General features: G+C 42.2%; 5 protein-coding genes across 7 annotated transcripts; 1 reads left to right on the top strand and 4 right to left on the bottom strand.

Annotated features, from left to right (window-relative positions):
* Nucleotides 1-34,920: 34,920 nt before the first annotated feature.
* LOC138605949 (E3 ubiquitin-protein ligase TRIM39-like) lies at nt 34,921-36,759 on the bottom strand. The gene has a single exon (XM_069678409.1). The coding sequence runs from the start codon at nt 36,757-36,759 to the stop codon at nt 34,921-34,923; it is 1,839 nt and encodes a 612-aa protein (XP_069534510.1).
* Nucleotides 36,760-43,962: 7,203 nt separating this feature from the next.
* mtss1 (MTSS I-BAR domain containing 1) lies at nt 43,963-114,015 on the bottom strand. 3 transcript variants are annotated; one of them, XM_069677995.1, is made up of 15 exons: nt 113,954-114,015; nt 112,741-112,867; nt 90,451-90,512; nt 85,385-85,458; nt 68,543-68,627; nt 66,747-66,838; nt 66,580-66,654; nt 56,756-56,913; nt 56,546-56,653; nt 56,260-56,357; nt 55,202-55,280; nt 51,196-51,327; nt 50,195-50,345; nt 49,018-49,044; nt 43,963-48,513 (listed from the first exon to the last, which is right to left on the bottom strand). In XM_069677995.1, the coding sequence occupies exons 2-15, from the start codon at nt 112,810-112,812 to the stop codon at nt 47,444-47,446; spliced, it is 2,283 nt and encodes a 760-aa protein (XP_069534096.1). In that variant the 5' UTR covers nt 112,813-112,867; nt 113,954-114,015; the 3' UTR covers nt 43,963-47,443. The 3 variants fall into 3 exon arrangements, with proteins under 3 accessions (XP_069534096.1, XP_069534095.1, XP_069534097.1); XM_069677994.1 differs by lacking the exon at nt 113,954-114,015 and having other exon boundaries at nt 112,741-113,508; XM_069677996.1 differs by lacking the exons at nt 49,018-49,044; nt 113,954-114,015 and having other exon boundaries at nt 112,741-113,508.
* Nucleotides 114,016-117,393: 3,378 nt separating this feature from the next.
* On the bottom strand, nt 117,394-119,724 carry LOC138606211 (E3 ubiquitin-protein ligase TRIM39-like). The gene has a single exon (XM_069678675.1). The coding sequence runs from the start codon at nt 119,509-119,511 to the stop codon at nt 117,943-117,945; it is 1,569 nt and encodes a 522-aa protein (XP_069534776.1). The 5' UTR covers nt 119,512-119,724; the 3' UTR covers nt 117,394-117,942.
* Nucleotides 119,725-122,771: 3,047 nt separating this feature from the next.
* Nucleotides 122,772-124,674, top strand: LOC138606510 (nuclear factor 7, ovary-like). The gene is made up of 2 exons (XM_069678976.1): nt 122,772-122,866; nt 122,977-124,674. The coding sequence occupies exon 2, from the start codon at nt 122,994-122,996 to the stop codon at nt 124,440-124,442; it is 1,449 nt and encodes a 482-aa protein (XP_069535077.1). The 5' UTR covers nt 122,772-122,866; nt 122,977-122,993; the 3' UTR covers nt 124,443-124,674.
* A 1,112-nt stretch (nt 124,675-125,786) lies between these two features.
* On the bottom strand, nt 125,787-140,904 carry osgn1 (oxidative stress induced growth inhibitor 1). The gene is made up of 8 exons (XM_069678102.1): nt 140,755-140,904; nt 134,056-134,118; nt 132,423-132,559; nt 132,120-132,311; nt 131,402-131,493; nt 130,834-131,033; nt 129,842-130,185; nt 125,787-129,565 (listed from the first exon to the last, which is right to left on the bottom strand). The coding sequence occupies exons 2-8, from the start codon at nt 134,111-134,113 to the stop codon at nt 128,963-128,965; spliced, it is 1,626 nt and encodes a 541-aa protein (XP_069534203.1). The 5' UTR covers nt 134,114-134,118; nt 140,755-140,904; the 3' UTR covers nt 125,787-128,962.
* Nucleotides 140,905-144,179: the final 3,275 nt, after the last annotated feature.

The raw sequence follows: 144,179 nt of genomic DNA, 5'->3' as shown, positions 1-144,179 counted from the left end.
AGCTTGCAGGGGGTCTGAGGGTCCTGCCTCAAGAAATGCAAAGTATTCAAAACCTCAACTGAACTGGTCTGGATTGGTGAGATTGTACATTTACCCTTAACTACGGCCTGAATAATAAAATCAACAGGCCTAATGTAAAATGTTAAAAGCTATAAGCTCTTATAGTGTCCGATGAGCAAGCTCACTTTAGGAGGGCGGGACAGCAAAGTAAGCCAACGTTGAAATGCTAATTGGTTGGGTACGTTGTCGCAGTAAAGCTAAGTGACGTGTTTCTCACCTTTGTTTACAGTCAGACTCCTGTGTTGACTTCTTTACAACCTGTTTATGTGGGAATGCTGCACTTTTTATCCTGCTGCAGCATTCTTTCAAAAAGGTAGGAAAGCAGAATAGGGGAAGCGATGTAGGGACGCCTTTAAGCCAGCAGGTGAGCTAGTAACAGAGCCAGGTCGACATTTGTTTCACTGAGGGAGGTTTAAGGACCCAGCAGCTCATAGCTTACAAAAAAGAGTAGCTAACTTAGGCAACCAAAAGTGTGGTTGTCAATTTGGAAGACAGCGAGTTTCGGATGTTTTTTCCCCTCAGCGCAGAGGACCAGATCAACAGCAGAAGTTATTAATTACCCGGGTCTACTGCAGAGTCATTTGACCCGGGTCTGGATGCCGATTGTAACCTTTCCCTTTAAGCAAAAAAGCCAGGTGTTAGCGGGTGTTAGCAGGTTTTTTAACCAGTGGCAAAGCAGCTTAAGACTGTTAGCATTCTAAGACGCAGCGGTACAGCGGGGCCGTTGAAGGCAGCCAGCGTTTTTCCAGGCCAGGGAGGCCAGGCACGGTCCTGGGGGACTGGGGGAGCTCCACGTCTAGACCCCGAATATAAGATAATCCCATCTTATATGATGAAGAGCTGGAAAGAAGGATGAAAGAAAGATGTTAAGAAAAGGACATAAAGGAGGAAAGCAGAATAATGATTACAGTATCTGGACCGAAGGTGTAACAGAGTTAAGGAGGGAGGGGTGAGGAGGATGAAGGAGACATGCAGACAGTATGAAACGGAGCATCTGGAGGTCAGCAGGTTAAAAGCTTTACACAGCAGGAAGAACACACAGCAGCAGGAAGTCATCAACACTTTGTCACAGACTCCCCAGAGACATCTTTTTTATTCTGAACAGACAGCAGAGAGAGAGGAAGAAGCACAGAGCGGAGAGGTGAAAACATCATCAGTTATAATACAGACGTTCAGCCTGACAGTCAGAGTGTGAGGGGAAAGCTGCTTTTGGTTAACACTATGAGAAACGAGCAACTTGTCATCGGCTGCAGGAGGACGTTTTCTAAAAATACTAAGTGCATTTATTGTTTGCAGTGGAAAGCTAAGGCCTTTGTAGTTTGTGTCATCACGTTGTTCATTTGCTGCATTATGTGCGGTGTAAAAAGGGGGGGTGGGTGGGGGGTGGAGCATGCATTTCGTAAATAAGCTGCAGGAGAATTTTGTTTTTCTGTTAAAAATTATAAACCATAACTTACTGTATATAACCTACATAAGCTTTAGGCTGCACACATTCTGAAGATACTCCAAGAAGTTACAAGTAGTTCTGAAATGGACCAGTACTGAGGCTATTTCACTTAAAGTAACAATCATGAACTTTTTCATTTAAATAAATGTCTGTTAAGTCACTGTCTATCACCGAATGAGGTAACACAATGGGGATTGAGCCTATGGCCCACTGATGAAAGCCTTTGCATTTGCAGTATTACAGACTGGGTGTCTGTGGCGACAGTCGCAGAAAATAATCACAAGCGGCGCCCAGTTAGTGACGCGTTTTCATCAGCCAGCAGTGGTTGGTCTGCCAGAGAGGGTAGGCGGAGCTAAGCGGATGCTTTTCCGGTCTCTGCAAGTGTTGCGAGTAAACAGTAATCTACTATGGCTGAACAAACAAAGAAAAGATGGATGACTACAGATACAACTTCAAACATAAGTGAAAATACAAAGAAAAAGAAACAAATTGGACGCTCAGATGAAGACAAACAGTCTAAAAAGGAAAGCAAGGAAGATTAAGAGTTAGACCCATGACAAAGGGAGCCAGTTATAGACGTCTGGTTAAATTCAGAAGAGGGTTTCCTGATAATTGATTATTGCCAGTGGGAGGCGCTCAAGAGCACAAATTCAAAATTTTCAAGATTGCATCTTTAAGTAACGTATGCCGGTGTTTGCCGGTGTTTGTCGATTTTCCTGCAAATCGGTTTCTTTCCCAGTGATGAAATCATGTTTACTCTCATACAGTGCCCTCAAATAAAGAAAGTCTTGGAGTTGCGTTTTAGACCATTTTTAGACTTCAGGTCAGTTGATTGTAAAGGTACAAACTTTGTATAATAATTACTACAGCGTCATTTCAGAGTTTGTGGCTCTGCGTTCGCCCCTTTGGCTAATATCTAAACATTTGTGCTCACTGATTCATAAAGGCTACATGACCGAGAAATTAGCAGAGAATTTAGGGCGGACATGGATTTTCTAGTAGATTTGTTGACACACAGTCGAACTGCTCTTCTTTCCTGTAAACCCCTCAAAGAATGTGTGAGACAAGTTGAAACACATTCAGCCTGACTCAGGGGTCTTTTATTTGGGAGGAGGTGGACGTATGGGGGTGTTACAAGTACCAGGATGTAGCATCCATTACGGTTACTGAATAATGTCTTGAAAAAACAGAGTGTGTGTGTGCATTAGACCTCATCTCAGCATGAATTCTTACTATCCATCTCATGCATTTACTCTGGTTAATGTCCGACAAAGTTCAGGGTTGCATTGCACTCCATCCGTCCATCCATCTGTCCATCAATCCTACCTGTTTTAGCATCAATTTGAGCCCTTTTCACTCATGCACTCCTGACAATTTCAAGACAGTCTGCCCCTGACATTTTCCAGAGTATCCCTTTGTCCCTCACTGCAGGAGACATGGGGGTCTCATGGGGCAGGACATGACATAAGAAGTACGCTGCGTTCCCCACAACTGGCGAAAAATGTCAGCGTCGGCTGCTCCTGAATCTCTCCAGTCTGCAGATATCTTTGCTGTCGTCTTGTAAACGATCCTTCTTCGTCAACCACGGATGTTTTTAATCGGTTAGTCATATGAGGCTCTTCTGGTTTCACACTGGTCGCATGATACAAACGTCATCGCCCCTCCCACTCGCTTGCGGTGAATGTTCCTGACTGTTAGGCTACGAGGCTGCAGGAAAAAGTCTGCAAAAAGTCAGGGCGCAAAAGTCTGCCGTTTGCTGTTTACTTTGTTGGTTTTTTAGGGGTAACTTATCTTTAATAAACTTGACAAAGGTCACAAATTATTGCTTAAGTCCTGTGGGCACATCCTGGTTAAAAGATTGGAAAGGGTTTGTTATTCCATGATGTTCCAGGAATTGAATGACCAGGAAGTCCATGCAGAGCAGATGAGAGAGAGAGGAGTCGGGAGTGTAAGGACAGAGAGAAATGGGACGATGGATGTTGCAGAGAGTACACAGCTCTCTCTGCAACATCAATCATTGTATAAATGTCAAAAACAGCTACGCTTGCAACACTCAGACACACACACGTACACACAATGACTGCAGTAAATACACACACATTCAGATACATGAAGAGAGAAACAAGCAGCAACACACAGCGTCTAACTGTTCCACATACACTGATTTATTCACACACACACACACACACACACACACACACACAGACTCCCGACCGGCCTGCACATGTGACGTCTCAGCTGCTTTCTGCTCCTCTGTGGCAGCTCAAGGAATGCCAGAGTCAGCAGCTCCGGAGCAGCAGCTCGCTCAGGCCCGGGGAGGAGGGTTGTAAATTACACCGTATTGAGAAAGACATCATCACAGTCACATTAAGATAAAAACTCACAGTAATCACATTTTATTAACAACTGAAACATATTTATATCACTTGTTCTTCGTGTCTGTGTGGAGATGCTGTGTTCAAGTGTGTATGACTGTATGTGTGGAGGAACAATGATTGCTAACAACGCTGCTAATGAAGCTCCTAAAAGGGAAAGAAAAGGAAATAAAGAGAGGAATCATGCGTATCAAACGTCCTCTGTTTTCTCGCAGCAGGGCGCGGGAGCTGGAGTACATCATCCAGAGGACATGCCCGAAGAGAGAGAGAGAGAGAGATGCTGATGCTAATTACGCTGAACAGCGAATCGAACCGAGGCGGATGAGAGGAACAGGAGGAGAGCAGACAGTGGAGTCTGACACCGGCTGCAGCTGCTTTTAAGATATCGGATCGAACTTTGTGCAACATTTTACCTTAATTGCGTCAGACTTCCCAATGTGGATTTTACATTCGGAAAAGTCTGGAAACAAAGAACGCAGGCACGACGTATCTGCACTTGCAATTATGTTAAATTTATCAACAAGTTTTTCCTTCACAGACCTTCATCTTCAGAAATTTCTCGTAATTGCAAGTGCAGAAGAAAGTGCGCAGGAGTTCTTACCTTCCAGATTCGTCGTCTTCTCCCGTGCACCTGTCTGCTTACAGGTGTGCAAAGGTTTAGCTCTAAAAACCTGTGTTCGTATCGTATTCAGGCCGGCTGTGGCTCAGTGGTAGAGTCGGTCGTCTCTCAGTCGGAGGGTTGGTGGTTCAGTCTGACTGCTGCAGGGGCGCAGGTTTGGCTCGGTTGGTAGAGCAGGCGCCACATGTACAGAGGCTATTGTCCTCGTCGCACTGATCGCAGGTTCGACTCCCGGTCTGCATTTTGGTGCATGTCACCCCCCCCCCACTCTCTACTCCTTACATTTCCTATCTTCAGCTGTCCTGTCAAATAAAGGCAAGAAAAAAATCACATGTCGAGGGATCCTTGAATTGCTCCTGGAGATACAGCCATCAGTCTGTGAATGGGCATAGATACTGATTGCAGATTGGCGCTCAGGCCTCTGCCATCAGTGTGTGAATGGGTGAATGTGACATGTAGTGTAAAAGCGCTTTGATTGGTCGGAAGACTAGAAAAGCGCTCCATAAGTACAGTCCATTTACCATTCAATCTGTTCAAAGCATTGCATTCGAATCAGTAGCCCCTTTCACACTGCCAGTTCAAGGTGAGATTATTACGCCTCTGTTCCTCCTTGTCCTTTTATGTTCGGAGGCTGAACGGTGGGCCTAAGTTGTTCTGCTTCCGAGCCGGCAGGAAGTAACAGAGGTGAAACGGCGTCAGTGTAAACGACAAAGCTGGCAGGACAGGACAGTGCCCTGTGTTTATGCGTAACGCTTTTTGTTTACATGACAAACACCTTTCGCAGCGCTGCTCGCTTGGTTCAATGTAAAATGGGAAAGGCGCCGTAACGGCAGCTGTGGCATCATAATGTAAAAAGGGCTTTAGATTGCCTTTCAGATGTAAAGAAACTTTCAACCAATTAACTTTTATTAATAAATAAAACAATTGTTAATTGCAGCACTGATTTACAGTCACTGTGTCCTGAAAAATGAGAGATGTGTGACAATTATCCTCACAAAGAAAGCAGGGAGGAAACATACGAGTCTGTGCCGGGCAGAGAGAGAGACAGGAAAACTGCAGATGAACTCTCCATTGTTTCGGGCTGACATTTGTGTGTGTGTGTGTGTGTGTGTGTGTGTGTGTGTGTGTGTGTGTGTGTGTTCTTGTATTCCTGTTCTCCCATACCAACACACACACAAAGAAATAGAGACACAGTCGTGTGTCAGGCTGAACGATCTGGAACAAAAGAAGTCAGCAGTTCTGTTTCACTGACCTGCCGTGACTCTGAACTGACCCTGCTCTGTGCGTCTGTGTGTGTGTGTGTGTGTGTGTGTGTGTGTGTGTGTGTGTGTGTGTGTGTGTAAGACATAGACAGAGGCCACACACACACACAGGAAAAAGGAAATTTCTCTACTTAATTGAACAATATGTTGCTCAGATGAGAGGAAGAACTGATTTTGCCGTCGGGGTCAAAGGTCACGAGCCGGATCTATCTTTAGACAAGGCTGCAAATCTGTGTCATCATGTTATCCTCATGCTTCACCGTGTTGCCTGTGTTTCTGACTCACCCGAGAGGAGGAGGAGAGAAGGAGTCACCTGTCAGGAATGACGAGAGGCCTGGATCAGAGTGTTTACACGACACAGTGACCCAGTTTAACTTTAAACATGATGCTCTTAAAATCAGATTCAAACTGCTTCCTTGTACTCTGTTTTCTTCATGTGATTGAGCCCACAACGACAAATACTGACAGATTGAACAGTTTTGTTCCTGTAGTGTGTGGAGAGCAACGATATGACCCAAACAGCAGAGTCCGACTCTCACAGCTGGAACTCTCACTAAATCTCTCACGGTCAAACGAGACTTCAGAGTAAACAAACATGGCGGACGACGGGCAGGAAGAATTGATAGTTTTTTACTGAACATTCAGGAGGAAAAAAGAACAAACTATGGATGAAGTGGTGGAGACGGCGTGAACACGGGCTGGACATGTTACTCTATGCTGCACGTTTGCTTTTGTCGCCATGGCTGCGGTTGTTGCACGACGTTCTTCCGAGCAGATCGGGGGAAGTAAAATCACCCAAAATCAGCTTGATTATCTTGTAGTGTGTACGCCACATGAGGAATCAGCCCAAACATTATATATCTTCTGTATATTAGATATTCTAATCATATAATTAAATGAAAATGATCCTTACTGTGACGGGCCTCCCATTAGTTAGAGCCTGCTGGTTGTTTCCTTTTCCTGGTTTTGGTTTTTGTTGCAGGTTACTGGTGGGCGGGGTTTCGTCGCACCTGGGAGAGCCTGCCCAGTCTCCCAGGAGCATTTAAGAGCTGCCCCGCTGACCTGCACATTCTCTCTTCTCGCTGCTCTCTTACACACCTCATGCTCTTTGTACCTTTAATTTTACATACTTTGTAATAAACCTTTATTTTTGAACTGTTGTCATGTCTTGTGAGCCGTGTCATGACATTACAAAGACAGACATAAATACTGAATACAGTAAAAGTCATGCCTCGGGATTATTCAACTTATTTATAGTTAATTCAACTAAGAAAGTTTCTGCACATTTTACAAGTTCAAATGTAAAGATGAGGCTTAAAGATTGTGATCTGAATGTCGATGTTATGCTGCTCATGATTAACCTGACCTCCTCCTGCTGTCCTACCCTCATCATCTCCTCAGTATATCGTCCTTCTTTGTCTTTATATGACTATAAAACACGCCTTTGACTTCACACCTGCAAACAGGAAAGAAACCCCTTCATGAAAATATGATAAAAAGCCTTCAAATATATAATTAGAAATAAATAAACCCCCTTAGGTGTTATACTTTCTAATCCCAACTAGTTAAGTCCACATCTTTGTACCTTTCAATGTCCATATTCAATGACTCAGAATTATATAGACTTGCAGTTTTGTGTCGATTAAGCTGCCGAGAAAGTTCCTCCTGAAAGTCACTTTAGGTTAAATAACTAAGGCGGTGACATCTGAGTGTTTATAATATAATATAAAGCTTATCGTCCCTTTGTTAAAACCATAAACTTCTTCACACCTGTCGGCGTCGGAGCTTTAATCTGCAGCCAAAGAAAGACGATAAAAACCGGTTATTGTTGATATTTGACAGACAGCCTGGCAGTGAGAGTCACACGTTAGCTTCCTGCTGTGGGTGTTGCTCAATCATAGATAGCAGTCATACTGAAACCAGCTCACACACAAACACATATATATGGTAAGAGTCATTGTGAAAGTAATCTCTCGGTGCTGATAATCCCAGAAACCACAGACGACTGCTGACACATGAAGGGCAGCTTCAAAATGTTGGATGTGCGAAGGTCAACCACAAGGAGAGAGTGAGGCGGTTTGAGATGAAAGCCGCAGGTGATTCATCCTAACTGACCTTTTAGTCAGAGGAGGTTGTGTCATCGTGTTCTCTCATAAAAGAACAAATAAATAACAAATCAAGAATTGTGAAATCTGCGTTTTATGTGTCTGGATCAGAGTGAGCTGCAAGGCTGAAACGATGTGAAGGAGTTCATTCACACAAAACATTTTACAATAAATAATTATTAAGGCCTTTGTATCCAGAGTGTGTGCAGTAGAGATCGGCTGGTGGAACCCCTTCCTCTACCTGAAACACACATGTACCTCGTGGCCTTGACGTGTTGGAGCCCTCAGGTGGGCTCAGTCTGCAGCAGAACAGCTTCTCGTGTTGGTCTGAAGCAGATATTCACGCTTATGGAAAGTTCAATGACTGTACTGTTAGTGTTAGTCACGTCTCCTCTCGCCGTTCCTCCTCTACTCTGCTGCTCGGGAACAGAACGCTGCAGGAGCCCGATTTGTCAACAGAGCTGTCAATCATGAGGCCACACCCCCTTTTTATAGCATCAAATAACACTTAGACATAAATCAGCATGATAGGAACTAACTATAATGACAGAAACAATGTTTGAGAAAAATGTATTTTGATTTCATAGTTTGACTCATGTCCCATCTGTTAACATGGAGGAGGCGGGCTTTATGAGCTATACAGCAGCCAGTCAGCAGGGGGCGCTAGAGAGGGTTTGGCTTCACTTTTAGGGAGCTGTCATGTCAGCCATCTTTTTCTACAGGCTTTGGTGTTCCTGTCTTTTTCTGAGTCATTCGTGGTGCAGAGTCGGTTGTTGCATTTATCAAAGTATTCCTGAAGTTCTTCCAGATCAGGTGGTTGTGTAAGTCTGTTTTATAGGGCACAGAATAGGGTAATATTTCTAGAAAATAAGTATAAGTTGTGATTGCAATGTAGCAGTATGGGGCTGCCATCTTAAACTATGTTTTCAGTTGTTTTAAAAAAGCATCACAGCTCTTTTGTCTTTCACCTTTTTTATTCAAGCTGCTTCAAAGGTTGTTCCTCTGTCGCTCCGACTGTTGATCAAATCAAAAGCTGTCGTTTGGACTTTTCGTGCGTCAAAGTTGCAAGCTACTGAACAGCTCAATAAGTTCTCATCAACAGGAGGAAATAAGTTACATTTATCAAGGGTGTTTTGTTATGTCAGCAATGTATGCATGAAGAGCAAACAAAGAAAAGCGAAGCGTCATGGGAAACAGAGTTTGCAGAAGTCACCAGAACAGAAGTTGCTGAACTCGTCACGTCGAGCTGAATCTGATGTACAGTCAGATACCTCTGCCTTTTACCCCCGAGCAAGGTGTTTTACATCACGGCTCCTGCACCGGAGTCTGAATGAATGGAGGGCGTGTCTGAGAAACGGCTCCTCGTTCAGTCAGCTTTGCTTGGATAAATAAAGATTAGTCACCAGACCAAGAAAAGCCTCAGAGAACCACCACCGTAACCCCCCAACCACCTCTGCCTGACAATAGCACGACTGTTAATGTTTTACACGGTTACGTAATGAAACTTACGGGGGCACAATGCAATGTATGTGTGCCTATGTGTGTGTGTGTGTGTGTGCGTGTGTGTCTGTGTGATCATTTCCCAGAAAAGGAAACTGATTTCAAAACCCTTTCAGGATTCTGCAGGCGATTACAGGAATGACCCAAAATATAAAAGGACATTAGAAATAGTTCTTTGATACATGATGCAAAAACACACTTCGTCAGTGATGATAGTAATAATAAATATGTGATGGAGTTATATTCATTTAGAAGTCCAAACAGGACAAAACATAAGCATGAACAACCCTGTGCAAATCATTGAAAGATTTAACTCTTGAAATTAACTCGAGCTAAAAGAAACCCGTTTGAAGAACATTGTTTACCTGTATATCAAAGCGTCAAACACAACACCTACGGTTCTCGCAGTTGGTTTAATATTTGTGACCAAGATTACAGATTATGTCACTTAAAGAACTAGTTTGGCAGCAAGATAATTCCTGTTTTGTCATCGTTTAGTTGTAGAAAGTCGAGTAAGTGATATGGAAAAGGCAGGTGGTTAGTTGAGTTCAACTGTTACGGCTGGTGAAATGAAAAGGGACATATAGCTCTCATCAGCAACAGTGGTACATTATGTTTACTGATGATTCAATCGGCTATCATCTGACGATGATATAGCCTCTGGAAAAGACAGCGAACCGACAGCAGGCCAACGGTTAGCAATAAACGACGTCCAGCCAAGACCTTCTTTCTCGTGCGTTGCTTTGTTTACAATCAAGTTAGCAACTTGTGAAGCTGCCGTGTGTTCAGATCAAAGCGAAGTGAAATTCTCCCCTCCAGATATGTGTGCTAAATAAACGCTGTCATCTGTCGGTTCATTACGTCCCCCGGAGGAGCGCCCGTTCATCTGTTTGTGCTGAGTCTCAGTTTCACTGTAAATAGTAAGTTACACAGAGGCTGCACTCTGGTTTACTTCAGCGGTATGAACCCAAAAAACAAACAGATTTTCTTTTGATTAATTAACGGCTCTTAAGTTTGCTGAAATAACAACATCATGATGCAGATTAGTAACAAAAGTCAAAATGAAGCTTTGTCAGGTCTGTCCTCAAGAGGAGAAGAAAACTTCTTTAACATGAGAAGTTTGTTGAACGGAGGTCGGATCCATCGTTTGATGCATTCGAGGAAGTCATCAACACAGCTGTCACAGCATCAAGGGAATTTGTTGCTCAAGCTGAAATTTTTGATCAAGAACAGATTGTTAGCTAAACCTGCTGCAGATGTTTGTTGAGATAAATAAAAAGCTCAATTGTCGTCAGATGATTGGCGAGTCAGGATGGCATTGTGGCCACAAAGCCTGCTGACACGTGATTGGTCGAACATACTACAAATGGAAACCAGAACACTTCCTGTACTATAATCTGGTACTGGGTCAAGATTAATGACTTGACCCAGGCAAAGCATATTAATGGAAAACAGTAGAGGACCTAAAATTGACCCTTGAGGAACGCCATAGGCCCCGACTTGTGTCCTGGTAGACAACAGAGCAGCTTTTTAAGTGACTTCCAAGAAACACATTTGAAGTTTCAGTTGTGCTTGTTCACCATGCAGTCACCTTATTCAAGACCTAACGTCAGCTGACCATCAATCATCAAACATTTTTGCATCCATCCTGCACATGTTGTACTCTCACATGTGAAATTAAGTTTGAAAGCAAATAGATAAAGTTCAAACCAGTTGACCTTAAACATTGTTATTTTGCTCTGCGTAATTGAGCATGTCTCATTACTGAATAGATGATATATGCCTGATCCGCTGACAGCCTTAATAATGTACTGTTGAAAAACGCCTATTTAAAAACATACAGTTCATAAGTAAGTAATTGAGCTGTGGTAACAGGAGTCATGTGTTTTGGGAGTCTACTATGCAAATGACCAGGATTTCCGGTTCCTGTAAATGAAACGTTTTGTCATTTAAATGTGGAGAGACATTAAACACCACAAGGAACAGTCAGTTAAGGCCAGCACAGTTTATTTAATAATTCACAATTGATCCACCCCCGCCTTAACAAATATGGAAATCCACATTCAATCATCCGTAACACAGTGAGTGCTGGTAGAAGTCAATCATTAAACAGCTGTTTAACTGTCGATTTACCACCAGACGAAGAGGAGGAGGAACAGGAAGTAATTATTTGGTGAATATACAACACTGACTGAATGAAGACCATAACTTTGAAGTTGAAGTTTACCACCACTGTGCGATTTCTGAATGGTTTAATCGTGTACGCATCACGTTCATACACTAATGTTAGCATGTTAACAAAACAATAACAAAGCTATACAGTTAGCATTTAAAACATTTTACGGAAATGTCTAAAGGTTATATGAAAAAAGGGCCGCTGTGCTCAAAGCATGCTTACAGTTGAAAACATTCAACAGTTGGATTTCAGCCACCGTATGTTATTGTGTTAGCATGCCTGTTAGCAAAGTGAGCATTTAGCCTGTGAATCTTCTGATGCATCTGCACACATCTTCAGTGATGTACCTGGAATCATCTGGTGTTTTTTGGGTCTTTCAACATCACAAACCCTCCTCCAGGTGACTCAGCTGAGGCTTATCGGACCCCAGCTTGTGTCCAGGGTGGCTAGCTACCTCTGACTCCATGGTTCTCCTCTTTTTAACCATAGCTATCTTGAGGCTCTTTCTGTCGCATCTTTGGTGCTGCGGATGGCTTTCCCCACCCCCTCGCTCCCTCAATGCCCAAGTTTCCGAAGGCTCTGACCAAAGAGCTGGCTGCAACTGGGTGATACTTTTCTCTCCATCCCACCGGCTCGCAGTCACTGATCAGTCCTGCACACTTAGAGAGCTTCCTTTCAAAGGCCTCTTCCAAACGACTGGATAACAATCTCAGGTCACAGGTGGTGGCCACAATGTGGTTGGGGAACTTCAGCTGTCTCTCGAGGTCCACCAACAGCTGCCAGTCCCCTTGCAGAGGTCAGGAGGAAGATGTTCTCTTGGTGGGATTTGGTTTCTTCCCAGCTCTGACTCAGGCGATGGTCTGCTCGGGGGGTCGGAAACCACCTTGCCCGCTCAACTTCTTGGCTGGTGGCTTCAGCGATGGGCTTCAGGACCTGATTGTGCCTTCATCGGTACCGTCCCTCTCCAAGTGCCTTTGAGCAGCAGCTGAGGATGTGCTCCAGGGTACCTCGTTTGCACAGAGAGCACCCTGGCGATTCTACCTTGCCCCAAGTGTGGAGGTTTGATGGGCTTGGGAGCTCGTCGAACACGGCCTGGACATGGAATTGGATGCGGCATGGCTAAACCCAACCACAGCTGAGGCTCACAAAAGTATGTTTCGAAGACAGTTGGGACAATTTTCTACCTATTCATTTCAAACTCAAAGAAATTATTAGCCAGGTTCTGGACCCCTGAACAGCTGCCTTTAATGTAAACATTTTCGGCAGGACAATGACGATGTTCTCGTAGGATTTGGGGATCATCTGTTGCTGAATTTCACTTGTTACTAACTAATCTTTCAGTGTGTTGATTCGTCGAAAGGTTGATTTTTCTTCCTTACATGACATGTGCAAATTCATGGAAACATGAACGTTTCCTCTACTCTTTATGTTTTTCTTTTCTGTCTAAATCAGAATGCAAAAAAAATCTCTCGGTCCGTCTTTACCCCTCTTACATGGATTTTTTATGCATCAGTTGAACAAAGCCACTTATCATTGGCAGAATTAACATACAGGGAAAATTCCAATGAACTGTAGACAGGAAACAAACCTTTTATTTGAGCTCCCCTCTAACCGTCACACTGCCTGACAGGTGTGGAAAAATTCACCTGTAAATGTTTTACTGTCTTATATAAGAGGCCTATCTACATCTCAGTGTAAACTAGCTGGAAGTTTGCCCGCCAACTGACAAGCATGCAGATTTATACACCCACACACACATACGCATATAGGTAGTCTACTATAGATAGAGAGATAGCTTTGATATGTGAGAGCGCGGAGTGAAGAGCTCTGACATGAACTCAGTGAACCAGAAATCTGAACCGTGTTCCAAATGAACAATTACTTGTGACTACATGTAGTCTCCTCACAGATCTCAGGATGAAGACAAAATTGATTCTCGACTGAGCTCTTATGGACAATATTATCCATAAAATGAAAATGCATAGCGAAAATAGACAACCTAAAAAACCATGACGGAAATTACCGTGTGCAAAAAAGGTGCAACATGGTGCATATAACTGCATTCTGTCTAGCTGTTGGAAGAAGGAGGGTCAAAAGAGTCATGCATCTCACCCCTGCGCTGGAGGTACTATGGTGGCACAGAGGAGAACTGGGTTTGAGTGCTGGGACTGGTTTCTGTGTTGCAGAACCTGCCGCTGTTTATCTCCAAACTGAAAAAGGATCGTTTGCTGTGCCCGCTCTCATCTATTGGTCAATGGCGATTTTAGGGGGCCGCGGCCACCCCATGCCACCCCCTAAAATCTCATTGGCCACCCCTGTGGCCACCCCAGATCTGATCGGAAGTTGGTCGTTATAAGTTAATTAATTAAAAAGCATTTGTCTAGAAATTATTTTGTACCAAACCTAACAGCTGTTTACAGACTGGGTGGGCACAGAGTGCTAAAACACACAAGAGGCCTAATTCTCCCTCACTGTTTAGAAATGGGTTAGCAAAATCACAAAAATATGTAATAATAAATATCAGTGTATATGATAGAAGAGTGCCATTAAAATGAGCCAGAAGCCAACAAATTTGGGCTTTTATGGCCAAATCTTTTCTCTGCCCCCGGGCCACCCGAGCGGTCTACTTTCCCCCACTGGCTGAATACTCCACGATTGTGTCAGAACAATACTGTGCAAATATTATGTACTATTCATTTAAATCATAACTTTTCTTACGCTCTTCATTATAGTTTGTGTGAAAGAAAATAAAAAAAATGCATAGCTAGCTGCGGCGAGACGGTACTTTTTTCAACATGTGTATGTAACTTTGGTTTTGGTGTGCTATTGTGGCCATTTCCGCCCAACCCTATGAAACAATCCTGGGGTCGCCACTGCTATTGGCCTCCAGGGCTTCTCTCTCCTCAGCAGCTCCTTGTGGGTCCTTTGTGTCTCCATACGAAGGCGATGTCTCTTTCGTCTTCACGGCCCATTGCCAGCACCAAGTCCTTTACCGACTCTGTTACCACCTGGGCTTCCGTTAACTTTTGCCTTTTCTGGAGGGCACACTCAAGAGCAGAACACAAGCAGCGTTTAATTGAAATGCTTTTTATGGGAATGCACACGTGTAATTTACTTCATTCAAAAACATTTATCACATATAAAGAAATGTTTCTACCTGATTCAACGGGAAGTGCGTACTCGCTACTTATGTCCAAACCACTGCAATCTCCGCCCTCGGTGCAGCTGCTGCTTAAAGGAGACGCAACTGTTTACTCAGTGGAAGGGTTTGTGGAGTGGCTGGATTGGCAGATGGTTGCTGTAGCAGACATCTACCGCTCCATACTGTGGTCATTGATCTGGAGGTACTTTTTCCGCAGGTTCTTTAACTTGCTAGTGACCTGCTCCTTGTCCCAAGCAAACCTGGTCTCTTGCTGTTTTCTTGCAAGACTTTCTAAATTCGTGCCATGCCTAATTGTTCCTGTGATGTGCCGATTGTGTCACGGTTGGTGGAGGACCCAGGTGCAGACTAAAATAATTTATTAAATAAAACAAAAGGCAAAATCCAAAAAGCAGAGCAAATGAAAGTACAAACAAAAAGACAAACTCCAATAACACTTAGGGGAAGCACGAAGATAATCCAAATGTAGACACGCGAGGAACAAATTCACAGCAGGAAGGTCACGGACAAAGACTGAAATGAACTGGCACAGAAGGGTAGGAACACAGAGACTAAATACACACAGGGTAATTGAGGACAGGGGAGACTAAGTAACACAGGTGAACACAATCTAAAAGGCGGGAAACAGAACAAAGGAGGGAAGTAAAACAGACATGACATACAAGGGGCAAGAACTACAGAATAAAACAGGAACCAAACTCAGGACTGACAGGACTACAAAGTAAAACAGGAAGTCTCTAAATGAAATGCACAACTAAACCAAGACAGGAACACAATATACAAACTAAACAATAAGAACTCAGGACAAGAGATAAAGTGACCAAGGAAAACCGGAAATAATATCAAAACACCAAAATACAAAACAACATAACTAAACTAGAAATGACTCATGACAGATTGATGTCGTCCTTTGCTCGGCACACAAGGACCTCCTGGACCTCCTGGACCTTGTTATCTCCCAATTATGCCTACATTTCTGCAGCTCTTGTGTTCTTCTCAGTTCTTCTCACACTGCGGTAAACTTCGTCCCTTCTTCGTCGATTCTTTGCCAAACAATTAATACATCATTCAACGTCACACATCTGTTTGAAGCGGAACAACGCCCGACCGTACAGCCTCTGTGACTTTCACACAGATGGCTCGCTGTAACGGAGGCGTAACAGTCCCGTCTTGAACAGGATGTGTAAAAGGTGCTTTGGAGACGGGGGACTAAGAAATCCAATATGCTTTTTAACTATTTCACTTCTTTATTTTCACTATATTTATCTGACACAGTAAACCTTCCAGATATCAACTTTTCACTCCGTCAGACAGTTTGATCATACCATACCTGTTTGATCTGTAACACCAGAGAAAACAGTCTGAACTTTAGCCGACATGAGCTCAATGAACCTGAAACTCTTACTAACCGCAGTGTCTCTCTCTAACATGTTTAAACACATATGAAGCTGGGCGGACTCTCTCATCTTCAGGTATTAAAACCCTAAGAGTACAACACTAAGAGACGTTTTGGCACCCTGTTCACTGTCCCAAACCTGTTTCCTGGAGATTACATCTATTAGGAAATCATAAGAACAAGGACACGCTGTGCCACCTGGCTTACATTTTCTGATGATATAATCAAGGTATGTTGTTAGTTAACATATCTGATAAGCTGCTGAGACGTTAACACCGGATATATCCGTAAAATGTTACAAAACAATATTTCCTTGTATGTCTGCAGCACTTTTTATTGGTTTGGCGCGAATAGCAACAGACCTTTTGATACAGTTCTTTTAATAACACCTTTAATAACGGCACCAGCATATTGTTACCCCAGTGTGTTGACCAGAAATATCCACTTCTTATATGCAGATTAACAACTAGACTGGAGATTAAAAGTCAACATTGCAAATTAAGACAGATTATATTGGATTAATGGTCCTACTTCTCTCAGGATTTTTTACCTCAGTAAACATTTTCAGAATGAGTTCATCAATCGGTTTGTCGGTCTCAATCGATAGTTTAAACTTCTTGAATACAGCATACAATGGTCCCATCCACCCATCCGTTTTCTTCCATTAATCCAGGTCTGGGTTGATCTTCTTTCCAACCCTCACCTTTGGTCGTGAGCTCCGGGTGTCACAGTTTGTTGTTCCCAAAAAGGTGAGGACCCAGATGCAGACTTATATGATTTAATTAAACAAAAATCCAACTGAAGATCCAACAAAAACACAATGCGCCGGGCAATCCAAAATCCAAAACGATACATCGGCAAACACAGGAAGACATGCGTAAGGTTTTCACTGACAAAGACAATGAACCAGCCACGAGACAGGGGAGCACAAAGACCAAATAAACTTAGGAGGTGAGGCTAATCAGACACAGGTGAGACAATCAAGGGGCAGGTGAAAACAATCAGGGCAAGGCACACAATCAAACAAGCAGGAAACACAAAGGCAGGAAGTGGACCAACATGAGAGACAAGGTGACAAAGTGAAATTCTTAACTAAACAAGACTAAATACTGAGCACACTGAGAACACAGAATAAACTAAATACAAAACTAAACGATGAAAACTCGTGACAAGGTAAAAGATATAATAACTGAACACCAAAATACAAGACAAAACCAGAACTAAACTAGAAACTCATGACACCAGGTAGTGATCGAAAGGGGTGCTGTCACCTGACAGCTTTGTTCTGGACTTTTGGACTTTACTCTGAAAGTCTGGTTCGTTTGTGAGAACATGCATTCGAACTGTGGTGTGGACCAAACCACCCTATCACGATCCGCCAGAGAAGACGAGACTCGGCCCATTTCCAAATGAACCACGGTGCGGCTCGATTCATGTGAGAACATAATCAGACTTAAAGTAGGTCGTTAACGGATGTCGACACTTGTAGAGACAGGCACGCAGCCAGGCAGCAAGATGAGTAGAGGACAATGAGTATGTCTCACCTGCTCTTGGAAACGCCTCGGGATCCCCCGGCTGGAAAATGCTGCTGAGGAGAGAGAAGTCTGGGCTATCCGATTGGTGGTCCCATTAAGAGTAAAAGAGATGATAAAGCAGGGTATGCTTTAGGACCTTGCTACCTGTGATTGACGAGTTGCTACCAAGCCAATCTCAGCAATTTGTATCCAACCTGTCGTCAAAATATGGTCCCTTCTGGCTCCAAAAACCAAGATGGCGATGGTTAAAGGTCTGCTTCTAATGTGGAAGCTATGGATGTTTTTTGGACTTTGGACACACATTATTAAACCCCACTGGCCGGATTATTGTGTGAAGTCTTTGTAGATGTTCTTGATCCCCTGAGAAGGAACCTCGATGATTTAATGACACTCAGACACCAACATGTGGCTGAAAAGACATGTAACCTTGTCTTCAGTTTGCCATGATATTTGTGATTTTAATGTCTTTGTGTCTCTGTTACTCTAGTACCACCTTCAGGTCAGACGTCCTGGGCTTCAGTGTTTCAGTCAGTGTGTCATCTGGTGTGTTTCAGATCCACGTCAGCACTCTGAGCCGCTCTGAGAGTTAATGTGTAACTGCTGTGTGTGTGCAGTGTGCGTGATGTACCTCACCAAGGTCGAGCTGACCAGCGTGAGTGTGTTTGAACGCTATCATGCTCTAACGGCGTGTACTTTTAGGGAAGCTGGTGTTTTGAGTGAGTGTGTGAAATTAAGGTAAAATAAGGGTTTACAGTTGGAATATATCACCTTGACACTGATCTGCTATCTGTGTCAGATCAGGACACAGGGTCAAGTCGACTTTATGGAAAATACTTCCTCTGGAGACACGACATAGACGCAGATCTTTGAAACAGGCTTTTCTGCTGGGAAAATCGTGTTTCTCTGATGCATGATAGGAAAAATATATCCCACAACATCTATCTATATATTTTGTATAAGTGTATTCCTTGGCTGCAATGAAGCTTGGGATACGTTGGGCCGCGAAGGATGCACCCGATGTATCCTTTAGGACCCATTTGTCTGCTGCATCCGAAGGAGCCTTCGAAACTGCGACGCATCGGCCTTCAAACACATCCTTCAAAGGTTGCAGCCCCTGAATTGGGACACAGCTTATGTCAGGCCTCATGTTAGTGCAAACCATAGACTGTATAAAAAGATGGACGACGTGACAACTCCCCCTGCTGACTGTCATAAAGCCCGCCTCCTCCATGTTACCAGATGGGACATGAGTCAAACTATAAAATCAAAATACACGTCAAACATGGTTTCTGTCATTATAGTTAGTTCATTTTTCTGACGAGTTTATTTTTAATGAGTTATTTGATGCTGTCAAAATGATGATTGACAGCTCTGTTGACCGATCTGTTCTGGATTAGCAGAGCGGAGGAGGAACGGCGAGAGGAAGTCATTGAAGTTTCCGTATCTGTGAACGTTAACCTCGGACCAACACAAAGAAGCTGTTCTGCTGGTAAACATGCCGGCGTGTGTGATCTTTGCTGTTTTAGTTAAGTGTGTGTTTGGGTTAGCGGAAGTGGCTACAGCCGCTCCACCCGCCGATCTCTACTGCGCAGACTCTGGCTCCAAATGAAGTCACTATCGCAAGATGGCTATTTTGGCTTCAATTCTGTACAATGACAGCAGATGGAGACCCGTCGTCCATCTATATATACAGTCACTGGTGCAAACTATCTCCTGTCGAACAACAAGTTCTAACTCAAATCTACCAATCATTAGCACCCCCAAAACAAGAGAGTGAACCTCATTTATAAAGATTACTTTGTTGGAGGAAAAGTATCAGTTTATTTTCTGCAGTTATCCAAATATCCTTTTGTTGAGAAACGGGGAACCAGGTCGCACTCCTTATGAGAGCCAAGTATTTTATTCAATAACCCCCCAAAAAAACAAAAAGACCCATTTCAGATCCTGTAACTCGGTAATGTTGTCATTTTTCATACTGTTCTCATTATTCATACATCACTTCCAGTCATAACGTTCCTGAATTATGGTAACAGAAGAATTTATAGAGCTTGGAAAGGAGTTACTGTTAAAACGTTATTGTGATGCAATAACGTGAAATACGTTGAACACTCTCCAAACCTCGAGCTGTTACCCAACGTGAGCACATCCAGTGTTTTCCAAACCACAACCTGAAAATGAGTTTAAACGTCTAAAACCAGATGCAGAGCTGGCAGCAGAGAGCCCAACTGCTGTTCGTGCTGTATTAACTCCTCTCCGACATTTGGCTGCGGATGCAGACTGGAAACTCTGTGTGCTGGAGAGGGTTGGTTGTAGCTGAGGGAGGAGAGTCCAAATCATCTGGACTGATCTGTTATATGACCCGCAGCTCGTCTGCTGGAGACATGGCTCATCGTCTGGCCATGAGAGCTGTCCAAACCACGGGCAGTTTTCCTCTGCAGTCAAATTCCTGGGAACAGTTTACTACTGAAGTTTAGACATGATGATTATGATGATATAACTCTTTTAAGAGCTATATAATCCGGCCTCGAACTACAGTGTCTTTATGGAGACTCTTTATAATGAATCCATAATAATAAATCCAACACTCGATGTCTTCTTGTGATTATTTATCCCTGTTTCTGTGCTAAAAACTGTTAGCGTCCACTTAGCCACCTCCTGATGCCATGTGTTGAGTCAATTGACCAATCAGAGGCTGTGTTCTTAACTTTCCACCAACCAGAGGCTCTGTTACACATGGGAGTCAGTGCTGATCTTACAGACTGTGCGTACAGTGATCTAGTAATCCTCCTGAATCTTATCAATGGTTTTATACCGGTGCAGCAGTCGATATAAAGGGTAAAACAGCGTAAATGTTATATATATCAAATGTGCATATCATCAGCATTTGTATGCGTACACACAGTGAGAAATGAGCATTTTATCCCATTTACATTACTTAGCCATTCAGTATGTACACATTTTATTTGGCGCCTTGTCACAGAAATCAACAGACAGGAAGTGACGTCAGAAGTCAAACAGCTCGCAGCGGTTGTCCCAGTCGCTCTCAGTGGATGTGTAATGTGTTACAGGGGAAAGAAGCCTCAAAACATCACAACATGCACCGCGACTTTTTAAGCTTCAAGCTGTGAAATCCTGGAGGGGTTGATCAGTAAGGGTTTTATATTTAATTCTTGATGATTATTATTTTTATTGAATATTATTATTGATTATTATTCGTAATGTTTACAAAGTAAATAAAACTAGAAGAAGATATTTGAAGTTTTGTGGAAGCTGGTGTGTGAGTGTGTGTGTGTCTGTGAGAGAGAGAGAGAGAGAGCATGTGTGTGTTTAACGTGCAAATATTTGCTGTTGTTACTCGTGTTGTGAAATTTTCCATGTGTTGGAGTTGCAAGTAAGTGTGTGTTCGCGTGCATGTTTGAATGTGTGTCTACATGTCTGCAATGTTCTGTCCTGTTGAGAAATCCTGCTAGGTGTGTGTGTGTGTGTGTGTGTGTGTGTGTGTGTGTGTGTGTGTGTTTACGACTCCTCTGACATTCCTCTGTGTCACTGCTGAGTTATGCTTATCATTGCTGCCCTAACCACACCTCTGACCTCTGACCTCACAGACAGGTTTTTTTCTGCTGCTCCGATGTCAAATCTACAAACAAGCAGCAAAACTACCTACAGAGGTGTTTTTCTGAAAGCACGATCAGAGTGAACTCTGAGTGGAGTGAACTCTGAGTGGAGGGACACTCTCAGTTGTAAGCGCCAGAAACAGACCAAAAAGATCCCTCCAACGCTAAACAGGAAGTCGTGAACTGGATAGATACGAAAGAATTCACAGCAGCCTGCTAGCTTGTAATGCTAATCCAGCTAAAGCTTGTACCTCAAGCACCGCAGATTAAACAACCCACAAAAGGCTGCCTCTGTTTTCCTTGTAAATTTCCACCAAAAGCATGATGGGAAATAATCTGAACGAGACTAAAGTTTGAGTCTTATAAATAGCAATCTCTGAACCTATCAGCTATCATCTGATGATGATTTAACTTCAGGGAGCAACGGCAGACTCGTCAGGCATTCCGGTGTAGCCAGCGTTTAGCGGTAAACGACTTCCAGCCAAGACTTCCTTCTCCATGCGCTGCATTGTTTACAGTCCAGTTAGCAGCTTAACAAGTGACCGCGTGTTTAGATCAAAGTGAAGTGAAATTCTCCCCTCCAGGTATGTCTGCAACATAAACACTGTGATCTCTTGGTTCATTCCATCCCCCGGAGGAGCGCCCGTTCATCTGTCTGTGCTGAGTCTCAGTTTCACTGTAAATAGTGAGCTCCACAGAGGCTGCACTCTGGCTTACTTCAGCGGTATGAACCTGAAAACAAACAGATTTTCTTGTGATTGACTTTAATTAACGGCTCTTAAGTTTGCTGAAACTACTTTAAAATGAGAAGTTTGTTGAACGGAGGTCGGAGCCGTCGTTTCGGATGCATTCAAGGAAGTCGGGAAATCTAAATGCTATTCAAGAGCCAGGATGTCATCACAGCAACTTCTGCCTGCTTTTCCTCTCCACACAGACTGTTTTTCCTGCATGCAACCAAAGCTGATATAGCACTGGTAGATACTACTCGGACTATAAATGGAGAACACGTCCGATACAAAAATGTGCTCCTAGATTCTGCAGTCAATTTAGAGTCACCAATGAACCTAACGAGCATGTCTCTGGTCTGTGGGAGGAAGCCCACAAGCCCCAAGTTCTACCCGTGCATTCACATGCACGGGGAGAACATGCAAACTCCACACAGAAAGGCCCACTACATCGAGACAGGGAGTGGAGCTGGGAACCTTGTCTTGTCTTTGGACTGTGGGAGGAAACACGAGGAGAACATGCTAACTGAGCCATCAACATGCGTTACAATTTGTTTGGGTTGATAAAAAAATATTCAGTAAAACGCAACAGACTTTCTTTTCTCTGGCACTTCTATAAGTTGTGCAGAGTTTGAGCTCTCCTCTCTCTCTCTCCCTCTCTCTCTCTCTCTCTCTCTCTCTCTCTCTCTCTCTCTCTCTCTCTCGTCAACATGAAGCCTTCTAAACTTGAACTTGACCTTCTCCCTCGTGCACCGCTCATCCTCTTACATGTCAACAGTTCTTGTAACTCAAGTGCTTAAACTGGTCTGTAACTGAAGTTGACCTTTGACCCCGTTTTACGACCTTTAAACAGGATCTGAAGCTTCCTCTCTCTGTGTTTTCTGCAGAAACATGAACCTGTTTTGCATCAATTTCAACTTCACTTCCCTCTTTGGTCTTTTTAAGACACTTCCTGAAAAACAGAAGTCACTTTTCACCTTTCAGCTTTCTATGTTCAGAGCACATGTACAGTAATCCAAAATAAATACGACTTTTTTAGTTTCCTGTGAAATAAAGAAACTAGAAACTAAAGAAATGTAAGACTGGAATTCTAAAAGTGTAAAAAAAAGAATTGCTCCGTCGGTAACTTCTGCGACTCCTTGTCATTTCAGCGACAAATTCCGCCCGTCTCTGTCCGAGCAGCGCTCCAACATCGTTCTAAATTTGTCTGCGCCGACTTTGATACACAGACTGAACGAGTGATAGATACAATAAAGTTCTAACCACCGTAACATCTTCACTGTTTACTAACCGTGTTTCGGGCACATTTGTTACAACAAGAGTACACTTCACTTGCAATGGGAAAAGAGACAATTGGCGTTTATAAGTGGGTCTTCCCGGGTCTGAAAAATCTGCGTCAACTTGCTATATTTAGGTTGGCGAAGGGGTATGAGTAGGTCACCTTGGAGTGTGTGTGACAGGTACACGTCACATACAAACAAACACACACACACAAACAAACACACAAAGTCATTCAGGTTTATGTAAAACAGCTCAGCAGAGAGAGTGACACCACGGCATCAGTAAAACCTTTAAGGGCTGCCCCGGGGACATGCATGTATGTGTGTGTGTGTGTGTGTGTGTGTGTGTGTGTGTGTTTCAGGTTCCAGCCTACTTACAGCAGGGGTGTGACTTAGACTTCACATGTCGGAGAGGGTTTTCCAAGAATTGCTGCCGGTCAAATTTAACCCTCTCCTGTCACGACTAGGGTTACACAAAACAGAGCATGAATGATGACGACAAAACGATACCGCAACACACAAACACAACAACATGCAACTTCAGGGTGGAAAATAGAGTTAGAATAATAAGAGGCAAAAGTTAGGGCGACGACAAGTACACTACTTTCCACATCTGTCAACAGTCAAGGTGTGTGTGTGTGTGTGTGTGTGTGTGTGTGTGTGTGTGTGTGTGTCAGTCAGTAAAGGTGAAAGTGACAGTGTGTGAACACGAACATGTGAGCTGAACAACATGTGTCCGTGTGCTGCTCAAAGCATGTTAGAGGGGGTGTAACTTTACTAGGTCACACGCATGCACGCACGCACACACACACACTATGCTGCTTTCATGTCAGGGTGATTCCATAGTGGTGACAGAGAGACGGACAGACAGGGAGACAGAGGGACAGGGAGGCCTGGAGAGAGACAGAAAGACAGACACACAGGGAAACAGACAGACTGGGGGACTGAACAGACCGATGGGGAGACATACAGAGAGACAGACTGGAAGACTTGAAGAGAGACAGAATGACAGACAAGGACACAAACAGATAGGGAGACACAGAGACAGACAGACAGACAGGGAGAGAGACATGGCGACAGACCAACAGATAGGGACAGAGCATAGACTGTATAAAAAGATGGACGACATGACAGCTCCCTAAAAGTGAAGCCAAACCCTCTCTGTCGCCCCCTGCTGACTGGCTGCAGTATAGCTCATAAAGCCCGCCTCCTCCATGTTAACAGATGGGACATGAGTCAAACTATAAAATCAAAATACACGCCAGATACATTTTTCTGAAACGTGGTTTCTGTCATTATAGCTAGTTATTATCATGCTGATTTACGTCCCAGTGTTCATTTTTCTGACAAGTTTATTTTTAATTAGTTATTTGATGCTGTAAAAATGATGATTGACAGCTCTGTTGACAAATTAGGCTCCTTCAGCCAATTAGTTCCGGGTGAGCAGAACGGGGGACGATCCGCGAGTGGAAACGTAACTAAAACAATCACTACAGTCATTGAAGTTTCCACACCTGTGAACGTTAACCTCAGACCAACACAGAGAAGCTGTTCTGCTGTTAAACACGCCGGCGTGCGGGATCCTTGCTGTTTTTTCGGTAAGTTAAGTGTGTGTTTGGGTTAGCGGAAGTGGCTACCACCGCTTCACTCGCCGATCTCTACTGCGCAGACTCTGGCTCCGTATGATGTCACCATCGCAAGATGGCAGCACCTATCACAGGGGCTATTTTGGCATCAATTACGTACAATGGGAGCAGATGGAGACGCGTTGTCCATCTATATATACAGTCATTGGGACAGAGACAGACAGAAAAAAGACGAGAAGACGGACAAACACACAGGGCAGGGAGACAGACAGGGACACCGATACCGGTATACAGACGTACGTACACAGCAACAAAACAGCAAGAGCCAATGTCTCATGTCTGAGGGTGCAGTCTCAGGCTGTAGGGAGTCTCTGCGCTGACAGGCTTTCACAGTGCAGCATTTTGCAAACGTATTACTTGACTAAAAACTTGATTTCAGCCTCAAAAAAGCTGCGATGTCTCAACTTTCTAAAACAGTTGTCTGCCTATTAACTATTAAATATCAACCAAGCACAGACGAGGTGACGTTCATGTTTGTTTATGTCTGATGCAGAGAACTAAACACTTTCCTTCCTGCGTTTTTGTTGTCATTGTTTAGTCAGTTATGTCTGTCCCAAGTGTGTCCGCTGAGGGGCCCTTCAAACATTATCCTGACATGAACCGACTTTGTGCATGTGCGTCAGTGTGTGTAAGAGTGTGTAAGTGTGTACATGTGTTAGCTGTAGAATTTGTGATAAAACTTCTGTTAACGTGTTTCTGCAATCCTGCCTTCACTCTCTTCTTTCGTCATCTTCACACACACACACAAACTCTCGCACAAGAATGTCTTCCTCTCACGTTTTCACTTGTGGATGAAACTCAATAAGCATTTCTTCTACACGCGCACGCACGCACGCACACACACACTCGGGGGCAGTTCCAGTGAATACCAGCAGCATGTTCACATTTGTGAATGAAAGGCTTTCTGTCTCCTTCCTCCTCTTTTTTCTGCCTCTCGCTCTCTCTGTGGAATTTTTTTCTTGGCAGGAATCCAGAAACTTTTCAGTGGCGGGAAAACGCACACAATCACACACAGCACACTATAAAAAGTGAAGAGAGAGGACTGTCAAGTTTTTCCCTGTGAACAGTGTTTGTTCATTTTATCAGCAGGTGGATCCAAAGTAAGCTTAACAAAGTGCCTTTTGGAGTTAAACTTACAGCCCTTATTTAAGCTTAAAGCTCCTGTGAGGAGTTTTTTGGTGGTTATGGAACAGACTGAAATTAATTCTGATCATTATAAGCTACAAAAGCAAACTAGAACATCAGCGACAAACTAATTATTTCTATATAGTTATTTTTAATGCCTGAAACTGCTGATGGAGGGGTAGGTGTCAGAGGAAGCGATTAACGGCACGCTGCCTTTGTTTACATTTTCCAGGGCAAACATTTAAATATTCCTGTTTTTTTTTTGTATATTTTCCAAAAAGTTTTTTGCTCTGTCAAAAAACTTTCATGCCAATAAAGTTGTTGAATTGAACTTGGTTGAATAAGTGTGTTCAAATGAAAACAAAGTGAAAAATGCACCCTCTCACAGAAATATATTTTTTACAGTGTGTGACCACCCACACACACACTCTCTCTCTCTCCCAGCTGCTGTGTTTCGCTGCTGGTCGCTCGGCCCCTCCCTCCTCGGCTCCTGATTGGCTGCTGAAGTTTGGCGGGCTTTGCTTCCCCTCGTGACTACTACTGCGGTCATCGAGGCGACACGCGGGAACAAAAGTTCAGCAGGGTGGTTGCCACGCGACGCACCCCGAACACAACCTTTTCTGTAAACAGGCCGGCGGCTCGAGGCCGGGAGCAGCACACGCACACATTCACAGACGAACGGTTCTGAGTGAGACCACAGAACAACCAGCACCTGAGGAGAAGATGTTGTTTCTATAAAAGTACTTTTTCTTACTCAAATAGGTGTGTCACTTCACACCGCACCCTTATGTGCTCACTCTCTATGGTCAAAATGTCCAATTTAACACAAATGCAGCATCTTCTGAGGGACAAACATGTGTGCCTACTGTCCTTTCTATGAAACAACAACATAACAAGAATACAAATAAATAAAGGAAATTAAATAGATGTCTGTGTAGTTGGAATATCTTATTGCAACACACACAAAGTACATCTCACATTATTCTCCTAACATATAAAAAGTTGAATTTTTAAGTAATAAAAGGCACAATTTAATCCAATACACTGAGGTAAGTTACAGCCTGCACAGAAGCTAATGGTGGCTAATGTTAGCAAATGCAGTATAAAGCGTATAACTAGCACATTACATTACTAACATTCCTGAGTCAGATGACTGTCTTTATGTCTCTTGTGTACTTGTGCTGCCGTGTAACTGTCAGTCTCTGATCCCTCTGATCATGAGATATGTGGGTGCTAATTAGCATTAGCATTACACACGAAGTGAAACTTACAAAACATCTGCAAATATCAATTTAGTCAGCGCACCTTTAAGTGTTTGGCATCTTCTTAATCTCCATTTTCAATCCAGCTTTTTTTATGATCAGAACTCAGTTTTCAATATTTAAAAAGATCAGTCTGTGAAATATGACGGACTGCCTGTCAGGCTGTTGTGTCATGATTCTGGCAGTTTATTTCAGAAGTAGGTCAGGTGAGATGTCTTCTGCCTTACCATTACTCGGTAACAGGGAGCACATGTATAAATATCTTGACCTCTTAAAAGCAGATATCGCATGAAGCCGTTCATCTTGAATGTCATGCGCCTCATAAGTCTGTAAGTGCTCTGAGGGGGAGTGGTTAACTCATTCATTCAGAGAAATTATTATACGCCTATTTAACCTCCTGAGACCCTGCGTCCTCATACGGAGACATTACATTTTGGCTTCACAGCACCATAATATTTAATTCTGCAAAACTTAGACCCGTTGGTCTCATTCATGGACACTTTGTCCACAACCCTGCGGTCACAAAAGCAAATTACACTGATCAGTGTACATTCAAGATGGCCGTGATCCCGACCAAAATGTGTTACTGTCGGTCTCTACAGAAAACTCACTTCAGATTTTATGATTTAAACTTGTTTATTAAATGCATACTAACAGTTGTAGCTTGATATGGCTGACAAATGTGACTAATTTTATCAATAGCAACAAGCTACAACACCGTTTCGACAAGGTGCTCACATGAGGACATTGGGACTTTTTCAATGTAACACAAAGACAGTTCTTAGGTTTCATACTCATTATGTCCTATTGATCCCCAAAAGGTAGGAGAAATTAAAAATGCATACCAAACAAAAGCTCGAGTCTTAGGAAGTTAAAGGACACATTTGCTGGAGTAATAAAGATGTAGCTGTCAATCACATTTTTAACATTTTTCTTAATGGAAATAATCAACTCTTCTATACTGTATGGAAAAACCTGCGTCTCGTACAGGTAGTGAGGATCCTACCCTACAAGTCAGTGTGCATGTTGCAAGGTGGGGAGAAGTTGGCCATAACCATAGGCTGTGTTCAAAATCGGATACTACATACTGCATACTGTGTTCGGCTGTAGTATGTTGTTCAAATGTATTTTGCAGTATGCTATGCTAGGTACCAGCTTACCAGTTTTGGAAAGCAGAAGTAAGCAATAGCCTGCTAACAGCAAAAAGCTGCTTCTTTAGTTATAGCGCCTCCTTCTGCTGGAATGCTGCTGCCGCCAGCCATTTCAACTGCCATTGTGACGTTCCAGCGCTTTGCATTGTGGGATACAGTAGGCGAGGTTGACAGGTCCGATGCATTCTGGAGATTTTTTTCCAAATCAGTATGTCATCCTGGTATTTTTGGCATACGGTACATTTTGCTTTTGTTTGCATACTGCATACTACATTTTGGCCAAATCAGTACGTACTGCTAGTATAGTATGACATTTCGAACACAGCAATAGTCTGTATAAAAAGATGGCCGACATGACAGCTCCGTAAAAGTGAAGCCAAACCCTCTCTTTCGCCCCCTGCTGACTGGCTGCAGTATAGGTCATAAAGCCTGCCTCCTCCATGTTAACAGATGGGACATGAGTCAAACTATAAAATCAAAATACACGTCAAACACATTTTTCTCAAACATGGTTTCTTTCATTAAAGTTAGTTCTTATCATGCTGATTTACAACCAAGTGTTCATTTTCACATCATCACAAGTTTACTTTTAATAAGTTATTTGATGGGATAAAAAGGGGGTGTGACCTCATGATTGACAGCTCTGTTGACAAATCGGGCTCCTGCAGCGTTCTGTTCCCGAGCAGCAGAGTAGAAGAGGAACGACGAGAGGAGACGTAACTAACACTAACACTACAGTCAGTGAACTTTCCATAAGCGTGAATATCTGCTTCAGACCAACACAAGAAGCTGCTCTGCTGCAGACTGAGCCCACCTGAGGGCTCCAACACGTCAAGGCCACAAGGTCAATGTGTGTTTCAGGTAGAGGAAGGGGCGGGACGTCAATATTGCGGCCCTGAAGAAGCTAATAATCAGTAGCTCTTAATCCTGATTTCTTCAGTTGATGATGTTGGACATGTTTCCTTTGTTCTGTGGCAGTAACAGAGTTCGGTATTCAAGAGAAGGAGCTTTCAGTCTTATCTGATTTGTTGATTAAACATGGTGATTTTCAGTTGGGATTCTGGACATGCTGCTGCCGAGGCATTGAGTTCTCCTTGTCCGTTGGTTTTATGTATTTAACCAAATCAAATATCAAAGAGGCAACTGGCTTGTTCTGGTTTGTAATCAAATCAGCAGCTGGACAGGATGAGCAGACATTTATTCACCCTGGAGTCATGAAAGGAAAAAAGAAGAAAAGGAAATATCATTGAGAGCAAACAGAGTGAGGTGAAACTTGGCAGAAAGTTTGGAACAGAATGACGTCTGTTTGCCAGACGGATCAGAGGTTTTGTTTTCGGTCAACGGATCAGAGTGGACTCAATGGAGAGAGAGAGAGAGAGAGAGAGAGAGAGGAAGAGGAGACAGTTTGATGTGAGTTCTTCCCCAAACTGACCCACTTAGGACCTCTAGTGGTGAGAAGAGAATCAACACTAATCTAACACACAGTATAAACATATCCTGCAGCCATTATAACTGTAATTATTATGATCTTCCTCTGTTTCCATCATCTGCTTATCTACGTTCATCATTCACTCATATCTGTGTGCATGTTTACAGTTGTCAAGAAACAGAAACATAACAGCTTCTAAGCTAAATAAAATGCATTGAGACATAAAAACATGTGTGTGTGTGTGTGTGTGTGTGTGTGTGTCTATATCAGGCTCAGTATCAGCAGTGTGTGTCAGAGTGTGTTTTGTGTTTGCAGAGTGTCGTCTGCCACGTGGCGTCACGGCAACATGAGACAGTTCGTTTCCATGACGAAGGCCAACTGAAAGGGTCGGTACACTCTCTGAGCCCGGGCACAGCCAACCCCAGGAGGACAGGTTTGGCGGGAAGTGTGTGTGCGTGTGTGTGTTTGTGTGTGTGTGTGTGTGTGTGTGTGTAAGAAAGGACAAAATAGAGGCTGCCTGTTTGTTTGGATGATGAATTAAAGGATCTGTTCTCGTGTGTGTGTATATGTAATATACTTAGGGAATGATCTCGTTAAAAAAGGAAATCACCGGGACTGTTTCTCCTGTGTAATATGATACAAACATTTAAAGGTCAAAGGTCATGTATAAGACAAACACTGATTTCTTCTATTTATAAGCTGTGTCCCAACTCGCAGGACATGTTTGAAGGCTGATTGAGACACAGCGACGCGTCAAACGTTGTCCCAATTCAAAGGCTCCTTCAGATGCGGCCGACAAATGCCTCCTCCGTTTCCCGAGCCACGAAGGATCCATCGGGTGAATCCTTTGCGAGCCAACATATCCCAAGATTCATTGGCCGCCAATTCAAAACAAGATGGCGGACTTTCAAGCGGCTGAGGAATACACTTTAAATGTAAACGTTTTTGGTTTCAACTCAATCGAATAGCTAGAGATACAAATGCTCAAAAAAATAATCGTTAAAATAATAGGCTGACTGAGGTCCTGATCAGACAGAATATAAAACTATAAAACTACTGTTAAGAGCCGGTGATCACTGTCTCACTCACATTTGTAACAGAGCCTCTGATTGGTGGAAGGTCAAAGGCACCAGGACGTGGCTAAATGAATGGCTAACAGTCTTCTTGTGAACATAATCACAAGAGGACACTGTGTGTTGAATGTGTCATCATGGCTTCACTGTTTAGCGTCTCATTAAAGACTCTGTAGTTTGAGGATCAGGAAGGTCATGAAAGAGTGACGATCACACCGCAGCCTCGTTAGAACAGATCTGCTGTCTGTCTCTAGCATGCAGCGTTCTGCAGATATTAAAGGCACAGTAAACAATGCTCTACGATGTTTATACAACATTGCAGACCTATGAAGGTCAATATTTGGGGGCGTACACATCAACGCCCGTGGGGGAAAGAGGTTGATTGGTCAATTTTGCGGATAAGTTGTGGGAATAGCTGAATTTATGTAAATTTGCTGAATCCCAATTTCCTGGAGGGACTGAATATACCTTCAATAAAACAAATAAATGTTAAATAAATAAATAATAAACATGGAGAAACAGAAGGCTCACCAGACATAGACGGATTACCGCATGGGCAAAGTGTGCACATGCCCAGTGCCCTGAGCCAATGGGGGGCCCTTGGCCTTAAGAATAAATATCCTTTTTTTTAAAGTATTTTTGATTTAAAAATAGATTATATTTTAAATAAAATTGTTTAAATGCTAGATTTGGACATTTTTCGACAAAAAACAAGTGGATGGTGATTGTGATACTTTCAGCAGGGGAGCCGATGCTACAGCGCTGCCTCCCGGGGACCTGGATGCTGAAGCCTCCTCTGCTAGCCTAAGGTCACAGGAAGACTGCAGACGCAGTGCGCGTGTGTGCCCGGGACCCATCCATGTTGCCAGAGGAGCGATGATGCACAGATGTATTAATTGCAAAGTATTTTCTGCCTCTGTCTCATTTCGGTAAATCATTGTTGCCTTGACTCGAGGTAGGAGGGGCTAAGATGCGAGGAGAGGAGGCAAGAAAAGGAGCCGAGGATGTACAAACTGAGATGTTTCACCAGGAAGGAAGGACAAGAAAACATTTAATCTGAAAAATCTCTCTAGAGCTGTCGGACAAATGCAGTAAAGTTTTTGCAGAGTGAAAGGATTACGTTGGATTAATTGAAAATACTTTTAAAAAATGTACAACTTCCTCACTAGAAGTACTTCAGTAACTTTGTTTTCCAGGTTCTTTTATTTCTGTTTTCATGCCATGATAGTTTTCCTCTTTATTTTTTACAACGTGCTGTTAGTATGAGAGGGTAATCTGAAAATAAAAGTCCTGTGTGTGGTTGGTGAGATAAAATACTGAAGGAAATAAGTGTAAATCGAGTGTGAAGTGAGTCACCTGATAACATCTGCTCAGCTTCCCACCTGTAATCTGCACCTGTCGCCACCACCGTTTGAACCACTAAATTGTCACTGTACCTTTAAGAAAACTTTTAGGACTGTGGCTGAAAATAGTTGCACTTTTTAAAATTCGGAATTGATTTGAATACTGAGGTTATATATCTAAATTTGCTTCTGACAATATGTAAATGATTTAAAACGACTTTTCTCCTCCGTCATCCCTCTGCGTTATCCGTGGGAGTGCTGGAAGCTGTGGCCTTCTGCCTCCTTTATCCAGCCGCTGTTTGGTTTGAGATAACAGGCGGGTCGAGCACACACTGTTTGATCTTCCCATAATCAGTCAACCTTTAATGTGACTCACCTGCACTGAGTTTGTTCCTGCGGCTCTGTGATCAGGAGTCAAGAGGGCTCTCAGGCTCCAAGTTTGTGTTTTATGGAGGAACTGCTGCACTGTGTGTGTCAGACAATGTATAAAGGAAATGTCATAAAAAAATCTACATACTGTTGTTTATAATGGATTACACATTAACATTACACTATGGAGGCCTTTTTGTTGCACACACACCATGCAGCCATGCATAAGTATGATAAGTATCATTGACAAACCCACCAGCTTCTGATTCCAACAGGTCAGTGGATTTGAAGCTGTCCAGTCTCACGGCTGTTGGCAGATCTCCACTCTGAATGAAGTCAGCGCTGAATCATCACAAAGTGCTGCTAATGTCCCGTGTACCATCTGTGAGTAAGATGTCACATACACACACACACACACACACACACACACACACACATCTTCTTTGTACCTGTAAGTGAATTATCATTCTGACGTAAGCATCTAGAAAAAGCTCAATGACAAATCTGTGTGTGTGTGTGTGCATGTGTGTGTATGTGTGTGTGTCCTTAGCTGGAAAATATGGACGCATTTCCTTCTTCACTTAATTCTTTATTGGTTTACAGATAAAGTCATTCCATACAAGTTGAATATTGTCCCACAAGTTAAAGATTAAAATGCCATATTTAAGCCACATTTGAAATAAATCGCAGGAACATGAATATGACTCCATTAGGGTCCGATCAGACAGGACGCGTTTCAGCAGCTGGGGGCGGCTTTTTTGTCATTGTTTTCAATGAGAGGCTTTTTGCGCGCTGCTTTTGCTTTGCGGAGCGCCTCGCTTTTTTCCGCTCTGTGCGCCTTGCGTTGAAAAAACTTCAACTCAAAGCAGAAAAGCGCCCGACGTCATGGGCGTTTTTTCTCATTATCCAATCAGATGAAAGGAGAGGCGGGCCTTCTGTCAGTTTACAATGTAACGGTTAGGTTAATGACAGCTAATGATTCGGTGGTTGCCTTAACAACAGTTGGGAAAAAAGCCGCCCCCAGCTGCTGAAACGCGCTCTGTCTGATCGGGTGTTTACTTCCACAAAAAAGGCAGTGCAGTGCGCCTCGCGTTTTACAGCCTGCAAAACGCGTCCTGTCTGATCGGGCCCTTAATCAGTCTTTATGTCTGGGCACATTCATTTACTCTGTGTACATTTGATTTAAAAAAGATAACAAAACAGGATAAAAACAAAATCACTCACGATATTCAAGAACATTTTAAACTAGAAAGACAAGCAACTTAAAAATTACCTTTTGATCTTAAACTGCTAAAGAGCATTTCACTTCTGATTTCTAATAAGCACTCAGACTAAAAGTTGAACTTTCATGATTAAATAAACTTGCAAATACTCCACATTAGGTCAGCAATCTGCAGATCTTTAAATATCTTCTACTCGGTGTATGTGACACAGTAGAAAAGCTAACAATATCCAAATGTTAAAATAAACAGCACAGTTTAAATAAAAAGCGACAACCTTACAATAGTTTGATGACTGATCTTGAACTCGGGCGTGGTTACAAAGCTTTGAGTCCAATGTGCACTAGCTGGTTCATAGCTGGCAGAGCAAACTATTAGTAGGAGGTTTCAGGTGGAAAAAAGTTTGTTTACATTTTCAAATCCAAACAAATTCCATATAACACAGTAATATGTCACATCAGTGTATGTAAAGAAGAACACTTCTGTTTATATTCTGAACATTACTAATAGCTGAGGTTTTAACTTCTAGGGCTTGTTTAGTTTAAATTTTGCTCGACTTGAGTTGATCATGATTTTCTCATGAACACCTGGGCATTAAGGACACTGCTCTTGCCTGGTTTGCTCCTACCTCTCTTACAGAAGTTGGTGTTCCACACGGCTCAATCCTCGGTCCTTTGCTTTTTACCATTTATATGCCTCCCCCTGGGGGTCAGATGATGTCCAGATATAATGTTAATGTCCACTGTTACGCAGACGACACCCAACTTTATGTTGTGCTGACTGACATCCTGCTGATGCTGGATGTTACCAAACTTCCTTTGGCTGAATGATTCTAAATTTGAGGTCCTTTTATTTGGCCCACAAAACCTGACCGGTGACTTGAAAAAGAATCTTGGGAAACTGTCCTCCAACTGTAGTTTGTCCTGTTACTTGTACAAAACTTGAAAAGTGATGTGCAAATGTTTATCATTATTGACATGCTGTATGTGTACACTACCTAATCGTCAATGCCCAGTGCCTTGTAACAACCTACTGTAATCATTTTCGTCTAAAGCGTCTTTATGTCCTTATCGTCATCATCATCGTCATCGCCCCTGTCAACATCTTTATCCTCATCATCTTCATCTTCATCATTATTGTCATCATGGCTGTCATCCTCATCCAAATAACAAACTTCCTCGACATCAGAATCTTCATCATCCTCATCATCATTGTCATCCTCATCCTCTTCATCATCCTCATTTTCATCATTATTGTCTACATGGCTTTCATCCTCATCCAAATAACAAACTTCCTCGACATCAGAAACTTCATCATCCTCATCATCATTGTCATCTTCATCACCCTCATCACCGCTGTCATCCTCATCCTCTTCATCATCCTCATTTTCATCATTATTGTCTACATGGCTTTCATCCTTATCCAAATAACAAACTTCCTTGACATCAGAAACTTCATCATCCTCATCATCATTGTCATCCTCAGCACCCTCATCACCGCTGTCATCCTCATCCTCTTCATCATCCTCTTGCACCTTTGGTAAAACGTTAACTGGGACTTGATCTCCGTTGCATATGTACGGAAACAGCTTCTCAGTGAAAGTATGCCTGAAGGTGTGTACGAGCGTTTTAGTGTTAGGATCAGTAAAAGACAGTTTTCCTCTTCTCCAGTTCAGATGAACTTTGATCTGTTGAAGCTTCTTCTTCAGTGAGAGGACAACTGGTTGGGCTGATGGGGAGATGGCTTTATATATACCCCTACGGTATTCTATTCTCCATAGTTTAGACTTAGTTTTCCTTTTCCTCTGGACAGACCCTGCTGCTACGCCCAGAGACCAGTCTGCACTGTCTCCAACTTCAACATCCCAGCTGTGTGTCCCTGATTCAAAGCCTTCAGAGCCCAGGACAGAATTGGTTGTTTCAAACCTCTCTGGGTTTTTAGGAAGTTTCTGTTTATCTCCAAGTCTCACGCTGGTCAGATCTTCAGACAGGAGAAGTTCTGGATGAGCAGTGTTTGGATCCAGAATCACTGGATATGTTTCCAATTCCATCATGTTGTACCAGATGTCGTAGCTCAGGTTGCCCAGGTGTTTGGCCTCGTCTATCAGAGCTCCTGAGACCAGCTCTGGATCCTCCAGCAGGGGGCGCTGCTGGACTCTTTTCACTGCAGCCTTGTAGTTCTGCAGGAATGAGACATCTTCAGCTCTCAGCTCCTCCTCTGTGGCTCTGACTGTATCTGAAAGAGCTGCTCTCTCTCTGTTCAGAGCCTCAATCTTCTTCCTCATCAGCTGACTCTTCTGATCAATTTCTTCACTCAGACTACTGATACTGTATTCCTCTTCCTCCTCCAGAAAACGGTGTAGCTTCTTAAACTGCTTCTTAATCTGCCTCTTTGTGCGTTGGGCCTGCACTTTAGTGTATTGTTCTGTTTTATCACAGTTCCCTTTAACTTTTTCAATTAGCTTCAGTTTGTCCTGTAAGGGCTTCAGATATCTGTGGATTTTCTCTTTGTGGTCCTTTGCAGCCTCATCGATGGGTTTGAATGTGTGTCCAGTGTGTGCACCTGAATTCAGACAGATATGGCACACTGGCTGCTGATGCTCCTCACAGAAAAGTTTGAGTTTCTCAGAGTGCTGACTGCAAAGAGCCTCAGACCCTGCTGAAGATGTCTGCTCTCTCTTCTGTTCGAAAGTCTCGCACAGGTTACGCGGTGGATCACTTCTTGATGATCTTCTATTGCAAACTGGACACTCGTGCGTTTGTTTTCCTCTCCACCACTTCTTCAGACAGTCCTTACAGAAGCGGTGGCTGCATGTAAGAACAAGGGGATCCTTGAAGATGTTCCTGCAGACAGGACAGGAGAGATCTTCCTCTGGTATGGAAGCCATTTTGTTTGTAAAATCCAGATAAATGATCGAGGCAGAACAACCAAATGTTTGATTCAGGCTTTTTCCTAAAACTTGTATCAAGCTGGAGGTGTTGCTATTCCAGTATTATAGTGTTCTGCCACGTCGCTGTCTTTGTGCTGTCGTTGGGTGTTTGGTCCAAAGGTTAATCTTATCGCCTCTCCCTTTTTGTCTCATAGGTCATAACTTTATCATAAAGGGGCTGACTTTTGCAACACCCTTTCTTGTAAGTGCTCCAATGATTTACTGGTATAAACAAGCTGCAAGTGCCATTGAAACCAGTGGCCTGCTTTGTTGTATCAGCCAAACAGGACCTTTGCTCAGCTGACAAAGCTGTTTGACAGCATGCCAAATGAAATCAGTGAGGGACCTAGCTGGTAACCATGAAGAGTCACAGCACTAGGAGCAAAGAAATTAACACCTATTCACACACAGGTGGCTATGCCTTTTAGGGTTCCCCAAGGATTATTCGACATGAAACCGAGGATCGAACCACCAACCAACTAAGAAATTGAGACAGCTGCCCATTTTTGGTGGGCGGTACATTACAGGTACTTCCCTGTGTGCAAAAAGGAGGTAGGGTAGCTCATGATCACGATCACAACCCACTGACAAACTGACAGGGCCCTTGCTTGAAGGTCTAGTTAGACCACTCTGTCATCCGCCTGTCTGTGGATGGCAGGGGGTTTGTTTGCACACTCTTGGAGCGAAGTAGATAGTAGACCTGTTTCAGAAGGATGGACATAAACACCGAGCTTCTTTCTCTCTCTCTCTCTCTCTCTCTCTCTGTGTCTCTCTGTCTCTCTCCCTCTCTCCCTCTCTCCCTCTCTCCCTCTCTCTCTCTCTGTCTCTCTCTCTCTCTCTCTCTGTCATTAATGCAGCTCATTAACTCTGTATCTTCTGGTCCCATTAACATTACTAACCATATATCTTCCGGGAGTTCTTGTGCTCCCTTGTCTTGAAGGTTCCTGGGGATCGTTGCTGCAGACCACCTGCTGCTGTGGACCTGCTCAACTGCAACAACTACTAACATCAGCCTTCCCCATAGTATCATTATTGATGCTGCTAATGCTAATAGTAGACCTGTTGACTTCACCTGTTACAATTACGATTACCTCAGCCTTTATCATTACTCTGCTTTTCTCGCTAATTTATTTATTTAGCCAATCTTCACCCTAGTCTACCACTATTATTGGCATTGTGACCATAAGTATGTGTCTGTTGTTGTTCATGTAACAAGGACATATGTTGTTGTTGCTTGTCTCTATCCTGCATCTCCTTCTATCCCACTTTCGGCCCATCCAGTCGAGGCAGATGGCTGTTCAACATGAGTCTGGTTCTGCTCGAGGTTTCTGCCTGTTAAAAGGAAGTTTTTCTGCCAATGTGCCGAATATTGCTAAGTGCTACTCATGGTGATTCATGTTGGGCCTCTCTTTAAATAACAGAACAAAGAGTCGGTCTAGACCTGCTCTTTCTGTAAAGTGTCTCGAGATAACTCTGGTTATGATTTGGCGCTATACAAATAAAATTTGATTGATTGATTGACATAAAGTTAGTGCCTTGGTCACAAACAAACTTTAAGCTGCCTCAGTTGAAACTGATAATGTAGAGTCTTAAAACGCTGCTGCTGGCGTACAGTCACCTCCCTCAGTCCACTCTCCAGTAGTCTTGATGGCTCATGTGTTCATGGGGGATACCAGCCAGGTACGCCAGTGTTGGTTCTGTTCTGACTCCACCCCCGTGCCCATGACCCCTTCAGAGGATCAAGGGTTCTTGCCAGCTGCTTGCTCCTTTAGTCCAGTCTTTGGTTCCTCTTCTACTCTGAAAGATTGAGCTACATACTTTAAAGTTCTTGGCCCATAACTGGTCAACTAAACAAAACTCCACTCAGGCTTTGCTAACTTTACTGCCTTGATCAAACAGACCCAACAAATTGAGCACAGAGACGACAATGTTTTTAGCATAATCTTTGTACAGTTTGTAAGTCTATTGGTGTTTGCTTGGGCAAAGTGTTATTCTATTTACACTAATAGACTTCTGAGATTCGACAGACAAAATGCAAAAGAACGAGAGGGCGTGTATGCATTGTTACATCTCTATCCTGGTTGACCAGCTGCTGTGGTAGCGTCCTATCAATGAAAGGTAGCCATGCCCGACAGCTTTATGGTCCTGACACTCTAAAAGGGACCATTAATTACAAAATGAACATGATGCTGTATTGAAGAAGACTTGACGCTAGGCATTCCCCAAAGAAAATGTCCCAGAGGTAATGAATGGACTGAGTAGTAGGCTCATTTTTTCTAGTGGAACCGCCCCCTGTTGGACATTAGAAAGAACGCAGGTTACATCCACTTCTAAGAAACTTCAGCCACAGTTTAAAGGTGGGGTATTGTGTTTTTTTCCCATATTTTCTGACATACTGTATATGTAATGTTAAAATGTTGGCGGTTCATACTAAATATGGACGAATAACTCAATAAATATTTCTTTCTTTCACAGAGAGCAAAGAGATTTATGTTTACGACCTTAGTTTCTCTTTCTTTCATCCTCCAAATATCATTCTGCGACCCCTCGTGATGATCAAAGAAACACATTTGTGGAATTTTGTTACATCATCTTTTGGGGTTTTGATTGCTTAAAGTCTCTTGTTTTTATCACAATCCATTGTTATTCCAGCCATATGATTTTTAACTACATCGGTTCCTTTGAATTTTGATTTGTGTATAAGAGAAATCAGAGTTTAAAGGTGGGAGAAAACACTCTGATAGTGAATTCTCCTCTGCTGTGGGTGGGTGGGTGTGGCCTCTGCTGGTGCAGAGAGGCACTGCAGCTGGTGCAACACTGGTGCAACACACCTGACACACAGATTTGTGCAGAGTCACCGTGATGTGAGTCATCGACCGCTGAGCCCGAGTCTTTTCATCTCCTCCAGTATGTGGGTCAGTCTGAGTCACCGCTCTGACAGCATCAGTGTGTGTGTGTGTGTGTGTGTGTTTATGTAACAATGACTAAGCATCTTAGATGTCGACCGACCCACCTGTCTCACTCTCTCTCTCTCTCTCTGTGGAAGTGAATATGACTCTGGTGGCTTGTAAACAAAATAACATCTGATTTACTGGACAGAGTGTGTCTTTATGTGTGTGTGTGTGTGTGTGTGTGTGTAATCCCAGTCCCTCGTCCTCCACCTGTTGCCCTTGAGCATCAGGTGACTCACACACAGCAGGTGAGGAGAAGAAATAAAAGATTAGAGAAGAAAAGAAAAAAGGGGAAAGAAGATACTGAGTTTTAAAAAGTGTATTATTGTTATTGAAAGGAGGGAGAGATGAGTCACTCCTTTAGCCTCTCGCCCGCTGCTGCTGATATAAAATACTGTATGTGATACTTCATGTTTTCAACTTTGACCTTAATTAAGGAAAAACATGTCACACACGACACAGGGTCTAGTTTGTCCACTTCTACAATATCTCCTGTTGTTCTTTTTATTATTTCCAGAAAATAAAGGCATAAAAACGTAATCTAAAATATAAAGATAAATAAATTAAGTCACTATCTTTGTATATTTGTATATGATCATGTCTGTCCCATTTAGACTGGATTAATGTCTCTTGGAGCGGTTGGGTCGATTTTTAGAAGATTTTTAGGGCCAAAATTTGGTATATTGAGAACAAAGGCCAAATGTCATCACTAAAGTCACAATATTATAATTATTGCCAGGCAAAATGACTAAAATGTATTCCATGGCTGTGTTAAATATTTGATTCTGAATGGTTAATTACGGCATTCCGAGGTCTGTTATTACTCGATAACAGACCGTTGCTATGAGGAACAGACCGTTGCTAGGGATGTGGCTCTAATCACACAATCCGGAGGACTAACTGCAATCATATCAATCCGCCGACAGAAGTCTGGTACATCTGACGTCGGTCTGTTTACCGAGGGAAAAGAGAAAGAGAGAAAGTAATAAAGGTTGAAACTGAAGGCTACGACAGAGAGATCTACACAACTGAAGACTCACGAGTTCTAAATTGTCCTTTTTTTCTATTATTTCTAAACAGATTTATGGCTGTTTGCGTAAATTGATTTGACTTGAGGGAGCTGCTTTATTTCTGCACCTCACTTCACACTGTTTTATTGTCCCCCGTTTCAACATTTGTCCTTCTGAGTGTCCATAAATATCAGATTCTTTACTGTCCGCTGCTTAAAACGGCCTCCAGAACAATGTCTCAAATATTATTTAAACATTAAATAAACTAAAATTTATGTAGGGGATGTAAAGCGAGAGGGATAAAGGTATTATTTCAGACTCAGACCAGAGTGCTGGGCAGTGGCTAATTCCTGGAAGCTGCAAATACTGACTAGAAAAAGTCTAAGTAGAAAGGATTCGATTGTTTGGTTTTTCTCAGAGGGCTAATCTGCGATCGACTCGAGAATCCAAACTCCACTTTGAGGGTCGGTGAGTTCATCTGTGTGTGTGTGTGTGTGTGTGCCTCCGCAGCATGTGTTCCTCACATGGAGAGTAACTCATCCTGAACTGACGACACATGATAACAGAGAGAGAACAAATCATAGCTTACAGACACACACAGGGTTTATTTAGTGCGTTCACAATAAACCCCTGGTGTGGGTGTTTGTGTGCCCCGCCCTGGTTTAAATTACCCCCCCCGAGGATTATGGGTAATCACTGAGGATGTTTTAACCACAGAATGAGTCAGGGAAACAGAGGACAGGAAACAGGACAGATTTCTGAGCTGTAAGGGGAATTAATTTTGTTTTTGATGTCTTGCTGGGGTCTGATAAATTATAAGGGACATTTTTTTAATGTTTTAGACAAATCAATTAATACATTTCTCAAGAGAACAGTCTGCAGATTATTCAACAAGAGAAATAGTTGCTGGTTTCATGCTTGGTTGTGTTCATCAGGGCCGTGTTTGGTCTGAACAGGCAATGAGAATGATGTAATGATGCACTTACCCTTGAAATGAAGTCCGAGCACTCCCTAATAAGGTCCCAAAGAGGCTTTGTGGTATAAAAGTGTCCAGCAGGTGACGGTACCGATCCAAAAAAGACAATGAAAAGAACAGCACACATTTTCCCAGGCAATAAGGAAAAGACAAACGAAATATGTGTAAATCACACACAAGATACATAAAATATATGTAAACATGTCAAAATATGTGGAGTGTAAATCTGAAGCGTTTCAGACATTTTCAAGCAAAATGCCAAAAAGTTTCAAGAGGTGTGAAGTAGAAAAACTTTGTAACTGTACTTAAGTTGGGTTTTCAGGTATCTGTACTTTTATTTTTGTGACAACTTTTTTCTTTCATACTGTGAGAACATTTCAGAGCCTGTACGTTTTTTTTTATTTAACATCAGTGAAGAAGTTGTATCAGTACTTCAAAATTTTCTTACTCAGCATTTGTATTTCTAAGTGTGTACCCTTTAAATGATCCCATGCTAAAGCGTCTGACTTGTGAGGGAATTCCGCTTTTCTTTAACTTGTTTTTAACTGACTGTTGTTTTAGACTGTTGGTAAAAACAAAATAAAACAAAAAAAAGGGACAAAATATATATATTTTTTGTCTCCTGAGGTTTTCAAAAAGTTGTGACACTTTCCTTTATTAATAGACACTAGGGGAGACGGGGGGCAGTTGTAACATGTGTTCCTATTTTCCTTCATATTCCTCACATATTATTTGAAATATACTCATCACCTCTTAATATATAAAACATATATATATATATATATATATATATATATATGCACTAATGAATACATCTATTGATATATTTTAACTAATAAGTACAAGACTATTTTATTCAATTTAATGAGTGTTAGGGGTCATTGTAACAATGAAAGAATACATATTAACCCACTGTATCTCAAATAAAAGCACAAAGCTGTGGTATCTCTCTTTTTTGTACATGGTTCAGATTCTTTTAGATTTTAGCTGTTGTGAATTTAAAGCAAAAGTATTTCTATTTCTGCAAACAGCAAGGCAACTATTCTAGTGGTAACTAGATTATTTGTATTATTATTTGAATCGAGTCAAAAGTATATTTTACACAAATCGATTGATCAGCTGATTAGTCAATAAAGTATCCATACAAACTTCAGTGACATGGTACAAGATTGACATATTAACAGATTATCCCAATTAGATAACACAGAGGTAATATTCAGTATATTTTTACACCCTTAAAAATGTAATTTTATATTTAAATTTAGTGAAATATGTTCCTAACAGAAAAGTATCAGCATGTGCTTTAATGGCGTCATGTGGTTTGTAACAATGTTACAATTATTGTCCCGGATCCGGCTGCCATGATAAAACCTGGTATAATAGCTAGCAGCACCTGCATTACCATAGGTAGTTCATCTTAATTTCAAACCAGTCTGCTGGGCTTCTGTAAACGCCTGTAAAGACAGACTTCTCCAGACGCTTCACTTTGTGATGTCACAAAGTGAAGGAACTCTATATTCGGGCTTCTGCTGAAACACAGCAGAACTCCCTGCATCTGGCACAGTTCAGGGACACGCCCACCCAGCAGCTCAGTCTGCCTCCGCCACTCTGCTCAACGGCTCTGCTCGTCAGGTTGTTTAATAATGTCTTGGAGGAAGTGTTTCTTTGGCTGCGAAGGGAAGACATCACTGCTCACTTTTCCCAAGGACAAGAGCAGCAGACGTTCATTTCAAATTGAAAAAGTTTACTCGACAACTCTGTAACAGGGCCACAGAGGACGAGGCGTGCCTCAAACACTGAATTCTGCCCCTCAGCAGACTTCGGAGAGCGGGCCAATCAGAAGAAAGCTGGCTTGTAGGGGCAGGGTTTCTTAAAGGGACAGAGCCGACTGAGTCGTTTTAGGCAGAGGATGTATGAGGGCCCAGTTTTTTTAAAACTGTAAATTATACTAAGCTACTCCACAGGTATCACAGGCTATATTAGCTTGGAATTAGCACAATACCCCACCTTTAAACGTCAACGATGGTTACAGTCTGCTGCTGGTAGGATTCAAATTAATTCAGTATCACATTTGTTTTAAGTTTGACCAAATATTTTGACTCATATTTCAATGATGCTTAAAATCTAATACTTAAAACCAACTTATCAAATTAAATGTTAACATTTATGACAGCTGTGTAGAGAAAGTAAACACATGACACAAAAAATAAAGAGCACCACCAGATTTGATGAATCAATTAACCTTATTATTATTGATCCCACAGCGAACATCAAAAGATGAAGAACAAAACATTTCTACATTCTGCTGGTTCAAGTCGTCCGTTAGTCCTGTGTTCGCTTCTCGACGTCCAATCAGGTTTCAGATCCTCAAACATCAGGAAGTTCACTGCGTCTCCTCTTTAAAGCTTTTCTACAAAAATATGACGAGCGATGACCGGCGGCTGTGTCGGATCTGATCACATCGTCTGATCAATAAATCAACAAAAATACAATCAGGATATGTATACAGACATTTTTATAGATAGATTTAGATCTCTCCCAGGAATAGAAGCGCTAATATATACACACACACACACAACTGCTGTGGGGCAAATTAGGTCCAATCAATCAATCAATCAATCAAATATCAGGAGCTCACAGACTGATCAGAAGGCAGACATTTCTGTCTCAACAATCAACAATTTAAACACTTGAAACAGGAAATAAACAGAAGCGTTTCTCTAAGAAAGGACGAGGACCAGCTGAACAGAGACTAGACTGCATTTCCCAGCATGCAGCTGGTCTCTGCCGGACATCTTTCCAGCAGGGCTGTAGCTAAGGTTTGAGAAGCACTGGGGTCCTGAGTCAAAACATTCATCAAGGACCCTAGGTCTCGATAACAGCTACGGCCCTGCGTCCCACCATGGTTTGAAAGCTCATCGTACAAAAATGAGGCTTGACAGGCAACTTTTAGAGGCAACATTTAGTTTATCAAGCCTGAACCCGCTGACATAATCATTAAGACTCAAAGCAGATTAAATGTTTAGATTTGGAAAAGAAGAATCCTGAGTTAAGACCGGAGAAAAAAATAATCCTATTTGGAAGTTTTGATATATCATAGTTGTGGGCGGTGACTTCTCCATCTAGAATCGGGTTACTGAAGAAAAGGAGAACATAAGGAGGAGATAAAAAAAAGATCAAATAAGAGAGTTTATGAGAATAAAGGTTGAACAAATTAACAAACTAAATATTTAACCAACTCGGAAGAGGATCCAAAATAGAACCAGCTATTGGAGCCCAACCAAACTCTGTAGATAAATAAGGTGAAACGTGAAACCTGCAGAAGCTTTCTGGTTCAAACGCTTCAAGTTCAGTCATTCTTTGGTGAGGGGAGCTGAATTACAAAACTCAAAGGAACTTTTTAGGCAGGTGTTTTAAGGCTGGGGAACTCACAGATTAAAGGGTGAACTGTCAGGAGAGTTGTCGAATGGTAAAGACAGAAACACACACGGCCATGTTGGAGGAGAGACAACAGAGTCAGAAGCTCTTACTGCGTCTACATGCAGAGAATAAAATGTATCATATTCTGTCGTCAGTTTAAGCTTAATAATTAGGTGATAGAATAAATTGATTGACTGAGAATGTGACTGAAAAAATTCTGACATTTGATAAGCATTTTGCATGTTTCTGAGATTTTACAGACCAATCTGAGGTTTAAAATAAAACTTTAGCTAATAAGTAGAAAGAAATATCTAAAATAAGTATGCAGTAATTCAGGAACAGTGTCTCTTTACATTGTTTGTTCGCCTTTTTCTAAAATTATCACTATCAGAACTCTTGCATGTATCAGACTCTAATAGTGCTGCACAATTAATCGAATATTAATCCCGATCATGATTTTGTCTTCCCGTGATTAAATCAATAATTGACGGCGAAATTGACGTTAAAAACGCTCCGCCCCTAGAAAACGTATCAAATCAAAATGCATATCAAATCAAGCGCTCCATAAACTAACAGCCACTCCCCCAGGGGGCGATGGAGAGGCGTTGGCTTCACTTTTGGGGGAGCTGGCATGTCATGTGATGAGCGCCTACCTCTCAGCGGCGGTTTAGAGTGGAAGAGTAAACAACAGAGACGGTCGGGAGAAACAAAGTCAAATGTGAAGAGCTGGTCCCCCGAATCGGCTCGTCATCGCTTGTTTGGAGGTATTTCAGGTTTAGGTGACGATAAGAGGAAAAAATAATCAGCAAAGAGGTCATGAAACCTGCGTCGGCGCCACAAAGCAACACAACTAACTTGTTCAAGCAGCTGAAAAAACAGCTGTTGTTGTTGTTGTTGTTACTCCCCGTCCTCGTCCAGCGTCAAGTCAGACACCCAGAACAGAGACGCCCAAACTCCCAAAGATAGGCTGAAATTACAGATGCCATTTGCTTTGCATTTTGCTTCTAGAAGATTCACCACATTCAGGTAAGAACTAATTTTAAGTCTTAGTTTGATGCAAAATGTGTACATGAGCCGGAATGCAGCACAAAGTGTAACTGAAAGCTTTGTTCATTTAAATGTGAAAGTGCAATTGAAAAAAAGTCCCTCAAACTAATGAATGTTCGTGATTATCATTTCGGCCTAAGTCGTGCAGCCCTGGGCTTTAGGTAATACATAATTAGACATCTAAAACTTTTGTTTCCTTATGCAGCAGAGGTTCATTTTGTCTTCCAGCATGGGGATGTGTCCTGTGTGACAGCTGATAAAACCCCCCACAAACCATCAGAGACCTACGCATCACAAGCTTTTAGCCTTTATAGTTCTGCTTCACAGACCGCTACGTCCTCAGGAACAATCCACTTCTCCTCTCACAAAAATGTTGCCTCTAAAAGCTGCAGATAATCAGTCTTCTTCTTCCCATTCTTAGATAATTATGTACACTAAACCAAACATTCGCACTCAGTAACATTTAGAATCCTTTTGCGCAAAGAGTAGCCGGCACCATTTGGCATCCCAGGGGCAGAAGCAAGTGTAGGGGCTCAAAATAATGACTCGTCTTCATTTCAAATGTCAAAGAAAACACGTCGTTAAGCAAAATAATCCTCCTCCTCAGCTGCTCCCAAAGCTTTTGTTCTAACATATTTACAATCTGCAGACTGAGTCGACTTTTACCTCCAGAGTAAGGAGCGTCAGGTTCAATGTTTGACTCTCTGAGACGAACCAAACACTCTGTGATGAACTGGACCAACACGGACCCACAGCCAGCAAACACACACCATGGTTCAACCATGCGACACAGTGGAGCTACTGGACTAAATATTACTAACCTGGGAGTCAAAGCAAAGGCAAATCAAACACACCCAGGACTGAAGAGGATCTGAGACACTAAAAAAGCTTCCTGTTTGGCTCATTAACAAGCCACATATTGATCTGACCAGGAAGTGAGCTCTAACTAAAACAATCAACAGCTCAAAGACTGGGTCAGACAAAAACTTTATGCACAATCGAAATGCAAACATGAACAAAAAAAAAAAAAAGGCAAAAGATGGTCGCTGCAACGACAGGAAATGACGGCAAAGTCTTAAAAATGTTTAAAACAAACAGAAATCTAAACGGCCTAAAAGGAAGCAGAACATAAAATAAGACACGCGTCGAGTTCCAGCGATCATCAGTCAACGAAATGTCTTCAACAGGAAGTCATTAACGTTATCCAGCATGGAGGAAAAACAATCCATCATTCAGCCTCATTTGTGATTGGTCGGTGGGGGCAGGAGGGGGGCGGAGCGATCGTTGGTGAGGGTCCTTTTCAGCCGCACTCCTCTGATCTGGCTCAGCATGCCTCCTCCTCCTCCTTCCTGGGTCGGCTGCTCCTGGTTCTGGTTCTGGCTGGAGGGTGGAGGAAGCTGGGGCTGGTAGTGAGCGCTGTGGCCCAGAACGGAGGGCTCTCCATGGGGAGCTGGCGCATGGAAGTCGGCCTGCTGCTGGAAGAGCTTCTGTTTCTGCTGCTGGTTCAGCTGCTGCTGCTGCTGATACACATCCTGTTGGTAGTGCAGCTGCTGGGGTTGCTGTAGTTGCTGTTGTTGAAACTGATGCTGTTGCTGTTGCTGTTGAAACTGTTGCTGATATTGCTGTTGCTGAATCTGAAGTTGCTGGTTGTGCTGCTGTATCTGCCCACGTTGCTGCTGATGATTCATGTGTTGTTTAATTTGTTGCTGTTGCTGAAGTTGTTGCTGGTACAGTCTCTGTTGTTGCTGCTTGGCGTTGCTACCCTCCGATGGCAGGGAGGGTACAGTGGGCACAGGCACCGGGATGGGCATCTGACCCGGGACCAGCTGGTAGTACGGGGAGGAGGAGGAAGGAGGTAAGGCACTGAGGCTCTGAGTGGAGGTGCAGAGTTTGCTGTACCCTAAACCTCCCGCTCCGACAGGAGGGGGGACTGCGAAAACGTTCTCGTCGCTGCCGCCGTTTCCTACGAGGGCTTTGAGGGGAACCTGCGGCGTAGAGATGGGGATGGGAACCCCCCCGCTGATGGTTCCTCTGCGGTATGCCGGTTTGGACGACGGTTTGCGTCTGATGGTCGCTGTGTGCGACGGCAGCTGGCGGACGGACCCGCCCATCTTTTCCGGCTCGGCCAACAGGCTGACGGTGGAGGCGGGGCGCTTGGACTGAGCAAACTTCCTGTACTGGAAGCTGAGGTCGGAGTTCCTCGGGATAGTGGAGGACTTGTCGAAGTCTGATTGGCTGCTGCCGTGAGAGAGGTGATGTAGGGAGATGGAGTCGGCGTCCCCGTGCAGAGAGACGGAATCGTAGTCGACTGAGGAGAGAGACAGAAAAGAGATTAGTTGTTGCTTCTGGATTATCTCGATGACATTTGATAAAGTAATTTCTCGTCCTGGTCTGACAGGCGCAGCAGGAACACATAATAACATCAGTGACTCTCTGGTTGTGTGTTTGTAGGAACAATTATGAGACGCATCATTGTGGAAAGTTAATTATCTTCAAGTCAAACACAAATCAGGCCGATGTTCTGAATAATAAGATTTAAAAACAGAGGTCACTGCGTGGGACTGACGTAAACATGGTCATAAAAGTCATAAAACAGGACGCGGGAGGAGACAGGGAAGGACATGGACGACACTGTTTACCCTAATACCCCAATTTAAGTATCAAACAAAGAATTAATTCTACCTATATATATATTTAAAAACATTAAAGTATTTTCTAGATGTGACAACATGCAAAAGAACCCCTGACCATAGCAGGCAAGAAGGCAGACAGACAGGCTCATAACCAGACAGACAGGCAGACAGAGACCTACCATAGAGGGGAGGATCTCTCCTTACAGCTGGAAGAGAAGGAAGGAAGTTAGCCGAGAAAACACAAAACTACTGAGAGAAAACAGCAGAGGAGCAGAGAGGAGGAAGTTCACCAGGAAGAGAGAGAAATACAGAAGAAGGTAGGAAGTAAACGAGGTGAGAGAGAGGCCAACAGAGTCATCGCACAAAAAGCTGAGAGGGTCATACAGATGATTTACACGGGGTAAGGTCGGTGAAAACGCTGCTTCTATTTATAGTTGCTCCAGAGGGTCTGAAGTTAATACGATTTCTTAGCTGGAAAATCCACATTTCTATGAAGCATGACGACTTAAACTTAGGGTTGTCAACATTTTCGATACGTTTTAAAATGATACAGTCTATTTTATTTTTATGTTCGATAGCACCAAAAGGTACCAAAGCTTAAAATATAACAACAGATCTACAGTCAGATTTTCAGCCCAAAGCTGCCGCCAGCAAAAGAGAGAGAGCAGCTTTGGTCGAGCAACATAGACAGGAAGTGAAGAGAGCGAGCGCCGTTAATGTAAATAAAGCAGTGAAACGGGAATAAGACGTTATTTTCTGATTGTTTCACAGCGGTTAAACAACAAACTAACACGCGTACACCTCCGCACAGCCCCGCAGGAAGGTACAGGGTTTGTTTTTTGTAGGCCGAAGTCGACTGTGTGTCTGTCTGCTCCGCCCTCCGTCACACCTGCAGCTCGGATACAGCAACGACACAGCGGACTGTTGTCATTCACAGAACGACACAAGAAGACTTTTTGTGAAGTCCCTATCACGTCTCATGAAGATGCTGAAGTTACGATAGTGTCTGTTGCAGACAGACAGACAGAGAGCAGAGCAGAGAGACAGACAGAGAGCAGAGCAGAGAGACAGCCATGTTTTCATGTCGCCCCGACCTGCGGACTGTTGGCTGAGCTCCTGCCCAGCGACGGACGTCCAGAAATGTCCCAAACAGCAGAATAATAAGAAGAATAGAAACACAGACTTGTTCCAAGGGCTTCTTTTTTGTCGCCATGGTAACGAGTATTTATTTATTTTATATAGTATCGAAGTTTGAAACTCTGGTATCGTGACAAAACTAGTTGAAATTACGATAAAAGTGAAAATAAAAAGTCAAATTGCGTTGACGTGTGTGTGTTTGTGTGTGTGTATACTCACTGTGTGTGTGTATGGTGTCCTCGGAGCAGGACGGCGTGGTGGTCTGGGTGCTGTAGCCGCTGGAGCAGTGCAGAGAGTCCCTGCTGCTCCTCGGGGCGTCCAAATTCAACACACCCAAGGGCGATGCCAGCTGATCGCGGGCCGAGCAAGACTGAGAGGGAGAGAGGGAGAGAGATTATTACTGCTGTACATGACAGATGGAAAGGTAACAAGACAAGAGGAAACTGACAGAGGAGGCGGGAAAGGAAAGATGAAGGAGGAGGAATAGAGGTGGGGTGAGAGGAGACGAAACAAGAAGAGAGGAAGAGAAGGTGACAGGTAAAGGAGAGGAGTGAAGGAGAAGAAACAAGGAGGTAAGAAAGGCATGAGAGGAAACTGGGAAATGAAATGACACAAGGAAAGAATAGGGGTGCTATTATGAGAAGAGGGGGCAAGGAGATAAGGGGAGAGGAGGAAAGGAAAGAAGGAAAGGAAACAAGGGCAGAGGAAGAGGAGATAAAAGGAGAGGTGAGGAAATGAGGACAAGAGACAGGAATAAACCAAGAGGGGAGATGAGAGGAGAGGAACTAAGGAAATGAAGTGCAAGGAAAGAGAAACAAGGAGAGGGAAGGAGAGAAGGAAAGGACAGAAGGAGAGGAAATAAGGAGAGAAGAAAGGGAGATAAAAGGAGAGGTGAGGAAATGAGGACACAAGACAAGAAGAAAAAAGAAGGGAGATGAGAGGAGAGGAACTAAGGAAATAAAGTGCAAGGAAAGAGAAACAAGGAGAGGGAAGAAGAGAAGGAAAGGACAGAAGGAGAGGAAATAAGGAGAGAAGAAAGGGAGATAAAAGGAGAGGTAAGGGAATGAGGACACGAGACAAGAAGAAAAAAGAAGGGAGAGGAGAGGAGAGGAAAGGAGATGAAAAAAGGAAAGAGAGGAGGTAAAGGAAGTAAAGAAAAGGACAAAAACAGTAGTTACTGTGTACTTATATGTGTGTGTGTGTGTGTGTGTGTGTGTTACCTTCCCAGACGCAGACAGGGCTCGGGCTCTCTCTCCGTGATGCGTGTATGCGTTGTGCGGGGGGGCTAACAAGCCGTTCTCCGCCCCTCCGCCGCCTCCAGCAGCGAGCTGATTGGTGGAGCCGACTCCGTCCTGTCAGAAATGAACCCGCCAGAGTCAAATTAATAAACAGGTAAACAACAACAACAACAGGGTTACAAAGTACACTGAACTGAATCCATGCAGCCTTCAGAGAAATCCTTCTTCACACATCAGCCGTGAGACTCTGTGTCTGTGCAGCACCTGTGACAGCAGGTAGGAACTAAAAGCCACTAACACACATCAATTTCCCCGTCAGAAGATATAAGAGTGTTTTTTATGATTACTCTTTACACACACTGTACTCAAACTGTCTAAGGTAAAGTCGGCTTTGCCATTGGCTGCAGGTTTATAACATCAACAACAAATTTTAGCAATGTAGCTTCTACTCTGTGTAATGAGAGCTGCCAAATACAGGGTACATGATATTTGTAGGGGGTAAAATCTGCAAGCCACCAACTGCTATGGTGGAAAAGTTTACCTTATATTTATCTAAATATTATTTTTATAAAGCAATCAAGTCAGAACCAAGAGTCCTAACAAGCTCTATCTTTGAACTTCTTCATTTAGCTGTAAGAAGAATTAGAAAAAATAGACAGTTTTGGATCCAACTGTCAGACACTTAGAATAACAATCTGACAAGAACTTGTAGTTAGTTTAAGCTGATTAAATGAGGCTCTTTCAGGTATAAATGAAGGACTGAATGTTAAAATACGGTGATAAACCTGGGACCCATCCTCCATAGAGACCTTTGTAAACAAACCTTTCAGTTTAAAGCACAAACACATTATATATTTCAATCATCACTTTACAGCCAGAGAAAAACACTGTAATCACAGGACCACTGACAAAACATCACCAACAGCAAAATTAACAACCGTATAAATTACACCAAAAATATGAGAGATTCGTGACGAGGAGGCTGGCTGAGGTTTCAGGGCGGGACGAGGTGATGACATGCGGAAAGTTGGATAAACAGCAGAGGGGTAAAACATGTTGAGACTTTAGATTGATAAGGACTTATGATTAATAAAGAAGGAGTAATTTCTCATGAAAGTAACTGTGAAGGTTATGATTATACTAACGAGCTTGTCTCTGATACATAAGTACCTGGGTGCATGTCTGCCGGTAAATATCAGCGGAGAAATAAGTGCAGTAAAGATATTTTGAAGGCCGTTTAGGCTCCTTTTACAGGTGTCACAATATTTTCATTTACACTTAACCACGTACAAGAAATGTGCCGCTGTTCAGCCACGTCAGGAACCCGATAACAATCACATGTATAGATTTTTCAGCTACATGAAACTTGGGATTTTTAGCTCCCACAAACATCAGACGAAGAATTATTTCTGCACTTAACTAGTCGAGTTACAAGAAATACAGTGCAGCTAGCGCTGGCTAACAGCTTTCCATGATCCTCCCTCAATATATGAAATAATTGTATGGAAGGACTTCAAGTGACAGATGTGTTTTTCACACTTAAAATATGTCCTGTCCAAGAAATATCAAGGGTTCCTAAACAAAGTGTTCAATAATACCACGTGTTACTGATTGGATTTATTATCAGACAACTAGTATCCGTCAAGCTATTTTAATTCTACGTGCTAAACTACGACACAGGTACCACAGAGATTTATGGAAAACAGTCTGGTCTAAAAGAGTGGTTCACAACCTAGGGGTCACGACCCCGGAAGGGGTTCCAAGATAATTTCGGGGGGTCCCCAGGTGGTTGTGGAGAAATAACAAAATAACATATTTTCGATAAATTAACACCTTTTAGACTGGGCTATGGTTTTTACATTACATCACCTTTGTCACTCAGTGGGCCCCATTTACACGGTGCAAAGCACACAGTCAAAAGCGCGTGGCGCTAAGTGATTCAGGGGGTGTCCGGCCCACTTTTGCTAGTTACATGGCGCACAAAGTGAGGCGCAAGGCACAAAGAGGTTGGATTAAGTCCTTGGATTATTCATCGGTGTGTTTTGGGCATAACATAAATCAAACCAATCAGAGTGTCAGCTCTCATTCCCTTTAAGAGCCGGGTGCACCTGCAGGCAGGCGTATATTAACCAGGCTCGGGCTGGTAACTTCTTTCCTTCCACTTCCCTTCCAGTGTGTCACTGTATGTTACATGTCGATGCACTGACTGATGTTAAAACCACTGAAGCGATCCCACTGCTCAGCAGAAACGAACAACAAACGCTGTGTGCGTTTACACACACGAGGCACAGCAGCGTAACTTCATTAAGGATCTCCGAAACGCCGTCAGGATCAGACAGGATCTTGTGTTTATTAAAGTTCTGTGTGCTGACCATCAAAGACAGGTATTTATTGTTGCTGCTGATCACATGGCTGTATTCTCCAGTGTGTGCGTAATGGACACTGGACAGTGCATTAATATCTGCATCTTCAGGCTGTATCGTCACATGATGAGAACACAGACTCTGGGGGGGTCATGACTCCAAAAGGTTGTGAACCAATGGTCTACTGTAAGGCACTGCCTGAGCAAGTCCTGACTGACTGAGGGAAATGTGGTTGGTATAAAACAGACGCTTCTTAAAGGGTGAAGTAAAGAAGAAACTGTTAATGAGTCATTTATGATCTTCTGAACGACTCATGAGTCTTATTTTGGACTACTTAAGTATAACCAAACAATTAGAAGACACAAAGAACTACACACACAAACAGACACAACAACACGTAACAAGAGGATGCAGATAAGGCAGAAAACACACTATAAATACATTTACAGTCAGGCAGGGGCAACATTAACATACATACATGAAACACACAACACACACACATGAAAACGGTGTTATAGAAAAGGAGAGAGATGTAGGATTCAAATGACTGAACCACTTAATGTCATGAAAGCGGAGCTGGGTTAAAGATATATGAGGTTCATTGAGACATTTAGAGTTGATAAAATCAGAGATGTAAACGTTGGAATCAAAGTGTGATCTGATGGACAACATGAGGAATAAAACGGTAAAACTGCGTGAGATGGAGTCAGACTCAAACCGATGGAGGACAAACTCTTACAGCACGATAAAAACACAGTACACGGTACTCGGGTTGGGAGGTGATAATAGTTGTTTTCTCACGGTGGTCTTATCCCTGCGGCTAACGCGGCGGCTCAGCGCGGGTCGGGGGCCATGGCCAGCAGCGTAAGCGTAGCGACCACGGCTGCCCTGACGGCCGAGGCGAGAGGGGGAGTTCCCTTCGCTGAGGGACCGCCCAGTTTCATCGCATCCAATCAGCAGATAGGGGGAGGAGCAGCGCTACACACAGGAGAGGGTGAGAGCGGTGTGTGTGGTCCTCGTCGGGCTGAAAAGCTTTTATTTTGAAGGTCCTCAAAGATAACAGTTATTTTAAAGTGGGGGTGCTAAGGAGAGGTTGTTGGAGAGTTCTATTTGAGTGAAATGCTCCTTTAATAAACAGAATTAAAGTTATAAAGAGGAATAAAAGCATGAGTTTAATGTGTTCAGCACATTTCAGATTACTTCCTGAGTTTCTCTGATGTACAGCACATGGCCAAAAGTATCATTTCTACTATATGTGACAATATTAGAAAACATGTGCATTCATTTTTTGAGCCTCAAATCTTCTGCTCTCAGGCTTTTTACCCACTTTCTACTTCGTTAATGATTCGTCTGTGCACTGGGGCTAATGTAGTCTTACAGTTGAAACAATCAATAAAACAACCCTCATGTAGCTTTATTGAACAGATAAAATGATAAGTACAATCCAAAAGGTTAAAGGTCATCTAAAGGATTCAGTGACTTTTGATAGAGGACACAATCATCTTAAAATAGATGGATCTTTTTGTCCTGAGTAGAAAGTTCATATAATGTGTTCAAAGAAACTGTTGAAACAGACTGTGGTGGGTGGATGTGTGTGCGTGTATGTGTTTGTGTGTGTGTGTTACCTGGATGTGTACTCCGTCGACAGCACAGCTGATGGAGTCCAAAGAGGGAACGTGTCTCACTGATCCAGACTGGTAGTTACTACAGAAACACACACAAACTGTTTTAATCTGACTGGACAAGAGGCATCCCATGAGAGGTGATATAGAGAACATCATCACTGGGACTTTTCACTCCGTGTATCACTCCGCCTCAGCCAGGTGTTTTGAATACTGTTATTTAACATTACAGCAGACTGTGTATGTCTAATCAAGCAGGAGAATGTTTGGGTTGCTCGGCAACAAAAGTTCAGTTGAGTTAGGTCGCGATCAGACAGAGTGCTCTTTAGCAGCTGGGGCGGCTTTTTGTAGCGGCTTCAGTGAGAGCTTTTTGCGCGCTGCTTTTGCGTTGCTGAGTGCGTCATGTTTTTGAGGAAACACTCTGAGCGCCTCGCGTTGAAAACTTCAACTCAAAGCAGAAAAGTGCCCGACGTCATTGCCGTTTTTTCTCCTTGTCCAATCGGATGAATGGAGAGGCGGGTTAACGGTTAACGACAGCTAATGATTCGGTGGTTGCTTTAACAACAGTAAAAAAACAAAAGGCGCAGCGAGCTGCTCTTTTTTTAACCGTAGGCTTCAACAGAAGAGCAGTGTGGTGCGCCTCGCGTTTTACAGCCAAAGTGCAAAACGCACTCTTTCTGATTGGGACCTTAGTGGATCAAAAAATTATCTGTTGTTGATTATTACTGTTTATTACTATTTGCTGCTTGTTTAACTGTTATATAAAAGCAATAAATCCTAAATGTATAGCGTGACATACATGTATAACATCATAGCTATCATTTGATTGAGTCTTTTCTTGCTCTAAACTTTTTAATTACTTTTAAACTTTTCATCAAGTCTGATTTCATTGATACAATCTGGTTGATTAGCAACAAAAAAAACAGAGCATCAAAACAAGAAAAAAGCAGCACTGCAGACGGATACTGTTAGAAAAACTGCTGGAAGTACAGCAGGCAGTAAACCAGCAACAGCTGTAGAGTGTGTGCGTACATGCGTGTGTGTGTGTGTGTGTGTGTTACCTGCTGATGCTGCTCTTCCTGGACAGAGTGTTACTGGGAGAAGCTGGAGGTGTCTGATAGGTGTAGTTGAAGTCAGATCCCTTCAGGTCCAAAATCACCTGAGAGACAGAAACGAGCACATAAACAAACCTCCTGGTGATCTATATTTCTGTCTGCAGCCAGTAATAATCCATATTTTCAACAAATCCCATATAAAAAACATAAGTTATCCTGTTCCCCCAATAGTTTCTAACTCGTCTACCCAAACCCACGTGTCCGTGCATCAGAGAGAGGAGAAGGACTGTACCTGCTCGCTGGCTGCTGGGAGTTTATTTGGCTCTGTTGTCAGGTTGGTCAGATCTTCCAGGATGGTCTGCAGGTGGGTCACCTCGCCCAGCATGTTGATTTCATGGTCCTACACACACACACACACACACACACGCACACATTAATGATTAGTGTGGTTTTATTAGACTAACAGGCTGCCACAGTCATCCTCACAGACATGCACACTGACCAGCACGGGCTTCAGCATGGTGACGAAGCCGCAGTATCGCGCTCGTTCTTCTACCAGCGCTCGGCACACGGCTCTCTTCTCCGTCTCCTCCAGGACGACGTAACGCACATTCACATCCTGCAGTGCGCTGTCCAGCTGACCCCGAGCCTCGCCCTTCCCTAAAGAGACACACACGGGAGGAACTCATGAAGATCCAGGTAAACAAATGTAACAGTTTTTATCAGAAATCAGCTGTTCCTGTTCACATCATCAGCTCCTGAGAGGACACCGACAGGCAGTATAGTCAACAACACGCCCATTAGTCAGGTCCGGCTTTTTTGGGGGTATATTTTGAAAATTACCCACGTAAAATCTGAGAATAAAAAATCCAGTTTAAACTGAAACTAAACTCATTTTCTTAAAAAAACAATTAGGCTACATTTGTCTGCAGAGTTTGAAATAACAACACAGGTCCTGAAATAAAACAACCAACAAGTAACTAATGAGTAGTATAGATGTATCTAGATGAGAACATAATTATGTTAAAGAATAAGAGAAATATTTAAATAATGTCCTCATACACAGTAAATCTCAGACAGTGTTTCAGAGAAACAGCAGCATCAGAGGAGCAAACTACACACTCTGTGATACCCAGATCCTACCAGCAGGGGGCAGCACAACACCACACAGCCGGCATAAAGGCAGGAAGGGAAGACACACACACACACACACACAATGCTGAACGTCAGCTGTTCATCCCACATGTGCTGCCTGACCTTTTCCCTCCTGTGTGGGTCTGACACAGTTTGTGTTTAAATGTGCGATTATTAGAAAAGAGACACAAATTAAGTGTAAAAATCTGTCAGAGAATTAAATATTTACTATTTAGACTTATTTAACTGCTAATCTGATATTGTTTTGATTTAACACTATATGTAGTGCAGCTCAATTATTAATAGCATGCCGGTGAATCATCGGAGAAACAGAGAGAGAGTGATACAGAAAGAATTTGAATTTATAAGAGAGACATAAGCTGTGTCCCAATCCACGGGCTGCAGCCTTCGAAGGAGGCGGTCCACGGAGGATGCTCCAGTCACAGCCTGCGTAGACCGTTAAAGGAACTGAAATGAGACGGTCTGGTCTACCCTTGTGTTACCAAACGCCCCTCCCTTCCTGTCAGCAACAGGTAGCTAGCGGGCTAACTAGCTAGCATAACTAACGGCGAGTAAGTGAACCTATTATTTTAAAGATAATTTGTTTTTGTTTTTTATTTAAACGTTCGATTGAGTTGAAACCAAAAACTTTTACATTTAAAGTGTATTCCTCAGCCATTTCAAAGTCCGCAATGCATCTCGGGATACGGTGGGCCGCGAATGATCCATCGTGTGCATCCTTCGCAGCCCACCGTATCCTGAGATGCAGGCCCAGAAAACAGAGGATGCATTTGTTGGGCGCATCTGTCGGGCTCATCTGAAGGAGCCTTCGAATTGGGACAGCCTTCGACGCGCTTCTGTGGCGCAATCGGCCTTCAAATACGTCCTTCGGAGGCTGCAGCACCTGGATTAGGACGCAGCTGCAGACAGCTCTCTCTCTCTCTCACTCTGATGTGATTTACTTTACTGATTACTGGACTCCAGCACCGACATGTGAGCCAAACCCGCCGCATCATATGATCCTCAAACAAAGCTCACCGCTCCAAAAACATCCAGCCTGTCTCACACAGAAAACACTTCAAAAAAAAGGTCAGAATACATTTTTCTCAAAGATGGTTTCTGTCATTACAGTTAGCTCTTATCATGCTGATTTATGTCCAAATGTTCCTTTTTTAACCGTGAATATCTGCTTCAGACCAACACAAGAAGCTGCTCTGCTGCAGACTGAGCCCACCTGAGGGCTCCAACACGTCACGGCCACAAGGTCAATGTGTGCTTTGGGTGGAGGAAGGGGCGGGATGTCAATACTGCGGCTCCACCAGCCGATCTCTACCGCACACACTCTGGATACAAATGAACAAGAAGGCAGCGCCCGGAGGTGGAGACACGTCCCGCCTCATTTACACACATCAGAAATGTAAAACGGAACAATTTGAACCGTGTGGAGAGACTGTGACCGAGCTGAACTGTAACTGTGTGTTTCAGTGTTGGTCTGGTCTGAGTGTCTTTGGTTCAGACCTGCAGGTAGAGACAGACAGACTCAGCTCTGAGCTGCAGACCACCCACATGTGGAAACACACCACCTGGAGGTATAAAGTAAGAGGTTTAGGAACGACTACATGGTGTTATTATGTACTTGTACTTCCATTTTAAGCAACATTTTAGTTCAGCTGCACACAAAACTTCCATATCAGCGTTCATGAATCTCTTTTATACCTGTAAGACGCAGGTTTAAAGGTACTTTAAAATCATCTAATTGAAGTGGATGAAGGATTTTTGCTCTGTAATGACGCAGCTAATAAACAAACGTACAGATATTTGAGTCAACTTTGGGTCTTTCTTTTACTAATCTAAAGATATTTTTCTGGGAAACATGACAAAAATAAAACAGAGAGAGAAAGAGGCAGAAAAACAGAGACACAGACAGTAAATCCTGCGAGTTTCCACACACACTGCAGACTTTGTGTCATAAAGCTCAACCTAAACACAGCCCGTCCTCTCAGGTGTGTGTGTGTGTGTGGGTGTGAGCAGTGAGAGGACAGAGGGGTAATTTCCAGGCGGCTAACAGAAGCTCAGTGTCGGCGTGCTGTTGGTCCGCCTGTCGTCTGGCCTCTTGTGGAAACACACAGACAGGCTGCGTGTTGTCAGACTGTTTCTACAAGGCTCTGGCTCGACACCCACAAAAACACAAAGAGCCGGACTCAGACGCTGCGCTCTGCTCGGAGTCAACTCGTTCACTCTGTTAAAAGGTGAAACACAGTTCAGGCGGAGCTGATTCTCACCAGCTGGGAAATGTTCTGTGCCCTAACCCAGGAGTTTGTTTCTGGATAAGCTAGGAGTGTCCTGAATTATCACTCTGGTGCTCGGTGGTGGAGATAATAACATTCATGGGCATTTTTCTACAAGCTCTGATGTGTCTGACACGGCGGTAAATATTAAAGAAGTGATTGTTTATTCAATCTGAATGCTTCAAGGATAAGTCTGATTATACTGTGTATGGGAACACATTCCATTAAACACCAAAAGCCTTCAGTGCATTAAGCCTCCACTCAGGTATTCTGAGTGTATTCAAAGCCTGATGTATCTTATTCCTCTGGGCCACAGAGCTCCATTGTGCAAAAACAATCCGTCAATGAGTCACACTGTTGCACTGGGTGACATGTTCCTTCACTGCCAAGAACACAAACGCACACAGTTTATTTTGACTTGATCACACATACACCGTTCTGCTGCTGGAAACCCTGACTGCAGCACCTAATGGGAATTAATCCGCAGCTGAAAGTAGTCCCAAAGAAAGGAAGTTACTGGGCATTTTTTTTAAATTATTAAACTATATATTTTCTGGGCCCTTTACAGCTCTGCAGTTAGGAAGTCCCAAAGTGTTCAGGGACAGATTCAATCTTAGATAAAGTGTTTTCATTGACTTCTTCAGCCATAAATCAGTCTGTTAGCATTCCTCACTCACGCAGGTTTACTGTTAGCTTCAGGCTAGGCTAAACCAGGAAACAGCAACAGTGATGACAACCTGCTGGGAGCGCTTCTCTGAGTGGGTTAGTGGGTATTTCTGTCTATAACACCCAGAGACGTCTCTGTTTTCTTCAGCATGTAGTCTCAGAGGGAACCTGACCCTCATCATGTTTTTATTGTTTCATATAAAAAACTACAGAGGCTCGTCTTTCACATTTAAATAGAGTAACACTTTTTTCCTCAGGTACAAATTTTGCATCAGACTAAGACTTAATATGAGGTTCTTTACCTGAATTTGGTGCATCTTCTACAGGCAAATAAAGTATTTAATTGCATGCAGAATGGCATTTCTTTTGTCCAATGTGTTCACTGATTCCTGAAGCCTTCATTACCCACAGTTTTTATAGGACACATACCTTTGTGACTGAATCTGTAAGCTTAGTGTTTCTTTGGAAGGTTGGGTGGTCAGGTGGAGGACGGGGAGTAGCTCGTCCTTCCTCTTGGCCTTCATACACTCATCATGCTGCACTTTGCTGTTGTTTCAGCTGCTTGAACAAGTTAGTTGTGATGCTTTGCGGTGCAGACAAGTTTCATGCATTCTTTGTGGAGTGTTTTTTGCTGCCCTGAACCTGAAATACCTCCAAACAAGCGATGACGAGACGTTTCAGGCGACCAGCTCTTCGTCTTCTGTGCCAAACATTTGACTTTTGTTTCTCTGATAGTCTCTGTTGTTTACTCTTTCACTCTAAACTGTCGCTGAGAGGTAGCCGCTCATCACATGACGTGCCAGCTCCCCTAAAAGTGAAGCTAAATCGTCTCCATCGCCCCCTGGGGGAGTGGCTGTTAGTTAGGGAGCGCTTGATTTAATATGCATCAGAGTTTTTAGCGGGCGGAGCATTTTAAATGTCAGTATCAATGTCAATTAATTATTTAATCATGATCAGGACTAATATTTGATTAATTGCAGCCCTGTTGTCGGCTTCAACATAAAAGGCAGTTTTGACCAAAACCAAATGTTTGTGAGTCATCTTATTAAGATCACAGTAAACAGTTTGTAACACACGACCTCTGCTACAGAGATATTTAATGATCTTTCTGCTGACTAATAGAACATACAGTTTGTTTTTAATCACGATGACTAATACCTCCACACAGCTGATCTCTTATTTACAGCTTAAATGTTAAACAGCTGCTTATTCATCCAGCAGTCTAGACCACCTGCGTCACACACTGATCATGTCATCAACGTCACACAGATGACAGCTCACGTGCTCAACAAGTTTCGATGGAGCTATCGAAGCAGGTCGAAACATGAAGCAGCTGCGTGCAAAAAAACGCCTGAAGATTCAAATAAGAACATGAGACAAACTTCCTCTACCTCCTTTAACCTCACAGCTCCTCTCTCCTCCTCCTTCTCCTGCTAAATCCCCCCTTACTCCTAAACTTCCCTATCTATTTTGACATTTCTTTTTCCTCACCATCAGGTTGTATTCTCTGCTTCTCCTCGTCCTCTTTTACCCCCTCTTTTCCTTGTTAAACACCCTTAACCTCTCTTCCGTTGTCTGCTTTTCTTTCTTTCTCCACCTCCACTTGACATCATCTTTTTCCTCCAACATCCCCCTCTTCTTCAACACACCCACTTGAGAAAGAGATACAAATACATCATCTCTCTTCTCTCTTTTGCTTGATCCTCTTTTTTGTCTCTCTCATTATAAACATCCTTGATTTTTCTGACCACAGTAACCGCTGCAGAGTCATGGAGAGGATGACTGTAACTCCTCCCTCCATCCTCGTCTTGTATTCCTTTTCTTCTCAGTACAGCAACAAGCATGAAAAGGACAGCGGCCATCTTTGATCTTTTCGTCTGTCTATCGTCTTCTCTGTAGAAAACAGTCCAGTTAGCAGCTCGAGAATCGACCGTGTGTTCAAATCAAAAGTGAAGTGAAATTCAGCGGTATGAACCCGAAAAAGAAACAGATTTTCTTGTGACTGACTTTAATCAACGGCTCTTAAGTTTGCTGCAATAACAACATCATGATGCAGATTAGTAACAAGTCAAAATGAAGCTTTGTCAGGTCTGTCCTCAAGAGGAGAAGAAAACGACTTTAAAATGAGAAGTTTGTTGAACGGAGGTCAGAGCCATCGTTTCTGATGCATTTGAGGAAGTCGGGAAATCTAAACGCTGAACGGCTTTCACGACACGGCGTCAGGGAATTGTTGCTGAACTTCAATGTAGATGTCTGTTTATAAAGATTAATAAATCATTGTCAGATGACCGCTGATGGGAGCTGGGATGCTGCTGCCCTCCCCACGGACTGTTTGTCCTGCATATGCCGCAGCCTGCTGATAGGTGATTGGTCAATAACACTCGGACTACAAGCGGAAACCAGAACACTTCCTGTACTAGAAATCCGGTCCCACGCCTACAGGTTCTATAGTTTATGTATATTTTGATGTAGAATCTGTGAATAGAGACTGGTGCATGTTAAACAGAAGTATTTACGTAGCTGTTGTAAACATTAATGTTTTAATTACGTTAACCGCAGGCGTTAATCGCTGAAATACGTCAGTCCAGACATTCAAGGACAAAAATCAAGGGATGCTGGAGTCATAAGAGCTGAGCTGAAGTCTGTACTTTTATTCCCTCCACTCTCCTCCCATCATCCGCCTCGTCGTGTTTCTAAGATGTTGGAGATTCCCAATCTGGAGTGGTTACACACCACATAATGACAGAGCACACACACACACACAGAATCACATGTAACGATTAGTAACGGAGCAGATGTTTACAGTTATGAAGCTTTTCCTTTTCCTTCCATCATACTATATGACACTGCAGATGTTTCTGCAACAGGAGAATGAACTGACGTGAACTAAGAAGACCGAGAGATGGGGGGATGTTTGTGATTTAAAGACTTGTTCTGTTTTGCTGCCTTAATAGAAAACAATGTATTCATTACAGTTAATCCACTAGATTAAAAACAGTCCAAGGCCGAAAAAACTGGACTTGTGTGAGGAGGAATTTTCTAGTCTAACTAGTCCCTCTGTCTGTCCATACTCATTACACACACACACACACACACACACACACACACACACACACACACACACACACACACCCCTGTAGAGCAGGATAATTACAATGCGAAGCTTTGATTGGTGAGTGTGCAGAAACAGTTTTGGTCCTCTGTAAAGGAAAACGGTGTGTTCTTATGTGTCTGTGTGTGTGTGTGTGTGTGTGTGTGTGTGTGTGTGCGTGTGTGTGAGTGCCGTGTCATTACGTGGTGACAACATGTGAAGCTGTGGTTTCGTCTCTTTCTTCTGCTGACTTGTTTTCTTGTCGTCTCTCTGAGCCTCACAGAGGGTTTACAGATTCACATCAGTGTTATGTTTTAGATATACTGTTTCACCACGTAGGTTGTGTTTTAGTAATTTTACAGTTGTACAAATTTCTTATTGCCCATTTTTTATCTTATTCTCTTTAAGTCTTTATTCTCGTTCTGTGTTAATTGTTCTGCACCAAAACAAATTCCTTGTATTTGTAAACCTACTTGGCCCATGACCCCCTGAAGTCTTCACCATTTTTATCATCCATTATAGTTGATAGACCAACTTCCTGCTTCAGCTTTGACTGACTGTGCTTACTGTGGTTGTGTGCACAAGGTTTCCCGACATGCTTAGTTCCTGGAACAGTTGGACTTAATTGTACTTTATGAACTGAAATGAAACTGAAATGAGGCGGCAGAAGCGTTGGGTGATGGATCATACATGGCTTATACATATTTTAATACAGTGACATTATAACAAATAGAAAGCTTTGAAAATAAGACCTAAATTAAAAAAAATGTCCACAAAATGTTTTTTTCTGAATATTTAAACTTTAAATTAATGTTTTATGTTTTGATAGTTGTGATGATGGATGGAGCACAGAAAGAAGAGACAGTGAAGAAGATGATGTAGGAAAAGCAGGAAGGAAAAGACGGCTCAGCAGAGAACGTGTTCAGAGATGTTAAACCCACATCAGACATCACTGTGTTTACCATGGGCGGGTCAGGGCTGAGACTGTGTGTGTGTGTGTGTGTGTGTGTGTGTGTGTGTGTGTGTGTGTGTGTGTGTGTGTGTGTGTGTGTGTGTGTGTTTGTGTGTGTGTGTGTGTGATGTGTGCATGCGTGGACTATTTCTGTGTCTGTGGATTTGCGTATTGGATTTGTGGAGAGGGAGGACAGAGAGGACATTTGTGTAAAGGCCTCGAGGTTACATTTTGATTGTGGTGTGTGTGTGTGTGTGTGTGTGTGTGTGTGTGTGTGTGTGTTTATGCATGCATAAATGTGTGTTTGTGCACGTGTTTGGGCGTTTCTGTTCTATTTCTACCATTAAAGTCAGTGTGCAGCCGGTTCAGTCCCTTTGATTATGGGATGGTGCGGCCAGGTGCAACCATGGCAGCCACAGGGTGTGTCTCTGTGATAGCAGGGGTGGGTGTGGCCCAGGTGACTGCCTGGCTGTATGCCTGGGTTACCCTTGCAACAGTCAACAGAAGCTGACAGCAAAGAAGCTGTTTACCCGCTCTGAATTTAGCAAAGCTTTTACTAAAAGATAGTAAAAGTGAGTGTTAAGTTCAACCAGATTAAAAATATCTTAACCTAACAAGTTAAAATAAAAAGACCTCCTTTGACAAAAATGGCTGCCGAGATACGGGACCTGTTGAAATACTAGAGGTGATATAAACTGGCTCTTTTACAAATCTGAAGATTCTCTCAAGTCTATGAAATCAAGTCCCAAGTAAAGTCCAACAAGTCCCAAGCTAAGTCCAAAACAAGTCAAGTCCGACACGTCTCCAGTTCAGGTCCCAGGGAAAGAAATAAAAGTCCCAAGTCAGGATAACCAAGTTATTAGTTAAAATGAAAATCTAATTCAGTCTAACAAGTCCAAAAAGTCAAGAGCTAGAAGTCCAACAAGTTTTAAGACCATGACCTACATCAAGACCAGTAAACCAAGAGTAAACCAACAAGTCCTGAGACTATTCTCATGTCAACACAAACAAGTTCCAGGTCAAGTCAAACAGACCCGAGTCAATTCCAACAAGTCCCAAGCCAAGACTATGAAGTCCATAGTCAAGACCAACAAATCTCAAGTTGTGTACCAAGTTCAAACAATTCAAGTCCAAAAACTCCTGAGTCAAGATGATCCAAACATAACCAATAAGACCGACATCAAGACAAGTGAACCCAGAGTACCGCAACAAGTCTTGACTCGAGTTCAAGAGGTGTACGTCAAGTCTTACGTCAAAACAGTTCTAGGTCACCTTCAAAGGCAAGATTTTAAAAATCCAACGTCAAGACCAACAAGTCACAAGTAAACTCCATCAAGTCCTGTGTCAAGTCCCACAGGTTCTAAGTCAAGATTATTAAGCTTGGAGTAATGCCCAACTTGTCATAAGTCAAGTCCCAGTCCAAATAGAGCTAAGACCAAAGACCACAAGTCAGGTCCAACTAGACTTAAACCAATTCCAACAAGTCACACATCAAGTTTCACCAGCCAAGAGTCGAGACAAGTCTCAAGTAAAGACAGATAAACTTTAATTTAAGACCAACAAGTCCCAAGTTTAGATCAAATAGTTAACCCTAAGATAAGTTTTGCAAGTCCAGACTAAAGTGCAACAAGTCCCGAGTTAAGAAAGTTAAGTCCAGGCCATAAAAGACAAGTTGCTACAATCTGTTAAAAGACCTGTATGTAGTGCTATATATTCATCTCTAATGGACTAAAGGGCACCAAAAAAAGACCGTTAAATTAATGAAAGACACTTACTTTACGCACTTAAAAACAAGGCTGAATAAAAGATACATGGGGCAGTTTTGTTGTCATAGAAACACATTTGTGAGGGATTATTTCTGCCTTTGGGTGTCAGGTGACTGACAGGAGACATAACGCAGAGCAGATCTGAAAACACTTCTCAGTACAACGAGGGCGGGATCGCACAGACTCTTCATGTTTGCTGTGGAGGATTATCTCACTCTGACTAAGATGGTTTTAATGTTAAGCAGGTGGCGTCTTCTTCTTCTTCTCCTGACGTAAACAAGCTCTGCTATTAGCTGTAAACATGCATGCTATCCTCTTCATATTGCTTTTGACTGTGTGATAAGTGAATTTGAAAGACTGTATTATTGTTTCAGTTCTGCAGACAGCCTGCTGTATGGTAATGTTTGAGCCGACAGGTGTTCTTCTTACCTTTCTTCACCTTCTTCTGCAGCTTGATGGTGTCTGATGATTTCTTCTTGATGTCCGCTCTGGCCTTTTTGTACTCTAAACAACAAGAACAAGCCGGCAGTGAGGGACAGTTCGCATCTGTACACGTCTCCGTACGTGTGTGTGTTTGTGTTAGCATGTTAGCATACCTTTAGCGTGGTCCTTGTCCAGCTGACTGGCCACTTTCTTCCACTCCTCCATCTTTAACTCCAGCGGGGTGATGAGACTTTCTGAGAGAGCTCTGAGGAGAAGATTAAAAAGCCTCACTTTATCTTTGTGTTTCATCCAATTATGTTGAAACAAGCCTACAAACTAGAAACCAAATCTTCACAGTCCAAGCTTACATCTCTAAATGTATTGGGTATTTGAATTTGCTGTCCAATATGGTTCGTATGTTCCTGTTTAACACATCGTCTGTGGGTGTGTCAGCATATTTCTGTGTTACTTCATGTAGCACACATTAGGTCAAAGGTGAAGCTGGGAGTAGAGGAGCTCTACAGAACCTTTCACACTTTGGAAGCCGCATAAGAAACTTTAGTACACACTACAGGATAATCAACCTGATTTTGGGCACGATTCCCTCCTTCAGACAAAAGTCAGCAAAGTCCTGACGTTCTGATGGTTTCTAAAGATGATCTCTCCAGATGTTCCCGTGGTGCGAGGGCCGCACCGATTTCAAATATTAAACTGATATCTGATATCCTGATGTGTGTGGGGGGAACCCCGAGGACAGCCGAGCATGGCCTCTGTGGATTGTCACGTTGAACGGAGCAAGCTGACTAAAGGAGGAAGCACAACAACCGCAGCCATGGCGACACAAGCACATGTGTATAAATGTCCAGCTTATGTTTACGCCGTCTCCACCACTTCAGCCACAGTTTGTTCAAAAACTATCATCGGCAATTCTTCCTGCCCGTCGTCCGCCATGTTTGTTTACTCTAAAGTCTCACTGACCGCTAGTGAGATTTCCAGCTGTGAGAGTCGGACTCTGGTTGTTGGTGAATGAATTTGTTAGTGTGCGGTGTGCTGTTTGGGTCATATCGTTGCTCTCCACACACTACAGGAACAAAGCTGTTCAATCTATCATTATCTGTCGTCATGTGTGGGCTCGCTCACATTTTCAATACCTGTTAAGATTGTAAACATCTGTCAGTGGGGGCCAGCCTTAAGGTGTTTACTTCCAAATCACTGGTCCGGATCATTGGGTTACAAACTGTTTGTCCTAACAGAGTTTAACCTGCAGCAACTTTTCTGTCCCACTTTTGAGCACAAAAACAAGTTGCAAACAGAAAACCTACATTTGGCACATTTGTTGTCTAACAGATGCTTTTTCACACATCTAGCAGTTATGGAGCAACATGATCAGAGATTCAGAGCCATGTTTGGTTAACAACAGTTGACTCTTTTAACTCCGTTTTTGGTCTCCGCCAACTCCTCAGGGAAATTCCTGACTCTTAAGCTGAAGGTTTTGTGTGTACTGTGTGTGTGTGTGTGTGTGTGTGTGTGTGTGTGTGTGTGTGTGTCCTCTGACTGACAGTTTCCTTAATGACATTAGACAGTAATGAAAGAGAAACGGCTGTAACGCCACAGCAGTGACAGTGAAGAGGGGTTATATGAGGGCAACTTCTGCTCTCTCTCTCTCACACACACACACACACACACACACACACACACACACACACACACACACACACCTTGTAGCTGTCGTGTGTATGAGCATATGTCAGTTGAGAGTAATTAGATCGTCTAGTTCCCACACTGTCGGAGACTGTAAAAGGTGCCATAGCACCATCATTCACACCTCCACCTGTCCTCCCAACATAGTAAATAACACATGCATCACTAATCTATGTGTGTGTGTGCTGTGTGAAAGTGTGTGTGTGTGTGTGTGTGTGTGTGTGTGTGTGTGTGTGCGTGCGTGTGTGTGTGCGTGTGTGTGTCTTACGTGGTGAACAGTTTGAGCTTGGATTCGATGCTGCGATGTCTCATACACATCCTGGTTAGCGCTGAGCCGATCTCCTTGGTGGCTCCTGGGGAACAAAACAAAAACACAACGATAAGATGATGAGTTTTATTTTGAAAACAAATTGAAATGGAGCGATAAGAGATAACCTTTCAAAATATGTATCAGTTTGGAGCATTGAAACTACAAAATAAAAGCCCCAAACAGCCCAACTGGGTATCTTAAAAACAACCAGTGTTGATCACAACAGCCAACAACATCCTGACTCCCATGCACGGGCCCGCATTTATAAACCAGTATATGAGAAACACTGAACAAGCTAACAAGCCAGGTATGCTAAACACAGACACAGATACCTGCAGAGAAACTGGAGCTCAGACTTCTGCAACAGGAAGCCAAATTATTTGTGTGATATTTACATGAAAACTCTGCAAAAGGCTCCAACATCACAAACATGGTGGAGATCAGTGACTGAATTAGCTGAGGTGACACCTAGCAGCTCCCACCTGTCACTCAAAGAGGCCACACCCCTAATTATGCATAAGTTAGTTGTAGTGAGTTGTATAAAAATTCAACACAATTTCTGTTGTCATGAATAGAGAAATGAGCGACAGAGATAACCAGGCTGTTAACATGTTTAATTCTGCTGTAACGTGGGACACTTCAACATGGGGCCTAATGGGGGTGGACTCTCTTTTGGAGGCAGCCTCTGGTGGACATTTGGGGAACTGCAGTTTTTGGCACATTTGCGTTGGCTTCATATTTCAGTTAGGATGTTGCAGCTTGCTTTAAACCATGATTTGACTCTTCCACTGCAGCTTAAGCATGTAACATAGGACAGGAAAAGGCTACTTGCCTAATTTGGTCCAATATAAATACTTAACTCTACTAAATAAAAAGGTCTGGTCATTTTTAGACATTTTAATGTTGAAATGTTAAAAATGAAACATTTAAAGTGATATATTTCTTGCTGCTATGGTCTGAACTTTCAAAATAAAAGAGGAATTGAACTAAAAAAAAACCTGCATTTAGTCTGTGTGTGAGAGCAGTGAGTGTGTGTGTGTTTGTGTGTGCATGTGTGCCATCATTGCTTCATGTTATGGGATTAAAGAAAATGGATGTGATTAAGATCTTAGTGTTGAAATGTGTGCACACCGCACGTGTGTTCGTCCTTTTGTTGATGAATTATGTAAGAAAGAGCCCGCCTCCTTTCACAATCCTCCTCTGTTAACTGGATGGAACATTATTAAGTTTCAAACACGCAACAACAGAAGTGCTCACATTATGAGATCCTCCATCTAACACCGCTTGATGAGCATTTAACAGCTCTTATGAGGCAGTGACTTTTAACCAAATGTATTACAACAATTCTGGGTGTAACACAGACTGACACAACACTGAGCAGCCTCCCCTCAAACACACACAGCTTCTGTGTCCATCATTTTAACACTGTGTTATTATTTATTGAGAAACAGGAAGAGCATTTCAAAACGCTCTGAATCATTGGGAGCTGTTTTCAGTGGCTGCATTAAACCGATTCAAACTGCCGTAGATTCAAGAACATCTGGCTGTGGAGGTTGATGCATGTTTTACGACACCTTCCTCTCTTATTTGTGGTTTGATTTATACATTATTTTTTCTATCATATCTGTGGTATTGCAGGACACTGTTGATAAAGAAATGTTGTAACTCAGTAAGACTTTACTCCACGTTGAATTTACAATAAATCTGCATCCTGACAGATTTCCATTTGTTGCATTAAAAACAGCCCTGGCTATTGCAACAATACTTCTAAAGCTTGACTGATGTGATTAGAAAAGTCTGTCTGCAGATACAAAATGTTTTGTTTCCTGCGGTGCACTCTGCACATTAATGCCACCTGCTGTCACATTTAAGCTCCAAAAATTAATGGATGTGGTAAAAATGACGATGCTGCCAGGGCGAGAGGCGGGGTTACACCTGGACTGATCGCCTGTCAATCACAGGGATGACACACAGAGACAGACTTTCACGCTCAAATACACACCTACGGGCAATTTAGAGTCACCAGTGAACTTAACAAGCTTTTTGGACTGTGGGAGGAAGCCGGAGTACACGGGGGAACCCACGCATGCACAGGGAGAACATGCAAACTCCACACAGAAAGGCCCACTACGTCTGAGCCGGGACTCGAACCAGGAACCTTCTAGCTGTGAGGCAACAGCGCTAACCACTATTAGAGATATATATACATATATATTTTTGCTTTTAAAGATTATTTGGCCTTTTATGCCTTTATTTAGAGAGAGGACAGTGGATAGTGTTGGACACAGGGGAGGAGAGAGTGGGCACGATGCAATTTTTTTGGAAGTTTGCGACATGTAAATTTAAACCTTTGGGAAGAAGTCAGACTCATTAGGAAACAGAAATGTGAAATGGGTTTATAAACTACAGCTTTGTTTTTAAACATGATTAATACAGAAGAAGATTCATATGAAGCTTCTGCAAATAAACACTGATTTAGATTTTGTTTGGCCAACTTTTAGATCATTAATTCAGAACGGTGCAACATTTGGAGGGAAACACAAACGTTTACACGGGCAGAGGAGAGAAGGAAAAGGGCTGCATCATTTCTACAGTGAGTCCTCTGTCATCTCCACACACACACACACACACACCCACACACACAAGCACACACAGCCAAGCCCTTCATAATAGTTTCTTTGTGTCACTCAGTCTATGGGGACACAACACTTCCTGTTAAACCGACGTCTCTGACACGCACGCACGCACGCACGCACGCACGCACGCATTAAAAACATATTCAGGTGTTTTAATGCAACTTTTAAATGTTTAAAAGGGGAACTAAATTATGTCGTGAATGTAAATCACGTCTGCTTTTATAGTGTGCATGTTCTCTTGCAGCCAGGACACTCTTCAAAAAGCAATCGTGGCCTGCATGTCTGATAAGATAAGAAAATATAATCCTCTTTAATCCCACGGCGGGGACATGTGCAGTGTTACAAGGCGATGGTGGAACAGTGAAAAATCAAGATACAGTAAATAAACATATAACAGGAAAGATAACAGCCTCAGCTTTACAACTCTACTGCCCTAAATAACGGAAAATGACTGGAGGATGTTTGTCCTGTGATATGAGACGAACTAACTGATTAAAACTGATGTTTCGAGCTACTTTTTCTTGTATTTAGCGACTAAAATGTGAGGATCTGCTGCTTTTCTCGGGGTTTCCCGAGCGGCAAGCAGATAACTGGTGCTGGATATCTGGGTCAACACTTCTTCTGTGCGCTTGTCAATGTTTACAGTCTGGCTGACAGTTGAGAAGACGACGTCTACGACCAGACAGTTATTTGCACTCTTACTCAGATATCTGTTTATAGAGGTTAATAAAAAGCTAAACAGTCCTTCACTGAATTGGTAGAGGATTGCATGACGGCTAACGGCTAATGTTTCCCCGTTCTTTCGCTGTCCACATGGAAAGTTTTTCTGCATACAATCTAAGCCTTGAAATGTGGAAACCCTGCATTAATTATGTGTCAAAATAATCTGAAGAAATAGTTCCTGACTTGATGACATGAAGGCCTCCTCAGGTCGGAACTACAACTAGAGGAACTCTTGAGGAATTCTGATACAGGATTTGCTGGTTAATAATCTTGACGTCACAAGCAGAAAGATGCAAGAAACTTTGGATTTACGGGTCTAAGAGTTCTTCATTCAAAAATATGTCTTTCAATAAACTTTGCTGCTGATTTGCCTCCTACGGATACAAAAGAGAAATAAAACATCCGAACACAAGTTTTTGTCAGTTTAAAAACCAACGACAGACAAAGTGCTGATATAAAAAATACACAATTACACAGGTCCATCGTTCCTTCACTTCAAATGCTCGCACATTACCAGCATGCTCCCGTGATAAGCAAGATCTGCTCAACAAATCGTGCAGGCGATCCTTTTCTTTGCAGCGTTGGGGGTGAAATGCTCCCAGACTTCAGACGTTTCAGGAAGCACACACGCGCAACTCTGAGCAGAGATAGTGAGGATGCGAGATGGCTCACTCCTCAGCAACTCAGAAAAACGATGCTATGTCTGCGCACAGCATGAAAAACAGGCATGATGACGTTACCAAATGATGATCAACAATTAAATCCGTTGGCGACTAATTTTGTCATCGATTTTTGCAGACAATGTCGACTAATCGTTGCACCCCTAACAGTTAATGAAAAATACTCGGATTTAAAACGTAAACCAGAGCACGTACGACACCAAAAACCTGGTAGTGCTCTTACAGATGCTGCATTCATAAGCAGATATCTGTTATATAGATGTTACTGCTGCCTGATTATCTTAAGGATTTGATGTATTGTAGCAGATTAATCAACAATGACAGGTGGAGCATTACAGTCACGCTTCCTCACGCGTCTCCATTCTGTGCTGGTACAAAGTGACACAGCAGATTCACAAAGAACACTCTGAATCGTGTGACTTCACACCGACTCATTTCTGGTTATTTGAATATCAAAAATCTGAGAGCTGCACAGAGAGGAAGCAGGCAGGATCACACACACACACACACACACACACACACACACACACACACACACACACACACACACACACACACACACACACACACACACACACACACACACACACACACACACACACACACACACACACACACACACACACACAGGGAGGCAGGCTGCGATGCTGAGTCACAGCTCAGTTATGTAAAGTAAAAAAATAGATCAATCACAGTGAAAGAACGAGTGTGCGCATTCATCCAACACTCCGGCACTAACAGGAAGTGATGTCAGCGTGAAACCTGGACTGACTGTACACACTTTCGTTTGAAGCACGCCCTCCCTTTCCCCCGCACACACACTCCTCCATCCTCCTTTACATCTTCTCTTCCCTCTCCCATCCCTCCATTTCTGATCCATCTCTCCCTCATCGTCCGCTATTCCTCCTCCCTCCTCGCTCTCCATCACCCCCTCTCTCCTCCTCTTCCTTCCTCCTTCCTTTCCTCGTCTATTCGGTCGTGGCTGCTCACAAACAAAACACTAATTATCGGCTGCAGGAACATGAACAGAAACCTGGCAGAAGGTGGGCGCGCGCACACACACACACACACACACACACACACACACACACACACACACACACACACTCAGGTATGAGGCGTGGGTTAAACGTTAAAGGTGTGGCGAGGTGTGTTTGGTTTATTTGCCTTTCCCTCCCTGTTGCTGAGCTCAGAGGACATTAAAGTCTGAAACTCTGAACCACAGCTGAGTCTTTGAAATGCTTTTAATGCAGCTGAAGTAGAGGTTTCAAAAGTCTGCTGTGCAATGTTTTAATGTGTGTGTGTGTGTGTGTGTGTGTGTGTGTGTGTTTGTGTGTTAAATCTTGCCTGGTTTAAAAGCCCATCCACGGTTTTGTTTTTAACAAAATAAAAGCACGAGTTCAGACTGCAGGAAAGATAATGAAGATATCTTTAAGATTTTTTACTAAATGTGTTTATAATAACAACAAATTATTTACTTTACTTTGGAACTGAAGCAGTAACAGCAAGTCAAGTTTGTGGAGTAAACTTAAAAGAAACTGCGTATTGGAGAGTTTGTTTTATAACACATTTGCAATAACATGTTTATAAGTGATAATATCAGAGTATAAAGTGTATCATATTAGTGATAATAGGACAGCGTGGTGTTTCAGGCTTGTGTAGCTGCTTCCTCAAGCTGCAAGAAATTAATCTAGCGCTTTTAAAGAATAACGCGGTCCCTCGTACCCCACTGTCATGAGGAAATATAATACACGTTAACAATACCTGTACTGTCGTCACACCCAACAGAGTTGTTGCGTTAAACAAGGACACTTCACACTTTAAACATTTGACAGTTATTTATGATATTGTAGTTTTTCTTCTTCGACTGTAAGACCAGAAAAAAATAAGACCTAAGTAAATATTATTCAAGTATTTTCAAAGCAAACGTAACACTTTCATTGTGAGAATATTAAATTTAAGGCTTTTTTATGACTTTGCAGGTACCCCGGCTTCAGGCTTGTGCAGCTGCTCCTAAGTGGCTAAAAATAAAAGGAATACATCTTTATAGAATACGAACAGTGAGCGATAAATTTGACATGTTTCAGCATGAACAGAAACAGGTTTGCATGTGCACCAAGAAGTGCAAAAAATGAATTTAAAATGATTCCAGTCCTAACCTAAAATGTAATGTAATCAGGGTAACAAGGCTACAGGAGCAGATTAATCTCAGAAACATGGCTATGATGATCACAAACGTTCGTCAAGATGATCTAAAACACTTTATTAGGAGGTCAAACTGAAAGTAACCCCCCTTACATGTTAACTTTATCATTTAAGCAGTTTAAGTGATCACAAACTCGTCCTCAAAGACCTCTCTCTATAATTTGTTTATGCACCGCGTCAGCGCTGGAGGAGGGTCCCTCTGAACCAATCACAACTCCACACAACTCTTTAAACCAATCACAATCGCACTGTGGAGGGAGGGAACATATGTGGGTGGAACATGCACGTGAGGAAGCGAGTGCTGGCGTTAAAATTGTTCGGTGCCTTTAATCATCCAGCGGCCTGCCAATCAAAAACACAGCAGCAAACACATTTAGATTTGCACACCCAACAGGCTGATGAGCACTATGGCAGGTTTGGGTCAATCATGTGAAGCACACAAGGTGAAGCGCATGGATAAAAGTCAATATATATAAGTTAGGTTCCCATTTTATAAAGAACTGTGATGAAGACGATTGAATGGAAACGTGATTATTAAACGTTAAAATGATGCCGCCTGAAGTAGGAGACTAATAACATTCACAGGCCTTTACATCATGTGAGTACGAGCATGGTAACACTGAAACTACCACTAAAACCACGATGCAAATAAAGTGATCAAATCAACTTTTACAATCCTTGATGTCAGTTGGGCTTTTACTTTGAAACTGCACCGAGCTGAATCATTTATTCAACTGTCGTTTCTTTTCTTATCTCAACAACTTCTTTCTGCTTCATTGAGGAACTTTAATACGACTGAAAATCTGCTCTCCAGTTTTATTGAAGAAAACGTCATAAAGTCAGTATCAGAGTCTGCGGCCCAACCCTGTTTGATGTCGTAAACGTTCATTCAGCAACACATGAGTTACAACAGGGTGACAGAGTGTGTTGTACCCAGGTGCTGAACACACCGTGGGCGTCAGCTGCGCTTGTGTTCAGACATGCCTAATGGAGCTCGGAGTCGACTGAGGATGACTTTAGAGAAAAATGTAACCTGACAAGAAGAGACAGACTTTGTTTCGTTCTGGGTTTTATGTGCAGCCGAGTCAAGGACCTAAAGAAGCAAATAAATGACATCCGTTTGAGTTTATCAGAACACGATCGAAGACGATTGATCAGTTTGTGTAGACAGTAATTACACAACAGAAGAAACACACTACATGTGGATTCCTGAACATCACCACACATGATTGGGGAACGCCTCGTTCCAAAACCACCAGTATTACACAAAACAAACACAAACATTACAGATGTTTAGTGTTTCTCAACAGAAGACACCGTGTGTATCTGTATCTGCATATTCTGACGGCATTTTCCTCTTGGGAAATGGGATGGATAAAAACAGGCAACTGTTTGACCAGGACTAGAGTCCAACAAAACGTTTTCAGGTTTTGCATCACTACATGCATCACATTTTTGGGAATACAATACTTCATGAAAACCTGGAGGACATCCATCCATCCATCCATCCATCCATTATCTTTACCGCTTTTACACGCAATTAAGAGTCACCACTGAACCTAATGAGCATGTCTTTGGACAGTGGGAGGAAGCCAGAGACCCCGGAGAGACCTGGAGGACATGGGCGGATGGAAGGATGGATGGATGGATGGATGGATGGATGGACGGATGGAACACATTTCCACTTGGATTCAAAGGTTAAGTGATTCGTTTTCCATGGTCGAAGGTTGAAGGTCAAGCAATCCCATAAAACATTTTATTTTGGGGGCAATTTTCATCATTTCATGTTTTTAGTACTCCTCAAGCTTAAAGTTAAATATCTTAATAATTAACCTGTAAAGTGCAAATAAAAGCTTGTGTCAATAATTAACTGACAGTTTGGAGTTTATGCACCGTCTGGTGAGTCTTTCTGAGTCTGATTTCTGGTGAGTCTTTCACAAAAAAAGACGAGAGACTAAATGACAATCAAGCCTTTAAAGCTTGATAAGGCTGATTGGTCCTGAAGAACCACATCAGTTTCAATTATATTAAGGGCCTCGGCGAAAAACTAAATTTGCAGTTGTTCAGTCTGATTATTTAATTGCAGTGATGTTATGTTAACTACTTGTTCATCTGGAGGCTGTACGCGGAGGCGTCCTTCATCTTTTCTGGAACTCTACGTTTGCAAAAATGGCAAATAAAGAACCTGGTTTTACTGCATCTGTGTTTGTAAATGTGAAAAATGTAAATTAAAAAAAAAGATTGCATGTGTTTCAAGGGTTCAGGACTTAATATGAACAGAGAACCGTCACATAGGACATACACAATACGCAAACTGTTGTATAACACATGCTTATGATATGAAGTGTTGACTCCTCTGGTTGAAGTAAAAGAAGAAGCTGTTCCAGTCTGTTATAACTTCTCTCCATTTTCCAAAGACACCAGAGACACAGAGAGCGAACTGTTCGCCCTCCTCCGAACACATTTCCCAGCTTCTCTCCTCCTCACGGCTCATAATGTGGCCCTTTCAGAAAGTTCTGTAAGTGTGACTGTGTGTGTTTGTTTTAGCGCCTGTTGATTTCTCTGCTCACAGGTTGTTCCTCAAAGACTCTTCTCCTCTCAGTCTCCTCCCTGTAGCTGTAATTGTGACTGTCAACTTCCATAATATAGCTGTGTCCCAATTCAGGAGCTGCATCCTTCGAAGGACGCGGCCTACAAAGGATGCGTCATTCGTAGACACTAAGGTCGAACTGAAATGAGACAGTCTGGTATACGGAGGAGTTCCTTTTAGCATCACCAGCTGTTCCTGCCCTTACCCTTGCGTCATCACACACCACTACTTCTGCCTAGCAACAGGTAACTACTGTACTACCTAGCTATCATAACTAACGTTGCGTCACTTTATTGAGTTGAAACCAAAAACTTTCACATTTAAAGTGTATTCCTCGGTCACTTAAGAGTCCGCCATCCCATTTGAATTGGGCGCAATGAATCTTGGGATACACTGGGCCGCAAAGGATGCACCCGATTGATCCTTCGTGGCCCGGGAAAGGGAGGACGCATTTGTCGGCCGCATCTGAAGGAGCCTTGGAAAAGGGACAGCCTCGACGCGCAGCTGTGACAAATAAGCCTTCAAATACGTCCTTCAAAGGATGCCAAATGCCTGACAACACCTGCCTGGGGTTTAACACAACACAAAATAAACCTCTGCCACAAATCTCTGCATGTAAACTATTCATATTAAATAAATACAGAATGACAAAACAATACTCATGAATAGGGCCGCACGATAAATCGCAATTTCAGCGTTATCGCAATATGAACAGTCGCAATAAAACAAGTCGCAAAAGTCTGAATTTATCGCGATGAATACAAATTTTTTTTCATGTAAACGAGCCATGCCTTCTCACTCAGCATACACTCACACACACACACTCAGCATGCACTCACACTCACATTACTACGTGTCACTTGGGGGTGAGAAAAAAACAGGGGGACATGTTGCAAACACAGGTGTTGTGTAAAACCTGTAGAAACTCTATATAAGCACTCTTTATCGCGCTCCGTATCATAATCACGCAGTGATAAGTTTTCTCGTATCATGCAGGCCCACTCAAAGACTGTATTGATATTTTTGACCCCCCACTGATCACCACAACAACAATTCCAGTCTTCAGCAGAATCAGCCCCCTGCTCTTTCTCTCTTTATTGATCCAGTTATTGATTAACTGACCGGTTGACCAGTCAGTCAGTCGCCTCTGCAATCAAAAACACACACACAGAGCTGACCTCAGGAAACCTCTGTTAGAGCTCGTCAGCACTCGGTGGGTGGTCTTGTGATCTGTGTGTGCATGTCGTCTAAAGCCCCATGATGCCAAAGACGTCAACAGTTCCTCGGTTGCGAGGGAAACCAGTCATGTGGTTTCACCAGAGAGGAGACAAGAGGAACCTGCTTTTAAAATCAGCTGATTGTGACAAGTTTTATGACAAGTTGATACTGATCTCATCGTCACTCCTCGACAGTATCAGTGATGTCTGCAGACATTCGTCATCGATTTGAGAGAGTCTGAAACGTTCTCAAGAAGCCAAAAACAACTTAAATCTATATCGTTGCATGCTTAACAGTTGCACTTTTACTCTGAAGGGTAAACATGTAAACAGTTCTCAGATTTTTTATCTGATTTGTGTCAAAAAAAAGGATAAAAAGAGGAAAAGATTTAAAGTAGAACCTAAAAAGTGCAGCACAGGAAGAGGAGGGGGGATGAGAGAAGCAGAGAGCGGACAGTGCAGAGCCGTCGTCTTTTTTTTCCTGAAATATAATAGAATTAAATGAAATCTAATTTGATTTTATTTAAATTCAATCTGGTGAAACCAAAGACAATCAATCAGATAAAAAAGAACATCAGCTGGTAAATGCAGAAAGAGAGAGTGATGCTTCAGATTGTCTATTTAAGGACGTCCTGTCGATCTGTGTCGGGCGATCAATGCCTGAGTGGCTCGACAGGTGTCTTTCAGCGTTAAACAGATCATACGATAAATAAAGCACATTATAGTTTTGCTCAGACGACATTGTCAGGTAGTAAAACGCTTTATGTCCCGATCGAGTCAGCCCTATTTGATTATTTCTTTCTTTAAATGTAGAACCTCAGCTTTTACATTTACATTCTTTTAACATAACGTAACTGAGACTGGCACATTGTACAAACCAAGCAGGGAGTTAAGTCCTGATTTTGTTGCTTCTTACAAACTTAGCCAATAACGCTGCAAAAAAAAAAAAAAGCCTCATACATTTGTGTTACTTCTTCTAAAATTTAAGGAGCAATTTTTTGACAAATGTCTGCAGAAGATGTGGGTCTTGTCCACCAAGTTACAAGTGTTTTTGATGCAATGATATTCAGTTGTCTGCACCTGTTTTTGCAGTAAAATTCAGACAGTCGAGGGGCTGTGGTCGAGCGACAAAGGCAGGAAGTGAAGAGAGCGAGCGCTGTTAATGTAAATAAAGCAGTGAAACAGAGAAATAAGATGTTATTTTGTGATTGTTTCACAGCGGTTAAACAACACACTAACTCGGTACAGCCTCGCAGAAAGGTACAGGGTTTAGTTTTTAAAGGCCGAAGTCGACTGTGAGTCTGTCTGCTCCGCCCTCCATGACACCTGCAGCTCTGATACACACAGTGGGCTGTTCTCATTCACAGAACGGCAACAAGAAAATTTTTTTTTAGTAGTATCATATCGAAGTTTAAATATCTGGTATCATGAGATCATATTACAAAGAGTAACGTCTACACCAGGTGTGTAGTACTACTGAGACGCCTTTAAGCGAGACACCTGTGTCCCGAGGTGCGTTTCTGTCCTTACAAACAGTCTTTAAAAAAAGTGTTGTGTTGTTGTACCCAGATCACAGAAAGATGAGAACATGGGCATTACTGTGACAACCAGCCACAAACTCACCAGACCGGTTCTGAGACACACACACACACACACACACACACCACACACACACACGTTGACAAGACTTGTCAATGCAAAGAGTGTAGCAGTGTGTGTGTGTGTGTGTGTGTGTGTGTGTGTGAGAGTCCCAGCATGTGTGTGTGTGTGTGTGTAAAGTCAGCTGTTCCATTTGTCCTCTGTCTTTCACACACTCAGCAGCTGACAGGCTGAAGGATCTGAGAACAAGAGGCTGGAGGAGGAGTGTGGAGGATGTCGGCGTAAAAAAGGATAAAGAGAGCACAGAGAAAAAAAAACTCTCTCGCTCTTCGGCCTGCAAGTCGACCTCGGGGAGTGAACAGGCACTGATTTTATTTTGGCGGGGAAAGGACAGAATCATAACGGATAATTCGAGGACATGAGCGAGGACATTAAATCCAGCAGAAAGGACCATCACAGTCGTAATGATCAAAGTTGCTCGGCTCACTTTAAGTGGTCTCAGTGACACCTGTTCGATTTGCCATGGAAGTGAAAGGTCACCAAGTTAGAGCCTTTTTTCTACTTTCAAAATAAAAGCTGGGACATAGGTGGGCAATATTTTACTTAGTAGAAGGAGCAGTATTTTGTGTCTGTTTTAACTTAAATCAAAAAGCATTAGGCCTCAACAACTGAAATCACATAATAACTAATTAACTGATAAAGACATTCTGAGACTAAACTAAATTAATTCTGGACATTAGCATATATTATTAACACTAGGCGACGGTAAAGGAATAAGTTGGAGTGCCAAAGTTTTTCTGAAATTCAATCTACAGTGAAGATCCAAAAATTCACAATTATCTAATTTTCAGGCAAAACTCTAAGACATAAAGGAACACAATACATCAAATGTTCCCCCAGGGCCAGTTTGTTCAAAAGCTTACTTCTCCTAATGAAGACTTTTACTTTGAAAGAGACATGGCCCCAACGCCCAGATGTGGTTGTTGCTAGTCAAAGATGATAAGCAAATGACCTCGTACGATCTCACATGCTCAGAAGCTGCCGAAACACCTTGAAAAAAGTGACAGAAAGGACTCGACAACAAACACGCGTGCCCATGATCAAGGTTAGGCGAACATCTAATTTTGCTCGCACAAATCCTGTGTGCTTTCAAATGTTTACCAGCAGACCAAGACATGTTTTGGTGTCCTTTTTAAACTACCTGTAAAGAAGGAGACAGCTGTCGACATGCACAACACACACAGAGAGAATAGAGGAATGTGCCTGGTCAACATGCAGGCTGTAAAGGTCGTATTAGCTTTTCTCTGAGCTAACTGCTAACAGATGGCAACAGTCCTGTGTGCGCTGAAGGGCCAAGCTGGGTGACATGTATCCAGGAAGGGTTTTCTGTCAGGTTAGAACAGTTTGTTGCCTACGGCCTTGTGAGCACGTAGGGTTAATTTCCTCCAGTCCAGCCATTATGATTCTTATAATCGGGCCTAGTTGTTTTATTCGCGTTTGTTTCACATTGTTTTTGCACTATGAGCACCAACTTGAGGATGGATAATGATGCATGACACGATCAGATAAGACAACAATACAAGGACTTTTAAGGCCTTGCCTAACAGCTAGTTTTAGACTGACTAAGTCTGGGCTTAAACATGGCCTAAAGCACACCCTGATTAACGTCTTCTTATAATCTCATGGAACCATCATTTACAGAAAGGTCCTCATGCTGTATTGAAGAAGACTTGAAACTCACATTTAAGACCATAAACTCATTAGGATGTGTGGTCATGAGCTTTGGGTAGTGACCGAAAGAATGAGGTCGCCGATACAAGCGGCTGAAATGAGTTACCTCCGCAGGGTGTCTGGGCTCAGCCTGAGAGACAGGGTAAGGAGCTCAGACATCTGGAGGGAGCTCGGAGTAGAGCCGCTTCTCCTTCGCATTGAAAGGAGCCAGTTGGGGTGGTTCGGGCATCTGATTAGGATGCCTCCTGTCCTGGGCGCCTCCCTGTGGAGGTTTTCCAGGCACGTGCAACTGGGAGGAGATCCCGGGGTGGATCCAGAGCTCGCTGGAGGGATTATATATCCCACCTGGCCTGGGAACACCTCAGGATCCCCCAGGAGGAGCGCGAGGGAAACGTGGCTAGGGAGAGGGACGTCTGTGCTAACTTGCTTAGCGTGCTGCCACCACGACGCAGACCCCGGAGTAGTGGAGGAAAATGGATGGACGGAACTCATTAAGGTTGTGATAAAACAAGAGAGCAGCAGGCTCAGTTCTTTTTGCAACCAGTAGAGTCGCCCGTGCTTGGCGTATGATGCCATCTGTGCACAGAGATAGATGTATGCTTTCAGTACCGACTGCTCCGTGTGTCTCTGCACATTGCTGTAACTTTCTTCTCCTGTTGTTGACCTATACTGTATGTCTTGTCATGTGAGGTGCAAGATGATACTGTAAGATAACATGATGGTTTGCGGAGGCAAAAATATAACCATGTGATGTCATGTGCTGCCTGAAGCTGCTTATATCACATAAAACAGTGTATTTAAAAGGACTGTACTGTTGTGTATCTGCAGTGTGCTATCGTGCTATCAGAGGCTCTGCTCAATCTGTCCTGTTTTATTTCTTTGCGTGTGTTGCTGATAAACAAACAGGAACACTGAGACGTGACAGAGCAGGTCTTCCACAGAAGGGAGCGGCCGTGATTCATCTCCCACACACACACACACACACACACACACACACACACACACACACACACACACACACACACACACACACACACACACACACACACACACACACACACACACACACACACACACACACACACACACACACACACACACACACACACACACACGCACACACGCTACTGGATTTCCTCAAAATACCAACTGACTTCTGCGTTACATAATCATAGCAGCAGCTGACTGGCTTAACAAAGATCGAACACACGGACACTGCAGCTCTGAATGCACTGGTAGTCCCAGTCCACATCCTGCACGTATTTATAGGCTCTGTGGTCAGAATCAGAAGGGCTCCATACTGATTCTGTGCGCACAGGAGAGAGGAGAGGTTCTGCTAGTGTTTGAAGTGAGCCTGCATGAAAGACTAAATATAGCCAGTTCGGAGGGGGAGGACTGGACCAGCTGGCACAGAGTCCTGACCTCAACCAACAACTTTTAAGAAAATTTGAAAGACCTTTATGCCAACCATCTGTGCTGGACTTCTTTTAGGCTATTGTGGCTAAATGGGAGCAAATCTCTGCAGCTGGGTTGCAAATCTTGCAGGAAGGGTTCCTAGAGGGGTGGAGGAGGCTTTAGCACAACAGGAGGACCCTACTGATTACAATGTTTTTCACTACCAGCCAATGCAACATGGTTAGACATGCAAGGTGTGGCTTATTCTTTCTTTAATGGTTGCTCCAGAGTGATACATAGATGATCAGAAGTCTGCATGGGCTTCATGCAGCAACATTTAAGCATCATGTTGCCCCAAACATTCTCTTATTTTTATTACCAGAGTCCGAATCTCTATTTACAGGACTGGGACCAGAGCAGGACTGGATTTTAGTTCAGGAAGTGTTCTGGTTTCCATTTGTAGTACGTTTGTAGTCCAAGAACTGTTGTATGCAGGAAAAACTGTCTGTGAGAGCAAAAGCAGGTGGAGCGTAATGACAACCTGGCTCCCGTCAGCATCATCTGACGTCAAGTTAGCTTCTTATTAATTTCTATAAACAGACGTCTGCAGCGAGTTTAGCTAATAATCTGCTCTAGATCTAAAAATTAAACTTGAGCAACAAATCTGCTTGATGCCGTGTCACAAAAGCCGTTCAGCATTTAGATTTCCTGACTTCCTTGAATGCATCAGAAATGATGGATCCGACCTCTGTTCAACTAACTTCTCATGTTAAAGTAGTTTTCTTCTCCTCTTGAGGACAGACCTGACAAAGCTTCACTTTGACTTGTTACTAATCTGCATCATGATGTTGTTAATTCACTCAATCACAAGAAAATCTGTTTGTTTTTCGGTTCATACCGCTGAAGTAAGTCAGAGTGCAGCCTCTGTGTAACTTACTATTTACAGTGAAACTGAGACTCAGCACAGACAGATGAACGGGCGCTCTTCCGGGGGATGGAAGGAACCAAGAGGTGACAGCTTTTATTTTGAACACATATCTGCAGGGGAGAATTTCACTTCACTTTGATCTGAACACACGGTCGCTGGACTGTAAACAAAGCAGCGTACGTAGAAGGAAGTCTTGGCTGGAAGTCTTTTAGCGCTAAACGCTGGCTACACCAGAAGCCACGAAAAGTTCGCCGTGACTCCCACACGGCAACGATCTGACGACGATAGTCAACGGGTTACACATACAGGCGTGTGTTTGTCACTGCTAAGGCATTTACCTCTCCAATTATAACAGTTACAGGGAAATATGTTCATGTCTGAACAAAAGCAAACAGGACTTCTTCCCACAATGTTTGAATAATCCTTCAGCATTCAAAGACTCCCTCCCCCTTCCTGCACTAAGTGTGTATGTGTGAATGTGAGAAACTCTATCCAGGGTAAAACAAGACAGCTGCACATGAGGTCTCACTGTGTCACTTCAGAGAGAGAGAGAGAGACAGAGAGGGGGGGGGGAGAAAGGAAGACCAAAAGAGAGAGAAAAACATGTTAAAAAAAAGTGACCCAAAAACAGACCCAGTATCTTGAAAGCTCGAAAAACAGACGAGGAAAGAAAAGAGAGATGAAGTGAAAATTGGCCGTGTAATTTTCCTGGCCCTGCTTCATCCTCCGGTAGCACAATTCTTAATGGTTTCTACATTATACAGCATTACACACACACTAAAACACACACAGCCTCGTCCTCAGAGAGTTAATGGAGATAATTAGCTCCCTCATGATCTCACTATTTATATAAAAAAGAGACACAGTGAAAGATCAGACTGTAAGAGGGAAGGAAGGAACAGGCTGATCAACGGGGAGAACACTTCCCTCGGCTCTCTTACATGACAGAAACACACGCTGACGTACACACACACAAAAATCTAAGAATAATTCTCCTCTTTGAGTCTCGGGCCGACAGCAGAGAACACGATCCGGCTGTGTTTGCCGGATCGCACTGCGTCTACCTCTGTGTGTCTGTGTTTGCGTGCTTGTTTACCTCTGGTCCCGGTCGCCATGTCTGCCACCTTCTGAAAAGCATCCAGGAAGGCTCCGGTCACCATGATGGTCGTCCTGAATCGAAGACAAACAACACATATATATTCATTTAATTCATGTTTTATTCGATCAAGGAGTCAAGCTGCCTGTAAGAATGTGTAATCTAGACCGTCCAACAGCCACTCGGAAAGCACATTGTCAATATGCAAAGGTTGCTGCTGCTGAAGTGGATTGTAAATCCCTGGTTCTGATGCGGACGATGCTTGCAGCCCTGTTCTATTTTGGGTGAAGCAGAGACATACAGCAGACATGAGGCGTCCAATGATTCGCCGGCAACAAATTTAATTGTTAGTTGGTTACGTCATCACACGTTTTTCATGCTGTGCGCGGACATAACATCGTTTTACAGAGCCGAGTTGCTGAGGGGTGAGCCATCTCACATCCTTACTCTGCTGACAGCTGCTCATGTGAAACAGTGACCAGGAGGCGACAGGTAAACAAAACATAGCAACATGTTGGCAGCTGACGCAACACCATCGCGTCCTAAAACTAGTAAAGTCTGGGACCTTTTCACCCTCAACGCTGCAGAGAAAAGGACCGCCTGCATGATTTGCAAAGCGGATCTTGTTGATCACGGGAGCACGTCGGTGATAAGCTATGCTATGCTCCATCGGTAACTTCCGCGACTCCTTGTCATCTCTGCTACAAATTCCCCCTGTCTCTGTCCAAGCAGCGCTAACCCTGTTTCGGGCACGTTTGTGACGTCAGACAGTGACGCAGCAGAAAAGAGGCCGACAGACGTATACTCCACTGGCAATGGGAAAAGAGACAATCGGCATCTATAAGCGGGTCTTTCCGGGTCTGAAAAACCTGGGGTAGAAGCAACACTTTACCTTCTTTAAACCAATTTCAAATCAAACCTCTGGACCTTCAGGATGCTCATGCTTTCACACAAACAAGACGGAGAGTGCTCACTGGTTGGAAGTCAGGGAAGGATTTAAAGAGGGGAAGTGCCTTTCACCATGAATTGATTTGGGGAAATTGATTCATGCATAATTTCCCCATTTCCAATTCAGATGAGCTGCCACAAAGACCTAAAGAGTATCTAAAAGACCAAATCTCAGTTACGTAGCCCTGGCAACAACAGTCACTTTCACATTGACAAGTGGAAAACATAAGCATTCAGTCTTATGGAGAAAACACTTTGAACAAATCAATTAACTTATTATTTATGTGACGTTTCTGCTGTGCTTATTTTATGTCCTGAGCTACTCTGCTTGCATCTCTGATTGATTGCCTACATCAAGTAAATAAACTTAGTGACCTGCTGTAACACCATAGACACTTATGCTCATTATCAGAGCCGCCTGTGCACAACAAGACTAAATGTGTTTTGCTTTGCTCTGCATTACGAGATGCAGGTTTTTTTTACCCTGAGCAAACTGGTAACAAATTTGTGATTACTTCTCTAAATTAGAAGTTTTAGAGTAATTATTCCCGACACTGTTCTTAACTGGTTCAAACGCAAGAGAATAAGAAAACAGCCACATCAGTTAAGAACAACCAATAAAATTCACTGAATATGACTCCCCTCCTGCAGGACGGTTACCATGTGAGTCATGTGACTTTTGCTTGGTCTGTGTGAGTCAAAACAAACAAAACAAACAAAACACTCAACTAAATTCTTCTCTGGTTCAGATCAAAGAAACACACCAGCAGGCGGATTACTTCCCGCTGCAGGAGACACATCATAAACAAACCTCTGCTTGGTTTTTTTTTTTAAAGGAAAAATAAAGGGCTTTTATTTTGAAATCAGTGGAGCCACAAGAGAGGCCAGTCGCCCTGAAAGGCCAGTGTGAGGAGTGCAACTGGAGACCTTCTGACACGCACATCATCAACATCAATGGACCTTTTGTCTGTGTGTGCATGGATGTGTGTGTGTGTCCTATTATCAGTCTGGTTTATGTTTCTATAGCTACACACACAGAGAAACACACATATACACACTCATTACCCTGAATACTATCAGATGACACTGCTGTCAATAGTTTGTGTGTCAATATGAAAGAGAATTTCCACTGAGGTCAGACGCACACATACACAGACACACACACAGTCACACACACACAGATATCTCTGGTAAAAACAACACAAACTCCTGGTACCAGAAATATTAAATCAATGCCCCCTGCTGTAGCTTCATGGCTGCAGAGACCCCGGCTGATCCAGGCTGCCTGGACCCTCACAGAGCCACATTCCTTAATGAGACACTTTAAACCCCAGAGGAGTCGGACTGAAGCTCTGCTTCGTCTCTGTTCAGCTGGGAAACACTGCTCTAAACTTCTGGTGCTGAGCTGCTGCTCAGAGTGGGGCTCTTTTCAAAATCCTGAATCCCTCACTGCTCGGGGTGCACGCCCATGTCCAGCCCCTCACTCTCACTCCTCGGTGATTAATAAAGTATACCATTTAAAAAACAGCTACCTTTCTAGCTTGAAGCTGTAAGGGGGAATGTGACTGTGTCTTACTATTTTTGTTGATAATATTTCACATACTGATGACGATTCCACGTCCATTTTAATGTTCAAAATGCATCTATCCAACCTCGCAACTATGGAGACCAAAGTGTTTAAAAAGATGGAATAATGTGACACGTTTAAAGCTCATGATAGGACATGTTATATTGTCCTGCTCCTCTTCACTGTTTGCCTTCATCTGAGCGTCGAGTTTGTTTCTTTTTCTTTGTATTTTCACTTATGTTTGAAGTTGTATCTGTAGTCATCGATCTTTTCTTTGTTTGTTCAGCCATAGTAGATTACTGTTTAATCGCAACACTTGCAGAGACCAGAAAAGCAGCCGCTTAGCTCCGCCTACCCTCACCGCAGACAACCAGTCTGTAATAATACTATATACTGCAAATGCAAAGGCTTTCATCAGTGGGTCATAGGCTCAATCACCATTGTGTTACCTCATTCGGCGATAGATAGAGATTTAACAGACATTCATTTACATGAAAATCTTCAAGATTATTACTTGAAGTACATTTTTATTCCACTTTAACCATTTAACATTTAAAAATGTCCTCTCTCTGGTGCATTTTAATCGAAGGTCTCGGTCTGTCCTTTAAAACAAAAAGAAGATTTCATCTACCTCCTGCCTCAGCGTGCACTTTAGACCCCGAGCTATGGATCGTTTAAAAGTGGCTCATCATTTATTAATGTAAGTTTAATTTTAGCTTCGCTGCAGCTGGAACTTTACTTGGGTTGGTGTTTACTGGATGGAAATGCATTAACATGGATACTTGAACACTCAAGTACACTCACAGTACACAGTACATTTGATTGTCATCCAATAGTGATGATTAAGATCTCTCCCACAACATTTGTATTGTGTCCTGCAGGATCCAAATAACACAGTAGCTCCTGCAAAGACTCCATAACGTCCTCTAAGCCACAGTTGTGTCATTTTAACCACAACTACAGCATGAGATGTGATCGTCTGAAGCCTTTAGATGTGCCTGCAGGTGAATCAGAATAAATTAATAAATCCCTTCAAAAACTAAATGTGACAATTGGAGGGGCACAACTGTCGAGTTAGAAGGCTGTATTAAACATTTATGTGTGCTAATTACCCGCAGCAGGTCGATTTACTCGGTTTGAGTAGAATTAAAAAGCCTGGATGTCCCACGTGTGCCTGTGTGTGTGTGTTGCTGTCTGACTGGCAGGGCTAATGGGCTGTGACTGGCTGCAGCAGGCAGAGTGATGCTTATCAAAGTAAACTGGTCTACTGGGATACCAAGCCATTATACTGTTATTACACAGAGCCAGCCACTGGGTCACTGTGTGTGTGTCAGAGGGAGGAAGGGGCAGACCACAGGCTGCATTCATGTAAAGTAGGCATTAGATGTTTAGCACAGACAATTTGCATGGTTCTGCTGGGTTTTTCAAATTAAAAGCCACGAGGGAGCGCATCCTGAGAGCCAGATAACATCAGAGGTTTGGTACCAAAGACACATTTCCCTGCATCACTGTTGTGTAATGTCAACATAAAGAGCTAAAACATTTATCTTCCATTGGTTGCAAAAAGGGGTCTGATTTTATAGAAGTATTTTCCTAATGAGTTTATGGTCTCAGTCTCCAGCTTCTTCAATACAGCATGATGTTCATTTAGTAAATCATGACCTCATTTGAAGTAATATAGATGATAAAGGAGAGTATACTTTAGGTGTGACCATCTGTGATTGACCAAAGTTAGCACGTGTTTTTCAGACCCGGGAAGACCTGCTTATAGATGCTGATTGTCTCTGTTCCCACTGCCAGTGAAGTATACTCCTGTCGGTCTCTTTTCTGCTGCGTCACCGTCTGACTTCACAAACGTGCAGGAGAGTTACTAAACAGTGAAGATGTTACGGTGGTTAGGTCTTTATCGTATCTATTACTCATTCAGTCTGTTTATCAAACTTGGTGCCGACAACTTTAGAACGATGTTCGAGCGCTGCTCAGACGGAGACAGACGGAATGTGTAGCCGAGATGACAAGAAGTCGCAGAGGTTACAGACGGAGCATAGCATCGCACCGGACAAGGAGGCGGAGATTAGCGTGTCGACACAGGATTTGTGTTCCCATCAATGCCGATCGGAGCCGAGGTGATAATTATCCGGGTCTACTGCAGAGACATTTGACCCAGGTCTGAATGCCGATTGTAACCTTTCCCATTAAGCGAAAAAGCCGGGTGTTAGCGGGTGTTGGTGGGTTTTTTGACCAGTGGGAAAGCGGCTGTAGAGTAAATAAAACAGCTGACAAAATAAATGAGTTGTTTTGGTGTACTTTACAGCTTGCAATGTGGTCAGAAGTGAACTGCTTGTTGCTTGTTTGAGCTGCTGCACAGTGTGTTTATTTAACTATTAAAAATGCTGTTTTTCTTTAACTGCATATCTAACGTTTTCATCTCACTGATGGTGAGCAAAGCCACTTTAATATGAGTCATATAACATGTAGGTTAGTGTAGGAGTTTATTCTTGGAGCGGCTGCTCTATAGGTGAAAACGGACGAAGTGTTTGGTGTGTTTTACCTGAGCTGTGATTGTAGCTTGGCGCCTTTGCTCACAAAGTCCTCCCATGTAGGATAACTGGCCTGCAGAAAACACAGAACAACAAAGACGTTAAACCTCCAACAGCATCACAAAATTCAAAAACAAGTTTCTTTAAGTTTCACTGAGACGTTAAACCCCACACTTAAACAAAACGCATCGCGTGCCAATAATCCTAAAGAGCTTATGACCATAATGAGGGAGCAGAGCTATTACTGGAGTATTAGTATTAAAGCTGTCAGGTGTTTCTCTGCACAGCGTGGGAATATTTAGATACAGTGTTACTCAACCGAACCAACAGAGAAACTTAACTTATTCTAATTACCAACAGAGGAAGCATCTTTGAACCCATACACAATAAAAATCTACCATTTCATGCGTGGATATATGCGGGTGTTTAATGAATAAGACCATAGAAAAGAGCAGGAAGTGATAACGACACAGGAGAGGAAGGAAGTAGGAAGTATGCAAAAAGGAAAGAGAAAGGTAGAATTCAAAGAAAAACAAACAGAAGAGGCATGTTAATGAGACTAAAACACAGGAGTCCGACATGTTTAATGAGCGATGTTAATCCCGGTTGTGCTGAGAAATCAGTTCAGCATGATTATAGTTCCTCTGAACAACAACAGCCGCTCCGTCGGTGAGAAACCAGCCAGCAGCTGACTGACTGCTGTTATTTTTGGCTTCTCTGGGTTTCACATGAGGACAGATGCTGGAGCTCGCAGACCGACTGCTAACATGTAGAAACAAACAGAAGGAAGCAAAACACAAGCAAACTGACACCGCTGTCACGCAGCTGCGATCCATTCTTCATCGTACGCTTCAGCTTTTCCTTTGAGCTCATTTCAACGTTAAGGTTTTAAACCACTGAGACACAAATCCTGCCCGTGAATTTCACCTATTCAATGCAACTTCTTCTAACATATCTTTTAAGATGGATACAAATCAACTGCAGAACTTAAATTCAAACAAACAACATTTTTACAAAGCTGCAAATGACCCCAATGTGGAGGCTGGGGCAAGTTTTATCTGCAGATTTGCTTAAAATTAATGACTGCTCGCGGTGGTGCTTACGACATGAATGAGGCTGACGTGAAATTAAATGGCCGAAGAAAAAGTTAATCAGATATCATTATGTATCATTATAATTGTCTTATATCAGTTATCGCAGAATTGCTGTATCGTGATATTATCGTATCGTGGGCCATGTATCGCGTGTCGTATCATGAGTTATCCTGCAATTCCCACCCCTATTAAACACAGAGAAGAAGAAAAACAACAAGCGCAGCCGCAGAAAGCTGACAACAGAGTCAACGTTGCATCACCAGTGTGGGTGTTTCTCCCCGTTCCAGAGGAGGATAACACGATCGCAATTTGCACAACATGTCCTGCAAGGATTCAAAAAAGAGGGGAAAAGTCTGCACTTTTTAACCCAATGAATCTTGCGAGCCATCTAAAAAGTCGGCATCGCAATGAAGCTGTATTGAAGGAATATAAAGCAGCAGCAGCCGCAGCTAGCATTAGCACCAGAGACGAGGCGAGCAGTGCTTCAACAGGAATTTGAAGACCGCAGAAAGTTTCCCAGAGACGACCCAAAGGCAAAAGCAATTCATGACATAATCACAGAATTTACGGCGCTTCATGACCAAACATTTTTTCCGTGACTCCAAAAGGCAACTGGACTTGAAATACAAGCCTGTGTAGGTCAGACATTTGAAGCTCTATCCACCAGTCAGTTTAGAATTAAAGCTTTTCAGGTGAGAAACGTCTCCAAGAACTTTAACCAAGTCCAGTCGCCTTTTGGATAAAGCTCCGAATCACCATGACCTGGATGGCTGAGAACCTTCATAGACTTTTTCCGTGGTAGAAGACCAAGGAACCCCGGTATAGTCTCCCGAGCTGCCACTACTTTGCAGACGTATCCCTACATGCCCTGCGTGATGTGGTCTCCACACACATTCACAGTCTGATCGACAACAACGCCAGTACCAACACGCACAACAGGCTTCTGGATATATTAATATTATTAGCATATATCCATCTTTGCTCACTACATCTTAGCCTTTCTTACCCTCCGTTGTGCATAAACTACACATTATGAACTTCTTTTTAAATCCTAGTTAATTCTGAGGTTAAAGGTCTTTTAGACGTAGATCTAGGAAACAAAATAAGCTGATGGCTTACATAAATTATTATAGAAACAGTAGTAGCATCACAGCTGAAAACATGGGGACAGAAGTGACTAACAAAGTAAAAACCTAAGCGAGAACATACCATCAGTAACAGGAAGAGTAATTTAAACCCCTCCCAGGTTCTGTTCCTTTAGCAGGAAGAAATGAGCCAACAGTTGCATGAGGCCGGCTCAACTCATAAAGTGTTTTTCACTTACAAGTTTGTTGTTTCGTAAATCAGACTGAAGACACAGCGCTGTGTTGTGCCTCTTTTACGACTTAAACATTCTCTGCTGTCGGGGAGATCTTGGCTTCAACAATATTTCAAAGGGGAACTTTAATGGAAAAAGTTGGAGCTCTGCGTAATGAAAGAAAGAGTTTTATTTCATTGTTCTGCAGAGGTGAAAACATCTTGTTGTTGATCACTTCCTTCAGGGGGTAAAAGCTGCTTCTCTGTCTGCAGCAGCTGATTGATTATGTAATCTAAGGCCGCTTCGTGCTGCAGGCTCTGACCTTGGGTTACATCTGAGACCAACAGCTGCTGGAGCGCTGCGTTCTGGTTATTCAATTAGAAATGCAGGGAAGCCCTGCTGGAACGGACGGCCGCATCCAACTTTCTCCCTCTTTATTTTCCTGAACTCGGTCACCCTGTCCGTCCTCTGTCTGCTGGTCCGCCACAGGGAGGATAATACGGATTTAACCCCTAACACCGCGACATTAGCCTCTTAGCTCAACACCGCTGAAGCTGTTAGCCCGGCCCCGGCTTCACAGCTAGCCAGGCATGCACCCAGCACGGGGCTGACAGGTTTACTAGCTGCAGGGATTTAGCACTGAGTGATGAAATACTGCAGGTGACTGGCCGCATGCCTCTGCAGAACAACTAACAGTGAGGGATAGATGGAAGGAATTGGAATTGATTGCAAGCCAAACTTTATTGATCTCCGTAGGACTGCAATAGATTGTGGCTGTAAAATGACTCTACTCAGATTAAGAGAAAACAGAAAATAATCTCACACATTAAATTTAAGGTGATTTTTGGGACTGAAATCAAAGTGGTTATTGGATTGCAGATAATAAGTGACAGTAAATTTAAGGCACTAGGTCACTGCTTGATTTTATAACATCGAGCATTCAGAAAATGTTCAGGCATTCCTGATATAATGTAATCTTTCCAAAACCTCATCTTATGCAAGAGCTTTTTTCTGCGTATTAATCTTTCAGAAAATCCCAGCGTTGAAAATGGTCTCGTGTATAAATCCGCCTGAACTTGTACGCCACCAAATCTCATGTTCCTCCTCTTCGATCACACTGACACTTTATTACATTTCTGTTACGGCTTGTGAGCTTCTTTTTTCATATGCTCACAGAGGTATTTGTGTTCGCCAAGAGTCATTCAGTGCAGGACGCTTCGGCTCGATGAGGTCCTTGAGTTGCTTCAGAATCTGTACGTGTGGGACGAGATTCTGGTTCTTGTTTCCTCTTGTAGTCTGAGTGGCACTGACTAATCATGTTTGACAGGGCTTTGGTTGCATGCAGGAAAACAGTCCGAGTGCAGGGCAAAAGAACCGGAATGCATTACTGGAAACCAACGGCTATCATCAAGCAACAAGTTTGATTCAGGTTTCTATTCATCCCCCTTAAAAGAAATCTGCTAATGAGTGCCGATAACGCCTTGCTTGTAGATGTCGTCGCTCCTGCTCACTACATTCTCGCGTCTCAAGGTGCTAGTCGGATTGTTAACAATGACGAGTGCACGAAAACAGGAAGTCGTGGCCCTGATATCAGCCTGCTGGTTACACCTGAAGACCCCAAATTTCAGCTGTTATGCTCAGAGGAGCTCTGACAATGACAATGGAGAAAAAACAGTATTGAGAGTTTATTTTCTGTTAGCATTTAACCACATGCTAACATATGAATGCCTTGGTCTTTACAGGAAGAATAAAGGCCAATAAGCTTCTATTCAATCCTGACATTGCGCATCTGCACATCTTGCATTCCTGGCCGTGCATGACCCTAAAACCAAGCCCATTTTGTGTACAACTACACCCTCCTACACTGGAATATCATCACAGCACTGTCGCACTTCCTTCCTGTAACTTTTGTTATCAAAGACAAGAAGTTTATCCTCCTCGAGCGGTCACTGTAGGTCACTCAGAACAAAAGCTACAAACCAACGCTGCTCCCTGCAAAGCGTCTCTGCTGCTTGTATTTCAGTCCGAGCCGCTCTCTGAGGCCCTTCTTGTTCCCACTGCGCTTCTCGCCTAAACCTTAAATTCTGTCTGGATTTGTTGTGGCTGCCAGGAATGTCACAGCCACTCGCAGACTAAATATCCCAGCAGCCGTTTTGCTGAAAGCAAAGCAGAAGCCGCCACAGACAGACGGAGTATCAGAGGCCGCTGTAGCTGGATAGGGAGAACTTCAGAGTAGTGGTTTGCTACTTTTGGGTCCTCGAGGGTCACTGAGGAGTTCAGAGGGTTTCCCTGAGACAGCTGCAGAGAAACAGCCGTGTGTTCTCAGAGGAAGCAGAAACGGATCCAACAAACATAACAAATGAGATATGGGTGTGAAGGAAGCAAACAGGGCTTTTATTTTGCTAAATGTAACATTTAAAGGAAGCACTAAGACTGCCTCCAACACGTCTAAAGCAGAAGGAAAAGGTCCTTTAGTGTTTCATGTGCTTGTGGTTCATTGTTTCATGTTTTTCGTGTCTATGGATAATTTGCCTTTTTATAAAAACTCAACGTTATTGGTGATGTCTAACTATCGGCTCGAAGATCCTGATTCTCCTCCTGAATTACATCTTAAAGTGTCTAACTTTTCACACAACAGTCAAAAAGATGATATATAAAATTCTGTTCAGCATCAGGCCTCTGGTAAAAATAAAAAAGGCTGTTCTTCCTTCAGATGTGTGGCAGCTCGTTTCACTTCTTTAGCAGCTAGTTTTGGGTTTAAAAAGAGGCTGCAAGAAATTGTAGCCCAGGCACAGTGTTGGAAACCATTACATAATGTATTAATTAAAGGGCACTGATAAAGTAGGGCTGCACAATTAATCAAGTATTACTCCTGATCACGATTTTGGCTTTCTACAATAAAATAATTGATGGCGATATTGATACTAAAACGGCTCGTCATCGCTTGTTTGGAGTTATTTCAGGTTTAGGTCGAGTGATGTTAAGAAGAAAAAATAATGTACAATAAGTGCATGAAACCTGCGTCTGCGCCGCAAAGCAACACAACTAACACTAAAGCAGCATGATGAGTGTATGAAGGCCAAGAGGGAGAACATTGCTGCTCCCCGTCCTCGTCCAGCGTCAAGTCAGACATCAACAACAGAGACGCTGTACAGCTCGACACCCTATCCACCCAACTCCCAATGGCACACTGAAATTACCCATGATGCACTACATTCAGGTAAAGAACCTAATCTTAAGTGTTAGTTTGATGCTAAATTTGTACTTGAGCCTGAATGCAGCACAAATGAAACTGAAAGTGTTGCTCTGTTTGAATATGAAAGCACAATTAAACAGTTAAAATCTAGAAATAATCGTGATAAATAGCTTCTTAAAAGCGAGTTGCAGTTCTCTGTTGGTTTTGTAAAGTTGTCTTATTGTTAATGAACATTTCATGAACTCCACCGGCTTTTGAACCCGACTATAACTCCTTTCAGACACGTGGAAACGCTCTTCATGCTCCAGCAGCACTGACACAGTAAACTCCATTCACTGCGCCTGAGCTCTCCATGTATAGAAGACATACAGAGCTGTTATCCTACCTGCTTAGTCAACCAGACAGCATGACCAGGTATACAGTTACTTCAGCCTGTGTGTGTGTGTAGTCACCTGACTTCAGCGTCTAATCCTGCCATGATAATCCTGCCTTGCTCTACTGACCGACAGAAAGAAAAGAGACAGGCTGAGCGCTGAGGAGGGGTTCGCGTGACATCTCAGGAAAGAGTGCTGATCTGTTGACCTTCCTCGAGTCCTGACAGACTGTAGAAAGACCTTATTTAGTCATTAAGTCAACCAGTCAGTCGGCCACTGAGCTGGTAATACGTTTATCTAATCAGTTAGACAGAAAGGGCTGCAAATCGGAGGTTGGGCTGCAACTAACAATCGAGCTCTTTCTCGATTAATCATTTCATTATTTGGTCCACCACCATTTCTAAGAGGGGACATCTTTAGGCTCAAACTCCAAAGATATTCATGATTCAGAATTTGTTTCGTTGTTTTGGTGCACAATGAACATAAAAAGTTCATTATTGTGTCATTATGAACTTTGGTTGTTCGAAGGCCTATTTCCTCAACAACAAACTCTGCACGCTAGGTCTGGGGTTGAGCAGATTGACGACGGTGTCCGTTGCTGATAGTGACCGTCATCGACCACAAAGCTCTCTACCAATCATGGAATAATGACTTAACAACCAGCCTTAACCCTCAGACGGCAGCAGGAGCAGGATGTGACGTTAAGATACCGTTGTGTGGTTAGCCATCAGCCGAGCAGAGAGCATCAGAACAGCCGACAGAACGGAGTCATGCTGTCCAACGTCTCGCTGACCTCCGTTGGTAGTTAAGCCGCTTTCCCAACTGGTCAAAAAATCTACTAACACCCACTAAACACTCAGCTTTTTCGCTTAATGGGAAAGGTTACAATCAGCAGTCAGACCGGGGTCAAATGACTCTGCAATAGACCTTGGTAATTATTGCCTCGGTTCCGATTGGCATTGATGGGAATCTCCGCCCCCTTTCCGACGCGATGCTATGCTCCGTCGGTATCTTCTGCAACTTCTTATCATCTCACCTACACATTGCACCCGTCTCCGTCCAAGCAGCGCTCGAACATCCACATTTCCGTTCCACATTTATCGGCGCCGAGTTTGACAAACAGACTGAATGAGTATTAGATACAATAAAGACCTAACCACCTTAACACCTTCACTGTTTACTAACCCCGTCTCCGGCGTGTTTGTGACATCAGATGGTGATGAAGCAGAAAAGAAATTGACAGGAGTATACTCCCCAATGGGAAAAGAGACAATCGGCATCTATAAGCTGGTCTGAGAAACCTGTGTCAACACGCTAATTTCAGTGGGAAAGGGGTATTAGTTTTGTGGTTTGCAAAGTTGACAGTAGTCAGCACAGCCATCCAAAGTTAAATTATTCAAAAATATATTTGCTGTCCTTTTTGATGGAATTAACAACAGGCATGTTACTTAGCTACCTCGACAACAAAAAGCTAATTATTTAGCCGTCCTGCCACTCCCTCAGACTAATTTGTTTGCTTTTCCCGTGCTGTCAAGAAGGTGTTATTCTTCTGCCGTCTACTGACAGCCAGAATCCACGTGAATGAGTTTGAACATTTACTATCGGCAGTGTTTCCTGCTCTGTTAGCTGCCTTCAACATCGAGCTAAGAAAGAACATTACCCCCGGAAACAGCCTCAGAAACACAACCCTCATTGTTACTGTATGATGGTATGTGTTTACATCATCAAGCTGTGCGCTAACTGACAAAACATCTCATTTTGGTTGTTTTCCTGCATGTGCTTCAGCTTTAAAAACACCTGAATGTAGCCGAGAGCCTCAGCGGAGAGTCGTGTCTGCATGTTTTCATACAGACTTGTACTGTTAGTATTTTGAGGATTTAAATGCGAGGCGATGACGGAGAGATGACACTGCAGCTGTCGGTCGTACCTTTGGACGTGCAGCCTTGCATGCAGTTGACTGCCACGTAACAGCTGCTTGTGTATGACTGTTTGTTATCTTCCAGATAATCCGATAACTTTGGATTGATGTGTGTTTGTTAAAAAAAAGAGGAGCTAAAATATTAAAAATTCCATTGGACCGGTTTTAAGTTCAAGCTCAGGATGACTAAAGGCCGGAACATGCTCCTCTTTTCAGAGAGACGTTGGCATCTATATTTGTATGGTATGAGTTTAACATGTTCCAGCCACTTCCTGTCTTTCACTACAGACCTGCTTCCTGCTAAAACACTGGCTCAACCAATCAGCTTTCTTCACAGGCCGTCTGCACGAAGATATGCAGAGAATTGGAAGGTGAAGGTGTGTGTGTGTGTGTGTGTGTGTGTGCGTGTGTGAGTGTGTGTGCGTGTGTGTGCGTGTGTGTGTGTGTGTGTGTGTGTGCGTGTAAGCTCCTGTAATAGCCTCTGTAAAATCAGTTACCCATGACTCGGACGCGTATCATGTAGCATAAATCCTGCATAATTCACCTGCCAACTTCACTGTGTGGCAGCCAAACAGGTGATGAGAGAACAGTCAGCTCTGGTTTCATGTTTTCTTCCTCATTAGAAACAAAACAAAGCCACGTCTCTTTGGAGGAAAAACAGCTCAGTGTTTGGTGAGAGGTGGACCCTTAAGGCTCCGTTCAGAGGAAATTCAGCTCTTTCACTAAGTTGTTGCAGGAGGGGAAATATTCTGCTTGGTGATTTATGGGAATATTGACGACCTTCTGCTCATAAATAACTGAGCGCCAAAGAGCGGAGGAGGCATTTGCAAAAAGAATGTGATGGTGAAAATTCCTCTGAAACCAGTTTGAGAGTGAAACCTGACCATCACACTACAGAGGATTATTACTGAGCTCAAATCTTCAGTGAGAGAAAACAGTGATTAGGCTCGGTGAATATGTTGTGATGCCTTTTTTACTTTACCCAATCCTTAGTTTACATAATGGCCGACATCAAGTGTCGATCTGATACCTGTGCTAGAGAAATACAAGCATCTGAGAGACATTCAACACACAACTGCTCAACTGAGTATTTAGAAGAGGAAGAGACTTCTGCAGATATGTGGGCTCCTGGTAAAAGCCTTGTGAAAGATGAACATTGTGGGAACATTAAAACAAGCTAAGCTAACGTTAGCGGCCGTCCCTGACCTGCTGTTTCTGCCACATAACTGACTTTTCACATAAAACTACTTTGTGTGTTTTTACAGGTTTTTATGATCTATTGTTTTAAAAAAGGGAAATACAGCCAGTGTGATGGGAAAACACTGAATGCTGATATTTTGCTAGCTATTCAGTGTAGAGGTGGGACAAAATATCGATATCGTCGTCCCGACTGGTGTGATACCATTATCATATGACTGGCGCCAAATATCGATATTTTAATTTAGAAAAATTCTGAGTCACTGCATCGTTTATCTCAACTTGTGTCAAAATCTGTCACTACTTCATGACTCCTGTATAAGCGGGAACAGAAATTAAATGGCTGAAGAAGTTAATCAGATATTGTGATGTATCATTATATGATTGTCTTGCAATATATCAATTATCGCAGAATCGCTGTGTCGTGATATTATCGTGGGTCATGTATCGTATCATGAGTGAGCCTGAGAGTCCCACCCCTAATCCTCACAACAATCAACGTTACCGTAGGCTGAGCTCAACTACTCCAGACTACAAAAACAGGGTATCAGACCGTCGAACAGCGGCTTACTTTCCGACACCTGATCCCGCATTTCAGGCTGTATTGGAGGCATTTCATAAAGTGGTGTTGGTTTTAAACTCCAGTATTAAATTCCCTAACTGTCTGCATTTCATTGGCCTGTTGGATTTTGTTTGAAGTATCGAGTAATATGCATTTCATTCTGTCTTTTAATTGTCAGTAAAACTGCTGAAAAGATCAAAGTAACAATATGTTGGTCCCTCTGTCCCTCTCTGTCTGTTATTAACTTTAAAGCCTTAAAAACTCTACAAAAGTATCATTCTTTTCTGTTAAAAAGCCGCAGTATATAACTTGTATGCTGCCCAAAATGCACGTTTTAAAAAACCCATTTGGTCGCCCGTCCTTCAACATGCTTCAGACCAACAGTCTCCAGGTTGCAACTGTTCAAACAGCAGGCTGATGGTTTGTTTAACGTCGTGTTTGAGAAACTCTGGTTCCCTCAGAAAGGAGAGAGTGGGGAAAGTAGGCAGGTAGGGTGTGTCAACATCAGGTTAATGGTTTGTTCAGGTCTTATGTGTTCAGCACAGCCCTCTGCCCGCTCCTTTATTAATGAAACAATGAGGTTTTTATGAAGGGAGACAAACAGAGAGGAGAGTATTGGGCTTTTCATTCCTCTTATCGCCGTTACATAACTCACAATCTTTCCTGACAGCAGGCCGATCACTCCCACCAGCTTTGTTTTCATTTAAATCTGATCTAAATGTTTCTATGCTCGCTGTCTTCTCTTCGATAGTTGCCGTTTCTAATGTTTGGTATAATTGAAAGACAGAAAGTCACCGGCTGCAGAGAGAGACGTAGGAGTGAATACATTAAGAATTCAGAGCTCTACCGTTCATGTCTCTACTCCTTTCTTCTGGTCTCCGTCTTTCTGGCAGAGGAGTCGAGATGACATCATGTTTGCACCACACAAACTGAGGCTGTCTGTCTCTCTATCCATCATCAGGCAGACAGGTTAGCAGCCGAACGACAGACATGGAGCACCAGCGGCAAATTCCTCACAGCTTCTCAAACCAAACCGACCAGACTGTATTCACCGTTTTGTCTGGGCGCTACTGTGGAAAATGTTAACGGTGTAACTTCTGGTGAGGAAGCAGAAGAAGCAACATCGCTCTCTTCAAAGCCACCAGACGGCAGTGACAGAAACCTTAGTTTGACCCTGCAGAACACAGGAGCTGCTGGTCTACCGCCTTAATCGGTTAGGTGAATCCAACAAACCGGACGGGAGTGATTTCAATCTCGTCCAGTTTCTGGTCTCCGCACCAGATCACTCTTCCTCTCTCCAAACATTAACAAGAGTTTTTATGATTAATTCGGCCTGCATTACAGGAAGTAACAGCCTGAAAGAAGCATTTTTTAAACCTGAAAACAGATATATTTTTGGTGGCCAGCACCACAAAAAGGCAACTAATATCTCCAAACAAAATATTGAAATATTTGGAGTATGATGGAGGCCTTTATTGGAATGGATGGAAAGAGCAAGGCTACAGTGATCCCTGGACAAACTAAGACTCATGCCGAGTTTGCTGAGGGGTGAGCTATCTCACATCCCCACTATCTCTGCTGAGTCATGCAAAACAGCAGCCGGGAATCACAAGGTAAACAAAACATAGCAACATGTCGGCGGCCGATGCAACACCATCGCGGCCTGAAACGTGTAAAGTCCGGGAGCATTTCACCCTCGACACTGCAAAGAAAAGATCGCTCGCAGGATTTGTAAAGCGGACCTTGTTGCACGCCGGTGATGAGCGAGCATTTTAAGAGAAGACATTTACATTTTCTGTTCCTCACCTTAAAACCTTCCCCAGAGAACACTTTTTGTTCCTCCTTTTATTTCTCTTGTGTATCAGTAGGAGGCAAATCAGCAGCAAAGTTTATTTAAAGACATATTTTTGAATGAATATTTATCGTCTTTACTGTAAGTGAACACATGATTAAAAGAACCTCCAATTACGTTTAAAGCTGAGAGCTAAATATGAGCCGTTACGTCATTGTGCAATTCATTAAGTGATTAGTGGATTCATCGTTTTAATAATCCATGACTCGTCAACTTTTAAAACAGTCGTTAGTTTCGGCCTAAATCATGAATAACTAAAAAAGGGGGCGGAGGAGCTGCTGAAAGTGCGAGAGACACACAAGACACAATCCAAAGACGTCTGTTTCTGCAGACTCATCAGAACGTTTGTTGAATTGTTCCAGTTCCAGGTGTGAGATCACTGCTCACATCTGGGAAACTGACAGATGAGTAGAATATATTAAGAGTGCTCAGCATTTTGAGATGGTGGCCTCATGTGTCTGTCGTCAATTACTAACAAATCAAGTTGAGTTCAGGTCACTCTCTTGCTGTACTTCACGTCGTTCTCCGAGAGGAAACTGCCGTCAGTGAATTTAGCTTTGTTTCCAATTCCAACTAAAAACGTTTGAATATTTTATGAATGAGTCACAGTGTTTTTAGCGAGCAGTAATGTAGGTTTTTCCTTGTTTTTTCCCTCCCTCTTCTCCATCACTTGTCTTTCTGCCGGAGTTTATGTCCACGTTAGTGTGGAGAAGAGGAAGTAAACTGCAGCTGATCTTCATGAGACTTTTGTTTATTTCTGGTGCTTTGCATATTATTTGTATATCTCTCTCCCTCTCAGTTTGTCTCTTTCGGATTATGCTTCTGCGTCTCTATTAATATAATCTTAAAGATAGTAAAAGCTAAATAGCTCAGATGTGGTGCCTCCTGCGTCTGTGTGTTAGAAAGCCACACCTTCTACAGAACTGCAGTCATCCGCACCGCCTCGTCACCTCCATCTCTCTCTACCTGTCCACTCTTGTTCATCCTTCCCTCCAAACTTTCCGCACGCAGATCCAAGTCTCTCTGGCTGCATCTCACTTAACGAGCTGGATCCTCCAAAGTCTGTGGACTCAACATGTCAGAGTGGATCCGTCTGATCTTTAAAGGCCACTTTTAATAAGTTTAGAATTGCAGCCTTCCTTAACTGAATTTGAAGGGCACAACTGGAAGGTTCTGTACAGGCGTCTGTGTCCAATAATCCACAGAGAGTCCAGGTGCTGGCATGAGCAGACTCTGCTCCGCTAGCTTTGGTAACTCAATGAAAATGAGCCATTCAGGGTTTCTTTTCCTGGTCTTTGCTATAAGTATGACAACACATACCAGGTAACTTAAAACCAGACTTTCCACCAGTTCCACCAAAAGCCAACAACAATCCTGACTTCCATGCACGGGCCGCCACAAATAAATCAATGTATGACAAACACTGAACGAGGAGCACAGACACTGATACCTGCTAATATAATACTAGAATTTCACTCAGAGAAAAAGCAGAAGCACAGACCTCTTGGACGGTCTGTCAGTGCTATTAAACCGCATGTTTGCTACTTGGTATATCTAATGCCTCCGTCACTGACAAACATAAAACTAAACTCTACAAAAGTCTAACTTTATGTGCTAGAAAATGCTTTTATTAAACTGGATTACCCTTAAATTCCATCTAAAACACATCGGCATAGAGTCGTACTTGAATATGTCTTAGAGGAGTATTTGACATGTAGTGACACTGCAAAACTGCTGAACATGGGACCCTTTATGTCACACATTGGTTTGAATATTTGTTACAAGAGGGTTTGTGGTATAGAGATATTTTTTATTCTATACTTCCTTTTTTGTTATTATTTTGTGTCTGTTAAATACTTGATTCTGATTGGTTAACCACAGCATTCCGAGGTCTGCTATTTCTCCATAACAGAGCGTTGCTATGAAGAACAGACTGTTGCTAGGGATGTGGCTCTAATCACACAATCCGGAGGACTAACTGTAATCATATTAATCTGCCCAAAGAAGTCCGGTAAATTTAACGTCGGTCGGTTTACAGAGGGAAAAAAGAAAAGAGACAAAACAGCGGAGAGAAAGCGATAAAGGTTAAAGAAGCTAAAAACTGAAGCAAACATTAAACAGAACACAGTACGGGACACGGCGGTGTTTGAAGATGGTGAATGGAAAAGAAAATGTCAACAGACTCATGACAGTGACGAGAGAAAACCTCAATCCGGTGCTGCACGGAATCCTGCTCTCCCGTTCAACTTGCCTTTCATTTAACGTGATTTAAAACAGCTAGCTTAGCTCATTTTAAAAAGGCTACTGAGTTAACTCTTTATGGTTAGACAAGACCCCTCCACTTCGCGCTGGGGTCCTGAGACGTTAAGTTCAGTGACTGAATTAGCTGAGGTGGCACCTAGCAGACAGCTTGTGCCATCCACAGCCCTAATTATGCATAACTGTAGTTCTTAATATAATTTAAACAGGCGAGTAATTTAACATTTCACCGCCTGTACTCTCAGCCTGTAAACATGTTTAACTTTAATGTAAAGTTGGACAGTTTAACATGAGGTCTATGGGGATTGGCTCACTTTTGGAGGCAGCCTCAAGTGGCCGTTCGAGGAACTGCGGCTTTTGGGCATTTTTGCATTGGCTTTATTTCTCAGCAACCGTTGCTGCTTGGTTTCATCAACGTGGCTTTATCCATGTTTTATGTAATGTCTATGTCTGTAATTTATTCTCTCTTCATCTCTGCTATCACTTCTTTCTCCCCTCCTTCATCTTCTCCTCATGTTCTTCCTTCTGTCTTGCTCCTCCATTTGCCTAATTCTAATCAACACCTTCATTTATCATTCCTTCCACTCCTACCTAGCAGCTCACACCCAGACATGACACAACCTTTATATGTGTGTATTTCTGTAATGTGTTTGTTTACTGCAAGAAAAGTGTGCTCATTCAGTGTGTGTGTGTGTGTGTGTGTGTGTGTGTGTGTGTGTGTGTGTGTGTGTCCACGCCCAGCTTCACCTGAGGCTGCTATTTTCATGTCAGGACTGAGACTTCCTCTGAAATCAACCGCTCCCACACACACACACACACACACACACACACACACACACACACATTAAACTATCAGGAACTATAAAATATCATATCAGTGATGTGACTAAGCCTCGATGACATCACATCACATTATGGCCTGCACTTGTAGGGTGTGTTTGATGTAACTGTGTGCGGGTCAAAACGTGTGGGGAAAGCCTTTATTTTACTCCACACACACACACACACACACACTTTATCTATACATAGAGAGCACTGACTATAAATGACAGTGTGTGCCTTAACCATTGTTTACTATGCTCGTGTGTGTGTGTGTGTGTGTGTGTGTGTGTGTGTGTGTGTGTGTGTGTGTGTGTGTGTGTGTGTGTGTCCATGCAGAAATTGAAAACGGCTGTAACTCCCGGTTGAAAGCTTTTTGCTATTCTACACACACACGCGCTGCTGCCAGCACATTCTCAGTTCACCTTCAGTACACAGTGCAGGATGGGTAACACATGCACACACGCATAAACACACACACACACACTTTATCACTTAATACACTCGGGAGGAAGGAGGGCAGGTCGACGGTTGTTTTGAGCGGAATTTTCCTTTAAAGACAACTTAACGAGGAGAACAAATCCAATACTGAGACACTAATTAAATCCTCGTGAACAGAAGGGGAGGGGGAAACATCGAAGAAGAGAAGAGAGCAAGAGAAGCGATAGAGTGAGAGTAAAGGAGCGTACTGAGCGTGTCAGGACGGAGGGCTGATGAGAGCAGGGATGGAGGAGTGTGGGAGGTCGATGGCTCATAATGTCACCCTGATACAGAAATCAATAAGCTGTCTGCGTCTCTCTCAAGAAGAACTTGAAGGTCCCGTGACACGCGTCAGGGCGGTGCATTTGGTCTAAGCGGTGATGCGTGTCTTCTATCAAACAGGAAGTTGGGACAGGATGTAATGAGGCTGGGTGATAATGCTTAATATTAACGTCTTTAATGGGGGATGATTCAGAAGCTTGAGTAGTTTTGTTTGTCTGTTTGAATCTTGTGTTTCTGCACAGTCACTTGTAGGGCTGGGTATAATTTTTTAAAATTACAGTACTGGTTTCTGGTTTCTTAAGACAATACAGTCCTTAAAGTACATTTGAACCCATTTTTTCTAACTTATCTTAACAGCTACACTTTTTTGTTGCATACCGGCATGTTGAGCTGGAAACGCTCGTCAAACACAAGCAGCAAGTGACCCAATTAAAGAAGGCCTGCAGTGATTTCCTGCAAGAAAACCTTAAAAGTAGTCTATTTTTCTAGATCAGGGTATCGGCAGCCCTAGTTTGCAAATCTCCAGGAGCCGAGTGCACGTGCTGGGTATGAAAAAAAAACAGGTCTCTTCCCTAACGTCAGACTTAGCTACGACCTGATCCCATTCAAATTTACACCGAGTGCACCAAGCCTGACTGACACCGGTCGTAGCTGCGCCCGCTCTTATGATGAGCCTCCACGTGAACATTGAAAAGCAACACACGTCTCCTCTCTCTAACTACTCCCATCATCTACAGAAGATATGGATAACACAAACCAAAAGAAAAGAAAAATACATTTTACGGACAGTTTGCAGAACATAAAAAATGTCTCACGGCAAAACTGAACAACACACGCACAAACAAACAAAAGGACAACTGATCAACGGATTACGGCTGACTCTCTCTCGTTTTAATGCATCTTGTAAAACAACAAGACGCGCTGCCGCTGTGTTTTTCTATTTAGTTTTGTAACGCTTACTTTTACCGTAGATTTAATCTGACTTTTTAAAAAGATAAACACAAACAGGTCTGACTGGTGCACAGGGCTGATTTATATCGGTCGTAACTTTCAGCTCTAAGTCGGACGTAACGTTACACGCAGCTGGTGTACTCGGCTCCAGTGCTACGTCTCCAAGTTTCCCTTTTTCGAATGAATGAAAACAGACGAACACCACCTGCTTGTAGGTAAGAGTAATTTCCTTTCACACAGGCGCAGGACGTATTAGCCAACGCTAGTTAGCCATCAGCTTCTCGGTGCAGACACATTGCCGCAAAACTTCTGTCGCTACTTGCTCTTTGATGTCTGTTTAATGTGTCTGAGCCTCCTGATTTAAACACTGTCAGTCTATATTTAAAGTATTAGGCTGGTTATCTTTCCAAAACTCATGTTACGACAATACTGAGAGCTTTACTGTAAAAGGCTGCTTAGTTAATTGAAAAAAATGACCCATAATCTTCAACAAGCCTTCATGTCTGCACTTTAAACAGTGTGAGCTCCTCACAGGCGTGTTATGATGCCCCGAGGACAGATTTATCTGAGAGGCAACTCTCTACTTAATTAGACATGACTGTGTGTGTGTGTGTGTGTGTGCATGTGTGTGTGTGTGTGTGTGGCAGATGGCAGGAGTGCCCCCGTTGGTTCCCTGCCATGTTGGTAAAGTACCAGGATATGATACCACACGCTCTGAATCACCCACTCTCACACGCACGCCATCGCCCTACCCGTCCCTCTTCCCTGATATCTGACAGCAGCAGTGACTCATGTGTCCTGCTCACGGTTCAAACCACAGGATGTCTGCAAGTTCCATCCCGTTTCATCCAAAATGTTTTAACTGCAGAAACGAAACTCATTTTCTTCAAATCCCTCGTCTTACGGAGATCAAACCGCAGCCTCTAGGGGAACGCACAATCAGCAGAGTGACCCTCCTGTCTGTTTGAATCAGGACTGAGATAAAACAAGAAGGTTTCAGGCTAAAACTTTGATGTCTGTTGTCCTAACATCTGAAGGAATAAGCTCTGATAAAAAAGAATAAGATCTGATTAATTAATAGATGTGTTTCTGAAGACTGCATCATCATCCGTGTTTGATAAATCGCAATCTTTTCAACATAAGACATCAGATACTGCGAGGAAAACACCCTGAAAAACATTTATTCTTATACGGCACGTTCAATTTCTTTAAGAGAATTAGCAGCATTCACCAGATTCCTCATATAGGCTAAAAGGCTAACAAGTATACATAAGAAGTTAGGAACCAAAAGAGTGACAAGAAATATTCATAAAACAGGAAGAAAGAGACACAAACAAAGAGCATCTAACATCATGTCACATTATTCCCTCTTGTCCAGTAGTCACAGTTCAGCTCCGCTTTCATTTCACGTCGTTGGCAGCTGTGCTTTTAATATTTTCATATTGTTTTGGTTCCCTCTTTTAGAGAACTGACACTGTTAGACATTCCCCACTGATTTGTAACAGTTACGTATAAAAGTGTTGAGGTGTGAAACTTGAAAGAGTCGACAGAGGAGGAAAAAAAAAGACAAACTTAATGCACTTTTTTATGTCACTAGATTGATAATTAGGGATGTAAGATACTGGATTTTTTGGAGATATCCGATATGCTGATATTTTCCAACACTTTTTTCCGATATATTAGTATTGAAATCGTGTGCCTAATAGGCACGTTTTTTTTCCACCTAATTGCAGAAAACATCAAGTCTCCGCTGTAGTTGAATTCATATCATGCCTACTCTTCTTGTAGCAGCCAAAAATTCCCATACCGCAGACATCTTGCACCCTTTTTTGCGCTTGATGGAAGAGGCGTTATACAAAAGGTCACGTGTCTGATTACTCACATTTCTGAGCGCACCTGAAGGCAGCAGCCCCCTGAAACACGGCAGTGAGGGAGACGTGCCCGGACTTGTCTACTGCACCTACTACAGAGACATCAGTGGTCGCCGATGGACCCTTTTTACCGTGTATGCGCCCATGAATATGTACGTTAGTTTTGCACTGATGTTTATGTTACTCTCTGTTAGCGTCGGCTTTGGCTGCGAGTTTTTCGGTGTGTGATGTTAAGTCTGGTAAAATGAAGGGAATGTGAGCTAACTGTTAGCTAGTGAAGAGTTGTGAAAGTTGTCTTTTCACTGGCTCAAGTTTCTTGACTTTTTAGTTTTTATTTATATATTGTTGATAACTTTGTGGAGGCAGTGCGCGCGCACACTCGTGCCGAGTTAATGTTGTAGCATTACGTCAAGCTTTTTTAGGGAATCATCGAGCATTTAGGCGGAATTAAAGGGTTGTTTTATCGGTGGAAAATATCAGCAGAAAAATGACATAACAGCCATGTCATTTTCAAGCCTTTATCTGCAGATACCGATAACGTGCCGATAATGTCGTGCATCCTTATTGACAACACATTACTTGCATCCGGATCAGAGATTTTTTCTCACTGTGACATCTGCCTGGAGCTTGTCATGCAGGTTGCTGTGCAGTTTCATTTTCTGTTTAAGCAGGCAGTGTTGGTTAACAGTGAGGACGTTTTCTCACAGGTTAATAAACACCTGTGTAAATCATTGCATCTGACTTTTCACAAGATCACAGATGAGGCTCAACAGCTGTAGAGCACTGTGCTGCATTTTCATGGATTCAAGAAGGCAGTAGAGGGCAAACCGGATGTCCTTTAAGTGGCAGAATCAGGGGGGTAAATTAGGCGATGCTGGCAGAGAAGATCAGCCTAGAAAGACCTAAAAATGAATACTTTAACTCTTCTGTCCTCTGCAGCACACTCTACAATCAGATGTTTTATAGCTCTGTCACACAAGCAGAAAATATGGACGAGAAGAAGCTGATCATTTTGCCTTCATGCCAGTCTGTCAACGGTGGTTATTTCTCCCTGAAAGGTTTGTTTGTCTGCTGTCTGCCTGACTTCATGTGACTGCAGCGATCTTTAACTTCAGATCCTCGGCCATCGTCTTGTCAGTCAGCTGCCTGTTTACTCATCGTCACGTGATCAATGAAATCTGACTCGTGCTCCTCTGTGCTGCAAATCTGCTGCTGTATGGAGCAAACACTTCTATTTGGTAAGTATAGATAACATGCTTAACAGAAGGGTTGTTACTCAATCAGTATTGAGATGTTTTCAGATTTGAGCACATCAGATCATTTCCTCTTAATGTCTCACTGGCACACCTCTGCTCTCATTACATCCTTTGCAGCTGCAATTTTAATTTTCTCTTATAGTTTTGGTTCCTGTTTTTAGACGACTGAAACTGTCAAACTTTTGCCCTCTGATTTCCAACAGTTTGAACATCTTCTACCTGCACCGAGGGACGTTTTTGTGAGTGAAACTCACTCATTTATTTATTTGTTATTTTATTATTTAGATTATTTTTGTCGTTTGTGCTTTTGTTTTGAAAGAACTGGGCAGTTCGGGCACAGAGGAGATGTATGGTTTTTGGCTGACTGCCGGGGTCAGCCCTACACACGGGTCTGTATGTGACTGACTGAGTAACTGACTGACGGTATTTCACAGCCGTAGAGAGAGAGAGAGTTGCGACATCATAGCATAGTGGACCTCCATCGACGCGACTCTGTCTATACGGCTCTGGATACTTTGTTTGGGGAGTAGGCGGGGCTGCTCGTCCGCTGTCCTCACCTACGTCCGCAGCACGCACCTGATTTCAAACACGTTTACATCGGCCTCATAAGGACCGTCCTTGGAACACATTGCCCACAAAAGCGACCAGATGCGGTCAGCCACATAATAGGTTTACACCTAGCCTTGTTCACCAGGATAATGAAGAAGGAGGAGGTGCTGAAATAGTTTCATAAACCAAAAGAACTCATGTACTGATTGGACATTGACATTTTGGGGGGGGGGGGGTTGTTTGGTCTCGTAAGGCAGGACATGATGTAAAAAGTACTCTGCGGTCGGGCCTCACAGGCAGAAGCTCCTGAATCTCTTCATCTCTCCAGTCTGCAGACATCTTTGCTGTCGTGTTGTAAACAATCCTTCTTCTTCAACCTCAGATGTTTTTAATCATCCTGTTCTCTTCTTGTTTCACACCGGTCACATGATATAAACATCATCACCTGGCCCACTCGCTCACAGTGAATGTTCCTTTTACCTGCGTTCACACATCTCCTGAAAATGTCCCCACATTGTCTGGGTGGGCTGCATGTGTGAACACAAACAGCCCAATTTCTCACCCCGACTTCTTGCGGACATTTGACCAGGAGGCTGGCAGGAAAAGTCTGCAGAAAGTCAGGGTGAAAAATGTGGCTGTTTATGTTCACACATGCAGCCCACCCGGACAATGTGGGGACATTTTCAGGAGTGCGGTGCATGAGTAAAAGGGGCTGATGTTTGCACAGATTCTAGTAGAAAATAGGTAAAACTGCCCAGTTAAAGTAATTGCAGTGGTCAACTCTATATCTCAACCAACACCAGAACCCTTTCCTGCCTATTTTGGACAAAAAAAAAGATGCATTCAGGGCCAACTGGAAAAATAGAGGCTGCTAACGATGAACATCTGAGAGCAGTGAAACAGACAGACGGGCAGACAGACAGGCAGCAAAGGGCAGCCTGCTTAACAAACATCAAAGAGCACACACACAGCTGGTAAAATCCACCCCCATCCAGCCCTGTTACCCTCTCCATGGCCCACTTCCAGATTTAACCTCGACTCATTCATTACCCAATCAACATCAGCAGCACTCACATCATATTTCAAGGCTTATAAAGAATCTCAAGCTCACTCCTTCAGACCTGACACTCTTCATGTTAAACGCAGCAGAGGTGTTAGCTTTATTGTAGCATTTCAGCACTTTGTGAGTCAATCGGAACAGGAAGTACGGGGTCGTGTCAGCCATGTGTTGAAGGTAGAAATGTTAATACGGATATTATAATCAATCAGCGCCAAGTCACGCCTTCATTTCTATTTATTCAAGTGGCTCAGGATCATGATAGCACGGTGTGGAGCACAAATAAGACAAATATAGTTACAAAACGAAAGCAAACGTGGCTAAATTACAACTTCAACAAAGGGAGGACGTTCTTCAGAAAGGCAGAAATAAGCAATAACTTTGACCTCTGATTGTAGGTTTATTTTTTCCAATAAATCTATTTTTTATTTCCATTTTAATTCCCAGATGTACTTCAGAAATTTAAAGTGTCGTTTTTCCAATATAACAGTGGTATCTACACATGTCGCATCACATGTGCAACATCACTGATGTCTGACTTTTCAAGAGATCTAGGGTTATATCTACAGGTAAATCAAATTTGGAGGCTGGAGGCTTGCTTATGCAGTTCCTTATGGCAATCTAAAATAAACCATTATAACTCATAATTACAGCAGGATAATTATAACTGTGGACTATCTCAAGGTTTTATCAGTTACATTAAGTAAATACTCATATTGTCTTTTGCTTCCTTTATCCCTTCTTTCATAGCAGACATAACAATTGTCATCCGGATACTCAGATTGAACACCATAAACAAATACACATTCATTACTACATTTAATACCTGCTTTGTACCAAAATAGAAGTCTAGTCTGGTCCCTACTGACTGAGTCAAACGCTTCACTGCATTCAATAAAAAAGCAAAACAGACTTTTCTTCTTAATACAAGTCCAAGATATGTTTCAGGAATAACACCTTCTATATCTCCTGCCTCATCAGACAGACATATTTCATTTGCATTAACTCAAATACATTTAAATACTACTGGAAGCTGCATTGCCAGCGCCCACTATGTTTAGTATACAACTTTTACAGGAGAAAGAGAAACTAATACTCTATTAAATACTCTATGGAAAGAGGTGACTGTGAGATACAAGTGTTGAAAAGTAGGAAAAAATAAGAAGATACTCTGAAAATGCATTGTAGAGTTTAGTTTTTTCAATGAGAAAGGAATAAATAACACGTGGAAAATACGCTGGGATGATCTGGAGGGAATATAAAAGTTAGTTTAATTGGATTTTTTACCTTCATGTCGTTCATGATGAGCTGGAAGAGCCCTCCCAAGGCGCTGCATTCCTTCTCTATACCCGCATCCATTTTTCCACAGGCTCGGAAAAATCCTCAACTTCCCAAACTTTTTACCTCCCTCCTCCTGCAAAGAAAAAACTTCCAGCCAAGTTTTGAAATACTCCAACAGAAGAATCAATAGAGCCCTTTTTTATTTATTCAATAAAGGGGAGAGTTACAACACCCCGAGGGCAAAGTCCACCTTTCAAAAAAAAGGCAAAAACAGCAGTGGAAAAAGAGGAAAAAAACGCTCACAGGAGTAAAATCCAGGTCGAGAGAAGCCGATAGACTCTAGTTAGGCTTTAGTCAGCCGATGCTACCAGCCGGCCAACTTGATAAACCTCCGAAAAAACACCGCATCATGACTGAATCATAGAGCAGGCTGTCTGGAAAATGTCTGACAGTCTTTTTTAAGTTTAGCCCTGGCCGGTTGGAGTCCCGTGTAGAGGGAAAACACAGCTAACCGCAGCTAGCTAACTCGGAGAGCTAGGTTAGCGTTAACTCCGCTAGCAACCTGTGACTGTGTGTGTGGCTGTGTGTGTATGTGTGTTTGCTCTCCAAACGACAACACACACAGTCCGCGATTACTCAGGTCGCCTAAAAAGATCAATACGGTTCTTATCTGATGTCCAGCTCCAGTTAAAATCCCCACTAGTCTGCTTTTCCCGAAGCGTATCCGACTGTTTTCACGTTGTTTTCTTGAGAGTTTTGACGATAGAGCCAGCCGTTTTCCTCCGGTTACTCCAATGGGAGTCCTAACCTGAAGTGAATGATGCTGCGTTCACGTGCTCCTCGGATGGCCCGAAATCCCCCCGAGTTGGGAAGTCCTTCTTCCGACTCTGGTGTGTTCACGACTTTTAAGTCATAATATTGAAACAACATAGGCGCTACAAATAAAATCTTTTGTATTTTATTCCTCAAAACGAATCTAGGTCGCTCTACGTGGTCAGCAACCAATTATTATAAATTAATATCATATTACCAATTACATATTGTGCAGATATTGATATTTAATACGTGATTTAAGAGAGTTTATTGACAATTTAGCCAGCATTTATTTTGGTCCGCAATTTTTACGTTATATGATTTAATATCTGTCAACTCGGAAAGTCAGGCAGCAAAAATTTCTCCGACTTTCTGAGTTATCGTTTAGTCATGAGTGAGCACTCACGTGAATTATTCCCCGTATGATTCTCCTTTTTCCGATTATTCCAATATCACATGAATGCTGAGTGATTGTAAACCCGAGCACTGCTAGAAGCTAGCCATCGTGACGTTTCCGTTTGTGCCAAGAGTTTCACAATAAAAGCCTTTAATCAAACAATCAAAATGTGATTAACTCCTTTCATACAGGATATTGCCAGTCGGCAAGCAAATAATCGAGACAAATATAAACGCCAACAGATACAAGAAGAAAAAAACATTGAATGAATATATCTAATTAATATTAAATTCATAATTCATAAAATAACTATAAAGTTATCATTTATTTAATTACAAGTTCTGTATTTCTTAGTTATTTTTGCATGACAAATACAAAACTTACAAAAAATAAAATTACACAAGCAGGAATGAAAATCTTCAACATAGTATATTGATCAGTTAAATACAATATATGTGTAGATTAGAATACAAATAAAATATTATAATAAAAATAAGTAAAACTATGGTACACTTGTGTACAGTTAGGATAAAATGATTAAACTGTAATGTAGACAATAAGGGCAATAAGAACAATACACAGGATTAAGACAATAAAAATAATGAATGACAGTAAAATATGACTCAGACATTTTAAAAGAGCTTTATAAACATTTCAAATTCACCAAAGGAAAATGCTGTTAAAATATGTGAAACATTTAAAAACAGTTTGTTACTATATCTGCAAAGATTTTAGAGATAGAAAAGCTTAGGAACTGTAAAGACTACCAAATTACACGACATATCAAACTATGACTTCACTGAACAGCTGTTGTGAAAAGTGATAAAAAAAACTTTGAAGTAAGTGTCTGGTTATAAATATATATCTGTACTCAAATATCTACAGTGTTAACAAATTAACAATAAAGAAATAAAATAAAATAATCTAAAGTTTCTTGGTAGATAATAAATGTAATAAATGCACTTTGCTGCATTTTTTTGTGCAGACAAGTAGTGCTATTATATTGTGTCTATTTGTTTGTCTGTTTTTCTGATAAGCATCTTACTACTAAGCAGCTACTTCAAAAACGAAATGTTTTGTTGATATGCCCTGATAAAAGTGTTTTGTTTAGGTTATGTTCTACTGTTCAATTTTTCTTTTAATTGGTTGAAATATTTATAAATTCCCTTTGTTGAAGTAGCAACAAAATATATGTATGAGCTTAAATCATTGAGAACCAAAAAAAAAACCTTTTCAATATATACTTGAGCCTTTAATTTGAAGGCCGTTTAGTTTCCTGTCGACGTTGAGTTCCGCTAACTTGACGTTGCTGCGTGTCTGTAGATGAAGGAGGTCCAGCAGGGCGGAGCAACAGAGAGCAAAGAGAAAGATTTGGTGTAAAAGAGGAACATATTGTGACTTTATTGAAACTTTATAGAAACTTTATTAACGCACACAAGAGAAAACACACTTGTCAAAGCAAAATATATACAAACGTAATACCTAACTGCATTTTCAGCCATCAAATAAATATAAAAAGTGGTAGCATAAATACAAAATAAGCAGATAGTTAATTTTTCTTTAGATATAGACCGACACCATTACATTTTACCAGTTTTAAGAGTGAATTTTAATTATTTGATGTAATTGAGAGATTTATATAAAACACTTATACTCCTGTGTTTGCTGTATATATACATATCCATAGTGTAAATACTGCATTCCTATTATAGGCCTACCTGCAGTTATAGCTCCTGCCGCAATTCATTGTGTTTTCAGTATCTGTACTCTGTACAATAAAGTAAAACTAAGTCTAATGTTTCATATTGTTTGATTTTGGTTGAAGACTATCGGTTTTGTTATTCTATATTTTGTCTTTACTTGGAAGAACACCAGCATAATCCAGTGGGAGCAGCAGGAAACCACTGATACATAACCTCATAATGAAAAACAATATATACAGAATTTTGCTCTTATATCTATATTATTGTTTATCAAACACCGTGGCTGTTCATACCCACCTTACATCTACAATTACATAGCAACCAGCCCATAATAAACACACGTTAGCACTCTGTGTGTGTGATGGTGTATTTTACTGATTCACCCGGCAACAAGCTGAGTCACATCTCCTACAGCCTCCCTTCCAGTCTCGTCACCATGGCAGCAACCATGCCAGTGTGTGTGTGTGAGTGTGTGTGTGTGTGTGTGTGTGTGTGTGTGTGTGTGTGTGTGCGTGCATGGAGACCAAAGTGTTCCTGTAGAATGACATGACAAAAATAAAATACAATAAGGATAATTAAGCCTTATTATTGTTCTATTTTTAAACTGGGATCTGGTTCAGTCAGTGATTGGCTTGGATATCCATTTAAGAAACATAATTAGTCACTGTTTCAACACAAACACACTGACAGTGTAATGTACTGACAGTAAAAGAAGGTGAGCAGGAAAAAACACACAATTTTAATCAATACAAATCACATCACAGCTCTTCACTGTAGGTGAGCTGGACTTTTATTTTGGTAAACTGCTGAAACCCCCCCACATGTCATTTCCTGTTAACCTGCACACAGCATTAGAAGATCCACTAAAGCCCCTTTCAGGTAGAGCCAAGGAGTTACCTGTCATAATGTTACTTTTCACTTCCTGTCACAGCAGCACCAAAGTAAAAGACGGCCCTCACCCTGAACGTGTTAATTGTATCAGGATGTTTATGCAGAATTAAAATGGAAAATTCTATAAGAGGAAATGAAAACATGAAAGTTTTTACCTGTTTGATGAATTTAAACTTTACATTCTGGACATTTTCAGAGATGTTATTATCAGCCTTTACTTACTAGTTATCTCTCTAACTCTCTTATGCATTATTATTGTGTTAAACTTGTATTATTAGGAGATGTGAAGGATAAGTTTAGTTCCATTTTGTACTTTAATAATTCATTTATTCTTATTCTAACTTTGGTGTTTCCACATCAACATTTTTAGTCATGAAATGATTTTTCTTTTGCAGCTGATCCTCTGTTACGGGGGGGAGAAAATCCAGCTACAGAGGCCTTTAGTATTAATTTATTTTCAACAAGAAAGACGCTTAAAGCAGGAACTATCATTGTGCTTTCTTTAGTTTACTGTTTAGGCCTTAAACTCTGTTTTTAGGACTCTTGTGTGCTAATATTCAGATGGCTTTAGTACCTGTTGATGTCTTATTTTTCCTGTTTCCCGAACACCTGACAGCAGATATTTTTAAACTGTAATTACAGTAATTGAGCGTGTGTGTGTGTGTGTGTGTGTCACACATTGGGACCAGATTAACACAGCATTAGAGAAATTAAGACTGACTTTCAGAGATTAAAGCCCAAATACTGTAATAACTGTTTATTCCATTAGAACGACAGTGACACCTGCTGGCCAGAGGCGACAACTGCAGGGTGAGTTCATTCATACAGAAAAATTCATACAAAAAGGTGTTTTAAAGTGTTTATGATAACATATAAAAACAATACCAAACAAATACAATAGAATATGAGACCATTCATAAAAAGAGGAATACATATGATGATTAAAAATAGTTGAAATACAGTAGACAAGTAACATCATTAGAAGTGCAAAAGTTTAGGTTTCATGTTCTTACAACAAGAGGAGGTGGAGGCGTGTCCATTTTTACACAAAGAGTCATTGATTGCATTGAATTTAGTCTACATTAACAAAAATAAGCTCTAACGCAGCCTTCACTGTATGTTTTTTTAACAGAGGTTATACAGGATGAGAAGTATACGTATATGTTATCAGAACATCTAACGTAAACCACAGCAGTTGGTGACACTATGTTCTTTTGTTATCCTAATCATATTAAGTTATAAAGACTGTAATGAATCATAAAAACATAACATCATTAGTATCAGAGTCAGTAAGACAGACATGCTCCCTGAAATGTCTGGGTCTTTAAAAGGTCAACACTGATAAAGTTCATTTAAAACACGTAACGGGACATTAAAACACGGATATGAGGCGAAATAACTTTTTCAAAGCCAATAATAATCAAGACCGACCTCGCTTTCAGCATAATAACTGCCATTAACAAAGGCCTGGGCATCTTGTTCACTTTCATCGTTAAAGTCAAGAATGTAAGCGCCATCCTCATCATTAGAAACATCATCACTATTATCAGTAACGGCAGAGCTTTCCTCCTCATTAGCGCCATCATTCTCCTCATAATCCACTGGTAATATCTTCAGTGCGTGTGTGTTCCCAGCAGTAATAAGAGGAAACAGCTTCTCAGTGAAAGTGTGTGTGAAGGTGTGTATGTGTGTGTTAGTATCAGGATCAAAGAAAAACAGCTGTCCTCCATCCCAGTCCACAGTCACTCGGATCCTCTGGAGCTTCTTCTGCACCGGAACAACAGTGGCAGGATTCAGCGGGGAGATTTTTAGGTATTTATCTCCACGAAACGCTACAGTCCATAATCCAGATGTTATGTCCGTGTGTCCTCTCCTTTGGAACGACTCTGCTGCAACACCCACAAACCAGAGAGGACTGTCTCCAACCTCTACGTTCCAGCTGTGAGTCCCCGACTCAAAGCCCTCAGAGCCCAGGACGAAGTTATGATAGTCAAACCTCTCAGGATTATCTGGAAGCTTCTGCCTCGTTCCACACCTCACACTGGTCAGATCTTTACTCAAGACGAGGTGTGGATGAGCAGAGTTTGGATCCAGAATCACAGGAGTGAAGGAGACCACGGCACTCATCTTGTTCCAGATGTTGTAGCTCAGGTTGCCCAGGTGTTTGACCTCGTCTATCAGAGCTCCCGAGACCAGCTCTGGATCCTCCAGCAGGGGGCGCTGGACTCTATTCACTGAAGCCTTGTAGTTCTGTAGAAATGAGACATCTTCAGCACTCAGCTCCTCCTCTGTGGCTCTGATTGTGTCTAAAAGAGCCGCTATCTCTCTGTTCAGAGCCTCAATCTTCTCCTTCATCACCCGACTCTTCTGCTTCTCTTCCTCCCTCAGAGCAGAGATCCTGGCCTCCTCTTCCTCTCGTAGAAACTGGTGAAGCCTCTGAAACTGCTCCTTAATCTTACTCTCTGTGCGTCGGGCCTGGACTTTAATGTGTCCTGCTGTTTCATCACAGTTTCCTTTAACTTCTTTGAAGATCTTCAGTTTATCCTGTACAGGCTTCAGAGCTTTCTGTAGCTCCTCTCTGTGATCCTGTGCAGCTTCATCGATGGGTCTGAATCTGTGGTTGTTGTGTGTCTTCGAATCTCGACAGACGACACACACCGGCTCTTGATGGTCCAGACAGAAGAGTTTGAGTTTCTCGGAGTGCAGATTGCAGAGAGCCTCAGACTCATCTGAAGCTTGTCGATCTCTCTCCAGTAAAAAGGTCTCGCAGAGGTTTTTTAATACCAAGTTAGAGGGCGGATTTCTCTTTCTAGATTCACTCTTACAAACAGGACACTGCCGAATTTGTTTCCTTCTCCACCATTTCTTCAGACAGACTTCACAGAAGCTGTGACTGCATGGTAGAACAACAGGGTTTCTAAATATGTCGACACAGACAGCACAGGTGAGATCACTCTCTAACCGAGAAGCCATTTTGTCTTTGAATGTCTCTGAGCACACAAGGCAGTAAAGTGAAAGTAAAGACACTTACTTCACTATAGAGTTATGTAAGAGTTGGTTGCCTGTAAACTCATATTCCCTTGCTGAAGTGTTATTCCAGTTCTCTCTCATGTATCTGTCCGTCTGTGGATTTTGTCTCCAAGTGACAGTGACTGTCTCCCTGCCCGTGTTTGGGTCTCTTCTCAGTAAAAGTAAACTTATGCTTCCTGTCTCGAGCTCTTGCGTTCTCCTTTATCTTCTCTCAGTTGAACTGGTGGCTTGCAGACACTTTAAGGGTGCATACTGCCACCTAGTGTAGAGGAGTCTCCAGCATGCAATTCTCAAATGAAAACTGTGTCTCTCTGGATTAGTGCTCTCTCTCCTTCAAACACCAGAGCCCAGTTGTTGAAAACATTCAATCTGTACCACAAGGATCTGGATTTGGAAATACACACCTTCCTTTTGTACTGGTTTTTCAAAGTAAATTTGGATTGGATCAACAGACTTTTTAAGGTTACCAAATCCAGATTACCATTAATGTGACTACATACTTCCACTACAACGTCCACACATAAAGAAATCTCCTCACAGTTGCTTCCAATTAAAAATGTTGTGTTTGATTTTATATGCTCCCCTCTGCTGGGCTCAGGGTAATCCTTATGTTTTGGACCACAGTTATCCCAATCCTACTCAAAAGGTTTGAACTAAATGAACTGGAAGTTTTACAATCTGGTTTACAATTACAATCTGATAGTTGTAACCCGATTAGATTACTTTTGAACAAGTGGACCAGGCATCCCAACCATGTTTAGTTCTTCTATTCCCTTAGAGTTTATTCTGCAACGTTTGTCTTTCTGCTCACGTGGTACAGAGCAACAAAACATGTTCAAAATTTCACATTTTGTTTCAGCTCCCTTTTTCTTTTGGGCTGTAACAATTTCTTCCCCTCCTTGTAGCACTTTGCTCTGACAGACTTTTGCGTTTTACGATATTAGCAACCTCATTTAGCTTCAGTTATTTTAATAGTAAAGCTAAAAGGCCTTCTCGTTTACTGTCGACAACTCATGTGCTAGTACCCAACAGATTTACAAATCTATACCACAAGTAATGGGAAATACGTCTCTCTCCGGAAGCCTGATCTATTGGCTTTTTTGATATCTTTGGAGGGCAATGTCGTCTAAATTTCACAAACGAAAAAGACCATGTGTGCTGAAAATCTGGATGGGCATTGGGCCGTATTTCATGCTAAAACTACATATTTGATAACCCATTAGGTACTGTAAGATAACAGCTAATGTTAGCATTCAACCACTTCTGAGCTAACATTACTGTAAGCTAACAAGTGTGTGAATGCTAACATTAGAAATCCTAGCTAACATAACTGTAAGCAAGGAATGTATGCCTTTTCCATATCCTATTGCGTAACACTAACAGTAGCATTAGCTAGGACGTGACGGAATGCTAGTATTAGCTTATGATTAGATTTAGATTTATGGTCACATTTCAGCAGACAAACATGGAAAGGAAACAAACTAAAAAGACAGTGTGTAGGTTACTGAAATCTGAGGGGCAATAGAGCCATATTTCATGCAAGAAAGTGTATTTATAACCCTTTAGAAAGCTACCGTAGGACAACAGCCACTGTAAGCATTTAACCACGTCTGAGCTAACATTACTGTTAGCTAACAAGTGGCTGAATTCAATCCTAGCTAACATTATTGTTAGCAAATGATTGAACAACATATTTATAACCGCTAACAACAGTTAGCATTAAACAATTTCCTAGCTAATATTACAGTTAGCTAGGAAACATTACATTACAGTTAACATGAAATGGATCCACCTTTCCATATCATATTGTGCCAAACTGTCTAAGTGAAATGTTAGCTATGAAGTAGCTGAAATGCTAACATTAGCAATCCTAGCTAACATGACTAGCAAGGAATTTGTGCCTTCTTCATGTAGTAGCCTATTGTGTAACTCTATCAAACAGTTATCTAGGGAGTGGCTTAATGCTAGCTTTAGTTGTTGTCTTGATTTAAATTTGTGGTCATATTTCTAAAAGTCACAATAAAGGAAAGAAAAGAAAGTTTAGTAAAAAGAAAATATCCATTTGTCGACCGAGTCTAGTTTCCTGTTTCATTTAAACTTCATCTTTAGACACAAAAATAAGAACCCAAGAGATTAAATCCACCAGCATCGACGGCAAAAATCAACATGGATGAATTAATAGAGTGAGTTATTTCAATTTTATAACATTGTGACTATAAACTATATATATATATATATATATATATACACAGAGATGTGGACTCGAGTCACTGATTTGATGACTTGCGACTTGACTTGACAAAAAATTATGACTATGACTTGCAAGTTAATGACTTGAGACTTGACTTGAGGCATGATGACTCGGATGACTTGCGTGTGTTCATAAGTTTGAATGTTAGCTGTTAAATATAAAATGATCAAATTCAATGTGGTCAAGTTTCTGTCTAACTACCAAGTATGTACGCAGGGCAAACTGGGAATCATGATTGGCTGACTCAAAAAGCTTCCCGGTATGTGATTGTCATGACTGGATGACTGGCTGTCAGTCAAACTCCTCCTTATGGCAACACGCAGCATCAAAGCCCCCCGCTACCTCATCAGTCGTACTCGTTACTACTCAATGCTGTCTCAGACCATTACCATGACAGATACAATTCATTGTCATACTTTTTGAACAGCTAATAATACCTTGCCTTTCTTTTATAAAGACCCGATACTACAGGTAAGAGTGCTGGATCTTGGGTGGAAAAAAAGGGACTTGACTCGGGACTTGACTTGACTAAGGACTCAACTTGACTTGACATAACCTGTGACTTGACTTGACTTGACTTGCCCTGGAAGAAATGACTCGGGACTTGCTTGAGACCTGGACCAAATGACTTGAGACTTACTTGGGACTTGAGCAAAGATGACTTGGTCACAACACTGTATATATATATATATATATATATATATATGTGTGTGTGTGTTTCCAAAACCAGTCTGTACCTCAGCTTTTCCTCCTTTAAAACACTTTGTTTTCTAAATCTAAATTGATTAAGGAGCCTTTTTACAGTCAGTCTGCCTTCAGTGTCTGATAAGCAAAAAAAGATAGACAGAATAAAGTACACTATCAAAGCTCCACCTCTCAGCTGACTCATTTGAGACCCAACCAGGAAACAGGAAGCAGTTTGACATTTTTAAGGAGAGAAAATGATAAACGGACGATGACAAGCACAATAGTCCAAACTTACAACTTCTAATGAGAGAGAGGACCGAGAACTACAACTTCCTGAGGCCCTACCTCGACATACTTCATGTGAGTTTAACTTTTAAAAATTCTACTCAAAGTGAAAGTAACTTTTAGTTCAGAGGGAAGGCACGTGGTAAATGATTAATGTCTGTGCTTTCAACCTGTCATGTTTCCAGATTCACTCAGATACAAAATGGCTTCCCTGTCAGAGGAGGATCTCTCCTGTCCGATCTGCCAGGACGTCTTTAGAGATCCTGTCGTTATTCCGTGCAGCCACAGCTTCTGTAAAGACTGTCTGCAGAGCTGGTGGACTACAAAACAAATACTAGAGTGTCCTGTTTGTAAGAAACTATCATCAAAGAGGGTTAAACCACTCATTAGCTTGGTGTTAAAGAACCTGTGTGAGGCCTTTTTACTGGAGAGAGATCAGACAGCTTCAGTAGAGTCTGAACTCTACTGTCTGGACCATCAGCAGCCAGTTTGTGTCGTCAGCAGAGACGCAAAAATACACAAAAACAGCAGATTTGTCTCCATCGATGAAGCTGCAAAGGATCGCAGAGAGGAGCTACAGAAAGCTCTGAAGCCTTTACAGGATAAACTGAAGCTCTTTGAACAAGTTAAATGGAACTGTGATGAAACAGCAGAATACATTAAAGTCCAGGCAAGACGCACAGAGAGCCAGATTAAAGAGCAGTTTAAGAAGCTTCGCCAGTTTCTACAAGAGCAAGAGGAGGCCAGGATCTCTGCTCTGAGGGAGGAAGAGGAGCAGAAGAGTCAGATGATGAAGGAGAAGATTGAGGCTCTGATCAGAGAGATAGCAGCTCTTTCAGACACAATCAGAGCCGCAGAGGAGGAACTGAGAGCTGAAGACGTCACATTTCTGCAGAACTACAAGGCTGCAGTGAAAAGAGTCCAGCAGCGCCCCCTGCTGGAGGATCCAGAGCTGGTCTCAGGAGCTCTGATAGACGAGGTCAAACACCAGGGCAACCTGAGCTACAACATCTGGAACCAGATGAAGGAGATGGTCCCCTACACTCCTGTGATTCTGGATCCAAACTCCGCTCATCCAGAACTCCTCCTCTCTGAAGATCTGACCAGTGTGACACTTGGAACGACGCAGAAGCTTCCGGATAATCCTGAGAGGTTTGACTGTTATCGTATCGTCCTGGGCTCTGAGGGCTTTGACTCAGGGACCCACAGCTGGGACGTTGAGGTCGGAGACAACACTCACTGGATTCTGGGTGTTGCAACGGAGTCGTTCCAAAGGAAAGGAGACACAGGATTACAATGTGGATTGTGGGGAATGAGGCTCTTTAAAGGTGAATACACGGCCTGCTCACTGCCGGGTCCATACACTGTTGTCATAGTGAGGAAGCTCCAGAGGATCAGAGTTAAACTGGACTGGGACGGAGGAAAACTCTCGTTCTTCGATCCTGATACAAACACACACATACACACCATCACACACACTTTCACTGAGAGGTTGTTTCCAGTCATTACTACTGGGGACACACTCCCACTGAAGATATTACCAGTGGTCTGCGATGGGAATGATGGAGATGCGGTTTACGAGGACGATGGCAGCGACATCCTTGATTGTGTTTCCATGTATCAGCAACTCATAAATAGTTACTGGTATTAGAGTGAGGCCGAATTCAACAGCAATATCATTCAAATAATGTTATTAAAGTAATTTTTTAAAAATGCTGCAACTCTGAAAAGATAAATGAGAGTCTAAATGTTTATTATTCATGTTTAAAATAGTTAACAAGAAGTCAAACTTTGACCAACCTTTGAAAAGTCACATAATTTTATACAATACTTTAAACAGAGTAGGAGCAATTTCATGTAAAAACGCACATCCTTATGGAGAGCCAGTGTTCAATTTTAAATAAATAAACAAGAAATTATTAACTATTTGATTCATATTTGCATGGTTAATGTTGAGAAAAATATATAATATAACCGTGAAAGTGTAAAACAATCCAATACATGTTAAAATCTTCTAATATTCATTTCACTGAAAGAGTTCATTTATAAATGTATTTTTCCAACCTGTGTTTTTGATATAACATACTCATATTTTTACATCATGATACTGATATTATATCGATCATATGGTCGGCTTGTCGCTGGTTAAGACTGAACATACAGCTGGTCAATTAAGCTTTTAGTTGTTTGCATGTAAGGCACACAGGAGGAGGCTCACAGGGGGCAAATTTCCAGCCAGCATGCAGCCCCCATGAGGTTGGATATAACTGATAAAATCTTTTTTTTTCTGACTTGCTGATTATTGCCATTATAACATAATTGAAAGCACCCTAAATCACTGGAAAAGCAGTACCATGGTGAAAATCAAAGTGTAAACTTGGTTAAAATGTCTTCAATATTTAACCTTTGAAGGTGTTAAAACATAAAGAAAAGATTGCCGTACAAACTAAATATACAGTGAATGTATAAAATATCATTGATCCATCCATCCATTATCTACACTGCTGATCCTGGACTGATCACCAGTCAATCACAGGGCTGACACACAGAGACAGACAACCTTTCCATCACACTTACAGGCAATTTTAGAGTCACCAATGAACCTAACGAGCATGTCTTCGGACTGTGGGAGGAAGCCAGAGTACCCGGAGGGAACCCACGCACGCACGGGGAGAACATGCAAACTCCACACAGAAAGGCCCTGGGGTGAATTAGGAACCTTCTAGCTGTGAGGCGACAGCGCTAACCACTGCACCACTGTGCAGCCCCTAAATAAGAGCAGTGCAAATCCCAAATACACCTATACCAAAAATGTAGACAGTCTAATGGTATAGATCATAGATATGCATGAACTGTTGCACATAGATATTTATGTAGTATATCAAATCTTAAATATAAGTGATATATAATATAACATAACATAATATCCCAGTAACCATATTAAGGTAGAGACAAACAGTCCAAACAGAAAAACACAACAAACATGTTTGCTGTAAAATTGTCCTTTAATGGAAACCCATAGAAACGTGGAAAAATGGAAAATGTACATTTGCCTTTTAATACAGATGGAAACTTATTTTGGAGTATAAATCCCCACATTCATACGAACATAGTGTGTTAAAAAAAAAAGACATTCAGATGGAGGCGTTAAAATAAAGAGCTGTGACCGACGCGTCTGAAGGCACTGCTGGCTTTCTGTACATCACAGATCATTAGCAGCATTCAGGCGTGTGGTGTTACATATAAACCAGACAAAATGATGCTATAATGTTTTAAACCTTAAATAAAACACATAAAATAATAATAGGTGTGTGGTGATTTTCTTTTGAAATTATCTCTTCAACTGATAAAACCACAACTCTTCCTGTGGTGGAACGGAAACAATTAAAAGACAATTAAAGAGCAGTCGAATGCCAAAAACTTTATTGGCACCAATTTTGATAAACAACGCAAGTTATTTTTTTGGCACAAAAAGGTCAAATACTTTCTTATCAAAGCTTCTGACTGACCGTGTGTGGTTGTTATAAATCGTAATCAACACAATTTAAATTTGCACGGCATAATAATTCCCCTGTGACTTCTTATTTTAAGCCAAAACCCAGAAGAGAGCATTCTTTGTTCTTATAACAAGTTACAGAAGTGGAAATAACTCCAACTGTTAATACTAAACTAATGTAAATAGGGCCAAAAACAGTGCTGGTTATCTGTCATTCATTCAGTGTTATATTGTGTTTCACAGTGAGGCCAAATTCTGACATTACCACGGCCGCAAATTCAACATTTTCAACAAGAGGAATTATAGAAAAAATATATGTTTCTCTGCTTTTTTGTCAAGTATAAAACCATAATTTCACAATGAAAGATTTACAAAGACATAAAGGTAGGTACAGTTGCCAGTTACGTGACTAGAAATCATCTCTACATAGAAAAATAAAGCACCGTGGATTCACACCGCAGCAAACTGAATATATACAAACATAGAAAAGTGAGACAGGAATTGTTTTGTTACAGTGTATTGTGTCAAAATTAAACTGAAGACAGTTGATTCGACTACACAAACACATTAAGTATCTCCGTCATTGAAGAAGTGAGGCTGAGGCAATGTGTGATGTTTTGGCCGAGTTTACCAGGTTACTGTAGTAACCAAGGCTCTCTGAGTGATAAGGAACGGAACCAGAACTGCTACTGTAAGGATCACTTCATAAGGTCTCTCTTCTCTTCGGTCCTCTCTCCATCTCTCTCCTCCTCTTTGTCTCTTCCTCCTTTTCAGATCTCCTTCTCCACCTCTGTATTTGTAACCTAATCAACTCAAAACGCTAGAAATTTACTGTAACATATAAATGTGCTGATTTAAAGCCAAAGATAAAAGCACCAGTTAGGTTATAGGTCTGAACATGTTAAGCAGCCATTTAAAAGCTAAGTGGATGTACAGTTTTACTATAAATCTGCTACTTGCTAGATGTCATCCTTTTTTAAAGATATTAGCTTAAAATGGATATATTGGCTTATACTGTATTACATAGACTGTGTATAAGAAGTGGACGTAGCTTCTTGGTTTGAAAAGTGAAGCTAATGTAGGAGTGCCTTTAACCTGCATACTTTCTAATGGCCAGCAGGGGGCGACTTCACTGGTTGCAAAATGAAGTCTATGAGAAAATGACCCTTCTCGTCACTTGATTTATTAACATTTTCCTAATTAGTTTATGGTCTCAATCAATAGTTTCAGGTCTTCTTTAATACAGCATGATAGAGTACAATAGACAAGAAATGAAGGTATGCTATCATGGCCATCTCAAATGTATTGTTCAGCATTTAGTTGTACTAAAAAACACTCCAAGTCTCAGAGTCCGTTTTAATTTTCTTTTGTTATGGACATTTAGTTTGAGGCTGATTTTCGCAAGATAAAAATAGCATCCCAGGTTACATTGTGGCCACCCTTAATTACAGATGCACCTTGCTAACCAAGCTAATGCTAGCATAAGCTTAGAACAATCGCTTGGTTTGTGGACTACTTTGAAGCTTTAAGTTTTGCATTTTGGCTTTCTCCATCTTTGTTTTTGGGGGGCGGGGAAGTATTATATTTGGATTAGCGAGGTTAGCTACTTACAGCCATGATTTGCAGTAATTGTAGTATTAATTGGGATGTTAATTTTGAACATAAAATGAATAGTTGACTCCTCAAGAGGGTCCTTGGGTACAACCAAACGCTGACCCATACAGCGTTTGCTAACCTCTCGCTCCTATTAAGTTCCACTCTCTCGTCCAAATATGGTCACTTCTGGCTCCAAAAAAACAACATGGCGACAGACAAAATACCCAACTTGAGGCTTCATAATAGTAGTCCACTAACCGGGTGGCGTCACAGTGGCCACGTCCACGTCTTAAACACAGTCTATGATTGGCATATGTATTTCTAATACACCATGAGCAATTTCTTGCAGAAAGACAAATAGATATGTTTGCAGTCATCTTGAAAGAGTTGTCATTACATTGATTGTCCACCAGAGGGCAATGGCTTTACAGTATCTTTTACTGTATATGTTTGGTCTTTAACAACCAAACTCAAGCCACCACCCAACATCAAAAACAATCATGTTATCTGTAAGTGTAAAATATAGAGTTTTAAAGTTCTAAAATACCAGATATTGATTTCAGTATCGTTCAGACTTCAGGTAAAGTTAGAACAGATCTCAGATCATCTTCCTGATGGTTTACTGAAGCTTTACTTTGACGGGGTTGACCTGAACACACCATCATTGTTCCTCAATCACCTTCTTCGCTACAGTGTTTCTCTGTCCCTCCAACTTACATATGACATGAAAGTTTTCAGATTTTGAATCTCACAACTGTTGGCATCCAGCTGCTCTTAGCCTCCAGTTAGCCCCAGGTCAGGTGGATTTTTAGCCTAACCAGATCTAGAGCAGCTCAGATGAGTTACCGAAGCCATCCAAACCAGTGTCAGCCCAGTCGTACAGCCCATTTGTTGCATGTTTCACCTCCTGAAACAACTTAGCAGCGCGTCTGATTTCCCTACTCTAAGATTCCTGGAAAACATGACTTTTGGCTTTTGTTTGCAGCAGTTCCTGTTTTGTCTCAACCCGTTACTTTGGATCAGATCAAAGTAGGTCAGTTCACTTTTGTTCACCTAACGTCCCTGTTCCAAGAAACCTGCTACGAGTCCAGAGCACAAACCTCTGCCTCTTTATGTGTGGCAATATGTCTGTCCACCCATTTGTCCATCAATCTGTCTGTAATCACATCCCCATCTCCTCTCCCCTGTCCCTCCCTTTGTCTCTTGGCGAGGTCGCTAGCGATAGCCAGCGCTCCTCCTTTCAGGAACCTGACAAAGTTCTCGCCAACCAATGGCCCCATGGCGTACATGCCCGGTCCGTCTGCTGCAACCACGCTGTTCGTGAATGGGTCCACCTCAATTGGATTCCTCCGGCACGTGATTGGCTCCTCTGGGTAATTGCCAAGTGGACGCCCATTGTCGCCCAGAAAGGAAAGGTTGGGGTGGGCACCGATCAGAACCAGCACCTTGGAGACTTGGACCACGGTTCGATGGCCAGAGTCTGACTCCAGAACGCACTTCTTGTCAGGTCGCACCGCTACCACTTTGTAGCGCGGGAAGCTCAGATAACCCGGGTAGGAGGAAGGGGGTGAAGACACGGTGGTGGAGGACGGTGGAGAGGAAGGGGTTGATGAGTTATGAAGGGCGTGGTCCTGTGGTGGAGGGCTTGGCCGGTACTGCTGCTGAGTCATCATCTGGTGGACCTGGAGGCCAAAGGACAAGAAGGAGTTGGTCAGAATTAACTCAAGTATTGAGCTTTGACAGCTTCAAAGTTCCAATGAAACACCTATCAGAGTATCAGAGTACCCTTCATGTTAGGTTACCATTAACCCTAACCCTTTTCTTGAATACTGGTTTTAATATTGAATACCCAACACACAATGTTTCTTTATTTATGCCAGGACATGTTAACATTTTATCTAAGCTACTGAATATCTGAAAACGACCAGCTATCAGGTGATAAACTCTCCTCTCCTCACCTTGTGGTACTCAGGGTACAGCAGTTTTGGCAGCTGGTTGAATATGATGCCGGGGTCGGTGACTGAGCGTCTGAAGGCGTGGTAGACAGGTGTGTTCAGATGGTGGGCGGCCAAGACTGCATCAGCTGCCGTAAGCCCCGCCCCCACCACCAGCACCGGGTCTGACGATTGGTCAAGCTCTCCGCGAGAGATTGCTGCCTCCAGCTCCCAGAAGGAGTGGCACACGAAGGGCAGGGACTCGCCCTCCACGCCGAGCCGGGCTGGGATGTCGTGGGTGCCCGTCGCCAACACCACGTTGTGGGCCAACAGGGAGAAAGGCACCTCCTCTGAGACCGAAGAGCCATCTAGCAGGAGGTGAAGAGGGAGCGAACAGGAGGTGAAAATTAATATGTGGCACATTCATTTTAAACTACATGCCTCAAAATAAAGGCCATCAAATAACTAACAACTGTGAAGCTAAGAGGCATTTTGGCTTTCTCCATCTTGGTTTTTGGGGGCTGGAAAGGATCATATTTTGATAAGCGAGGTAAGCTAGGTAAAGCCGTAATTCACAGTAATTGTAATAATAATTGGGATGTTAATGTTAAGAACAAAATGAACGGTTGACGCCTCAAAAGGTCTTTTAGTACAACCAAATGCTGAACGAGACATTTTCAGGTTGCAGTGGTAGCAGCTTGTCAATCACTGGTAGCCCCGCCCTAAAAATCAACATGATGCTGTCCTGAAGAAGACTTGAAACTAGAGATTGAGACCATAAATTCATTAAGAAAATGTTTACTGAAGTAGAAAATCAACTGAGAATTAGGCTCTTTTTCTCATAGACTGATATACAATTGAACTTCTTTTTACAAGCATTGGAGTCGCCCCCTACCGGCCATTAGAAAGAATAGACTTAAGCCACTTCCGCACTTGCTTCGCTCATGAAACAAAGAGGCCACGTCCACCACACTACAGTCTATGGCTTCAGCACTAATCAGAGTTATTCACTGTACCTGCCAGCTCTTCCCCCTCTCTGCGCTGCAGTCCCGTCACCCTCCAGCAGGGCGGCGACCCCTCCTGAGTGCCAGGCTGTCTGGTTACCGATGTGACGGTGGTCCCGCAGGCAAAGCTCTGCTCCAGGGACATCTGGGAAACGTAGTGTTGGTAGTAGGAGGCAATCTCTGCGGGTGTGGCACGGTCATTTCGGACATTTCTGTAATAAAATAACAGGAAATATATAAATACAAAATGTATACATATATTTATAAATACAACACTACACAGGACAAATTATTATTAGGGTGTTGCATAACTACTGTTTGCAAGAGAGCTGAACAGGAAGTATTAAGCTCTCAGTCAAATCAGTGGTGATGAAGGTCAATTGTCCTTTTATGTAAATCATGCGGTGTTGATCTGGGCTGCACTCATTTGAAAAACAAACCGAGGAGAGCGTGACACAGGAACACACATCCTTCTTTGCTCTGAGGCTCATATTTTGTTTTTCTTTTCCTTGCTGTGTATTTAACACACTTTTACAGAGTGGTTATGTGTGTGTTCATGCTCTGTTTACTGTGAACAAACCTGCGTTTTTCTCTCATCCAGTCCTTCAGCTTGAGTCCAGGAAGCTCCATCCAGTTAGCCAGACTCAGGGTCAGCATGGAGCCCTCCATAGCCTGGGAACAACACGCACAGAAATACTAAATTAATTAGCCAAAGTCGTGTTCCAAAAAAGTGTTTTAGAGGTTTCACATGAATTAACTGATTATTCAAAGTCACGTCCGCCTTGTCGAGTCATGTGCACATCACATTGCCGACGTGTGCAAATAAGCAGGTGACGTGGGGAAACAAAGCATGTTTGCACACATTACCATAATGTCTGCACATGCAAGGACAAAAACAAAAGACCTTTGTGAAATGGGTTTTAGCATGTCAGAAGATTTTCAGCAAGATATGTGCAATATTTTCGACACATTCTTCACCACACTTGTTTATATAAATTGCAAAAATCAACCAGAGGCGTCAGAATTGACTGATTATCATGGCTGGACATGTTCATGATCTAAATGTGCTTTATATTTTTACCTGGCTGGAAGACAAATTTCTGCTTGAGTAACATTAAGTTTGAAATTAAGTTGACTAAATTATTAAAATATAAGTTTTACAAGACTTTAATCTCATCTCTGCCGTTTTAAACACAACCACTTACACTAAAATACATCTGGATCGGTCTAACTGATCAAAATAATTATATTAAGTAATTCATTTATGGATATACAGTGGGCTTATATTTGTTACGTACATGCCAGGCTCCTCCAGGCGGACCCTTCCCGAGCACCAGGTGAGGGATGGCTCTCTCCGGCTCGTATCGCCATTCCAGCGGAGACGTGTGTTCCAATCCAAAGTCGCTGTCAGGGAGCAGCAGCGAATCAAAGAGCACGGCCACGGGATTGGACGACCGGCCCTCCAAACCCTCGCACAGGTACTCCAGATCCTTGAGAGAAAGATAGAAAGGGGGATTGTTTATTGAATGATGTCAGTTTTTCTTTCAAGGATTTTCAAAATAAAACATCCTTCTTTGTGTGCGTTTTGGTTTTTGTGTTACCTGCTCCAGCAGCGACAGGTGAGGCTGCTCTCCTAGCTTGCTGTTCAGCAGTGGGTTGGGGTGCGATGCCTCAGGCGACAAGTAGGGGGTGTAACCTGACAACAGGTATGACAGACAGATCCCTGATGGGCCGTTACCTAGGAGACAGAGAGAGAGAGAGAGGGGTGAGTGTGGTTGGACTGTGTGGTCGTTGTTAGCTCTGCTGGCTGTTTAATGTGTGCACATTAACACCTGCACAAATAGGGGCGTTAACTTGATTTACATATAGAAGAAGAAGTAAAATAAAACTCAAACTGTCTTCTAAAAGAAAAGCAACTGTAGCTTAAACCATATATTGCCACTGCACAGTCAATGAATAACTACCATATAAAAGTCACTGGGCCTGCAGCATGACTTAGCAGGTTTGATTGTTTCATATCAGCCAGTCCAACAAGGCAATGACTCAGCATGAGCACACCCGCCTGCAGAAGCCGAATTCAGAGCAGTGTCTTCTTCTGGTCATGATGACTAAGGAAAAATAAACTTTCACTTTCACTTTGTAAGAAACCAGCTGAGTGTTTGACTGCAAATACATCCTGACTTCATGCACACAGAAAGGAAACGTATTAGGTTGTAACTGTGAAGGAACAACAACAACAACAACATATAGGAGGATATTAAGCCTTCTCTTGCAGGTTTATATAGTGTATTTCAATATCCTCTTAGGCCATGTCCACATGTACATGGATATTTTTCAAAACTTCAGGCGAGGGTGAAGACTTTTAGAAATTCTGTTTCCACGGAGACGTGTAGACGGGGTAAACAGCGTTTTTGGCTTGTGACGTCAGGCTGTGCGACGTTATCTCCTTTGTGAAGCGTCACAAATGAGGCGAAATTCTTTGCAAAATGACGGACGTGACATAAACCAACAAGTGATGCTTAAAAGGACTTTGTACATGTTTACACATATATGTACAGTTACTTGTCTACTATATTGAGGAACAACGGCGTCGGGAACGATTTTTTTCAAACTTTTGACTGGGCGCAATTCTTCTTATTCTTCGCCTGACGGGGTTATATCGCCGCCTGTTGGTGTGGCATTCTCATGACAGCGTTTCTGTAGTGTTTTTGCGTTTTCGTATGGATGGGGATTTTTTATAACCATGCTTGGGTGAATGTTTTTTCTTTTTTTTAACGAAGGAGGCAAAAACTACGTTTTCAATAATACCCGTGTAGACATGGCCTTGATGTGACATATTGAAGAGAACTTTTAAAGGATTTTATGTTTTCAGAAATGTGTCCTTTATCAAATATTTACTGGGGATGCAACGATTAGTCGACATTAAATTGTCGAAAATTTGTTGGTTATATCAAAAGTTAGTTAGGTTACGTCATCGTGCTTGTGTTTCATGCTGTGGGCGGACATACCATCGTTTTCCAGACCTATGATATGATAATACAGCTTCTGTCTGGACAACTGTTGTAGTTTATTGGTGTGTTTAGGTGCTTGTAAAAAGGTGGGGGAACAAAGAGTGTTGTGCTGTTTCATCCACATAAGAAAATCTAGCTTCTACTCCTTTGCATAATCAAAATGAAAAAGAGCAATATGCATGAGGTCAAGTGACCTGTGTGTGTGTGTGTGTGTGTTTCTTACCGATGATCACCACAGGTAGAGTCTCTCCAGGGAGAATTTCTTTATCGTGAAGGTCCATGTTAACTGAGGAGAGAGAGAGACTAATTATTATTAGTACAGCACTGCCATTAATTGTATTACCACTGTTATGTAAGACAAGAAGTAGAGTAAGGGTGATTTATATGTTGCACTGTAACTGAATAACCACCATATAAACTCATCAGGACTGCAGCATGACTCAGCTGCATTTAAAGCTTTAGAGGAGGCAATGACTCAGCAGAACGAGAGCAGGAGGAGCTCAATGTGAATAAGAACATTATTATAATATTATTACTATTATTATAACTATTATTATTTCTGCATTATCATTGTCATCACTGCTATCGCCATTATTATCTAATACAGAGAGAGTAGAGAAAGGGTGACGCAGTTAATCATTGTAAAGTCCCGATGAGTCACAATGGTCAGTCAGTAGATTTCCACTGACCTCTGACACACACCCACACACACACACACACACACACACACACACGCTTCCCCTGTCTGACTGACCTCATGGTTTAACATAGCAACATGACCGCGGGTAAACAAAGACACCCAGATATGACGGTTAAAACACACAGACAGAGCGAATGAATGTGTGTCTGTGACCTCAGAGGGAGGTGAAGGAGTCCACGGCGGCAGAGTTAAAAGAGGGAGACACACAGCTAAGTATTTCTTGACCAGAATCTACAGAAGATATCCTTTAAAATGTTTAAAATAAACATACAAGCCAGAATCAGTGTCATACATCCACAAAACACTGTGTAAAACTCAAAAAAGAAAAGAAAATGTGGGTTTTTTTCTTGCCTCAGAGCACACAAGGATGTTTAAAGCTGATTATAATTAAATAAATAAAAAAATATATATATATAATTTGTCTCCATTTGAGCTCAGAGAACATCTTTGTTTGGACTTCTTGTTAAAAAGGCCTTCAATCTACACACTGTAAAAACGTCTAATAATATAATATAACAAACAACTCATGTCAAATGACACCAGCCAAACAATACAGTTCATTCAGCTGATTATAAGATGCTAACACCCGGATCATATTTCAACACAACATGCATGTGCACAAACAAACAGGTGCACCTCCTCACCTGCAGTTGAGGTGAAAAAGGTGTCTGTGCATTAAAAAAACATCAGCAGCTGGGTGACACCAGCAGAGAAACATGACTCCTGCAACAACAGAGGCGTTAAAGTCTACCCTCCGACATTGACACCTACATTTATCCGTTTTAATAGCACATATCACGTTTTAATTCACTAGAGAAAAACACGACTGTCGAAAAAGACAAGGATGCTAACTCTAGCAGTTTTTATTGAACTGCATTCACCACGTCGTTTCCATAATATTGTATTTTCTTTTATTTGTTGTCTCTTCTACAAACTGCTGACCCGAACAGCTGCTGTGATACCGTGAACTGCATGCGGAAGTATACAGGGCCGTAGTGCGGCGTAAGAAATAGTGCAGAGAGAAGGGGCTGTCGGGAAACAGCTTAGCTTCTGTGTAGGAACTCAGGCCAGCTTCTCCTAACAGGGGCCGTGCTGACTGTTATCTACTGTTCGTACTATGTAGTACACTTACTGTTGATAAGTACCTCATACAAACCCACTTCAAAAAATATGTACTTTCCCTTTAAAAATCAGCATCCCATTTAATATCACATTTAGTGTGAATAGTTGCTAACCAAACTAGCCGTAGCATCTTTTTCAAGACTTGCTACTCTCCAGCTCCACCCTCTTGACCACATGTGGTCACTTGTGGCTCCGAAAAACAAACTTGAGGCTTCAAAATGCTCGTCAACAAACAAATGAGTGACATCACTGTGGCTACATCCACTTCTTTATACAGTCTATTTTGGTATGATGTTTTCAGTTGTAAGTTTATTGTTCTTGTTTTAGTCGTAAGTTTTGATTTCTGATTCCAAAGTCTTTTAACAGGAACTTTCCCACAGTCATGGTGTCTGAAATGAGGAAGTTTTTAATTAGAGGAAACAAGATTACGACAAGTTTTGGTATTTCACATTTGATAGCATCCTCATACTCGCTGACAATGCTTCAGTTGGTACCAAAAATGTTGAGGTGTGATACAAAGCTTTAATGGCTGATCACCCAAACATTCAAGTAAAACCTGCATATTTGTATTTCCTTGTGCACAATATATTAGCGCGAGTGAGCTCTCGCACTGTCCGCTCAATCTTCCTCCCTGTGCAGAAACACACTCTTCTCTGTGTTCGACACCTACACGTTTAAACCCGGCTGAATGCAGTAAGTTGTAGGAGGTGTTTGGGGACGTAGGGGAGGGTGACACCGGCTGAAAAGAGTGAAACATAATATAATTCATGATGTCAACTGTGAGCTTGCGCTCGCAGAGCGCCGGGCAGGGCGAGCAAAGAGCAGAGCAGCGAGACAACAATCTGCAGAGTCATGCTTACACAGAGGGCGGAGCGGGAAACTTACAGTGAAGGGTGAAAAGGTAGCGAGAGAGCGAGCGACAGCGAGAGAGCGAGGGGGAGAAAAAAGAGGAAGGAATGAGGCAGAGAAAAAAACGTTTGGAGAGATAAAGGGGGTTACATAAGGGTAGTGCAGAGGTTGGCGTGGAGCCCAGATCAGAGTCTGTTTCACCGCCAAGGGGTTTACTGGACACACACACACACACACACACACACACACACACACACTGTACATGACTACGTGCAGCCCTACTAGCCCAGTTTCCTTGTAGACCTGCTTGACAGAATAATTGGCTTTCCTCATTCTTTGGCAGAAAACGTCGAGTTCGTCTGCCAAAGAAAGGTGACTAACGCCTGGTTTACAGTAAAGACCCACAGAGGCCGACAGTCAGAGGAGCTCTTTGTTTTCAGGCCTTATTTAGAGACCCTTGATTTTTACTGTACGCTATTTTTACACCTGTGTTATCTTGGTACCTGTTTTGTATGTTTGCTCTCTTTTTCTGTCTTTTCTTAAAATCTTAAGCCGCCTCTCTTGGACAGGTGTAAATGAGTGGTTTGCTACACACAGTAAGTACAGTGAATCTGCTCTTCCCATGCTATTTCTATTTCCATGTGACTTCAACTTAGCTGTTAAGTTGCTTTGATAAAAAACTTGGGAATGGCATCTACAACACAAACATTTCACTGTTGGTTTTCTTTAGACATTCTTACTGGAAACAGTTTCTTCTGGAGGAAATAACTTCTAATTGCACCGGGGGATCACATCCAGACAGAACTGGGCTCACTTTTTGTGTGACAAAGAAAGCTAAGCTTTGCAGACTGCAGAAAATCCATCACTTCCTGCTGCTTGTTCGTTAACGCAAGCAAATTGTTCTCCAGTTATTCCCTTCCAATGTGAAGATTTCATTTTTTTATGGTTTGAGCTTTAAAAAGAAGGACTTCACTGTAGGGCTGCACAATTAATGAAATAGTAATTGACGGTAATGTTGATGTTTAAAATGCAAATCAAGCACTCCCTAAATCAACAGCCACTCCCCCAGGGGGCGATGGAGAGGCGTGAGACCCTAACTGGTGACTTTTAGCCTAATGCGTCTATGGTTGTCATGGTTACAGCAGCGTACACAGCTGTCCTCGACAATGCCTCTTTGTTGTTTTTCATTACGAGATCAAAATATATTTATCTGTTACGTCTTTGAAGTTGTTTGTGCAAAAATCTTCAGGTCTGCAGTCTACATTTCAAACCTGATGATTTTGAACGAGACATGACATCGGAGGCGGGCGTCCTACATTGAGCAAGCTCGTTTTACGTAGTCTGGCGGAGGTTTTTTAAGGCCCATTGGAGAAGCGGATAGCGTCCTCCAAGGGCACAGAGCCAAATTGGATTTTTTTCCTACCATAATGGCATTAGCTCCCCATAATAGCATGATGGGAGTTAGGTTGAAAATCAGTGAACTGGACCTTTAAGTCTTAGTTTGATGCAAAATTTGTACATGACCCTGAATGCAGCACAAAATAGAACATGAAAGTGTCGCTCTGTTTATTTAAATGTGAAGGTACAATAAAAGATGTCTCTTAAATTAGGCTCATCGTTTGTGTCGACCTGACATGAAACTTCCTGCAGACATAACAGGCAGTCCAGATCACGTTCATGCTCACGCGACTGCCTGTAACGTGTTGTAATGCCACTCAAACACTTACAGGTGGTGGCGGCATGCATGTCTGGGAATGTAACTTAATAAAGGCTTAGTTTATGATATAATTAGGCATGCTATAAAAAGGATTGTACATTATACGCCTTCATCTGCCTGTGGGCCTTCACAATAAGAGTGGGAAAAATAGTATGTTAATTCCACAGGTGAGATTTGATCATTGCTGCAATTAAGAAGAAAAATGTTAAAAATTAGATGAAAACATCAGATAATTGCAAATATGTCCTTCTTCACATTCTCCACATACTCAGAATAAAAAACCATCAAGCTACTTATCTATCAATCTATCTTCTAGCTGCCAAACAGGTTCATCCGCTCACGTGTGACAATCCAAAGTTGATCTCAAACCAAAGACTTTGACCGATTTATGACCATCAGATCAATGACTCACTTTCATGGAGAGACCCGACCGCATGTGTAACTTTCATAACAACTATCACACCTCCTGCAGTGACACAGCACTTTCAGCTAATGTGTGCACGAGTGCAAACAAGCATGTGTGTGTAATGTGTGTGTTATTGTTTGTAATAGTTCAAGCTTGCATCACAAGCGCTCTTGATGTGCTGACTTCCTTTGATGATGATGCAAGTCTTTAAATGCAGTCACTCCCACACACACACACAAACACAAACACACACACACACACACACACACACACTTTAACATGTTGCAAAAAAAAGTTTCCACAGCTGAACTTCTGGATTTTCAGCTTCTGGTTTCTGCAGCTCATCGTCTTTCATGTTATATAACACCCCTCTGACTCGGGCTCTAACTCTGCTAAGATGCTCCATATGTCACCTGCACAGGCGCCGCCCTGAATTCATCCCGAGGCCAACCCGCCCACCTGCCATCTGCAGCGGCCAGACGACTAATGAGATTTTAATTAGCAGCACGCTGGACGACAAAACGCCTGCTGGAATGTGTGAGACAGGAGGTCAATCTGTTTCTTATAATCATAATAAACGAGTGATGAAAGATAGTAAGGCATTAAACATACTGGTAGTGAAATGGTAGGAACATTAAACTACTTTTTTTAACCGTTATTTTATCTTATTTCTAAAGCAAAAAAATGACAAAACATTCATTTGTTCTATTTTTTGTGCACAGATTTGTCGCTTTCCTTTGTTTGATATGTTTTTTTTACTCTCATATAAAGCGATTGTAAATAATCTTTCCATTCTCTTATTGAATGCTGGGTGTTTTACGCCTTAAGGCTTAAACTAAAAGGAAAACAGATAATCAGACAGTGATGAGGAGACATGTAGATGTGGCTTCATTATTAAGAGGAAAGGAGGTTTCAGCATTCATGCAAAAAAAAGCCCTAGAGGAGAGGCGGCTGAAGTACTCACATTTACAACTGTAAAGGATCTAAAGGGATGTAAATCAGGTGCACAGACACACAGAGAGGGGCTCTGTGCATCCCAAAGAAAATGATTAAGTAAACTCAGCTGCTGCACAGACTTAAGAACAATTGTTGTTGTTGGTTCTCAAGTTTTACTGCAGCAGCTTCAGTAAATACTTGATGTCTGCTTCACGACATCCGAGTGGGAAATACTGTTCTGCTCCTAGCTACTGTTCATGTAAGACATCAGATTAAACATGTAAAACATTTGGTTCAATAAAATGCACTATTGTAGATTTAACTACTTTGTTTTACATAAAATCGTTAAAGCAAGCTTTAAACCTTGAACATGTTTAAACACTGAAACTGAACCAGATCTGTTTTTACTTTTATTTAAATATTTTTTAACGGTCAATAACTTTTGAATACAATATTTTTCCATATAAGATTTATAATCCCTTCTGTGCGAGAATCTGGCGTTATGACATGATACACATCACGATACAGCGGTTATGAATCAATATATTGGATATCTTGTGATACTGTACAGGAGTAGGCTAAATAAAGTGGGTTTTTTACATCTATTTTAAGGTCAAATGTCACGGTGTGAAGCCAGTATCCCCCTAATAAATTATGATGTATGGATATTAAATTAAACTCAAACAAAAAAAAGTGAATAAAGTCGTTGAAATATTTTACACCTTTAGTAGCAGCAACATTAAAGTAAGAGCTCATCAATGCAGCCATTATTAAAAGTCAGTAATGTGCATTATTCTGCATAATGACTACTTTACTTTTAATCAGTGTACTTAAACACATTTTAACAGCAGACCTCCACCTGTAACAAAGTATCTTTGTATTTTAGTATTTCTACACTGAGTAAAATATCGTAATACTTGTTTCTAAGCGAGTTTCAAGAAACACAGTGTGTCTGAATATGTAACGCGTGTGTCGGTGAAGTGTGGACCCTCCCACCGGCCGGTGAACTGAGTGACTCTCATCACGTCAGTGTGAGCTGAGCTCAGAGACCTGCACTCAACAGCTATAGCGGGCTTTAAATGAAGCTTTATGACGCGATACCCCAGACACGGTACACACACACACACATTCTCTATATCCCGCATGCGCACGCACCGCTTTATTATATGAATCCAAGATGAAGGTTACTCACAGATATTTCCTGGTGATGAGGCTATCTGCACTCTCTTCCAGTCTCTCAGAACCTTCAGGCAGAAAGAGAATAACCTGTATTTATCTTCTTTTCTTCTTCTTCGCTTCTTACGCCGTCATTCCGCAGCTTTGTTTGCGCTTTTTGTCCGGTTTCTTCCGTCCATGTGCTGCGCAAGCCTCCAGCTGCCTCTCAGTGCAGCACATTGAGGATTATATACCGCTACAGGCAGCCGGCCCCGCTGACCAATCAGAAGCCTCCCCACTGCCGGTAACCCTCTCACCCCCACTAAGCCCCGCCCACACCCCCGAGCTGTCGTATAGATCGTCTATGAGAGCGAGACGCTGGAGAGACGAGGATGACGTAACGGAGGAAGTTATGGTTTGGTAACAAAGAGAGGTTACCAAACAGAGACATAGAGCTAAATGCATTACTTTCTTACAACAAATACGACCAGTGCATGTTAATTACTGTCAAATTTAACAACTATGTCACATATTTAAAATAATTTCAGGCCTACTTTACTTTAATATTTAAATTTTATGCAATTAACACTTCTTCACAGCAAATTAGAGGGAAACATTGTACAGACAGATTCTACAGATTTATTTACAGAATCATTCTCTTCCCCTCCCTCATCTCCAAATCAGGAGCTTTAACTAAAGGATTGTTCTTATTAATATAAATAATCTATATATATCCCCCTGGATTATCTGGAAAAAGCATCCTGACAAAGATGAAAACATGCTGCTTTTCTGAGCTTAAGTTGACTTTTTAGAGACAGAGATAATCTTAAAATGTTTATGCTTTTTAGGACTAGGTTTAGTTTATCAACCCCGACGTCAAGTCTCGATCATTTATAAAATATTTTCTCTGTGATTATCATAATAATAGTCACGAAGAGCTCAAAGGGCACAGGAAAATGTACTTAGCATATTTAGCATACTACAAAGAGGGAAAACTTGGGGTTAAAGTTCATCTTGACATGACTCGACAGAAACGGACACACCCTTTTAGGTGATTATTGTTTTTTATTTCTAAATTTCTATTTCTAACTAAGTGGAATGTAAGTATTTGTAATTATAAGCAAAAATATCTACAAATTTTATAATTAGGATTGATCCATAAATCAGTCAGACATTCACACAGAGGGGTTCTTCTAATATGGCTGCCAGGTTTGTTACATAACTTTTTCACTTCATTCATGACTGTACATATTTGTGTCAGTGTTTAATACTGTGAGAGAAGTCATCTAAAAGTTTTTGATTTGGACAATGATTATATGTTAATGTGAAGTTTTCAGCCAGAACTGATTCATCAAAAACAATACCTTTTTTTTATTAATGCATATTATTTTTCTCAGGTGGTATCCAGAAATATAACAGAGTGGGACCTCTTCTTTTTCTCTCCCTCTTAGATGTATAGCGAACCCTCAAGCAGAGCGGTGTATAATAAGAGTTTAGTTAATCCTCCAAAAAGCCCCTTTATGTGACGTCAGCAGACCGATGTTCATGTGGTTTTAGGTCAGTGTTTGTTCGGTTATGTCGCTTTTGTTTTCTGTTGCAAGAAGACTTAAACAAGGGTCAAAGGTCAGCTGTTTAAATCTAACATGATTGTGGTTTCTTTCATATGTTCTATATGTTTAAAAATAGATTTCTACAAGTTTTTCCAATGCATAGATTTAGAAATAGAAACTAAATTGTTGTTTTTTTTCATGCAAAAAGTGTAAATGTGTCTTTGTATTACAGGACACAAAAAAACACACAAGAGGCAACATTAAATGTGCACCAGATACTTAGTGGTTGGACTGATAGCAGGACTGATAGTATAGCAGCGTTGCTCGATGATCGTTTTCCTTCTGGCTGAAATATTTCAACAAGTATTTAATTAATTGTAATGCAATTTTTTACAGACATTCATGGTCTCCATGGTTTTCAAAATAAAAGCACAACATAACTCTAATACACACACAAGGTGTACTGAAGTTATATTATATCCTGATTTATATTTTTGTATGATCCCAGTGGAGGACAAATGGGGTTTAATTTGGCCAACAACTTTTTTTCCAATTATACTATTTAATTTAAGTTTTTACTTTTAATTTGGTTTATAATTTCTTACTGTTACAGCAGTTTCTTCTGACTAACAGCAGCAAACCCTCCTCTGACCAACTGTCACAACCCTGGAGTCTTTATGACTCTGCTTTCTTTCCATCATGATGCAACAGACCAGCTGACCGCTCAATGCCCATTTTTTTTTTCATCGCTGAAGCTGTTCATTGGCTGACGTCGTCCCAGCAAAATAAGGGAGCCAATCAGTGATAAGAACATGAAAGCTGTGTGTATATGAGAGGCGTGTTGGCACACCCACAATGATGACTTCTGTTTTCTCTATTTATTCTCTCAAAGGCTCTTTGATTCAGAGAAGACAAATAAGGATCTTCTATGTTTAGATTTTTTTGCAGTTCATTGCCAACCAAACTCCTTCATTAACCTACATGTTTACTTGTAGGATGCTAGCAGAGCTTCTTGAAGTGCCGTTTATCAGCTGGACTTCCAGGCGACTACTTCCTTCATGTTTTAAGTCTTATTAATGTCATTGTTTCTCACTGTATCATTTTATATGAAGGAGTTTAGTCATCAGACTTAAAGATCTTAGATAATCAGAGAAACAAGCTGAGAGAAAACTAGCAGTTGCTTGGCTCACAGCCCCCAAAGACCTGCTGAACATTTGAAGGATTTTTTGCTTTAATAGCAGTTTTTCACAGATTTAAACTACCCGGTCTGTCAGCGTTTGTATATGATTTGTCTGCAGATAAAAGCCTTGTGATCAATGAAGACTGAAGGAATCATCATTTAAAAACAAGCTAGTTTCCTCATTCGAATTTGGTTTGTTTCTGTGTGGAGTTTGCATGTTCTCCCCGTGCATGCATGGGTTCCCTCCGGGTACTCCGGCTTCCTCCCACAGTCCAAAGACATGCGTGAAAAGTTGTCTGTCTCTATGTGTCAGCCCTGTGATTGACTGGCGATCAGTCCCGGTGTAACCCCGCCTCTCTCGCCCAATGACAGCTGGGATAGACAATGAAATAGATGATGGATGGATGCTGGATTTAATCAAATGATAGGAGGAGGCCATTGCAGATGATTCAAGCTAAGCGTAAAAAAAACCTTGAGATCGATGAACACTGCAGGGAACATTTTTAGCCTTGATTTGTTAAGTTGACAGCCTCTGCATCGCTACTCGTGCAATAGTGCAGCTAAAAGTTCATAGATGTAAAACAATTAAACATTTAAGGGACAGCCTGAGGAGCATTTTAATGTTAAAAAAAAAAAACCCTACCAAGTCTGAAAGAAGCCAGGGCTCAGATGGACTTGGGTCGCTGCTGTTTCACATTAGAGGGAGTCAGCTGAGGGAGAAAATCTTACTTT

The sequence above is a fragment of the Semicossyphus pulcher genome, unplaced genomic scaffold (genome assembly GCF_022749685.1).
Source record: "Semicossyphus pulcher isolate SPU_LCO1_2020_fin unplaced genomic scaffold, fSemPul1.0.p SCAF_3, whole genome shotgun sequence".
NCBI lineage: Eukaryota > Metazoa > Chordata > Actinopteri > Labriformes > Labridae > Semicossyphus > Semicossyphus pulcher.
This window is presented reverse-complemented; position numbering and strand designations above follow the sequence as displayed.

Bases quoted from the DNA above. Each gene is read 5' to 3' on its own strand.
- mtss1 (XM_069677995.1), bottom strand. From the start codon at position 112,812: ATGGATGCGGGTATAGAGAAGGAATGCAGCGCCTTGGGAGGGCTCTTC. The intron at 90,513-112,740 runs GTAAAAAATCCA...TGTTTTCTGCAG, and splicing joins TCATCATGAACGACATGAAG to GCCAGTTATCCTACATGGGA. The intron at 55,281-56,259 runs GTAACACACACA...GTGTTTCTGTAG, and splicing joins AGGAAGAGCAGCATCAGCAG to TAACTACCAGTCTGGATCAG.
- LOC138605949 (XM_069678409.1), bottom strand. From the start codon at position 36,759: ATGGCTTCCATACCAGAGGAAGATCTCTCCTGTCCTGTCTGCAGGAAC.
- LOC138606510 (XM_069678976.1), top strand. From the start codon at position 122,994: ATGGCTTCCCTGTCAGAGGAGGATCTCTCCTGTCCGATCTGCCAGGAC.
- osgn1 (XM_069678102.1), bottom strand. From the start codon at position 134,113: ATGGACCTTCACGATAAAGAAATTCTCCCTGGAGAGACTCTACCTGTG. The intron at 131,494-132,119 runs GTACGTAACAAA...TGTTGTTCCCAG, and splicing joins CGCCTGGAGGAGCCTGGCAT to GCTATGGAGGGCTCCATGCT. The intron at 129,566-129,841 runs GTGAGGAGAGGA...TTTGGCCTCCAG, and splicing joins TGTACCCTGAGTACCACAAG to GTCCACCAGATGATGACTCA.
- LOC138606211 (XM_069678675.1), bottom strand. From the start codon at position 119,511: ATGGCTTCTCGGTTAGAGAGTGATCTCACCTGTGCTGTCTGTGTCGAC.